The sequence below is a fragment of the Loxodonta africana genome, chromosome 9 (assembly GCF_030014295.1).
Source record: "Loxodonta africana isolate mLoxAfr1 chromosome 9, mLoxAfr1.hap2, whole genome shotgun sequence".
In the NCBI taxonomy this organism is placed as follows: Eukaryota; Metazoa; Chordata; class Mammalia; order Proboscidea; family Elephantidae; genus Loxodonta; species Loxodonta africana.
Window position 1 is genome coordinate 118,568,648 of NC_087350.1, and position 113,930 is coordinate 118,682,577.

At 39.3% G+C, this 113,930-nt stretch overlaps 1 protein-coding gene across 9 annotated transcripts; it reads left to right on the forward strand.

Annotated features, from left to right (window-relative positions):
• Nucleotides 1-8,420: 8,420 nt before the first annotated feature.
• Nucleotides 8,421-107,525, forward strand: JAK2 (Janus kinase 2). Of its 9 annotated transcripts, XM_023539420.2 has the most exons (26): nucleotides 8,421-8,527; nucleotides 8,664-8,746; nucleotides 18,719-18,781; nucleotides 41,090-41,340; nucleotides 60,421-60,544; nucleotides 65,646-65,763; nucleotides 68,742-68,887; nucleotides 74,607-74,928; nucleotides 75,711-75,830; nucleotides 78,580-78,737; nucleotides 80,787-80,898; nucleotides 82,859-83,045; nucleotides 84,699-84,826; nucleotides 87,688-87,822; nucleotides 89,562-89,649; nucleotides 90,386-90,513; nucleotides 91,294-91,432; nucleotides 93,094-93,245; nucleotides 93,400-93,550; nucleotides 94,293-94,429; nucleotides 97,361-97,550; nucleotides 98,818-98,942; nucleotides 99,317-99,489; nucleotides 100,882-100,999; nucleotides 102,513-102,626; nucleotides 102,868-107,522. In XM_023539420.2, exons 4-26 carry the CDS (start codon nucleotides 41,121-41,123, stop codon nucleotides 102,973-102,975), a joined length of 3,393 nt encoding a protein of 1,130 aa, XP_023395188.1. In that variant the 5' UTR covers nucleotides 8,421-8,527; nucleotides 8,664-8,746; nucleotides 18,719-18,781; nucleotides 41,090-41,120; the 3' UTR covers nucleotides 102,976-107,522. The 9 variants fall into 9 exon arrangements, with proteins under 9 accessions (XP_023395188.1, XP_023395187.1, XP_010598294.1 ...); XM_023539419.2 differs by lacking the exon at nucleotides 18,719-18,781 and having other exon boundaries at nucleotides 8,664-8,809; XM_010599992.3 differs by lacking the exon at nucleotides 18,719-18,781.
• The last annotated feature ends 6,405 nt before the right edge of the window (nucleotides 107,526-113,930 follow it).

Here is a 113,930-nt window from a genome sequence, read left to right on the forward strand (position 1 = left end):
CTTGGCGTTGGAGCATGGGTCACCTCACTGCAAGTATACAGAGAGTCTGAGCAGGTGTCTCTGAATCCCAATTCCAAATTATCTAGGAGAGAGATCCTGACTGGCCCAACCTGAGTCAGGTGTCCACTCATGGGGACTGAGGAGGCAGGGTTAAGGACTGTAGCATAGGTGCTAACGGCTGGTCCAAGGAGCCCTGGTGGTACAGTGGTTAAGCGCTTGGCTGTTAACCAAGAGGCCACTGGTTTGAACCCACTAGCTGCTGTCCAGGAGAAATATGTGGCAGTCTACTTCCAGAAAGACTACAGCCTTGGGAATCCTATGCGGTAGTTCCACTCCGTCCTTTAGGGCCACTATGAATTGGAATTGACTCAATGACAATAGGTTTGGTTTTCGTTTCAGAGGCTGGCCCACCCTGGCTGGAGAGGAAACTTCTCAGAGAAAGGGGGCAGAATCCTTAATCTAAATTGTTGTAGTTGTGTGCTGCCCAGTTGATTCCGACTCATAGCGACTCCACGGGACAGCATACAACTGCCCCATGAGGTTTCCAAGGCTGTGACCTTTACAGAAGCTGACTGCCACATCTTGTTCCAGTGGAGCTATTGGTGGGTTTGAACCGCCAACCTTGTGGTTAGCAGCCGAACACTGAACCATTGTGCTACCAAGGCTCCTTTAATCTATATTAGGACTCAGGAATTAATGGTCTGTAAACTAACAATTATGCCAGGAGGATTTCTGTATTGAAGAGTGAACCTTGGTATGAACCCTTTTATAAAGGAAAATATTTTTGATGAATTGGTAACCACACCTCTAACCGTTTTAAGTTAAAAAAAAAAAAAGTTTTTAAAAATGAAACATCATTATAAATGACAGTTTGAACACTTTGCCAAACAATTATCCTTACTTGAAGGAGGTTATTAATTTCTGGCTTACAGAGGGGAAAACTTGTGCACCAAAGTTAAACTTACTTGGTTATCTCGAAGGAAGGAAGGACTGGCAAATCGGGAACACCTGTGAGGAACGAGGTGGAGAGATGCTGAAGGGCACGCAAGGGTTTTGAAATATTCACTTGTTATAACAAATCGAACTTTTAAGTGAATGGCCCTCAAATATCTGGATGAGTTAAAATGTTTTAAATATTTTTCATCTATCATCAAAACAGCCCTGAACGGGAAGTACTATTGTCTTTGTTCTACTGATAAGAAGTGGGTGGTCCGGAAGACTAAGACTAGGAAGAAAGGCCTAGTGATCTACTTCTAAAAATTAGCCAGTGAAAACTCACAGCAGAATATTGTCCAATATAGTGCTAGAAGATGAGCCCCCTAGGTTGGGGGGCACTCAAAATACACAGTGGCCCCCACAATGGACTTAAGCATACCAGCGATTGTGAAGATGGTGCAGGACCGGGCAATGTTCTGTTCTGATGTACATGAGGTTGCCATGAATCAGAACAGACTCAAGGCAACTAACCATAACAACAACTGATGAGAAAATGGAGGCTTCGAAAATTTAAATGACTAATTTGGTGAAGCTGTGATTTAAACCTGGGTTGGCTGGACTCAGAAGCTTAAAGCTCTTCTACCCTTGGCCATGAATTTTCCACCTTGGCTTTGCATCAAACCATCTAAGAACTTTCAAAAAACAGTAGATGCCAAGGCCCCATCTCACTCTTAGGGGGTCACAGGGTTATTGTGGGGGTGGGTTCAGGGAGTGGCCATCAAGCACCACTGTTGCCATGCTTCACTACCGTGGAAGGGCAGAATTGTAAGGCGTGCCACTACATACCTCCCCACGGTTGACAACTAGCTGCCAATTGTTACCTTAGGATATGGCCATACAGCCAGTTTTGAACCTTAATGTGTGATCATCCAGCCCACACTTCTCATTTCTCCATCTTGTCTGAAATAATGTCATAAAAGACTTGGCCAAAGGTCTTGGGACTCTGTTTTATCATTATTAAAGAATAGGGAAAACTTTCTGAAATTTTTGTCCTTGGGAGCAAGTTTCTAGCTATGCTAACACCAGGGATCACATAAAGATCTCAAAAGTTCTCTAATACTCAGACTGAGAACAGTTCAACAGTCCAGGTTAGCAGTGGCTTAAAACCATAACCTATTAGCGAGGAGAGTCGCTTTCACTATCTGAGTAACGCTAAGCAAGTCACTTCGTCTTTGGGTGCTAGAGGATTTCTCGGTTTTCTAAGCCTATGAATGTTGTATTTTCCTTGTCTACCTTGTCTTCCATACCCGAGTCACTAACACAGAAGGAATCCCTTCTCCCAGAGAAAGCTCTCAATATTTACTAGTTCCAAATGGCTTCTCCCTACAAATAGGTAGTGAAGAATAACAGATACCCTGCCTGGCTGAATAAATGTTACAAAATATAGAAACATCACTTGCCACAATGAATGTACCCACATTGTTTCAGAAAGAGCTTTTTATTTTTTCCCTTCACTGAAGTGAATGTTTCCATTTCCACAGTTCAGGTGCTTTTTCACCATGGCATTAAGGCCACCTTCAGCACTTCATCTTCTTTGTGTGGGTCTGTGTTCTGGCTTCTACCCCAATAACAGTTTTGTTTGGAGGAAGAGGGAACTCTGATGGCGGTTGCTATTTGTAATTTCAGCCTTAATATTCTCAGCAGATGTTAGATTTGCATTCCAGTCACAACCCCTATTTCTAATTTCTTTTGAAAAATCAAATAAAAGGACTCTCCAGCATATTTTGCCTAAAAGACAGTAGCCATAGAAATGTGATCTTCCTGTAAATTCCTCCCTCTTAAGAGAAAACAAGGGCTCTCCCTCATTATTTACTTTAAAGGAGTCAGTGTGAATTCAAGTCATTTCCTATTCTGCTATCACTTACTGAAAGACCTTTTGCAATGGATCTTATGTAAGAAAAAATTCAGGAATTGCTTTGGAGAGGTTAACTTAAAGAATAAACCACCACTCATCTGTCAGTTTGTCGTACTGTGGTGGCTTGCAGGTTGCTATGATGCTGAAAGCTATGCCACTGGTATACCAACAGGGTCAGCATGGTGGACACGTTTCAGCGGAGCTTTCAGACTAAGACAGACTAGGAAGAAAGACCCGGAAATCTACTTATAAAAAAGTCAGCTAGTGAAAACCTTACAAATAGCAGTGTTTGATATAGTGCCAGAAGATGAGCCCCTTAGGTTGGAAGGCACTCAAAAGACGACTGGGGCGGAGCTGCCTCCTCAAAATAGAGTCAACCTTAATGATGTGGATGGATTTAAGCTTTCAGGACCTTCATTTGCTGATGTGGCACGACTTAGAATGAGAAGAAGCATCCATTAATAATCAGAACCTGGCGTGTATGCAGTACGAATCCAGGAAAATTGGAAGTCATCAAAAACGAAATGGAATGCATCAAGATCAATATGCTAGGCATTAGTGAGCCAAAATGGACTGGTATTGGCCCTTTTGAATTGGACAATCATACGGTCTACTATCCCGGGAATGACAACTTGAAGAGGAATGGCGTTGCATTCATCGTCAAAAAGAACATTTCAAGATCTATCCTGAAATACAACACTGTCAGTCATAGGATAATATCCATACACCTACAAAGAAGACCAATTAATAGAAGTATTCAAATTTATGTACCAAAGATGAAGAAATTGAAGATTTTTACCAACTCCTGCAGTCTGAAATTGATCAAATATGCAATCAAGAAGCATTGGTAATTACTGGTGACTGGAACGCAAAAGTTGGAAACGAGAAGGATTGGTAGTTGGAAAATATGGCCTTGCTGAAGGAAACCACGCTGGAGATCCAATGATAGAATTTTGCAAGATCAAGGACTTCTTCATTGCAAATACCTTTTTTCAACAACATAAACAGCAACTATATATGTGAACCTCACCAGATGGAATACACAGGAATCAAACTGATTACATCTGTGGAAAGAGACGATGGAGAAGCTCAGCATCATCAGTCAGAATAAGGCAAGGGGCCAGCTGTGAACAGACCATCAATTGCTCATATGCAAGTTTAAGCTGAAGCTGTAGAAAGTTAAAACAAGTCCCCAAAAGCCAAAGTGGAACCTTGAGTATAATCCACTTGAACTTAGAGACCATCTCAAGAACACATTTGATGCATTGAATACTAATGACCCAAGACTAGACGAATTGTGAGACGACATCAAGGACATCATATATGAAGAAAGCAAAAGGTCATTTAAAAAACAGGAAAGAAAGAAAAGACCAAAACGATTGTCAGAAGAGACTCTGAAACTTGCTCTTGAAAGTAGAATAGCTAAAATGAATGGAAGAAATGATGAAGTAAAAGAGCTGAGCAGAAGATTTCAAAGGGTGGCTCAAGAAGACAAAGTAAAGGATTATAATGAAATGTGCAAAGACTTGGAGTTAGAAAACCAAAAGGGAAGAACACGCTTGGCATTTCTCAAGCTGAAAGAATTGAAGAAAAAAATTCAAGCTTCAAGTTGCAATACTGAAGGATTCTATGTGCAAAATATTGAGCGACGCAGGAAGCATCAAAAGAAGATGGAAGGAATACACAGAGTCATTGTACCAAAAAGAATTGGTTGATGTTCAACCATTTCAGAAGGCAGCATATGATCAGGAACTGATGGTACTAAAGGAAGAAGTCGAAGCTGCACTGAAGCCATTGGCGAAAAACAAGGCTCCAGGAATTGATGGAATATCAACTGAGATGTTTCAACAGACAGATGCATTGCTGGAGGTGCTCACTCATCTATGTCAAGAAATTTAGAAGACAGCTACCTGGCCAACCAACTGAAAGAGATCCATTATTTGTGCCCATTCCAAGGAAAGGTGATCCAGCAGAATTTGGAATTTATCAAACAATACCATTAATATCACACATAAGTAAAATTTTGCTGAAGATAATTCAAAATGGTTGCAGCAGTATATTGACAGGAATGGCCAGAAACTCAAGCTAGATTCAGAAGAAGACCTGGAATGAGGGATACCATTGTTGATGTCAGATGGATCTTGGCTGAAAGTAGAGTGTACCGGAAGGATGTTTCCCTGTATTTTATTGACTATGCAAAGGCATTCAACTGTGTGGATCTGACAAATTATGGATAACGTTGTGAAGAATGGGGATTCCAGAACACTGAATTGTGCTCATTCAAAACCTGTACATAGACCAAGAAGCAGTTGTTTGAACAGAACAAGTGGACACTGTGTGCTTAAAAATCAGTTAAGGTGTGCATCAGGATTGTATCCTTTCACCATACTTATTCAGTCAGTACACTGAGCAAGTTACCCTAGAAGTTGGACTATATGAAAAAGAACGTAGCATCAGGATTGGAGAAGGACTCGTTAACAACCTGCGATTTGCAGATGACACAACCTTGCTTGATGAAAGCTAAAAGGATTTAAAGCACTTACTGGTGAAGATAAAAACCACAGCCTTCAGTATAGATCACACCTCAAAATAAACAAAAATCTTTACAACTCCAAGAAGCCACATCATGATAAACGGAGAAAAGCCTGGAGTCGTCAGAGATTTCATTTTATGTGGATTCACAATCAAGGACCACGGAACCAGCAGTCAAGAAATAAAATGATGTATTGCATCGGGCAAGTCTGATGCAAAAGACCTCTTTAAAGTATTCAAAAGCAAAGATGTCACTTTGAGGACCAAGGTACGTCTGACCCAACTGATGATGTTTTCAATCTCCTCACGTGCATGTGAAAGCCGAACAATGAATAAGGAAGACAGAAGAAGAATTGATGCCTTTGAATTATGGTGTTGGCGTAGAATATTGAATATACCACGGACCGCCATAATAATGAACAAATCTGTCTTGGAAGCAGTACGGCCAGATTGCTCTTTAGCAGCCAGGATGGCAAGACTTCATCTCACATACTTTGGAGACGTTATCAGGAGGGACCAGTCCCTGGAGAAGGACATCACGCTTGGTAAAGTAGAGGGTCTGCGAAAAAGATGAAGACCTTCAGTGAGATGGACTGGCACAGTGGCTACAACAGTGGGTTCAAACTTAGCAACAATTGCGAGGATGGCAAAGGACTAGGCAAAGTTTCATTCTGTTGTTCATGGGGTCACCACTAGGAGTCAGAACCTACATGATGGCACCTAAGAACACCAAAATTTTAAGAAACCATTAAATACAAGATGGACCTGGACGATAGTATCATTTGTGTGTGGGTAAATGGGCTATAAACGTGTCACTTCTTTCAGATGTATAGAATGGGGGCTAATGATGAGTGAACTAGGCTCTACAGGGTCTGGTTCAAGGTGTCTTCCTTTGACCTGGCCTCTTACCACTGCCCCCTCCTCCAGGCAACAGTGACCTCTTTCCAGGTCCTTGAACTTGCCAAGCACATTTCCTTCTCAGGGTCTTTGCCCTTGCTGGTTTCTCTGCCCGCAACTCTTTTTCCCAGGTAGTCACTGGGCTGGCTCATTCTTATCCTTGAGCTCTCTGCTCAGATGTCATCTACTCCAGCAGGTTTTCCTGGCCAACCTAAGTGAAATAGCACACCTCCTCCTCTCTTTCTACTTTACTGTATCATTTTTCTTAGAGGTAATTTTACACCCAGCACATGATGCATTTAGAACATTTTTGTCACCCTAAGTTTTTTTTTTTATAAGATATGATATGATATGATATATGATATGATATGACATAAAGGAGTCCTGGTGGCACAGTGAATAAGCGCTGGGCTAACCAAAAGGTTGGTGGTTGGAACCCACCAGCTGCTCTGCTGGAGAAAGATGTTTCAGTCCAATTCCGTAGAGATTACAGCCTTGGTTGCCCTATGTGGGAATTCTGTCTTATAGGGTTGCTATGAGTCGGAATCCACTCTACAGCAATGATTTTTTTTTTTTTTTTTAACTAAAATATAAAGAAGATCTGGTGGATGCTGCTAAGGGAAATGCTGGTGGTTGGAACCCACCGAGCAGCTCAGTGGGAGAAAGACTCAGGTAGCTGGCAGGCAAGAAAATCCTACAGGGCTGTTCTCCTGTCACATGGGATCACTATTAGTCAAAATCAACTTGATGGGACTAAACGAGAATATAAGGTCCAGAAGGGCAAGGAGTATGTGGGTGTTGGTCACCTAGTATTCACCTGGTATTCTGGAGGCCTGCGGCCTGGCACCTAGTCAAAACCAAAAACCAAACGCATTGTGGTCAAGTTGATTCTGACTCATAAGTAGCCCTACAGGACAGAGTAGAACTGCCCCATAGGGTTTCCAAGGAGAGGCTGGTGGATTCCAACTGCCAATCTTTTGGGTGGCAGCCAAGCTCTGAACTACTGCGCCACCAGGGCTCCTGGCACCTAGAAGGCACTCTGTATCTGCGGGATTAATGAATGAGTGAGGTTTACGGGAACGGCTGAAGTTGTTTCCCCCACTGGCGGCGCCTCACCCCACCCTCACCCTTTCCGGCAGAGGCTGCACCAGCTGGAAAGGGCGCCTGTGAGAGCATCGCCCTGGCCCTCGGCGCTACTTCCCCTTGGCCTGGCTGCCTGGGCTGGGGAGGGACAGGGCCGGGAGCCCCCAGAGCGAGCAGGCGAAAGCAGAGAGCAGACACGAGTGCGCGGGGGTGGAAGGGTCTCCGCACCGAGGCAGCCGGCACCTCCCCGGCCGGCCGGCGGACTCCTCCCCACGCACGCCCCCGGAGTCGGGCTTGCCTGCCCAGCGCCGCCTAGCGGCGGGCCCCAGTGCCCCGGCCCGGCTGGCCGCTCCGCTTCCCCGCCCGCCGCCGCCGCCGCCGGGAGTCCCCGCGCGCGCCCGCCGCCCCTCCCGCCCCTGCCGCGGGCACGCGCACTGGAAGGCGCGCCTGGCCCGCCCCGCCCCGCCCCGCCCCGGCGCTCGGAGGCCTCGGCGAATGGGCGGCGCGCCTGAGGGCCGCGGGGAGGCTGAGCGCGCCGCACGTAGGCCGTCGGCGCCAGTGTCGTCCGCGGCGCTGAGGGGACGGGCGGCCGGGAGCGGAGGGCGGGGACGGCGGCCGCGAGCGGGTGGGTGGGGACGGCGGCCGGGAGGCGGTGGGCGCGGCGGCCGCGACGGGCTTCCCCGCGGCCCAGCGGGAGTGGTGTCGGCCGCGGGAAGGAGCGAGCAAGGCGGCCGCCGCTAACGGCTTCCGTCGGCGCTGCCAGGCCGGGCCCGCTCGCTCCGGAGGCCCCGCGTCGCCCCTCGGACCCCGGGCCGGCCTGGGCGCGCGCCGGGCGGAGGGCAGCGAGGGCCGCCGTCGCCCGGGATGTGAGTGGGCGCCGCGCCCGGCGGGACCCCCGGAGGCCGGCCTGGCGGACACTCGGACCCGCGCCCACGGCGGGGGCTTCGCGGACCTCGGCCGCCGGCGGGCGGGGCGGCAGCGGGCCCTGCGGGCTTGGGGGTTCGCCGGGCAGCAGGTGGGTGTCATCGCTGCCCTGCCCCGGTGGGGGCGGCTGTCGTCCCCGTCCGCGTCCCCGTCCCCGTCCCCGTCCCCGCTTGTGCCAGTGAACTTCCGCGCCCGAAAATCCTCCTTTTCAGGACGAGCCCTGGGAAGGAGTGTTTTGAGGTTTGCATCCATGTGTGCCTGGCACCCCCGCCCCCCGTTTACCTCTCTCAGAGTCATCTGAACGGTCTAGAAAGGGCCATCAGTTTCCCCTGGACTCTGAGGTAGTAACTGTTGCTGCTTTTTTCCTTTTTTTTAGGTTTCAGCAGCAGGCAGTGGGCACGAGATGTGAACTGTTTCTCTCCTGCAGAAAACGAGGCCTTTCGTCCCCTCCCCGCGACGGTGGGTGTGGATCCTGGCTCCTGTCTGTGGCTGCGCTGGAGGCCAGGGTGTCGCGGGCTGTGGGTGCGTGCGTAGGAGGGTGGGAGCTTGTGTACACAGGCTCCCTGCTGCTAACTCCAAAAACGGCAGTGCTGAACTTTTCATGTGGGTCTGGGAGGGTAATTTCGGGGTTTTTTTTTTTTTTTTTTATTCTTGTTCTTAAGGAGCCCTAGTGGCTCCATGGTTAAGGGCTGACTGCTTATCGGAAGGTTGGGGGTTCAAACCCACCGGTGTCTACCTGGGAGAAAGACCTGCGATCTGCTTCCGTAAAGATTACAGCCTAGGAAACTCTCTGGGGCAGTTCTACTCTGTCACATCCGGGGCTATGGGTGGAAATCACTAAAGGCACCCAACAACAGCATTGTTGTTCTTGGATCCCCGAGAAACATTGGTGGTTTCTTTCTCGGCTGGTTTTACGAGTAACATGGCTTTGGAGAGAAGAGTAAAGGCTGTTCATTGCCCTTTCTTCTCAAGCAGCCACAGATTCTTCGTCTTTCAAAGAGGAATATTTTCAGGTAATAAATACCTACTGAGAGAACACGTAGGGTTGTTATGAGTCAGAATTGACTAGATAGCAGTGGGTTTTGGGTTTGAGAGAACACGTTGGCTGTTCTTTCTGGGTTCCTGCTGCCACACTGAATGCTTCCTGGATGGTTTCATCTGCTTAAGCTTGCTGAGTCGGTTGGATTTCCCCTTTGCCTTCCGGTGGTTACTAATCTGTCAGTAGAAACTCCTTCGTCCAAATGAAAGGATAGGAGTACCAGAGTATGTCATACTCAGGGAAAGAGAAGTATGGAGAAGGAAACTAAAAGTGGGAATAAGAGAGATGACGATTACTTTTGGTTTCATAATGGGTTTGTAAAAGTGAGTCGTTGGGCTCCTGTAAATATTGTGATAGAACAGCCGGCAGATTAACCGATGAATAATCAACCTTTGGGCTTCCTCCCCCACCTCCTGTAAACCCACTGCCGTGGAGTCATTCTGACTCACAGTGCCCCTATAGGACAGAGTAGTACCTGCCCCATAGCGTGTCCAAGGCTGCAGTCTTTACAGAAGCAGACTGCCGCATTTTCCTCCCACCCAGAGGCTGGTGGTCTTGAACCACCGACCTTTTGTTTAGCTGCCGAGCATTAACCACTGCGCCACCAGGGCTCCTTCCTCCCATGTCACTTGCTTGAGAATCATTTGCTTGTAGATGCACTTACCTGTGGGTGGGTGACGTGTCTGCAGACTGATGTGTCCAGCACGTGCCTTGACGGTACACGCACTTACCTGTTCAGGAAGGCTGTAGGACTTGCTGGCTAGTTAGGCACACCGCGCTTGTTTTGCTCCATCTGAATGTCCTGTGTTTGGAGTTGGTAGCTTGTTTTAGGGTTAAGGAATAGTTTGTTTCTCGTTATGTTTTTGATTTGAGATGGTTGTCTGAGGTATGAGAAGGGAACAGGATAGCTTTTCTTTCCTTCACCTGGGTATTGCTGAGAGGTGCGATGCTTTTGAGGCAGAGTGGGAAAGGGTGTTCACCGGCTTTGGGGTCAGATCTGGGTTTTAATCCCGACGTTCCTGCCACTTACCAGTGGCGCTACTGGAAATCTCTTTGTACCTCACTTTTCTTAGAAGACTTGTGAGGATTGAATAAGAATATGTATGCAAAGTAGCATATTGCTTGGCTCCTACAAAAGGCTTGGCTGCTGTCGTGGCTGGGCAGGCAAAAGGGATTCAGAGAAGGGCAGAATGACTCTGCATTTGTTGCTCTGACTGTGACTAATGTTTCTTCCTCTGTAGTGTAAGGAGAAAAAGGACTTTTAGGCCTTGAGGTGGGCAAGGGGTCTCCTCTGTCTGGAGATTCCACCCTTGTCATCTCCCCCTTGATCCTCCTGTCCTCCCACCAGCTGTTGTGCTGCCCTCTTGTGGTTTGCTGTGCTAGGAACTTTCTCTTCCTCCTCCCCCATTACTTTTTTGTTGTTGTTGTCTCTTTTTTAGGCGTCTAAAAAAAAAAAAAAAATTTGAGAGCACAGTGAACTCCTGCTCGAACTACTAACTTGGGGTAGTTCACAGTTTCAGCGTGAGGTTACTACATTACTTTTTTGTTGTTGTTGTCTCTTTTTTAGGCGTCTAAAAAAAAAAAAATTGAGAGCACAGTGAACTCCTGCTCGAACTACTAACTTGGGGTAGTTCACAGTTTCAACGTGAGGTTACTACATTCTTTGAGACGATGTCGTATCTTTGCAGAGCTGTGTTTTCAGAGGTTGTTCTGGTAAAAGCGAGCACTGTGTGAAAATCAGTGTGAAACAGGAAATGAAGATGTGGTGTTGTCCAGTCTGATATCCTTTGAGAAGTTGTACGGTGCCCAACAGGACATCGATCCTTCCTGAGTTGTTTGGACCTACCTACTTGGGTATTTCTTTTGGCCTGGAGGTGCCATACAGTTAGTCAGAATGGACATGAAGGCAACGGATTTGATTTTCTGGGTTTTAGAGTACCCTGAAAGGAGAACGTTGGGGAATCTCTGCTTTAGTTCTTGTTGATTGTGTATGCTTTGAGGAACTTAGACCTTAGATTGGCTTTTCTGATAAAATTATTGATACAAAATTCATATCAGCTGATCATGGCTTAATAGATTTCCTCTCATTTAATATCTTTATAACTCCTGTCCATTTCTTTCACCCTAAAACTAGTAGCTGCATTGCTTGCTTCTCATTTCAGTTACTTCTTCGTTTTTTAAGTACTGGTATTCAACTAGTATTTCTGATCATCTCTTTAAACTCAACATGCCCCAAGTGGAAATCAGCTCATACCTCTTTGTAATTTCCTTCTCTCTGGATCGTGTAGGCTTTAAGTTAGGCATCATCTTTAAACTACCTCTTTCATTTGCTTCTTATGTTAACCATTTAACACGTCTGTCCGTATTTCTTTTGTCTCTCATATCCTTTCCTCCTTTCACCACCTGTCTGTATTTCTTTTGTCTCTCATATCCTTTCCTCCTTTCACCATCTGAATTCCAAGACTAGTTTCCTCAGCCTAGAATACTGAAAGTCATGTCAGCCTGTAAGAATCCAGCGTCTCTTTCTGTTTATCCTCAATGGAGAGGGCACTCCTTTTTGCTGCACTCTTGCCCCCAAATCTCCAGTGGCCTCCCATATTCTACCTATTAAATTTAATTTCCTTTTCCTGGCTTTCAAGATACCCTGTTATCAATCCCTGCCCTGTGTACTCAGTCTTTTATCTGAGGACCTTCAACAACCATTTTCTTCTGTAGTCTTGCAAGCTGGTTTCTACACCTTCTAATAACAAGCTGTGCATATTACATCTTTTAACTTTCACGCGTGTTCTTCATCCTTCCCCACCAAGCTCAGTTCTACCCCATATTTCACTACTGGCCAGGTGTGGAACAACTGAGGAGTGCCTCAGTTTCCTCATCTGAAAAATGAGGAGAATTACAGTACTTTCTCAGAGGGTTGTAGTGAGAAGTAAATGAGTTAAAACATAAAAAGGCCTTAAGATCAGTGCTGGCACACTAAGCGCTCCTTTTTAAAAAAACAAACAAACAAACAAACCCATTGCCGTCCAGTGGATTCTGACTCGTAGCGACCCTATAGGACAGAGTAGAACTGCCCCACAGAGTTTCCAAGAAGTGCCCGGTGGATTCGAACTGCGGACCTTTTGGTTAGCAGCTGTAGCACTTAACCGTCACACTACCAGGGTTTCCAAGTGCTCCTGAGATGTTAGCTATTATTATTATAATTGTTTATTGTCATTGCTGCTGTTGCTGCTATTTCAATCACTACACTGCCAGTTAAAATTGTACCTTTTTTTATGAAACTGTTTGTCACTAAATACTGCTCCCCCCACGCCCCCCACTGATTTTGTGTAGCTTTTGGTCTTGGAACATCTTTAAATAGTTTAATTATATACCATGGTTTGGTTGGTTGATAGTGATTTCCCTGGCGTCAGCCATAGATTTTCAAGTTGATTGCGTATGCTTCGAGGAACCACCTTAGGTTTTAAACACACACACAGTGCTGACCACATGGGCAGCATTCAGTAAATGCACCTTGTTTGGTTACATACTAAAAAGGAACTTCCTAGCCAGTCACCAAACACTTATTAGCACCTGCAGTGTACAAGGTACTCTGCTGTGTTTAAAAGAGATACAGAGAAATATAACCTAGGTTTCTTTCTCTAAGGACTTACAGCATAATTGTGGAGACAAGATAAATGATAAAAATTATAGAGACCACTTAGAGTTAAGGTGAGCAGAGAAGGCTCCAGAGAGGAGGCGGAATAAAGGTAGGCAGGGTTTGTTTTTGGAAACAACAACAACAACAAAAAAACCCAAAAAACAAACTTGTTGCCATCGAATCCATTCCGACTGATAGCGACCCGATTTTGGATAAGAGGAACTAATTGGTATAGTAGGCAAGCAAAGTGAAACATGTGCGATGTGTTCAGGGATCAGTGCACACAATAACTCGACAGAGATGATGGTCTGTGTGGGAGAGGAGCAATGTTGAAAATGTAGATTGGAATTAGATTGCGGATGGCTGGAAGTGCTGGATTGAGAACGCTCTTTGTCCTTCAGGTTGTAGAGAAGCTTTAAAAGTTTGGCATTGGGAAATGGCTTGCTCTCAGGAGTACTTAAGGAAAACCCTACTGCCGCAGTGCTAGGTGTAGTGTGAATTGGAGAGAGGCGTGATAGGAGAGCCGTGAACATAATCTAGGCCTCAGGTGACGAGCACTTGGTTTCAGTGGAAGTAAGTCAGACCAGAGAGATGCCACGCAGGATTTCATTAAGGTTTGGATAAGAAGGGAGAGGAAACGTTGAGGGTGGGGGGTGGGCAGAGAGTGATCAGGGGTGACTTAGAAGTTTTGATCCTCAGTGACAGGAAATCAGAGTGCTGGAACTCCAGGACACCTGAGAGCATCTCTGCCAATCCATACTTTTTGTGTGTTAGGAAGCCAAGACCCAGAGAGATTAGAAAACATGCCCAGAGTTACTCAGCTAGTTAGTGTCAGAGGAAGAACTAGAATTTGATTAATGGCAGTACTGACAAATAGAAATGGTAGTGTTAGGAGCTGGTTTGAGCTGAGCTTACTTTTGGATCTTTTGAGTTTGAGATGACATTGGGATAGGCAGGTGGACATAGATAGCCAGACAGTGGGACCTATGACTGGATCATGGGAGAGATGCTAAGGCTGGAGCTGTGGACAGAAAGAAGAGCAGTGGCCCTGAGCTTGAGCTTTGGGAATTGCCCATAATTAGAAAGTGAGTGAAGGAAGATGAATGGGGAATGAGACAAAGAAGGAGCCGTTAGCTTGAGACAAGCAAGTAGGTTAAACAGGTGGAAGTGATCAACATTGACAAGAAATGAGAGTTAGAACTGAAAAAAGCCTGAAAAAAATGTGCTGGTGTTTTTTCTGATATTGAAACCCAGAAAAGCCGAAGGAGGAAGGTTGCTTATAGTTTTTCCATGCAGAAGTAACCACTGTTAATATTTTATTCTCTAGCTTAACCAAAGACCTTTGGATTTAACAGCTGGATGATCAGTGGAGGCTTAGATCCAGAGCTCTCTGTCAGCGGCATTACTGGTGAAAATGTTAGGCCTGATAAAGACTGGGTGGTATTTTTTGACAGTGTCTGTCATTCAGCAATGCCTTCTCATACCCACCACACAGGCCCTGCTGTTCCTCACGGGCATTAGCCTTGTGTTTGTAGTATTTGAATGATAGCAAGTTAGACAAGTGAGCTCTGGGTGCTGCTGTGTGGTAAATCTGGATAAAAGGACATTACTTTCTAAAAGGAAAGAGAAGTTCTCAGTGGATAACTTACAAAACTGAGGGTAGAATGGTTAAGAGTGTTCAGATTAGGAGGATTGAAAGGGCAAAAGGAAAAGTATAGCTTGTGGTTGTGTGCTCTCAAGTCGATTCCACCTCATAGTTATCCTATAGGGCAGAGTACAACTGCCACGTTGGGTTTCCTAGGCTGGAGTCTTTACGGAAGCCGATTGCCAGGTAGAGCAGCTGGTGGGTTGAACCATGACCTTTCTGTCAGCTGGCAAGTTTGTTGTGCCCCTGGACTCCTTGATACCATGGGTACCAAGGGTGAACTAGGGTGGACTCGGCTATTTGTTTTGCTTGTTTGCATCTTCATTTTGATCTTCCCAAGGACATCTCTGCGTGCCTATTTGATTATCAGTTACTGGGAATAGGGTATTCGTTATTGCTTATTGAATAGCTAGTTTAATAAATTATGATTGCAAACGATAATGTCACTAGGTACTCTTTTTGTACTAGAAAAGGCAGTATGCTGTGAGAAAGGGCACTGTTTGGAGGTCAGAGATCAGAGGCCTGCTCTGCTGCCAGCCTGCGGTGCTGTTACAGGCGGGTCCTGTAAGCCTGTGACTTCTGGGCAAGTCATCTAATTGTTGAGCCTTTGTTTTTCCTCATCTGGAACATGAGGGAGTGGACAAAGTCTTTTCTTTTTCAAATTGTTTACTTTTAGAAAGTAAAACATGGTAAAGCATGTTTACAGTTTAAAAAGTAAACGGCTGAACAATATTTGACAAAAAAAACAGCAACCCCTTGCCCCTCCCCTCCTTATCTCTGATTCTTGTTCGACAGCAAACCACGGTGTCTTTTTGTGCTTACCCCCTCATATTTCTAAATAACATAATCTACCACCTATAGGCTCCTCCTACCGTATCTGTATCTATTCTCGGCCTTTCTCCCCTTCACGGTGAACGAGCTGTCCAGTGTCCTGTCTGAGCCCTCTTCATCCGCTGGTGTAGAGTATCCCATTCCCTCTGCCTCCTCAAGAAACTTGGCTGTTATATTTCTCCCCTTTTATTCTTGCCTTCTGCAGGAGAAAGATATGGTGGTCTGCTTCTGTACAGACTGTCAGCCTTGGAAACCCTGTGGGAGTCAGTAGGAGGCGGAATTGACTGTGGCAGTGGTTTTTTTTTTTTGAATTCTTGCGTTCTCAGTTTTTACCTCTACTCAGTCATTTCCATCAGTATGTATTCTGGTTGCAATTGCTGTGTAACAAAATCACCCTAAAACATAGTGATGTTAAACGTCTGCTTTATTAGGCTCACAGGTATCGTGGGCCAAGAATTCAGATGGGCATACCACGGATGGCTTGTTTCTGCCCCACAATGTCTGGGGCCTCAGTTGGGTGCTGGTAACTTGAAGGCTAGGGACTAAATCACCTGGACATGTCTTCACTCACGTGACTGGGAGTAGGCGTTGCTTATTGCCTGGGATCTCAGCTGAGGCTGTTAGCTAGAGCATGTATGTGTGACCTGGGCTTCCTTGCAACATGGCGCCCTCAAGGTATTATGCTTTCTTACTACTGGGTGAATCATGATCACCACACGTCTCATTTTAGTGAGAAAGGTTGAAACTGTGTTATCTTTTATGATCTAGCCTTGGAAGTCACACACTTAACCTCTGGCACGTCCTGCTGGTTACAGTATGTCAGAAGCGTGTCACATTCAAGGGGTGGGATATTAGACACTACTTATTGATGGAGGGAAACCCTGATGGTGTAGTGGTTAAGTGCTACAGCTGCTAACCAAGAGGTCAGCAGTTCGAATCCACCAGGCGCTCTTTGGAAACTCTATGGGGCAGTTCTACTCTGTCCTATAAGGTCGCTATAAGTCGGAATTGACTCGATGGCAACAGGTTTGGTTTTGCTTTGGTCTCAATGGAGGATTGGCAAGGTCACACTAAAGAAGAACAACATGTAAATGAAAGATGTTGTAATGGCCATCTCTGGACAAGGTAATCTGCCATAGTTTGCCCTTTTGCCATACTTCATATCCTTCCCACGTCCAAAATATATGCAAAATACACTTACTGCCTTCTCCAAGATCCCTAATTCATCTCCCATCAAGACATCAGCTCAAAGTCCAGTATCTCATTGTCTGAATCAGGTCCAGGTGCAGATGATGCTCCTTGTATGTGGTTTCTTGAGTATGGTTCCTCCTGAACCAAAGAGTTGTAAAGAGACAAGTTGTATGCTCCCACACCCACATGCTTAGCGTACAAGATTGGGAAGGCAGAGATTAACTGTAGTAGACACTGCTGTTAAAAAAAAGGCACAACGGGGGGCACACAGCAGTCACAGCAAGCCTGAAACCCAGCTAGGTGCACGTTGCCAGTTTCTTGATTAGGGCTCAGTCCTGCTCCTTGGGACTTGTTCTCGGCAGGCCTTGGTTCTCAGCGGGCCTTGGTTCTCTGTGGGCCTTAGTTCCTTTTTTGGGTTCTTGGTTCCTTTTTGGGTCCTTGGTTCCTTTTTTTTGGGTCCTCGGCTTCACTGTTGGGTTAAACAGCATTTAACCATTCATTCATTTATTGATTCAATAAATAATTAATCACTAATAAATCATTCAATAAGTCACTCCTTCAACAAATACTTAGTGTCCATTTTATGCTGTGCACAGGATATAATGCTAAATATTTAATATAAACCGATAGACATCATTTTTAATGTCTTCGTAGTATTCTGTTGGCTAAAAATACCACAGTTTATCAGACTGCCTTTAATAGTATTAAACATTTTTTCTTTATTCTAAAGTCTTTCATAAAATTCTTAAATATGCATCCTACCACTCTTGTTCTTTTTGAAAGGACACATTTTTAGATATTCTTCTCCTTCTCATATCCTTGCCAAGATTCAGTATTACCAGTTATCTTAATCTTTGCCAGTCAGGGAAGAAAAAAATCTCATTTTTATTTATTTTTCTTTATTATCGACGTTGACCAGGTCTTCATTTTAGGATAGTTTGCATTTCTTCTCTAAATGACTATTTATGTTCTTTGTCCATTTTCTTGTGATTTGTAAGAGTTGTTTGTATAGGTTTATTAAGTCTTTGTTGCATGTATTTTTCTCTGTTGCATTTTTTAAACTTTGTATTATGATGTTTATAATTTTATGTAGTTAAATTTATCTGTCTCTATTTCCATTATTGTTTTTGGTTTAGGTATTAGGTTTAGAAAGATGTACATATATAAGAGAGTTTTAGGGACTGACAAAACTAAGGTGAACGGATTGAAGACTTACCAAAAAAATGACTAGAAATGCCCAACTTCAGGTGCATCTAGGGGTGAGTAAAAAAAAGCATGAGCGACACTAACAGCAGTGACTTTTAAAGATGATATTTACGAACATTTAAAGTGCCGTAAGTCATTTTGAAAGAATAAGATGCAGATATAAAGAGAAGCATAGCATGAAAATGAAATAAAAACATATACTCATCACAGAGATTGTTTCCTAGTGACAGTCACACCAACTCTGAGGTAATTTTAGACTTCGTTATGCCTACTTTTAGTAGTTTTTTCCTTTTTTAGTTTTTTGAGCATACGTTTCGTCAGGGTCAGTTTTTGTGTGTTTCATGTGTGCTCAAAAGAACACAGATTCTTTGGTGAAGGTCTTATTGTATTTGCTATTTTTCTAGTGGGTTGTTTGTCTTTTTCTTATCAGTTTGTGGAGCTCTACGTATACTGGGGATAGCGACTCCTTTTTGGTATATGTATCAGAAATATGTTATACATGGGGTTGCCCTGAGCCAGAACCGACAGGATGACAATAAATAACAATAGCATTGCAAATATTTCCTCTTAGTCTGTTTGTCTTTTGGTTTTGATTATGGTACCTTTTCCCTACGGAAACTTAAATTTAAATGTAACAGATCTAGCTTTTTCTTTATGGGTCCCTAGGTGGTACAAACAGTTAACCGCTCAACTACTGAACAAAAGGTTAGTGGTTCAAACCTACCCAAAGGCACCTGGGGAGACAGGGCTGGTGATCTGCTTTTGAAAGCCTACAGCCTTGAAAACCCTATGAGCAGTTCTACTATGTGCACATGGGGTTGCCGTGAGTTGGAATTGACTTGATGGCAGCTACCAACAACAGCATCTTCTTCCTTGTTGCAGAGGTAGAAAACTCGAATGACTTCAGTGACCCCTCAACATCTCTCATGTGTATAAAGAGGCTGCGTAAGTAAGACAGCTGGGAGAAGTGGAGACCATGGGGAACTGGGGAGTGCGTGCCTTACCCAAGGAACTGAAATTCAGATGGGAATAAAAAGGCTTTATTAGCCAAAAAAAATAAGCACCCAGACAGCCAATTTGTGTGGCCTCTGTGTTAAATGAAGTTTGGGCTTCTCATTTTGCATAAGAAAAATTTTCCATCCCAAGTAAAAATTATCTTCAGTGTTTCTCTGGTAGATATTTAATTTGTGCCTTCTGTAGTCAAAGATCCTTCTTCTGAAATGTCATCATCATATTAAGTTTCTGTATGTACTTGGATATATTTCTAGATGGTGTTTTGTTCCACTGATCTATTCGTCTATGTGTATTCTGTTACTATTTTGGTTACAGTTGTTCTATTTTGGAATCCATGGTGGTATAGCAGTTAAGAGCTATAGCTGCTAACCGGAAGGTCCGCAGTTCGAATCCACCAGGTACTCCTTCAAAACTCTATGAGGCAGTTCTACTCTGTTCTGTAGGGTCGCTATGAGTCGGAATCAACTCCATAGCAATGAGGTTTTTTTTTTTTATTTTTTTTTTTATAGTTATGTTTTAATATCTGGTAGAATAAATTTCTTCCTCTTATTTTTCTGACAAATACTATATATTAAGAGCTCTGAGAAACTAATTATAAAAAGACAAATACCTTAAAGGATAAAGGGAAAAAAACCACAAATAAACTATTCATAAAGAAATATATGTGGACAACAAATATACCCAGGCTCACCAATAATAAAGAGAATCCAATTCAGATAAGAAGCTCTCTTCTTTCTTTCTTTATTGCTAGTTGTTGTTATTCTTGAAAGCTGGTTGGCAAGGATGTGACGGAATGGGCATTTTAACACAGTAGTGGAGGGGCTCTGCAGTATGGTATTTCTGTTGACTAGTTTGAATTAGAAGTTATGCAAAAAAAAAAAAATCCCTTTCACATGAGAAGAACTTAAAAATACCTGTTGTATGTATTTTAAGAATTTAACAGGATCTACATACTTTTATAAAAAATTATCTTTTGCATTTTGTTTTGTTTATGGGAGAGACCCATGGCCTTACGTAGTAAACGAAATTCTTGGATGATCTCAAATACTCTTTTTCTTTATTAATCTCAAGAAGAAATTCTTTTATAAATGTACCGTTAACTGCTTTTGTAAGTGTATCTTAAAGAGAGAAAGAGTCTGTGTATGCACAAGTAGAGAAAGACCAACAAATAACAAACTTTTTTCTGTACCATCCTTTGGTCTGATGTGTCAGCCTCACAGATGCCTTTTTTTTCTTTAGCAAACACATCTGGGTTTTGCATAATGAATGCGTGCCCCACCACCCCTCCCCCAAGTGATAACAGTATGAAGGGAATTCATGACAGTTTAATTATTTTGGTTTGAAAGTGTTCAGAAGCCCTCTGTTTATAAAATTCAGCCCATGGCTTTATACTAATTGTGCTCAACACAATAATCCCTATCATTTCTGATTTTATAAACTTTTCATCCAATGTTTATATTCAGTTGAAATATGCAGCATAATGGATTAGATGGTATGAATATAAAATAAAAACATTTAAAAAGCTATCTCTTCTTAAAAACTTTTTTTTCCCAAATTTATTTTCTTAATAGATACGAAATCTTTTGTTACACCATGTTAGGGGGACATTACATTTTTGACTGAGAGGAATGCTCACCCTCTCTTTAAATAGAAAATACTTATTAGGATGAAAAGAAAACTTACATGTTTACTAGTTTAACATAATTAAAATTAGTGTAATTCAAGCTTTCATATAGAAACACTAAGAATTTATGAAAGGTACTCTTTTCTTTTTGTTAAATATAGATTTTTAATATTTCATTTAGTTCAGTGTAAGAGTTAGTCTCAATTTTTATCTCCTGTGTAATCTTTACACACTGTGAATTCTTAATCTTTACCACATTTCGTTGACTTTCTGCACCTTTGAAATAATGATGCAGTTACTGGTACACCATATGGAAATAATTCAAAGCAATGGTTTTTGGCTCCGGCTACAAGTTAGCATAACCCAGGGAACTTTTTATAAATACCAGTGCTTAGACTCACTCAAGATCAAAGAAATAATAAAATGTTCCAGTAGAAACATCAAAATAAATATGTTTGTGATACTTCAAGATACGAGGGAAAAATGAGCATGCACAAAAAGAACAAAAAATTGTAAAAGGAAATAATTTCGGCTAAAATAGTTTTAGCCTAGCAACAGATGAAGAGAGGACTAGTAATTTGGAAGGTGATACTAAGGAATTCACCCAGAAAGGAGCAATGAGAGACAAAGACATAAAAAATTTGAAAGAGTAGTCAAGAGATGTGGACAAATAATTATGAAACCTCAGAATGCATTCAGTCGGCATTCCATAAGTACTGAAAATGATAATGAATGAAAAATTTCTCAAACCAAGTGAAGACATCATCAGAGGTTAAAAGGGCACTCTGAACGTCAAGCAAGATAAGTGAAAATAAATCCACACTTAGATATACCTCATAGGCAAACCGTAGAACATCAGAACGTGGTGCGTAAAGAGAAAAGTCGAATAGATACCTGAGAGCAGAGTGAGGTCATCCTCGGATGAGGTCAGCTGCCGTTGAGTCGACTCCGTTTCCCTGAGGGAGAACTGCTCTGTAGGGTTTTCAGCGGCTGGATTTTTGGAGATAGGTTGCCAGGACTTTCTTCCAAGGCACCTCTGGATAGACTTGAACCTCTAGCCTTTAGGTTGGCAGCCAAACGCGTTAACCATTTGCACCACCCAGTGCCACACTTGGAATTATACCTTATTTTGTCACGGATTAATGAAGCAGCATTTTATATATTAATGTATCTCCAGGAAATTTCTACTTGTTACAAGTTACTGTGGCATACTTTCCAAAATAGGCTTTATTTTGTTAATATTGGTTTTAAGTTTTAGAAAATATAATACTTATTACTGCTGTTACTTTAAAAATGATTTTTCTACTTCTGATTTTTTACAATTAACAGAAAATAATGGAAACTTAAAGGGTATATAGCTAAATTCCAACAGATAATTAGAATGTGTTAGCAATTATTTGCTAATAATTGTTAGCAATTAATACAAAAATTATTTTAGGAAGTACGTAGAAAAAATTGTTTAGAGTTAGCCCAGAGACAAATTAAGGGAGTCATTTTTAATAGTATCATATCAAAGAAAATATTCTGATGATTGAGGTGAGTGAGGAAAAACTAAGGGAACTATTGCTGAGATAAAAAAGGAATTTAGGAAGGAATCCTTGTGTTTTGTTTGAAGTGTAGAGTAAATCCAGTTTCTTAAAACGCCAAAGGATTTAAAAGTAGGCAAGGCTAAAAAATAATTGATACTTCCTCCAGTTCTCTTTCCAGTTGTTATTCCTCAAGAAACTTGACCTTTGAGGAACATAGGGATACAGAAGGATAGGTGCATCAGTTCTGTAGCACCCCGATATTCTAGTTCTCAGTGTTTCTTTGTCATTACGATGGGAGATTATATTTGATATTTGACAGGAGAGACCTGAGAGCTTTTTAAAAAATAGTTGCTGAAAACCAAAAAGCCAAGCTCGTTGCCCTCGACTGGATCCCGACTTGTAGCGACCTTGTAGGACAGGGTAGTACTGCCTCAAAGGGTTTCCAAGGCTGTAATCTTTATGGAAGTGGGTTGCCACATCTTTCTTCAGAGGAGTGGCTGGTGGGTTCGAACCGCCAACCTTTTGGTTAGCAGCTGAGCACTTAACCACTGTGCCATCAGGGCTCCTTAGTTGCTGAAAAGTAGATATAAATTCTTACTGTTGAAGACATGATATTCTCATTATGATTGACAAGAAGCTCAAGTTGGACTGTCTGTGCTCTTGTGCAATTCATTTTATGTAACTTTCCTTGATTCTCCTCATACATGGATGTTTGATTATAGTTGAGGAAGGTATTGCATTAGATATAATTGGCCAAAAGTAAACTTAAAAGTAGGTATTCACTGATGATTTCTTTTGAAGACATGATGTTCTCATTACCATTGACAAGAAGCTCAAATTGGACTGTTCCTGCCCTTGTGCAATTCTTGTTATGTAACTTTTCTTGGCTGTCCTTATCCTTGGATGTTTGATGATAGCTTAGGAAGGTATTGCATTATTGCATTTTTACACAGATAACGCGCACTTTCTATGTTTGTTTGCCAACCGCTTCCTTCTCTTGCTATGCCAATTTTTTTACATGTTGCTGTAAAAAAAAATTAGCAAAGCGTGCTTACAAAAATACTTTGTAGGGGAAAGGGACCAGTTGACAAACAGATGAAGAAGACACATGTTATTTGCGTAAAAATGTGGTAGATATAATTGGCCAAGGGTGAATTTAAAAGTACATTTGGGTAGCCAAACATCTGGTAGAAAGCAACAAACCTAACAGAAATAAGAAGAGGCAAGGATCACAAAAGTTTATTTGTTTTGATGCTAATGCATGTCTTGGGGGATTGTTTAACATTTGTGGTGCAGTGGTAGAATTCTTACCCTCCGTGTAGGAGACGTAGGTTCAATTTCTGGCCAATGCATTTCATGTGCGGTCACCACCCATCTGACAGTGGAGGCCATGATACTGAGCAGGTTTCAGGGGAGCTTCCAGACTAAAACAGGTCAGGAAAAAAGCCCAAGTGATCTACTTCCAAAAAATTAGCTAATAAAAACCCTATGGATCACCACAGTCCAATTCCGTTGTGCATGGGGTCGCCATGAGTTGGGGACTGACTTGACAGAAGCAACAACAACAAGTATGATCTTAGCCATACTGTTGTTTTTTGTAAATAGCTTTATTGAGACATAATTGACATACACGATTTACCCTATGGTCTAGTAGCGTCAGACCTTGTCTAACTTCATGAGGAAGGAGAATTAAGCTCATCACAAAGCTGATTCCTGTGAGGTAGAGATAAGACATACCGTCTCTCTCCAACTTTTTTCTTTTTTTAAACTATTCTGACACCAGCTGTCCTCCCCATGGTACTCTCTACTTCTCTGCTGAGTTCGATAATTCGTTACAGTGGTCACACTGAACTCATGGACCACACTCACAGTTATGGGGCTTATTAAGGTTTATTAAGGAAGGAACAGGTTATACCTCAGGGTCAGATCAACTTAGAAATAACAGGAACAACTCAGGTGACAGGATACAGTTTGTCAGTCAGGATAGCTTCCAACCTAGACAGTTCTCAGCTTCTTGGCCTGGTCCCTGCCACCAGGGTAAGACTTCAGGCATGTTCCATCCTGGGGCAAAATTCCTCTTCCTCTGTGAACCTGTGAAATCTAGGCTAAAAGTTGTTTCCAGAGTACAATGGTGGAACAGGTGCAAGTTGAACATTTCCATTTCAAATGGGAGAAATCAGAGGGAAAGAAAGGATAACAGGACCAAGCAAGTCCAAAACCCAGCAGAACAAATTACATTAGCTCTCAAGGCTTGAAAATATCCTCTCTTCTCTGAGACCATCTGGGGAATGGCCCCACTCTCCAGACTCTGGGTGTTGGCCACACCCCCTGGATTCTGTGTGAGACCCCTTGGCCCTGGACTTTAGCTCTACCTTCTAGGGCTGCTGGGACAGCGACTCTGCTCCCTTGGTTTTGGGCAGCCACATTTTCCTAGTCCATCTAAGTGATGACCCCCCACCCTTGGCCCCAGCAGGCCCCATCCTTCTGCCCCTTGGGTATGGCAGCCCTACCCCCTAAGCTTTGGGTGGTGGCTTCATCCCCCGGCACACCTTAACAGCAGCCCCACACTCTGGAACCACATTGGCAAAGATTGAACTCTTTGAAACCTGGGAGGCTGGGGCCCCACCCTTTGAGATCCAGGAGACAGTGACCCCACCCTTTGGGGCCCAGGCAACTCTGTTTCCTGTGCTCCTTCCAACAGTTATGCTGGTCTCTGAGCTGCTCCAGAGATGGCTCTTTTCTTTTTTTGGAAGATAACGGATGTAGCTCCTTTGACCTATTTTCTGCTTGTAGAATTCCAAGAGGCAGAGTTCTCTCCTTTTGTTCTTTTTCCGCCCCTTAGGTCTAAGCTAATGGATTTTCTGCTGTGGTAGTTGTTTAGATCCACCAGTCACAGGCTTAACCTCTTTAACAAAAGTTTGTGTAGCCACGTCCTTGGTGAACATTCTAGGACACGTGTCTTTAGTTTGTACAACAGAATTTTCCAAATCTTTAAGTCCTGTTTTCGTTTTGCACAGTTCATTTTTAAGCCCATCTCTTTCACATTTTACTATAAGCAGCAAGGAGAAACCATATAGCCCATTTAAGATCTTGCTTAGAAATCTCTTCAGTCAGGTATCCAAGTTCATCACTTACAAGTTATACTTACCACCGAACATTTGAATATAATTCAAACATGTTTTTTGCCACTGTATAAAAATCATCGCTCCTCCTGCATTGTGCAGTCACATGATTTAATCTTCCATTACTCTTTCAGCCTCTACCCGTTACCCAATTCCAAAACTGCTTCCACATTTAGGTATCTGTTAGAGCAGCACCCCACTCTTCTGGAACCAGATTCTGTCTTAGTTATCTAGTGCTTCTATAACAAATACCACAAGTGGGTGGCTTTAACAAACACATTTATTTTCTCACAGTTTAGGAGGTTAGAAGTTTGAATTCAGGGTGTTGGCGCTAGGGGAAGGCTTTCTCTCTCTGTTGATTCTGGAGGAAGGACCTAGTCTCTTTGAGCTTCTGCTCCTGGGCGATTTTCATGTGGCTTGGCATCCCTCTTTCCCCCATCTCTGCTTCTCTTGCTTGCTTGTTGAATCTCTTTTATATCGTAAAAGAGATTGACTCAAGATAAACCCAAAAACCAAACCCACTGCCGTCGAGTCCATTCCGATTCATAGCGACCCTATAGGACAGAGTAGAACTGCCCTGTAGAGTTTCCAAGGAGTGCCTGGCGGATTCGAACTGCCGACCTTTTGGTTAACAGCCGTAGTTAGCACTTAACCACTATGCCACCAGGGTTTCACCCTACATTAATCTTGTCTTATAACAAAGACAACCCATTCCCAAATGGAATTATAACCACAGGCATAGAGGCTAGGATTTACAACACGTTTGTGGAAACCCTGGTGGTGTAGTGGTTAAGTGCTAGGGCTGCTAACCATGAAGGTTGGCAGTTCAAATCCGCCAGGCGCTCCTCGGAAACTCTGCGGGGCAGTTCTGCTCTGTCCTGTCGCCATGAGTCAGAATTGACTCAACGGCAGTGGTTTTTGGGTTTGGTTTTGGGAGACACAGTTCAATCCATAACATTGTCCAGTCACTGAAAGGTTTTATACACTTTATTTGTATAATAAACTGTCCAATCCCTGGAAAGATTTTACGTACCTTATTTGCATAGTAAATTATCCAGTCCCTGCAAGGTGTGTAAGGACCCTGGCAGTGCAGTGGCCAAAGCACTCAGCTGCTAACCAAAAGATTAGCAGTTCGAGCCCACCAGCTGCTCCGTGGGAGAAAGATGTAGCAGTGTGCTTCCATAAAGGTTATAGCCATGAAAACCCTACAGAGCACTTCTCCTCTGCCCCATAGGGTTGCTGTGAGTTGGAATCGACTCCACGGCAACAGGTTTGGCTTCAGTTTTGGCAGGGTGTGTAAAATAGACCAATCACAGGGCAGGCCATGGCCTAACCAGTTATCGTTGGCAGCATTGTAGTCCCAAGGCCAGAAAGGCCGTGTATATGAGAAACCCATTGCACTCCCCTAGCCATAGGTTTTTGTCTTAAATTGAAGAAGCAAAAACCTGAATCTGGATGAAACGAATAATGGGAAATTGTGCTTAGATATTCAGCTTTAACAGTAGGTTTTGTACTTTTCTCTAGACAGTCTCAGAGAACTTTTTAGGTTTAGAAGATGAGTGTGAAGGATTACGAAAGTGAAGACCGCCTTAGAAGTATGATGTCATTATGGAAGACACAGAAGGATAGCGTTTTCCATATTACAGATTTTCTAATTGTGATTTTTTTTCCTCGCAAGTTTCTGTGAATTTGAGCTAATTATCACATGAGGCCCAGCAGGCTTTCATAGTGAGAGCCTGTTTCTATGCAGTACTTAAGCAATTTTTGCCTCTCATCATAAAACTGCTAAAATTATTAGCCAACCCTCAGGATTAAAATCGGTGAGAGAATGCCTTTTTGAGCACATTTCTTTTTAAACAATAAGCATGTTTCTGTGGGGAATCCTTTTGATTTAAACCTGTAAGGTCTTGAAGATGACATATCTCTTTGACTGGGTTTGCATATAAGCAACAGTTAGCATAAATGCAGGATAGTGGATTCCTGGAGCCCTGGTGGTACAGTGATTAAGGGCTACGGTTGCTAACCAAATGGTCAGCAGTTCAAATCCATCAGCCACTCTTTGGAAACCCTGTGGGAGCAGTTCTGTTCTGTCCTGCAGGGTCGCTATGAGTTGGAATCAACTTGATAGCCATGGGTTTGGGTTTTTGGTTTAGGGGAGTCCTGGGTAGGCAGCAGTTCAAAGAAAATATTTATTAAAATGTTTTAGGTTGCAGGAAGAGTTGAAATCTGGAGAAGTACAGCAGTTTGGATTTCATTTGACTGCATATAACAGAAAATCCAAATAGCAGTGGATTTATGTTTCTCTCAAGTAAAAGAAGTCTGAAACTAGGTTTAATGGACTCGATGGCTCCATAGTTGTCACGAAGCTGGTAACCTACCATCTTTCTCTTCTTTCATCCTTTGCATTCAGCTCCATTTGCATGGTCGCAAGAAGACCACTGTAGCTCCAGCCATCGTGTCGTCATTATAGGTGGCCTGAAGGTGAAAAGGACAAGAGAAAACTGTGCACTTCATAGCTAAAACAGCAAGGAGTAAAACTGCTGAGTTATAGGGTAGACATATGTATAACTTCCTAAGAAACTACTAAACAGTTTTGCAAAGTGGTTTTATAATTTTACATTCCCCCAGCAATGAGAATTCCAATTGCTGTACAACCTCTCTAACATTTGGTTGTTCTCAGTCTTTTCAGGCTTTTGCCATTTTAATGGGTATGTGATGGTATCTTGTGGTTTTAAGCTGTATTTTCTGGTGATTAGTGATAATCAGCATTTTTTTCATGTGCTTTTTGGTAATTTGTATACCTTCTTTTGTTAAATCTGTTCAAGTGTTTTGTCCATTTTTTTAATTATCAAATTATAATTTTTTTCTGTATTCTAAATACAAATTCTTTGACTGATATTTTCTTCCAGTCTTGCCTATTCTTAAGAGTCTTTTGATGAGCAGAAGTTTTTAATTTTGATAATGTCCAGTTTGTCAGTTTTGTCTTTTACTTTGTGCTGTGTCTAAGACATCATTACTACTTCAAGATTATGAAAATCTTTTCTGTTTTCTTCTAAAGTTTTGACGTCTTAGCTTTTATGTTTAGACCTATGACCCATTCCAAGTAATTTTTGTGGATGGCGTGAGGTAGGGGTCAAAGTCTCTATAGTTTTGCCTTTTTTTACAGCTTTGTGTTACTGGTTTTTTAATGTTTTATTTTTGTTAATTCCTGAGAGATGAGTATAATTTCAAACTGTAATAGTGGACTTGTCTGTTTCTCCACTTACAGGTTTTGCTTCCCATTATTTGAAGCTATTATTACATGCATACCCATTTAAGAAGTCTAATTTATAAATCTTTTTTTTTAATGGTTAGTACTTTTATGTTCTGTTTAAGAGATGTCATGAGAACGTTCTCCATTTTTTTCTGGAAGGTTCATTAAATTACCTTATACTTACTGGTTGATTATCCATCTCAAATTAATATTTATGTGTGGTTTGAAGTAAAGGTCGTGGTTCTTTTTTTCCACATATGAATAGCCAGCTGGACCAGCAACATTTATTAAAAAGACTAACATTTCACCTCTGAGATGCTTTGGCACTGTGTGTTGTAAATCAGGTGATACTCTCTGAGGATGTCTTTTCTGGACCCTTCTGTTTCAAGGGCTTATTTGTCCATTCTTGTGCTAATACCAACCTGACCTAATTATTCTAACTTTGTAGTAAGTCTTGTTGTCTGGTAGTGTATGTCTTCCAACTTTGTTTTTTTAGGGTTGTTTTGGCTCTTGTAAGTCCTTTGCTTTCCATATAGATTTTACATTTTTCTGGCAGTCCATGGAATATTCAGTATTCTTTGTGAACACCATAATTCAAATGAATAGTTACCCTTTATTAGAATAAAGAAGTTTTCTTTTATTCCTAGTTGGCTGAGAGTTTTTATCATAGACCATTGCTGAATTTTATTAGAGGCAAATATCTGCATCTATTGAAATGATCGTATGTTGCTTTTATTTTCACTTATTCTAATCATGTGGTGAATTACATTCCTGGTTTTTAAATATTAATCTAACATCACTCCTGGGGTAAACTTACTTGGTCAGGAGTTACTCTTTTAAAATATACTGGATTTGATTTGCTAGTATTAAAATAAACTGGATTAGTTTTTTTTTTTCCATGTTTATTTGTGAGAGATACTCACCTATAATTTTCTTTGCTTGTCATGTCTTTATTGCATTTGAAATCACGTTTATACTCTTCTCAATATGGAGAAGTGTTTTTTTCCTGTTTACCAAAAAAGTTTGGGTAGCTTTCGTGTTATTTTTTTCCTCATATGTTTGGAAAAATTTACCAGTAAAGTGACTGACATTGAACTTTCTTTGTAAAAGCTTTAAACTGTGTGTTCAATCTATTTATTAAATATAGAATTATTCAAATCTTACATCTTTTCTTGTGCAAGTTTTGGTAAGTTGTGTTTTTTAAGAAACTTGTTCATTTCTTCAGCATTTTCAGATTTATTCTACAATGTTCCTGATATTCTTGTATCTTTTTAATATTGTAAACTCTGGTAGTGATGGGCATTTTTTCATTTTTGATATTGGTAATTTGTGTTTTCTCTATCAGTCTTTCTAGTGGTTTTTAAATTTTATTAATGCTTTAAGAGAACCCAACTTTTGATTTTGTTTTTCTGTTTGTTTTCACTGATTTCTGCTCTTCAGTATGTGTCCCACTATGCTCCTGAGCTTAATTTGTTGTTCTTTTCCTAGTTCTTGAACTGAAAGTTTATGAAATAATTTTGTTCAGCCTTTCTTCCTTTCTCACATACAACCTTAAGACTATAAATTTCCCAGTAAATTCTTTTACTGCATTTCACTCGTATTTTCATTATCATTGAATTCAAAGTATCTTCTAACTTTTTCTTTGTCCCAAGGGTTATTTAAAAGTATATTGCTTAATTTCCAAAAATGTGGAGATTTTCTAAATATTTTTCTGTTACATATTGAGTTTTAGTTTAATCCCACTGGGATCAGAGAACATAAAAGGTAGTAAGTACGTGTTCTGGTACCTTTTTCAGTGATCATATTTTCCATAAGGGATTTTTAATTTAGGTGCCATTGGCAAGTTTCTATCTGTTCCAATACTGAACTTCCTACTTTTCAATGCATGCATGGGTTTTTTTGGTTGAAGGATTAAGAAAAGCATAAATTTACAGAATTTTGAGTATGATCAAATATATATGTCGTATTTTGCAATTTAATGCACTTTTAGAAGAATTCTCATCGAACTGTTAAGGGTTGATTCAGAGTAAAAGAGTGGGTAGTGATAATACTGACTTTCACATCTTAATATCCTCAATGTTGTTATTTCTTCATTTTCTGAAGAATTATGTAAGTTAATAATGCTCTATGCAATAACCAATCAACAATATGGGTCTTAAATAGATGACATGATTGCTTGCCCCATTGTTTATACTCTGAATACAAATTATTTTCTGTACAATTTCATTCCTCTAGTATTTGTTGAGAATTGCATGTAGTCTGCTTTCAAAAATATTCCATCTGCGTTTGAAAAGGGTGTGTGATCTTCAGTCGTTGGGTGTTGTCTTCTGATTGCTTGTATTTTTCAGTGAAGTATAGGAAGCTATAGGAAGCAGAGAGTAAGGATGGGAGTGGCAGCTTTGGTGATCAGGGAGAAAGGAGAAGGTATGAGATGGTTGTCTGGGAGAAAATGGACTAAGGAAATACAAAACGACTGGTGAGCTGTACTAAGGGACCATTTGAGATTAGTGTTTATGAATTTAAAGGGGGAATAATCTGTGTGCTTGTATGTTTTCATCAGCCATAGTATGTGTATAGATAGAAGCTCTAAGTAGACAGAATTAAATTGAACTCTTTTGGAATTTTCTCTTTATCGTTGGTGTTGTGTCCCTTTACTTGGGTGTGTGTAGGTATAGGTCTTAAACTTTCTCTCCACTCAGAAGATCCTTTTAACATGAACCGAGACATCTTTAACGCTGATAAAATTTCTTCTGTTTTTTTATTCTCTCTTTTCTCTTTCTTCATCCATCCAGAACTTCTTTTAGAGTTGTGCATACACACACACACATATGTATAAATTCTCTTTTTCTGGTCTAAGATACTGGGGGGTTGTCCTGACTTTATCTTCGAAATTACTGAATTGGTCTCTTCAGTTGTATTATTTCAGTCTTTTCATTGAATTATCATGTTTTAGTTTGTGAACTTTTCTCATTTTCTGTTCCTTTTTCATGATCATCTAGTGATGTTTTATATTTTTCAAAGTAGCGTTAAATCTCTTGGAGGATACTAAGTAGAATTCTCTTCCCTGCATTTTCTCTCTTTCTTCTGTGGTCAGGTGTTCTGTTGTTTGTTTTTATCGTCCTTTTTTTTTTCTTATAGTCTCTCTTCTCACCCCCTCCCTAATATGATCGTTGATTGTTTTACATATTTATGATTTTTGTGTGTGTATGCAGAAAACTGCTTTTCACTCGTTGAGTTCTTCTGTGCATGTTTTAAAGGAGAGTCTGCTTGTTTGCTCCGCTCTAGTTTCTTTGTCATTCCGATTCCATCTACTTTTGATTTTCTAGGAATTCCTTCAAATTTCTGATCTGCTGACGGCATTTTTGTTTATTTTTCAGGGCCATCATGGACTTATTCGTATGTAATTTTTATTTATTCCTTCCCATCTTTTTGGCTATTGTTGTCACCTGTTCTACTTCTCCATCTCTTAGGAACCCCAGCATACATTATTACTATTAATGCTTTAAACGGTCAGCTGTCTCTTAAGTAATTTAAGAGAATAACGAATAGTCTGTTATAATTAACCACGTATTTACTATTTGTAGAACTCTTCATTCCTTTCTTACTGTAAATCCGAATTTTCATCCGTTGTCATTTTCCTGTAATCCAAAGAACTAACTTGAGAATTTCTTGTAGTATGAGTTTGCTGGTGATGCATTCTCTCGGTGTCCATTTACCTGAAAATATCTTTATTTTGCCTTATTTTTTGAAGGTTCTTTTGTGGGCTCTGGAATTTTTGATTGAGAACGCTCCCCCCCGCCCCCGCCCCGTAGCACTTTGTCTTTTGGTGCCATCGTTTTTGAAGAAATACCAGTTAGTTGTATTTACTTTGGTGCTCCTGTATGTGCGTGGACACTTTTAAGATTTTCTCTTTATCTTTTATTTTTCAGTAGTTTGACTGTGATGTGACTAGGTATGGATTTGTACTGTTTGGGGTTAGATGAGCTTCTTGGATTGGTACTTTGATGTTTTTAATCAAATTTGGAAAATCTTAGTAGGTACTTTTTCCAGTATTTCTTATGCCCCATTCATATGTGTTAGACTGCTTAATACTGTAGTGTTTTCACAGGTCTCCTATATCATCATGCGTTTTATTCATCTTTTACTGTAGATTCTTTTACTTATGTCTCATAGTAAATAAATTCTTTAACAAATTTCAACAATTGGGGCCGCTATGGGCCATTTTTATTGTCTGGGCCATTTTCTTCTCTTAACTCTAGATCATATTTTTCTTTTCATGTTTAATAAGTTTTTATTGATTGGATATTGTGGGTGACACGATGGAAAGATTCTGGATGCTGTGAATTTTTATCTTTTTCTGAAGTGTTGAGTTTTGTTCCAGCAGGCAGTTAAATTCCTGGCAGATCACCTTGCCCCTGTGGTTGCCTGGTTTTAGCTTTTTGGTAGGACAAATCTGTTTCAGTAATACCCTTAGTCTTGTTATGCGGGTCTTAATCCTCACTCTGGCTTTTCCAGGGTTTCAATGGAAAGCCTGAAGTATTTAGAAGTTCCCTTTGACTTGATGATTTTCAAACTCTGACTGTGTAGCACTAGGCAGTTGCTGAAATCTCTTTCCAACTCTTTCAGACTCCCAGCTATTGCCTCCTCCTAGGCTTCTTGGAGTTTTATCCCTTGCACAGGAGTTGAAAAGTCAGCCAGCAATTTGAGGGGAGTTTTTATGCAGATTTTGGCCCATTCTCCATTGTTGTTGTCTTATTAGTTGCCATCAAGTTGGCTCTAAATCCCGTCAACCTTATATATGTTGTTGCTGTTAGGTGCCATTGAGTCGATTCAGACTCATAGTGATGCTGTGTACAATAGAAAGAAACACTGTCAGGTCCTGTGCCATCCTCACAATCGTGGTTATGCTTTAGTCCATTGTTTTAGCCACTGTGTCAGTCCATCTCCTTGAGGGTCGTCTTCTTTTTTGCTGACCCTCTACTTTACCAAGCATGATGTCCTTCTTCAGTAGGACTGATCCCCCCGCTAACATGCCCAAAGTATGTCAGACATAGCCTCGTCTTCCTTGTTTCTAAGGAGCACTCTGGCTGTACTTCTTCCAAGGTGTGTTCGTTCTTTTGGCAGTCCATGGTATCTTTAATATTCTTCTCCAACACCACAATTCAAAAATCTTCTGTCTTCCTTATTTATTGTCCAACTTTCACATGCATAGGATGCAATTGAAAACACCATGGCTTGGGTCAGGTGCACCTTAGTCTTCAAGGTGACGTCTTTGATTTTCAACACTTTAAAGAGGTCCTTTGCAGCAAATTTGCCCAATGCATTGCGTCTTTTGATTTGTTACCTGCTGCTTCCATGGGTGTTGATTGTGGATCCAAGTAAAATGAAATCCTGGACAACTTCAGTCTTTTCTCCATTTATCATGATGTTGCTCATTGGTCCAGTTGTGAGGATTTTTGTTTTACTTATGTTGAGGTGCCATCCATACTGAAGGCTGTGGTCTTTGATCTTCATCAGTAAGCGCTTCAAGTCCTCTTCACTTTCAGCAAGCGAGGCTGGGTCATGTGCACTTCGCAGGTTGTCATGAGTCTTTCCTTTAGTCCTGATGCCCCGTTCTTTATGGCCCAGTCCTGCGCCACCTTCATAATCACTGGTGTGTTTGAGTCCGTTGTTGTGGCTACTGTGTCAACCCATCCTTCCTGGCTCCCCTAGTTTTCCCTCGAGATTTCTGCTCTCAGTTTCTAGCTCTTCTAGCAGCCCCACCGTTCAGCCTCTGATTCTTCTACCTAGTGAGGCCGCAGCCTTTTGTAAGAGCCCTGTTCTCACCTTTGGCCTCACCTATGTGCTGTGCAGACTGTGTAGTTCCCCCAGGGGAAAAGCCAGATGAATGTGGACCTCACTCAGTGTGTTTCCCCTCTCCCAAGAGTTGGGTCCCCTCCGGTTTCTGTCTGCTTTTGTTCTCTAGCCAATGCCTGTATATAAACTTATATGTGACAGACTGACTTGATGTGTAAACGTTCACTTGAAGCTCAATAAAAGTTAAAAAAAAAAGTTAATGATGAAAAACCATTTGGTTTTAAGAAGTCAAGTCAGTCAGTGGATTGAATTTCCATAAATCATATGGCCCTGCTAAGAAAATTATTAAAGTACTGTATACTACATGTTTTATAAATAATAACGTAGCCCACACTGACACTATATTAGATAACCACCTTAATCTGAACATTGAAGTAATATTACAGCATCATCCTGTAAATGAAAATAATATTAATGACTTTCCTAGTTCTCCCATTTTAAAAAATTTATAATGTGTCTAATGCTAACATAACTATCGGCAGGTTAAACTATGCTAGGCATACTCTTTTTCCTGAATATTATTTGAATAGAACAACCGCAGTTACTGTATTCACCTTAACCAAAATCTTAATGGAAACGAGCTGCTTTCTTCTAGATCTATACACATCCTCAATAAATCTCAATTTTAAAAATTTAGAATTTTTTTGCAGAAGCTGAGCTAAAATAAAATCAATAAACATTTCAAAACATTAACCTGATTCTCAGTCAATTATAATAATAAAATTTACCTAGTAGGAAAAAGTGAAGCTTAAAAATATAAAATATATACATATATATTTTGGAAAACTAACCACCAACTGTATATGGACAGGAAAGAGGCCCTGGATAAGCAAAGCATTACTGAAGAAAAAAAACAAAGTAGGAGGGCCTCTCACTACCTGATCATGCTTGGCACAGTACAGGGTCAGTGGAAAAAAGGAAGACCCTCAACGAGGTGGATTGACACGGTGGCTGCAACAATGAGCTCAAGCATAACAATTGTAAGGATGGCGCAGGACTGGGCAGTGTTTCGTTCTGTTGTGCGTAGGGTCGCTATGAGTCAGAACTGACTCAACGGCACCTAACAACAACAGCATTCAATCTTTATGATGAGCAAATAATCTGAGAATCTGGACTATCTGAAGAAGAACGGGGCATCAGGGTTGGAGGAAGACTCAACAACCTGCATTATGCAGATGACACAACTTGCTTGCTGAAAGTGAAGAGGACTCGAAGCACTTACTGATGATGATCAAAGACCACAGCCTTCAAGTATGGATTACACCTCAACATAAAGAAACAAAAATCCTCACAACTGGACCCAGAAGCACCATCGTGATAAATGGTGATGAAAAGATTGAAGTTGTCAGGGATTTCATTTTATGTGGATCCACAATCAACACCCATGGAAGCAGCAGTCAAGAAGTCAAAAGATGCCTTGCATTGGGCAGATCTGCTGCAAAAGACCCTTTGAAAAGCAAAGCTGTCACCTGGAAGAGTAAGATGCGCCTGACCCAAGCCATGGTGTATTCAGTCGCCTCACATATATGTGAACGCTGGATGTTGAATAAGAAAGACCGAAGAATTGATGCCTTTGAATTGTGGTGTTAGCGAAGAATATTGAATATACCATGGACTGCCAAAAGAACGAACAAATCTGTCTCGGAAGAAGTACAACCAGAGTGCTCCTCGGAAGCACTCCTCAGAAGATGGAGAGACTACGCCTCACATACTTTGGACATGTTATCAGGAGGGACCACTTCCTGGAGAAGTGACATCATAGTTGGTAAAGTAGAGGGTCAGCAAAAAAAAGAGGAAGACCCTCAACAAGGTGGATTGACACAGTGGCTGCAACAGTGGGCTCAAGCATAACAACGATGGCGAGGATGGCACAGGACCGGTGGTGTTTCATTTTGTTGTGCATAGGGTCGCTGTGAGTCGGAACTGACTCAACGGCACCTAACAACAACGACATGTATATTTGTACACACGCACATGCACACTTTCTCTCTCTCTGGATATATTGCAAATATCTACAGCCAGTTTGTGGCTTGTCTTTTTATTTTCTTTGTATCTTTCAATGAGTAGAAATTTTTAATTTTAATGCACTTGAATATATCAGGTTTTTTCTTCTATGCTTAGTGTTTCTTGTGTCCTGTTTAAGAAATGCTTTTCTATTCCAAGGTCAGAAAGATATTATCATATATTTCTTCCAGATAAATTTTTAAAGTTATACCTTTCATAATGCAATCTTTAATCTCTCCGAAATAGATTTTTATGTGTATGGTGTGAAGTAAGGATCCAGTTTATGCTTTTTTTTTTTTTTTTTTGCATGGATAGCTATTGTCCCAGCAGCATTTATTTAAGAGTCACTTCTTTCTCTGGTGGTCTGTCATGTTCTCTGTCATATACACATCAGCCTGTTTTTGCATTCTCTCCTGTTCCATTGGTGAACTTGTTTATTCCTGTGCATGTGTTGTTCTCTAGCATAGCTTTATAATGATTTTCATATGTGGTAGGACAAAGTCCTCCTCCTACTCTCCTTGTTCCTCTTTCCCCTTCTTCTCCTCTCCCTTTCTCTTCCCTCGCTTCCCCCCCTTTCTGCCTTTTCTCTGACCTTCTCTTCCTCCTTCCTCCCTTCTTCTGTGACTGCTTTCTGAACTTTGGCCTTAGACAAACATTCTAGAATCATCTTGTCAGGTTCTCTGGAAAAACCTGTTGGGATTTTGATTAGAATTACATTGACTGTACAGATTTATATAGGAAGAATTTATACCTTTATAATAGTTACTTTTTTTTTTTTCCTTTCTTGAACATGGGATATCTTTCCACTTATTTAGGTCTAATTTAATGTTTTACAAAAAAGTTTTATAATTTTCTGCATATAAGCCTCTGCACATCTTTTGTTCAGTTTATCTCTAGGTGCCTTACAGTTTTTGTTGCTATTGTGTGTATTGTCTTTTTCAACTCACCGTCATTATTTTTAAATTTTCTGTTTTTTGCTGTAGTGAAAGAATTGTAGCTGATGCCGTTACAGTGATCTTGTAGATGGTTGCCGTGGTGATGAGCTCTTTTGTTTATAATTGTAGATGTTTTTTATTTTTACGTAGATAATCACCAATGCATTTTGTAAACCACTGGATTAGTTTTAGTGCAGCAGACATTTATTGAGTGTTTATGCAGTTTTGAAGTGAGCTTATGTGAGTTTAAGGTGAAAGTGATCCCCACTTAACATCCTTTCTGTTCTAAATGCCTAATTGTGTCATACTAAAATATAAAAAAGGAAAACAAAAAAATTATAGGCTAGATAAAAATAGAACAACCTGAACATATCCATGGACTATAAATGCGAAATGAGTGGGGCTAATAATGCCTCTGGCTTGCTGGCTTCCCTGTGTAGAAGTGGTCACTGGAGACCAGGAGCTTAGCACTTGTGGTCTAGCGTGGATCAGAGCCAGCTCCAGGGCGTTATTTTTCCTGCCAGCCCTCACTTCCCTCTAAGTAGGCTGTCAAGAGAGGAACCTCCTGCTAAATGCTGCCTGGTGCTATAGTTTTGGACAAGCTGCGGGCTTGGGAAGACAAGAAGACATAGATTTGGGAACACCAATATGGAGCCAAGTGTCTGCTCTGTGACTGGGCCTACAGCATATATGATATCTCCTCAGGGCAGACATTTTAACCTGCTCTTGTGAGATCTGCTTCTGTGTGGTTAGCCAGGTAGGCTAGGTTGAGGCCACCACAAATTGATAGATAATGAGGGGTGGCCACAGAAGGTGTGTGTGTGGTGGAGGGGGGGTGGGAGTTGGGCAGGGAACGGTGAAGCGAGCCTGCAAACCAAATTCCAAGACATGTGAAGACATCTAATGCTAAGAAAGATAGCAAAATTAAAAACTGGAACATGAGTTTACTCCAGATAAAATTAAAACTTTTAACTAAGCCTTTAATCGAAGTGTAACATGTATTCATGAAACCGTATTAATCATAAGTATACAGATGGATGAGTTTTCACAAAGATAGCATGCTTGTGTGCACTTAACGTTGTGTACTTCTCTGTATGAATATTGTGCTTTGATAAAAAAGTAGAACAAGAAATTATGAAACAAAATGGGCAAGAATGGAACAAGAATAGGGTATACAAATGAGCCCATTTAAAAACTTAGAAAGCTTCAAAACTTAGTTATTGGGGTTTTAAAAAAAAAAGACCTGAATGGTATAAACTCCAGCTTGGTTATAGTTAGAAGCTTAGCGAATTCACCCATAAAGCAGCAGTGAGAGACAGAGAGAAATAAAACGAGAAAGAGCAGGTAAGAGTTGTGGAAGTGAGCTTGAGAGGCTTCCATGCTCAACTCAGGAGTTCCGCTGGAAATCAGAGGGAATGGCAAAGAAGCAGCATCCGAATGCGTAGCATCTGAGAATTGCTTAGAAGTGAAAAAAAGACACGAACCTTCAGATTTAAAAGCTTATAGTAAATCCTGGCCAAGATAAAAGTAAATCTACACCAAGACCATTACAATAAAATTATTGGACATTGGTCATAAAGTACAGAATAACCTTAAACTACTAGGAGGAAAAAAAGGACACCCGGACTGGCAGCAGACTTCATATCAGTAGCTGCCAGAAACAACGCAGTAACATCTTCAAAGTGCGATGGAAAGAACTACGAACAGAATTTTATACCCATCATTTGAGAGTTTGGGGAAAGTATGTTTTCAGACAAAGAGTAAGACTTAAAAACCCAGAGAGCCTCACTGAGAGATCTACCAAGGGTGTATTTCAACAGAAAAAGTGAGTGCAGAAGGGAGGCCTAGGATCCAACAACAGTGTTGAGCACAAATTGATAAAATTCCGGCAGATTTGCTCTTTAATGCTAAGAATTTTCATTGACTTTCTGTAATTGAGTAACAGAGGCAGTACAATAGATTATAAGAAATATTTTTTAATAAACAATTATGTACTTTTGAACAAACTAAAATTCTTTTAAAATTTGCATATCCAATTGCAAATGAACGTGTAAAATCTTGTAGTTTTATATTTGTTAAAACAATTGCTAGGTTTTTTTTTTTTTTTTTCTCCAAGTCCCATAGATGTTATTTAAATAACTAAGAATTGACATAACAACAATTGTGAGGATGACGCAGGACTGGGCAGTGTTCCCTTCTGTTGTACATGGGGTTGCTGTGAGTTGGAACCAGCTTGATGGCACCTAACAACAACAAGGAGGATTAACTTTAGTATTTTCTAATAAGGGGTCCTTATGGTTGAATATAGAATGAAGTTCCGTGTTATAAGTCACTTACTCTGTAGTCATTTTACCTCCCCTTAATAGCTCTGCTTAGGACAGTGCTCGGCGCATCGTAAATGCTGTCTGCATCTGTGTGTTATGATGTTCTTTGTCTTCCTTCCATAGTTCTGCTCACCGTTTAAATGATTACACCCATGAGGAACATTGTTAAATGTTCATCTCTACTTAAGAAGTCTTTCAAATATCAATCTCATGCTTTGGCTGCCAGCTAAATTCTGTTGAAAGTGTCCTATTACTATTTCTAAATGATCATCTTAAAAGCAGTAGCCCTGATTCTCTTCACCTTCCGGTGTCAGGGGGCATCTTAGCATTTCCTTATTGCTGTTCATGGTATTACAGGTCCCCCTAGGTTTGAAATCCCATACCATCTTTCACTGTCCTGACTTGCTCATACTCAGTCGCCATGTTGCATCCAGTCTTGCTCTTACGTTAGCTCTTGTCCAGTTGTGCCACTTCTGTGAGGCTCTTACTGCTGCTTAGACTCCTGCAGGAGCTTTGTAAACGTTCACCACCCCACCGTTTTGATTCATCATTCCCTATGGGATAAAGATAAACCTCTGATATGACATTCAAGCCTTCTTTAATTTTGTCCTATATTGGTTGAGATGGTATTCATTTGTAAGGAGCAGAATATCTGGTGGTAGATTATTATTGACATTGACTCCGCTGCTTAAGGAGAGAGACTGTGTTTCTCTCAGCCTTTCCTTCATGGTTACCTCGTGATTTTAAGGTGATTTCCTGACCCCAAATTCATGCTCACGTTCAGGTAGGAAGAAGGTGAGAGGGAAAAAGGATGCATGCCAGCTGAATCAGTCTCTTCTTAAGGTGCAGTCCTGAAAGAAGCACCCATCCACTTGCACTGGAATACTGGTTCTCAAGGCTGTCCATCTACAGGAAAGTACGGTTTCTTTTTCTGGGGCACGTTGCTTTCCTCAACAAAATTAGAGTTCTGAATCAAGGAGGAAAGGGGAACACCCATACTGGGTAGGCAGCTAACAGCTTGGCCCGAGTATCCTTCTTTAACCTTTTCTTCAAATGGTATGTTTCGAATACTTGACTTCAGCCCAGCGTATTACTGAGCATATCTTCAGCACAGTTCCACTCTCCTGGAATGTCCCTCCTTCTCCATCCATCTAAACTCAGTCCGTATTTAAGATTAGTTTTAAACCTGGCCTCCTCAAATAAAGCTCATCGTATCCTCCCAGCTTGAAATGTTATTTTCTAGTAAGCAGTTGCTAGAGTAATTCATCTGTTGAGTAATCATGTTGTCCTGTGACATCTCCTCTTTTGTCTGTAACTAATTTTGTTTGTTGGTTTTGGTAGTGTTTTATGTATCTATAGTAGAGTTCCTCAGTTAGGTTGTAAACTTGGGTTTTATGGTCCTTGTCCACAGAAAACTTGAATCTGTCTATGATGTTGTGCACTGTGTTTTGTGTGGTAAGTATAAATATACAATATTATATTTGTCCAGTTAGTGGATTCAACCCAGTTGCTGCCATCAAGAAAACTTCTTTGTATGAAAGACACCTTATCAGTATCACTTTCATTTGTAACTTTATTGTTTTTTCTTACAGGGCAATGTTCTGAAAAACCCTCTGAGTGGGAATGGCTTGCCTTACGGTGACAGACATGGAAGGAACGTCCACATCTCCTGTACACCAGAACGGTGATATTCCTGGCCCTGCGAACACTGTGAAGCAGGTAGAGCCAGTCCTGCAGGTGTATCTTTACCATTCCCTTGGGAAGGCTGAAGAAGATTACCTGAGGTTTCCAGCGGGGGAGTATGTTGCTGAAGACATTTGTGTTGCTGCTTCTAAAGCTTGTGGTAAGTATTAAAAAAAAACAAAAAAACAAAAAAACAGCATTTTTCTTCTTATTAATAGGTCATTGGTTTAATTATTCCACTCTAACAAAACGTACATGTATAATGGATTTTTTTTTTTTTTTTAATGCTCCTGTGGCTGGCTGGCAAGTGTGTTTTCACAAACGTAAAGAATGAACTCATCACTAGGGTAGAATTTAAGATGAATTTGCTTTGGGCTAGGTATCAAAACACATTTAAGCCCATAAATGTTTTCTGAACGATAAGGTGACTAAAGAACCTTCTCAGTGGATATCTCATGGCATAAGGTTATCTTAAAGCTAGATCCTGAGAACAACTTTAAAGCAAAGTACCAATATCTTGAAATATGTACACATTTGATTTAAATTCTTGAATAAATATCGTATAGCCGTTCCTGACAAATCGTCATTTTCTTTGTTAGCTTTTGAAGATCCTATCTGCATTTCCTCATATGTACTTTTTTCTTATTTGGTACATCTTGAAATCAATTTTATCCTTGAAATGGGATTACATTACCTCACTGTAATCTATCCAAAACTGTGGACCATGGAACTCTTTCATGGAGCTGACACATTTTACTGGGCCACTGAGATCACTATAGTACCTGTTATCACCAAACCAGAAAAACCCATCGAGTTGATTCCGACCCACAGACACCCTATAGGACAGAGTTGAATTCCCCCGGAGAGTTTCCAAGGAGTGCCCGGTGAATCCGAACTGCCGGCCTTTTGGTTAGGCGTAGCTTCTAACCACTGCGCTCTCAGGGTTTCCCGTTGCCACGGTACCTGACTTTTTCAAATGTTCTTTTAATAGAAAGATTAGTTGGTGTCTGTTTTGCATTTGTTTTGTTTTAAAGAACAGTAGTATGATTTTAGTTTTAGAGATAACTGTCTTACAAATAGTAGTCATAAGAATAACATCAATTCGTCCTGTTTTATTGAACAAAGTAGATGAGGTTAGCTGGTTAGTATAAGTCAGAATAGCTATTAAATGAAGTTGGTGGAAATGATTTTCACATATCCAATTTTGAAATAGGGCACGAAGTTCAATAAAACACTAATTGCAAGATGACCAGTTTAAATTGGTAAATAGTATACATTTATTTGGAGCCCTGGTGGCGCAGTAGTTAAGAGCTATGGCAAGTTACAGCTGCTAACCAGCTGCTCCCTGGAAACCCGATGGAGCGGTTCTATTCTGTCCTATAGCATTGCTACGAGTTGGAATCGACTTGATGGCAACAGGTTTGGTTTATGCATTTGTTTAAATGAATGTGCTTGTATTATTTTAAGTATAATTCTTAAATTACTAGCACATGGTTTTCAAGAAGGAGTTTTTTAAGTTGAAATGACTCATTTTTAAGTAGCAGTATCTACCTGTATTCAACCTATCGCAATATTCTCTTAAGATTAGTTGTTAAAAACTTTAGGTCAGTTTCTCATACAATCTTTATTATACCATTAGTTAGTTTGTTAATTTATATTGCTAAATCATCCTATATTCTCCACAAGTGTCTCTTCTAGATAATTTTTAAATAACAATGTATAATTTTTAAGTCCAAGGAATCTGGCTACAGGTTTTCCTAGCATATGTGCAATAGTGTTGACTCTGTTAGCTTTGGAAACCCTGGTGGCATAGTGGTTACGAGCTGCAGCTGTGAACCAAAAGGTCAGCAGTTCAAATCCACCAGGTGCTCCCTGGAAACCCTATGGGGCAGTTCTGCGCTGTCCTATAGGGTCCCTGTGAGTCGGAATCGACTGAATGGCAAAGGGTTGATCTTAGATTTGGAGTCCTGGTGGCACAGTGGTTAAGAGCTACGGCTCCTAACCAAAAGGATGGCAGTTCGAATGCACCAGCTGCTTCTTGGAAACCCTATGGGGCAGTTCTGCTCTGTCCTGTAGGGTCGCTATTAGTTGAAATCGACCTGATGGCAACGAGTTTGATTTTTTTGGATCTTAGATTTTCTTCTTTTAAAGTTCCTACAGAAAGTCTTAAGAGCCCTGCTGGCACAGTGATTAAAGCACTTAGCTACTAACCTAAAGGTTGGAGGTTCAAACCCACAGCTACTCCATGGGAAAAAAATGTGGCAGTCTGCTTCTGTAAAGATTACAACCTGGTAAACCTGTGGAGCCATTCTGCTCTGTCCTGTGAGTTGCTGGGAGCTGGAATTGACTTGACAGCAATGGATTTTTTTGTTTTTGTTTTTTTGGCTTATAGAAAGTCTACCTCTGTAAAAGATCTCTGGCAAAGTACTGTACATAACTTCTTCTTATTGCAAATAAACTTCTAATTGCACTTGAAACAGCCTAATAGAATGTAGCTTTTAAGAAGCTACAAATCCTGAAAGACATCTCTAAAACTATTATGGTAAGGATTTCAAAGTACCTGTATTCCTGACTCTTTTGAACATAGTTCAGATTAAAAAGAAATTCTGCAAATACTTTGTTTCACTGTAATGACAGTTTTTAACTCAGCACTTACTAAGACCTGACTAAATGCTCAGCTACTCTGTTGTGACTTTGATACTTTGTTGCATAACAAAGGCAGGAAGTGAGTGACAGGCTCAGAGCACGTGAGGTTTAACCACGGTCCTTCCACATCTTATTTATAGCTTGCTTCGTGTGAGAAGTTGAGTGAAGATAAGCTGTGGAGTACAACTTGCCATCCTCATTCTTTCTTTTCAATAATATTTAAGTTCCAGTTCTATTAAATGAATGGGAAGCTGAGAAAGAAGAAGTAGTGTGAAAAGAGAAAGAAATGAATGATCAGAGGTGTAGAACTGTTCGCAGAGAGTTTTCAGGCACGCTCCCTTCCCTCTTTCTTTGGTAAATCCTCTTTTTATTTTATTTATTACTTGACCCAAGAGCAGAGGCGAGTTCAGAGGGCTACTCTGTAACTTTTCTCCTAGTTTGTTTTAGGAAAAGCAAGGTGCTTCCCTTTCTAACGTTTGAGTCACATCCAGTTACTGAGAGCTACTGGTAATACAGCTGTTTAAAATTATGGGTGCAAAGACTATATAGCAGCACAGAAAAATACTTCTAATGTTAGATTACCAAAACTTAAAAAAATTGCAGGTACTCTTTGGTTATACTGCTTTACACCAAGCAAAATCCTGCTTTTTTTTTTTTAAAGATTAGAAGGAAATCTAGTATACCTAAATATTAATGGTGGTTGTGTTAAATTGGTGAGATTTGAGGGATGTTTTTTCCCATGCCTATTTCTAAGTATCTGAAAATATAATTATTTTACTTCGTAATGGAAAAGTAAAACATTTTTAAAATACCTTATCATTCAGACTGTGAACCAGGAGAGCTATATGTATAGTTGATATTCCTTATGAATTCATATAGTTTACTATGTTTGCGATGTCTTTGACTCCCCACCGCTGTTGTTGTTGTTAGGTGCCGTCGAGTTGGTTCTGACTAATAGTGACCCTACGAACAACAGAATGAAACACTGCCTGGTCCTGAGCCATCCTCACAATCGTTGTTATACTTGAGGTCATTGCTGCAGCCACTGTGTCAGTCCACCTTGATGAGGGTCTTCCTCTTCTCCGCTGACCCTGTACTTTGCCAAGCATGATGTCCTTCTTCAGGGACATCCCTCCTGACAACATGTTCAAAGTATGTAAGACGCAGTCTCGCCATCCTTGCTTCTAAGGAGCATTCTGGTTGTACTTCTCCTAAGACAGATTTGTTCATTCTTTTGGCAGTCCACGGTATATTCAGTATTCCTCAACAACACCACAATTCAAAGGCGTCAGTTCTTCTTCAGTCTTCCTTACTCATTGTCCAGCTTTTGCATGCATGCAATGCGATTGAAAATACCATGGCTTGGGTCAGATGCACCTTAGTCTTCAAGGTGACATCTTTGCTCTTCAACACCTTAAAGAGGTTCTTTGCAGCAGATTTACCCAATGCAATGCATCTTTTGATTTCTTGACTGCTGCTTCCATGGGTGTTGACTGTGGATCCAAGTAAAATGAAATCCTTGACAACTTCAATCTTTTCTCCGTTTATCATGATGTTGCTTATTGGTCCAGTTGTGAAGATTTTTGTTTTCTTTATGTTTTTTTTTTTTATGTTGAGGTGTAATCCATACTGAAGGCTGTGGTCTTCGATCTTCATTTGTAAGTGCTTCAAGTCCTCTTCACTTTCATTAAGCAAACTTGTGTCATCTGTATAACCCAGGTTGTTAATGAGTCTTCCTTCAATCCTGATGCCCCATTCTCCTTCATATAGTCCAGCTTCTCGGGTTATTTGCTTAGCATACAGATTGAATAGGTATGGTGAAGGAATACAACCCTGACGCACACCTTTCCTGACTTTAAACCAATCAGTATCCCCTTGTTCTGTCCAAACAACTGCCTCTTGATCTATATAAAGGTTCCTCATGAGCACAATTAAGTGTTCTGGAATTCCCATTCTTCTCAATGTTATCCATAATTTGTTATGATCCACACAGTCGAATGCCTTTGCATAGTCATTAAAACACAGTAAACATCCTTCTGGTATTCTCTGCTTTCAGCCAGGATCCATCTTACATCAGCAGTGATATCCGTGGTTCCATGTCCTCTTCTGAAACCGGCCGGATTTCTGGCAGTTCCTGTCAATATACTGCTGCAGCCGTTTTTGAATGATCTTCAGCAAAATTTTGCTTGTGTGTGATATTAGCATAGTCTTAATTGTTTGTCAAGACTAGGTTGCGTATCACCTCAGCTCAGTTGCTTTTCCATCCCTATGTGACTTAGTTACAGAACTTGTCCCTTTGGATTTGGGATATTTGTCTTCTTTTTTTTTTTTATTAACTTTTATTGAGCTTCAAGTGAACGTTTACACATCAAGTCAGTCTGTCACATATAAGTTAATATACATCTTACTCCTTACTCCCACTTGCTCTCCCTCTAATGAGTCAGCCCTTCCAGTCTCTCCTTTCGTGACAATTTTGCCAGCTTCCAACTCTCTCTATCCTCCCATCCCCCCTCCAGACAGGAGATGCCAACACAGTCTCAAGTGTCCACCTGATATAATTAGCTCACTCTTCATCAGCATCTCTCTCCTACCCACTGTCCAGTCCCTTTCATGTCTGATGAATTGTCTTCGGGGATGGTTCCTGTCTTGTGCCAACAGAAGGTTTGGGGACCATGACCGCCGGGATTCCTCTAGTCACAGTCAGACCAATAAGTATGGTCTTTTTATGAGAATTTGGCGTCTGCATCCCACTGATCTCCTGCTCCCTCAGGGGTTCTCTATTGTGCTCCCTGTGGGGCAGTCATCGATTGTGGCCGGGCACAAACTAGTTCTTCTGATCTCAGGATAATGTAGGTCTCTGGTTCATGTGGCCCTTTCTGTCTCTTGGGCTCTTAGTTGTCGTGTGACCTTGCTGTTCTTTATTCTCCTTTGCTCCAGGTGGCTTGAGACCAATTGATGCATCTTAGATGGCTGCTTGTTAGCATTTAAGACCCCAGATGCCACATTTCAAAGTGGGATGCAGAATGTTTTCATAATAGAATTATTTTGCCAATTGACTTAGAAGTCCCCTTAAACCATGGTTCCCAAACCCCCGCCCTTGCTCCGCTGACCTTTGAAGTATTCAGTTTATCCCGGAAACTTCTTTACTTTTGGTCCAGTCCAGTCCAGTTGAGCTGACCTTCCATGTATTGAGTGTTGTCTTTCGCTTCACCTAAAGCAGTTCTTATCTGTTAATTAATCAGTAAAAAAACCCTCTCCCTCCCCCCCTCGTAACCACAATAGTATGTGTTCTTCTCAGATTATACTGTTTCTCAAGATCTTATAATAGTGGTCTTATGCAATATTTGTCCTTTTGCCTCTGACTGATTTCGCTCAGCATAATGCCTTCCAGGTTCCTCCATGTTATGAAATGTTTCACAGATTCGTCACTGTTCTTTATCGATGCGTAGTATTCCATTGTGTGAACATACCACAATTTATTTACCCATTCATCCGTTGATGGACACCTTGGTTGCTTCCAGCTTTTTGCTGTTGTAAACAGAGCTGCAGTAAACATGGGTGTGCATATATCTGTTTGTGTGAAGGCTCTTGTATCTCTAGGGTATATTCCGAGGAGTGGGATTTTTGTGTTGTATGGTAGTTCTATTTCTAACTGTTTAAGATAACGCCAGGTAGATTTCCAAAGTGGTTGTACCATTTGACATTCCCACCAGCAGTGTATAAGAGTTCCAATCTCTCCACAGCCTCTCCAACATTTATTATTTTGTGTTTTTTGGATTAATGCCAGCCTTGTTGGAGTGAGATGGAATCTCATCATAGTTTTAATTTCCATTTCTCTAATGGCTAATGATCGAGAGCATTTTCTCATGTGTCTGTTAGCTGCCTGAATATCTTCTTTAGTGAGGTGTGTGTTCATATCCTTTGCCCACTTCTTGATTGGGTTGTTTGTCTTTTTGTGGTTGAGTTTTGACAGAATCATGTAGATTTTAGAGATCAGGCGCTGGTGGGAGATGTCATAGCTGAAAATTTTTTCCCAGTCTGTAGGTGGTCTTTTTAATCTTTTGGTGAGGTCTTTAGATGAGCATAGGTGTTCGATTTTTAGGAGCTCCCAGTTATCGGGTTTCTCTTCATCATTTTTGGTAATGTTTTGTATTCTGTTTATGCCTTGTATTAGGGCTCCTAGGGTTGTCCCTATTTTTTCTTCCATGATCTTTATCGTTTTAGTCTTTATGTTTAGGTCTTTGATCCACTTGGAGTTAGTTTTTGTGCTTGGTGTGAGGTATGGGTCCTGTTTCATTTTTTTGCAAATGGATATCCAATTATGCCAGCACCATTTGTTAAAAAGACTATCTTTTCCCCAATTAACTGACACTGGGCCTTTGTCAAATATGAGCTGCTCATATGTGGATGGATTTATATCTGGGTTCTCAATTCTGTTCCACTGGTCTATGTGCCTGTTGTTGTACCAATACCAGGCTGTTTTGACTACTGTGGCTGTATAATAGGTTCTGAAATCAGGTAGAGTGAGGCCTCCCACTTTCTTCTTCTTTTTCAGTAATGCTTTGCTTATCCGAGGCTTCTTTCCCTTCCATGTGAAGTTAGTGATTTGTTTCTCTATCACCTTAAAAAATGGCATTGGAATTTGGATCGGAAGTGCATTGTATGTATAGATGGCTTTTGGTAGAATAGACATTTTTACTATGTTAAGTGTTCCTATCCATGAGCAAGGTATGTTTTTCCACTTAAGTATGTCCTTTTTAATTTCTTATAGTAGAGCTTTGTAGTTTTCTATGTATAGGTCTTTTACATCCTTGGTAAGATTTATTCCTAAGTATTTTATCTTCTTGGGGGCTACTGTGAGTGGTATTGATTTGGTTATTTCCTCTTCGATGTTTTTTTTGTTGATGTAGAGGAATCCAAGTGATTTTTGTATGTTTATCTTATAACCTGAGACTCTGCCAAACTCTTCTATTAGTTTCAGTAGTTTTCTGGAGGATTCCTTAGGGTTTTCTGTGTATAAGATTATGTCATCTGCAAATAGAGATAGTTTTACTTCCTCCTTGCCAATCCGGATGCCCTTTATTTCTTTGTCTAGCCTAATTGCCCTGGCTAGGACTTCTAGCACGATGTTGAATAAGAGCGGTGATAAAGGGCATCCTTGTCTGGCTCCCGTTCTCAAGGGAAATGCTTTCAGGTTCTCTCCATTTAGAGTGATGTTTGCTGTTGGCTTTGCATAGATGCCCTTTATTATGTTGAGGAATTTTCCTTCAATTCCTATTTTGGTGAGAGTTTTTGTCATAAAAGGGTGTTGGACTTCGTCAAATGCCTTTTCTGCATCAATTGATAAGATCATGTGGTTTTTGTCTTTTGTTTTATTTATGTGGTGGATTACATTAATGGTTTTTCTGATATTAAACCAGCCTTGCATACCTGGTATAAATCCCACTTGATCGTGGTGAATTATTTTTTTGATATGTTGTTGAATTCTATTGGCTAGAATTTTGTTGAGGATTTTTGCATCTATGTTCATGAGGGATATAGGTCTGTAATTTTCTTTTTTTGTAATGTCTTTACCTGGTTTTGGTATCAGGGATATGGTGGCTTCATAGAATGAGTTGGGTAGTATTCCGTCATTTTCTATGCTTTGAAATACCTTTAGTAGTAGTGGTGTTAACTCTTCTCTGAAAGTTTGGTAGAACTCTGCAGTGAAGCCATCCGGGCCAGGGCTTTTTTTTGTTGGGAGTTTTTTGATTACCATTTCAATCTCTTTTTTTGTTATGGGTCTATTTAGTTGTTCTACTTATGATTGTGTTAGTTTAGGTAGGTAGTGTTTTTCCAGGAATTCATCCATTTCTTCTAGGTTTGCAAATTTGTTAGAGTACAATTTTTTGTAATAATCTGATATGATTCTTTTAATTTCAATTGGGTCTGTTGTGATGTGGCCCTTCTCGTTTCTTATTTGGCTTATTTGTTTCCTTTCCTGTATTTCTTTGGTTAGTCTGGCCAATGGTTTATCAATTTTGTTAATTTTTTCAAAGAAGCAGCTTTTGGCTTTGTTAATTCTTTCAATTGTTTTTCTGTTCTCTAATTCATTTAGTTCAGCTCTAATTTTTACTATTTGTTTTCTTCTGGTACCTGATGGATTCTTTTGTTGCTCACTTTCTATTTGTTCAGGTTGTAGGGACAGTTCTCTGATTTTGGCTCTTTCTTCTTTTTGTATGTGTGCATTTATCGATATAAATTGGCCTCTGAGCACTGCTTTTGCTGTGTCCCAGAGGTTTTGATAGGACGTATTTTCATTCTCGTTGCATTCTATGAATTTCTTTATTCCCTCCTTGATGTCTTCTATAATAACCCAGTCTTTTTTCAGGAGGGTATTGTTCAGTTTCCAAGTATTTGATTTCTTTCCCCTAGTTTTTCTGTTACTGATTTCTAGTTTTATTGCCTTGTGGTCTGAGAAGATGCTTTGTAATATTTCGATGTTTTGGATTCTGCAAAGGTTTGTTTTATGACCTAATATGTGATCTATTCTAGAGAATGTTCCATGTGCGCTAGAAAAAAAAGTATACTTTGCAGCAGTTGGGTGGAGAGTTCTGTATAAGTCAATGAGGTCAAGTTGGTTGATTGTTGGAATTAGGTCTTCCGTGTCTCTCTGTTGAGCTTCTTACTGGATGTCCTGTCCTTCTCCGAAAGTGGTGTGTTGAAGTCTCCTACTATAATTGTGGAGGTGTCTATCTCACTTTTCAGTTCTTAAAAATTTGATTTATGTATCTTGCAGCCGTCATTGGGTGCATAAATATTTAATATGGTTATGTCTTCCTGATCAATTGTCTCTTTTACCATTATGTAGTGTCCTTCTTTATCCTTTGTGGTGGATTTAAGTTTAAAGTCTATTTTGTCAGAAATTAATATTGCTACTCCTCTTCTTTTTTGCTTATTGTTTGCTTGATATATTTTTTTCCATCCTTTGAGTTTTAGTTTGTTTGTGTCTCTAAGTCTAAGGTGTGTCTCTTGTAGGCAGCATATAGACGGATCGTGTTTCTTTATCCAGTCCGAGACTCTCTGTCTCTTTATTGGTGCATTTAGTCCATTTACATTCAGCGTAATTATAGATAAATAAGTGTTTAGTGTTGTCATTTTGATGCCTTTTCATGTGTGTTGTTGACAATTTCATTTTTCCACATACTTTTTTGTGCTGAGACGTTTTTCTTAGTAAATTGTGAGATCCTCATTTTTGTAGTGTTTGACTTTATGTTTGTTGAGTCGTTATGTTTTTCTTGGCTTTTATCTTGAGTTATGGAGTTGTTATACCCCTTTGTGGCTACCTTATTATTTACCCCTATTTTTCTAAGTAAAAACCTAACTTGTATTGTTCTGTATCGCCTTGTATCTCTCTCCATATGGCAGTTCTATGCCACCTGTATTTAGTCCCTCTTTTTGATTATTGTGATCTTTTACATATTGACTTCAGTGATTCCCTGTTATGAGCATTTTTTTTTTAATTAATCTTAATTTGTTTTTGTGATTTCCCTATTTGAGTTGATAACAGGATGTTCTGTTTTGTGACCTTGTGTTGTGCTGGTATCTGATATTATTGGTTTTCTGACCAAACAATATCCTTTAGTATTTCTTGTAGCTTTGGTTTGGTGTTTGCAAATTCTCTAAACTTGTGTTTATCTGTAAATATCTTAATTTTGCCTTCATATTTCAGAGATAGTTTTGCTGGATATATGATCCTTGGCTGGCAGTTTTTCTCCTTCAGTGCTCTGTATATGTCGTCCCATTCCCTTCTTGCCTGCATGGTTTCTGCTGAGTAGTCTGAACTTATTGATTCTCCCTTGAAGGAAACCTTTCTTTTCTCCCTGGCTGCTTTTAAAATTTTCTCTTTATCTTTGGTTTTGGCAAGTTTGATGATAATATGTCTTGGTGTTTTTCTTTTTGGATCAATCTTAAATGGGGTTTGATGAGCATCTTGGATAGATATCCTTTCGTCTTTCATGATGTCAGGGAAGTTTTGTGTCAGGAGATCTTCAACTATTTTCTCTATGTTTTCTGTCCTCCCTCCCTGTTCTGGGACTCCAATCACACACAAGTTATCCTTCTTGATAGAGTCCCACATGATTCTTAGGGTTTCTTCATTTTTTTTAATTCTTTTATCTGATTTTTTTTCAGCTATGTTAGTGTTAATTCCCTGGTCCTCCAGATGTCCCAGTCTGCATTCTAATTGCTCGAGTCTGCTCCTCTCACTTCCTATTGTGTTGTCTAATTCTGTAATTTTATTATTAATCTTTTGGATTTCTACATGCTGTCTCTCTATGGATTCTTGCAACTTATTAATTTTTCCACTATGTTCTTGAATAATCTTTTTGAGTTCTTCAACTGTTTTATCAGTGTGTTCCTTGGCTTTTTCTGCAGTTTGCCTTATTTCGTTTCTGATGTCTTGAAGCATTCTGTAAATTAGTTTTTTATATTCTGTATCTGATAATTCCAGGATTGTATCTTCATTTGGGAAAGATTGATTCTTTTGTTTGGGGGGGTTGTAGAAGCTGTCATGGTCTGCTTCTTTATGTGGTTTGATATGGACTGTTGTCTCCGAGCCATCACTGGGAAACTAGTTTTTCCAGAAAATCCGCTAAAAAAAAATGCAGTCAGATCCCTATCAGAACTGCCTTTGGATTATAACTGCCACCTTGTTCCCTGTATGGATGAAAGTCTGAGATTTGGATCATATATGCTTGGCTGTAGCTGGTTCTGTGTTTTTAGTCCAATTAGGGATGGATTTTTGGTGCCTGGGTTTTTTGTGGTTCCTTCTCTCAGGCCGGAAAAGTGGGTTAGGAAAAGACCAAAAGAAAAAAAAAAGCGGGGGGAAAGTAAAGCCGCCGCGGAGCCGGAGCCATTCTCCCTCTGGCTCAGGAAATTCCATTGTTAATGAAGCCGCCTGGGGAGGGTGGGGGACGGATCAGAGAGATAGGAGAGTAGCACCTCGGAATATAGCCAGAGTTGCTTGTCTTGCTTGGAATGACTATTTTGTCTGCGATTCCTGAGGGTCGTGTCGCCTATGTGTGCTGGCTGTGTGGAGATTGCCCCCTGGGATCTGGCCCGCTGAAGCCACGGTCACATCCTCCACTGCCAGTCCAAAGCCCAGCATCAAGGTTCCCCTGTTGGGACGCTGCACTCCCAGCTCCAAAACCAGTCGCTGCCTCCCGGGGACTTCTCCCACTGGCTGCATCGCCACGCCGCCCGCGCGGACCGGCTGGGCCCCCTCCCGGGGTGAGTTCAGGGGGGTAGGGCTGCTCCCCTTGTTTGCGCCGTCAGCTCCCCTGGGCCCTGACCTAAGCTGGGCTCAAGGTTACCTGACTGGGACGCTGGCTCCAGGCTCCGAAAACAGTCGCTGCTTCCCCGTATTTGTTCGTTTTCCTTCTCTAAATCTGTTTGTTGTTCAGGGTTCGTAGATTGTTATGTATGTGATCCATTCACTTGTTTTTCCGAGTCTTTGTTGCAAGAGGGATCCAAGGTAGCGTCTACCTAGTCCGCCATCTTGGCCCCACCTCCTTGTCTGTCTTCTTGACAACGCAATCAGTTCTGCCATAATGTGACATATGTGTTTCTAAAACTCCCCGTGCTCTGCAAAATTGTGCAGTAGAAACCATAAGGCTTACAGGAAAAATGGAGTTGGGGCACGACCCTCAAAAACTTTGTGATATTGAAAAAAAAAAAGACAACAAAACCCATATACGAACAGAACAGTTTTATGAGTCAAATAGCTAAGAATTATATAAAAGCTGCAATAAATATGGTAATTTATCCAGAAAAAAACCTGAAGTTTGCCTGCGGAAGTGGGCGTTGGAAAGATTACAGCTTGTGTTGTTGTGAGGTGGTAGAAGGAGGGTTATCTGAAATCGGATGGAAAGTTGTAACACCACATGTGAAGGGATGAATCTCATAACACGTGGTAAACTGAGGTAGCTGGTAGATGTTTGCTCCGTGCGTATTCTCATTTTGGATCCTGGACTGAGAGAGTACTCCCTATCTGAGACGTGATGTTCACATGGCGGAAGGTAGGAAAACATGAGGGCTGCTAAAAACTTGAAATACGTCCTAATGCCCCTGTTTGGAAGCAGCACACTGTCACTTCTGCTCTGAGTCCATTGGCCAAACCAAGTTATCTGGCCAAGTCAGTGTCAGTACTTGTTTAAGTCTTTGCCCCTGTTTTTGTAGGTTTGTCTGTTTTTCTATTATTGATTTACAAAAACTCTTTATATATGAGTTGGATATATATGTTGTGAATGTCTTTGCTTAGTTTTCAGCATTGCCTGTGTACCCTCTTATATGATGTGTTTTGATGAGCCAAAGTTATTAATTTTAATGAAGTCCAACTTATCAATTTTCCTTTTATGGCTGGTGCTTTTGGTGACTTGTCTGAGAAATATTTTCCTATCCCAGAGTTATGAAGATATGTTCCTGACTTTTATTCCAGAAGCTTGATTACCCTTCACATTCAGATCTATAATCTATCTCATATTAGTTTTAAAATTGGCTGTGAGGTAAGGGCTGTATGTATTTTCTGGTTGCACAGAGGGCGGGTCCCAACTTCGCATCCCCTCAAATTTGCTCAGATGTTGGGGCTGATGATGTCATACATGCACCAAGAGGGTGCAGAAGGATTTATTACTTGTATACTGGAACATTCTGAAGAGACCAGGGTAAGCATCCAGACTGGGCCAAAATGGCTTGAAAAAGGGAAGGAGCAAGTGGTTTTGGTGTTTGTTGTGGTTAGGAGATGGGGCCAGGATGAGGGATCCCGTTCACGCACTGGGGTTTGTGTGCTTCGAGCTGGTGTCAGGATGGAATACGCAAGCTGTCTCATTGGTTTGCTCAGATGTGGGTAAGAAGGGAAGGATGGGACTTAGAAGTTATCAGCAGTTAATTATCAAAAATGAAGTCAGACACTATTAAAATTCACCCTGGTGTTTGATGACTGAAATGTGCCGTGTTTCATGGGATTGAATTTGAACTTCAGTAAGCCATTACAGCTCTCTACGAGGCCTACAGCTTGAGGCTGGAAAGGGAGGTGAAAGCTGTATTGAATGCCTTGTTCAAGAGCCCAGTATTTTGGAATAACATAGAATCTCTAAATCCTGATGTGCTTACATCTCATTTATTGCTTCTTCAGAATTCCTTACCCTACTTGCCCCTATAGCTAAATGATTTACCTCTTTACTGTCAAACCAAACCCATTGCCAGTGGGTTAATTCCATGCATAGGCAGCCTGTAGGACCGAGTAGAACAGCCCCATAGGGTTTCCAAGGATGTAAGTCTTTAGAGAAGCAGACTGCTACATCTTTCTCCCACAGAGCAGCCGGTGGGTTTTGAACCACTGAACTTTTGGTTAGCAGCTGATCACTTTAATCACCACGCCTCCAGGGCCAGTTCTCAGCTGTACTTCTGTGTGTGCGTGTATGTGCTCTTTGCTTCTTATTATCGTTGTACTTACCCTCTTGAATTAAAATTCTCCAATGACTTCTTTGTTTTCTCTACTACACTGTGAGATCTTTAAAGTTAGGCACTATATTTCCAATACCCTACTCGTGCCTATTGTAGGGTGGGGGCTATGTTAACATTAGGGGAATGACGAGTCATCTTGCTCTAGAATGGTAGGGAACTGCACCAGAATTCTGGTAATTGCTTGGAAAAGAAAAAAAAACATGTAGAAATGATTTTAATAAGTAAGAATCTACAGAATTTGGACACGGTATACAGGGAAAGAAAGGGAGTTAAAAATGACTCAGGTTTTTTTGAGTTTCTGTCGTCTTTATATAATGTATATCTCAAATCATTCCACAGCTTGTCTGGTATTTGGTCGTTAATGTTCAGTGCTTCAGATCTGTTCTTGAGATGGCCTCTAAATTCTGATGGGATATACTAAGGTCACACTTTGGCTCTCATGGATTTGCTCTAATTTTCTTTAGCTTCGGCTTGAACTTGCATAAGAGCACTTGATGGTCTCTTCTGCAGTTGGCCTCCAGCATTGTTCTGACTGACGATGTCGAGCTTCTCCATCATCTCTTTCCACAGATATAGTCGATTGGGTTCCTGTGTGTTCCATCTGGTGAGGTCCACATACATAGTCGCCATTTTATTGTTGAAAAAAGGTGTTTGTTGGTCTACCAAAGTTCTATCATGGAAATCTCTGGCGTTGTTTCTGTCACTAAGGGCATATTTTCCAACTGCTGATCCTTTTTGTTTCCAACTTCCACATTTCACTCACTAGTAATTATCAGTGCATCTTGATTGTACGTTTGATTGATTTCAGACTGCAGAAGTTGCTAAAAACCTTCAATCTCCTTCATCTTTGGCCTTAGTGGTTGGTGGCTCAATTTGAATAATAGTTGTATTAACTAGTCTTCCTTGTAGGTGTATGGATATTACCCTATTACTGGCAGCATTGTACTATAAAAAATAGGATAGATCTTGAAATGTCCTTTTTGATGATGAATGCAATGCCAGTCCTCTTCAAGTTGCCATTCCTGGCATAGTAGATCATATGATTGTCTGATCCCAAATGGCCAACACCAGTCCATTTTAGCTCACTAATGCCTAGGATATCAATGTTTATATGTTCCATACTTCCAATTTTTCAAGATTCATGCTTCATAGATTCCACATTCCAATTATTAATGGAGGTCTACAGGTGCTTCTTCTTATTTTTCAGTAGTGCCACATCAGCAAATGAAGGTCCTGAGAGCTTGACTTCATCCGTGTCACTAAGGTTGACCCTACTTTGAAGAGGCAGATCTTACCCAGTCATATTTTGAGTGCCTTCCAACCTGAGGGACTCATCTTTCAGCACTCTATCAATGTTCCACTGCTATTCATAAGATTTTTACTGGCCAGTTTTTTCAGAAGTAGACTGCCAGGTCCTTCTTCCTTGTCTTAGTCTGCACGCTCTGCTGAAACCTGTCCACCATGGGTGACCCTGCTGGTATTTGAAATACTGGTGGCATAGCTTCCAGCATCACAGTACCTAACTACAACAATGTATCTCAAATACAATGTCGCTGACTTCTTCCTTTCCGGGACAATGCAATTAACATGAGCTACTAACAACAAAATGGACTGAGTATAATGTATAATTAAAGTTTTGGAACAAGGAATCGGTATGACTAAACGTGATGTATGTACAGTCCTTCATCATTTGTCTGCAGGGCTAACGTAGCAATTTTCCTGCTGGTGTGTGTTCTCTTTTTTCTGACCCCTTCGTGCCAGTTGACGTGATGCACATCGATTTCCCTGTTTTGACACCCGTAATTAAGGTATGGAGTCTTATGTTAAAAAACCACTATTCATCATTAAAAAGAAACCTGATGATTCAAGAATTCCAGTTTTGTGTAATTGCTCTATTATTTGAAAATCATGACTTTTGAAAAAAAAAATTCTTATCATCATATGCTAAGAATAATGGTTGCATATAAAATTTTATTTGGATGATTACATTTACACAAAATGCTGTCTTTTAGTGGGGCTCTCTTCCCAAGGTCATCTCATAGCACAACTTTTAAAGGCCCTTCCTGAGCAGTTTCATCTCCCGCTTGTGTTTGATCTGCATCGGAAGCACTAGCTGTACCAAACATCTTGTAGGTAGAGGAGAGGATAGTACCTTCTAGGTAGAAGAAGTAGGCACAGAGGGGTGGGATTATGATGGTAACTCCTTGACTGATTAGATGAGTATATTCAAGTTTGTAAGTCTTTTTTCAAGGCACAGTTAGTCTCTATCAAAATAATATTCAGATAAAATAATTATTTGTCAAGTTATTTGAACGGCATTATTTCCTGTCATCTTAAGGTTATTTTAAAATCTTTATGTCATTGTCTGTAGTTTGAAGATGATTTACAAGGTGGACCTTTGTTTTGGTATTGATTAGTACCTCACCCCTTGTTACTTTTTCTTTTTGTCACTTAATGGTCATTAAATAAAAATGAATTTTTATAAAATGAAGTTTCTTCTCTGCTATACTCCTGCCTTCTTTTTCCCCCAGCCTCATCATTTAATCATATATGAGAACACAGTTCACACACACGCACACACGTACAGGAATATATAATTCCTGAAATCTCTTAGCATCAGACCTTGTCTGCATTCAGGAGGAGGGGAGAGAATCCCCATCAGCCCAAAGCTGATTGCTCTGAGGTAGAGGTCAGACATACCTACGCTCTCCAACTTTCCCACCTTTTCTGACACCAGCTGTCCCCGCTACAGCCCTCTGTGCTTCTCTGCTGCGTTTGATAATTCGTTGTAATGGCTACGCAGAACTTACAGACCATACTCACGATTATGTGACTTATTAGGAAAGGAATAAGCTATACAACTCGTGATCAGGATCAACTTGGAAGTAGGAGGACACTGCTCAAGAGACAGGTTAACGTTCTTCAATCAGGACAGCTTCCAGCAAAGACAGCTCTCAGCTGCTTCTCGTCCATGCCCTCAGGCAGGGGCCCATCTCTCAGCTGTGCCTACCACTGGGCCTTCTCTCAGCCTCTGCCCTGCTGGGGCAAGTGTTACAGCTCTTTAGCTGCGCCAACAAGTGCCTGGAGACACCCCACTCTGCCAGCAAGCCTCCTACCCAAAGGCACTCAGCTCACTCTTACTCTGTAGCTGGGCAAGCCCACCGTAGCTGCCTTGTGCAGGTCTCCTGGTTCCTGCCCCTCATGTTGCTGCCCTGTCTCGAGCCGTCTCTCACTGTCTTCACCCTTAACAGCTGTCTCAGAGGAGGGACCGTGGGTCCAAAGGGTGCTCTCTGCTTCACCTCTTCTTGATGGTAGTGGGTCCCTTTCAACCTTTGTAGGTCTAGCCCTTATGTAAATCTATTCCTTGTCAATTTCAAAGCATAATCCTCCCACCAGACCATGAACTAACCAATCCCAAATGTAGGTCACACTCACTTAATTTGCATAATAATTGACCAATTCCTGCAAGGTCACTTATTCCCATTGGGTGGTTTTAAGTACTTCATTTGCATAATAGATGGACCAATCCCTTGCAAGATTGTGGCCCAGTAAATCATCTTGGCATAACTACAAACTCAAGTCTAAAAGGATATACATAAAGAGAAACCCATTGTACTGCAATACCCTTGTGTGCTGCTTCCTTTTTCTCATTAAAAAAAAAAAAACACAGACACATTGTGAAAACTCTATCCATGCCAGTTGCTTTGGGACTAGCTCATTTTTTTTCAGTCGAATTGGCATGATAGTTCGTGGCATGGGTTGTGGTAGCACAGTTTCATCAAACCCTCTGCCTTGAGTTTACATTTCCTTTGTTTGTTTTTCTTTCCCACTACAAACCATGTTGTAATAAACATCCTTATGCATATATCCTTCTACACTGCTGCTTTAGGAGTCCAGAGGGCCGGATTGAAGAGGTATTTTAAATTTTTATAGATATTGCTTTTTCAAAATTGGGTAGTATTGCTTTCTCAGAAGCTGTGGTAGCTGTAGCCCAGAATGTGCCTTGGAAGACGGGCCTGGCAACCTGCTTCTGAAAAGTCACAGCCATGAAAACCCTAGGGAATGCAGTTCTGTTTTGTACACGGGGTCACCATGATTCGGAATCAACTTGACGGCAACTATTTGGGTTTTTTTTTTTTTTTTTAATATATGTAAGTAGACAGTTGTTTTAGTCATTTAATTCAAAATTTAAACTTTTGTTGCCAGTACGTCAATTTGATGTCATTTCTGTCTACACTGGAAATAAAGAAAACCATCACTAAGAATAAAAATACTTTTGTTTTCTGTGATGCATATGTTTTTGAATATATGGGATGTTTAAAACTTTTTAAAAAGTATTTATGATTTAATTCAAGTATAGTTAGAGAACATGCTATGTATGATTATTTTCTGGCATTTGTGAAGACTTGTTCTGACTCATGGTTGTGTGTGTAAGAGAGAGAGAGTGTTTTATATGTGCTTGAAAGGAATGTCCATTTTTTAATTGTGTGGTTAAGAGCACATAAAGCATTTTAGATCAGTGGCCTCCCAAAATATCTTTGAAAAAAATTATGTACCCATTGCACTCTTTAAGTTGACATTTAAGTTTTTTATTCTAAGTTTAAATAGTGCAAAGGATATCTTTACTGGTGTATTGTATAAAACTTGACGTTTTAAAGTAAAACTGCTATGTTGTTCTTTTTTAAAAAGTACCCAGTGACTTCTAAATATTTTAGTGATTTAACACCCTCAATATCTATTAAAAAAAAAAAACAAACACACATAAATGGACTCTTACCTCCAGTTATGGGAAACTTGAAAATTTGGGTCAATCCTGGTGCAGAGGACAAAACTGGATAAAATGTTTTTTTTGTTTGTTTGTTTTCAAGCCTCTTGATAGGTCACAGAAATCCTCTTTTAAGAAGTAAAAAAATAAAATATATTTGATTAAGAATTTAGCTGTAAGTGGTGGTGAGCCAAAAGATTTGGACTGCTGCTTCATTCTGTGCTGATTTGAAGAATTGTAGCTTCGACCCATTACTAGGTATAGATGTTATGTATGCATACTTCTAGCTATCTGTCATCATTTCTCTTTCCGCTCCTTTCCTAGGCATCACACCTGTGTATCATAACATGTTTGCTTTAATGAGTGAAACAGAAAGGATCTGGTATCCGCCCAACCACGTCTTCCACGTAGATGAATCAGCCAGCCACAGTGTACTCTACAGGATAAGGTACTTTCTGCAGTAAGATTGTAAAGTGACTGACTTAATGGTGACAGGGCAAATGGGAGTAATCAGCAAATATATGTTTTAATTGCCAAGTACTTAAAACCAGAGACCAGAACTCATTATTAGCTTGTCATCTTCTTCCTGTAAGACTGTCTCCCTGTTGGAGGAAGTGTCTATGATGAAATGTCTGCTTAGAATGGTCTAAGAGTAAAGCCATTGTGGTGGGATACCGTGTTACCACTTATGGTTATAATTAAAGAAGTAAAAGAGTGATGAGGAAGGCCTTTACTAGCAAAACCCTAAATGTTTTAGAATATTGCTGGTTTCCTATGAAATTTTATGTTTTATACAACAAAATGTGATCTCATATCCCTTCTTTTAAGTGAAATGAGAAAAGATAAGCTATCCAAAAGGAGATTTTATATGATTTTTTAAAAATCCTCCTTCCTATTATTTATGGACTGTTCATTTCCCTTATTGCGTACGTAAGGGTTGTAACAAAAAGAACATAACCATTTGCCACCTAGTTAACTCTGACTCATGGCAGCCCCTTATATGTCAGAGTAGAACTGTATTCCATAGGCTTGTCAATGGCTGATTTTTTAGAGGTAGATTACCTGGTCTGTCTTCTGAGGCGCCTCTGGGTGAACTTGAACCTACAACCTTTCAGTAAGCAGCCAAGTACGTTAACTGATTGCGTTCATTCAAGTACTCCAGCTTGTTTAGTACATGTGAAGCCTAGAGATAATGCCTCACATTTATGATCAATTGAGTTTTAACAAGAGTGCCAAAACAAGTCAGTGGGAAACAAACAGGCTCTTTAACAAATAGTGCTGAGACGTCTGGATATCCACATGCAGAAGAAGGAAGTTGGACCATTGTCTCATACTGTATATACTCAAAAAAAAACTTTAAATGGACTATAGACCTAGAATTCAGAACTTAAACTTTAAAACTCTTGGAAGACAACTGTTGGTCTCTACTCAAATGGAGCAAAAGAGAATGAAGGAAATCAAAGGCTCAAAGAAGAAACTAGCCTATGGGACTGATAGCCCACATGGACCACAGCCGCTTCTAACCTTAGACCGGAAGAACTAGGTGGTACCTGGTTACCATTCCAGACTGGGCCACAGTGGAAGGTCTTGTAGAGAATGGGAGAAAAATGTAGAACAAAACTCAAATTCTTAAAAAAGGCCAGACCTACCGAACAATGGGCTTAAGCATAACAATGATTGTGAGGATGGCTCAGGACCAGGCAGTGTTTCCCTCTGTTGTACATAAGGTCGCTGTGAGTCAGAACTGGCTCAATGGGACCTAACAGCAACAACAACTGACCAATAGAGACTAGAGGAACCCCCAAGACTATCGTTCTGTGATACCCTTTGAACTTGGAATTGAAGCTATTTCAGCAGGTCACCTTTCAGCCAAATAATAAATTGGTTTATAAAATAAACGATATAACCTGAGAGTAATGTGCGCCCTCGAACAATTAACTATATGATAGCAAATCGTTAACATTTACCCAAAAGCAAAGATGAGAAGACAATGAGGGAAAGGGAAACTAGATCAATGGAAACAGAACAAACAGAATGGAAGTGATGAGAGAATGCTGACACATTGTGAAAGCTGTAGCCAATGCTATGGAACAATTTTTATAACACCTGTTAAAGGGGAAACTAATTTTCTGTGTAAACTTTGAACTAAAACACAATAAAATATTTTTTAAAAACTCTTAGAAGAAAACATAGAAGTAAATCTTTATGACCTTGGATTAAGTAGTGGTTTCTTAGATATGACACCAAAAACCCAAGCGACCTATATATACATGTACATAATACATATGTAGGTACTCACTCGTCTATGCCAAGAAATGTGGAAGACAGCTGACTGGAAGAGATCCATATTTATGCCTATTCCCAAGAGAGGTGATACAGCCGAATGTGGAATTTATAGAACAATATTATTAATATCACACGCAAGCAAAATTCTGCTGAAGATCATTCAAAAACGGCTGCAGCAGTGTATTGACAGGGAACTGCCAGAAATTCAGGCCGATTTCAGAAGAGGACATGGAACTAGGGATATCATTGCTGATATCAGATGGATCCTGGCTGAAAGCAGAGAATACCAGAAGGATGTTTACCTGTGTTTTATTGACTATGCAAATCCGAGAAGTTGGACTATATGAAGGAGAACGGGGCATCAGGATTGGAGGAAGACTCATTAACAACCTGCGTTATGCAGACGACACAACCTTGATTGCTGAAAGTGAAAAAGGCTTGAAGCACTTACTAATGAATATCAAGAACCACAGCCTTCCGTATGGATTGCACCTCAACGTAAAGAAAACAAAAATCCTCACAACTGGACCAATGAGCAACATCATGATAAATGGAGAAAAGATTGAAGTTGTCAAGGATTTCATTTTACTTGGATCTGCAATCAACAGCCATGGAAGCAGCAGTCAAGAAATCAAAAGACTCATTGCATTGGGTAAATCAGCTGCAAAGGACCTCTTTAAAGTGTTGAAGAGCAAAGATGTCACCTTGAAGACTAAGGTGTGCCTGACCCAAGCCATGGTGTTTTCAATCGCATCATATGCATATGAAAGCTGGACAATGAATAAGGGAGACCGAAGAAGAATTGACGCCTTCGAATTGTGTTAGCGAAGAATATTGAATATACCGTGGACTGCCAGAAGAATGAACAAATCTGCCTTGGAAGTACAACCAGAATGCTCCTTAGAAGCAAAGATGGTGAGGCTGCATCTTACATACTTTGGACATGTTGTCAGGAGGGATCAGTCCCTGGAGAAGGACATCATGCTTGGCAGAGTACAGGGTCAGCGGAAAAGAGAAAGGCCCTCAACAAGGTGGACTGATACAGTGGCCCCAACAATGGGCTCAAGCATAACGATTATGAGCAGCCATAGCTTTCAACCACTGTGCCATCAGGGTTTCAATCATATATATATATATATATGTGTGTATATATATAAATTGGATTTTATCAAAATTAAAATCTTTGATGCTTCAAAGGACACTATCAAGAAAGTAAAAAGACAGTCCACAGAATTGGCAAAAATATTTACAATATAAAAGTTTTGTATGCAGAATACATTAAGGACTTTTATAGCTCAAGAATAAGAAGACAAAAGCCCGATTAGAAAATAGGGAAAGGATTTGAGTAGTCGTTTCTCCAAAGATGACGTACAGATGGCCAATAAGCATGTGAAGAGATGCTCAACATCGGTAGTCGTTAGGGAAATGAAAATCAAAAGTACAATGAGATACCACTTCACACCCACTCCAGAAACCAAAACCCATGGCCACTGAGTCAATTCCGACTTACAGCGACCCTGTAGAACAGAGTAGCGCTGCCCCGTAGGGTTTCCAAAGCAGTAATCTTTACGGAAGCAGATTGCCAGGTCTTTCTCCCACGGAGCAGTTGGTGGGTTCGAACCACTGACCTTTTGTTTAGCAACCGAGTGCTTAACCACTGTACCACCAGGGCACCTTTCACACCCCCTAGGATGGCTAAAATTAAAAAAGGTAGACAATAACGTGTTGCTGAAGATGTGGAGAAATTGGAACCTTCATTTTTATTGCTGGTGGGAATGTAAGATAGTGCTGCTGCTTTGGAAAACATTTTAGCAGTTCCTCAAAAAGTTACCATATGACCCAGCAGTTCTATTTCTTGGCATATGTGCAAGAGTACATCTAAAAAAAAAAAAAAAATCCTTGTATATGACTGTTGATAGCGGCATTATTCATAGTAACCAAAAATGGCAACAGTCAAATGTCCATCAAGTCATGAATGAATAAGCAACATGCGGTGCGTCCGTAGAACAGCATGTAATTAAATTAGTGATAAAAAGGAGGAAAACACTGATACCTGCAGTGGCATGGGTGAGCCTTAGAAACAGGGTGCCGAACGAGAGAAGTCAGGCAGACTGGCCGTATAGTGTGTGATTCCATTTAGGCGACATGTCCAGAGTAGGCAAATTTACAGAAGCAGAAGATCAACTGTTGCTTAGTGCTGAGGAGTGGATAGTGGGAATTCAGGTGACTCCTCGTGGGTATGGAGTTTCTTTTAGGGGAGATAAAATGTTCTAAAATTAGATTATGGTGGTGTTTGTACAACCCTGTGAATACACTAAAAAAAAAAAAAAAAATCCATTGAATTTTACATTCCTTTGAACTTAATGGTATGTGAATTAAATCTCAATAAAGCTGTTATTAAAAAAAAATCCATGGTATTTTTTGGTTCTTTGAAGAAGGTTTTAACCTCCATTTTTTCAAAAGAGGCAATTATTTGTTTTCGTACCCAATCACCATTTTTAGATTCCTTTACTGATGTTAATGGATCTTGACTCTTAAAAAACTTTTTGTTAGTGTTTAATTTCTACATCTGTTTTACATTATTGATGCTACATGCTATGCATGGCAGACAATATATTGATTTTTCATTTACTTGTATTCCTTGTGGAGTCCCTGAGTGAAGCAAATGGTTAACATGCTCAGCTGCTAAGGCTGGTGGTTCAAGAGGTGCCTTGGAGGAAAGGCCTGGCAATCTACTTCCAAAAATTTATCCACTGAAAACCCTGTGGAGAACAGTTCCACTCTCACATGCATGAGGTTGCTGTGACTTGGAATCAACTCAACAGCATCTGATTTTTTTTTTTTTTAAACTGGTTCTGCATTCCTTGTGTTTTATGCATTTACTATAATCGTGGTCTAATCCAGATTTGGAAACCCTGGTGGCACAGTGGTTAAGACCTACAGCTGCTAGCCAAAAAGTAGGCAGTTCGGATCCACCAGGCACTCCTTGGAAACCATATGGGGTACTCTGTCCTATAGGGTTGCTATGGGTCGGAATCGATTCGATGGCTATGGGTTTGGTGTTTTTTGGGGTTTAATCCAGATTTCTGTTTGTCCCTATATTGTATTCAGCACTGTTAAGTGTGTTTTCTATGCTGGGGTAGTATTTTTCAACATGCTGCAAGTGGACGTATATGTGTAGCATGTTCATAGGACGTATTATATGTAGCATGTTCATATTTGAACTATTGGGAGGTTGACTGAGTGCTTTCATTGTCTTGTAGGTTTTACTTTCCTCACTGGTATTGTAACGGCAGCAACAGAACCTATCGGTATGGAATAGCTCGAGGTGCTGAAGCTCCTCTCCTGGATGACTTTGTCATGTCTTACCTGTTTGCTCAGGTATGATTGTATTACCTTATTTGTTCTCGTGTTAAACCATAAATATCTTGCCACTTAGACTATCTCCTAATCATTAAAGTTTCACATATGAGAAAACTGCTGTTCCACCTTGTACAGCAGGTACAGTGAGGTGGCAAAATTGAGTCTTTTTAGCACTAATTTTTAATCGCGTGGTTTATGGGTAATAGAATCTATTTTATAAATATACCTTGATGTGATCCTTTTGGTTTTTCTCTTTTCTATTTTAGAACTTTAGACCATTTTAAGAATTTCACAAAGTGTGGACTGTTTTACAGTGTGGCTCATGTAGACATAGTAGCTGGACTGTAAGACAGTAAAGCATCTTCACAGAACTTTTTTTTTTTATTCTTGGGCAATTCGAGACTTAAATAGCAGGTTGTGTAATGTAAAGTGAAATGTAAAGAAAGTAGGCAACTGTATAAAAAGTCAGCCGCTGTAGCCTGTGTAGCTCTTCACGGGAGGGTGACTGGATGTCAATAATGAGTCTGAGAGCCCTGTTCCAGTCATTTATTAATGCTGTTATGTGACATTTGTGACGTGTGTTTGAATATTTTATAAAACTTTCTTGTCTATGACCTTGATTTAAGCAGTCGTTGAAATGTTTTGTCACTAAATACCTTTAGCCTTTATGTGCTGTTGAACTAGCATGAGGGGAAACTAAAGAAAGGTGAAGATAGGCTCTTGGTATCCCCAAGTGTCAGATTAAGGAGTTTTAAACCTGCTTTGCTAATACTGTGGGAAATAACCCCACAGATTCTCAGGGCTCACATTTCCAGGCAGCTTAGCAGTGCTAGTTCAGTTTGTGAGCGACATGTTGAAAAATACTTCTCTACTGGGATATGAGACCAACCAATTTTTATACAACTTCCTGTATAAAAGCCTCAGAAGCCATTATAAAAAGAGACAGGCCTCTGAGAACTGCTTCCTGTAGGTTAGGACCTTCTGCTGCTTTTATGACAGCGTTATGTTCTTTTGCTGCCAGACTGGTTCATTTTGGTGTCTTGCTAGCTAAAACAAAACAAATAAAACAACCCAAACCTGTCGCCATCAAGTCCATTTTGACTCAGAGTGACCCTATAGGACAGAGGAGCACTGCCCCACAGGGTTTCTAAGGCTATCATCTTTACGAAAACAGATTGGCATGGTAGCTAAGTCCCGTTGATAAAGCAAGGTTTTCTAAACTATCCAGCCAACTACTTTAGCCTAGTATTAATTAACTAACATTAGTTAATTAATTCTCATGCTTTTGGTATAGAAAAATAATATAATTTCAGAATATCCGATTTTGTCCTTTTGGAGGATCGTCTTGTCTATGATGGCAAAGTAATTTCATAATAGAATCCAAAATTGTATCTAGATAGTACTGGAGGCAATTTTATATTTCTTAATGTTTCTCCTTCTTTAAATCTACTGACTTATTCTCGGATTGTTCTGGTATAAGGTTAGAGTATATGAGTGTTATAGGCTATTTGACAGATTTGACCAGTGGCATTATCGAAGTGTGAGAATATGTTGACATCTGTAAGTAACTGAAAAATAGGTAAGCCATTAAAATGTCTTTAAAGTATTGAAAACAGTATTTTTAGAAAGACTGATTTGGAAAAGTTAAGCAAATTAAAAGTGAGATGCCCTTTTAAAGCTTAGTTTCTTCTGGGGATTAATTGACTTTATATCTTTATATCATCAAATATGGCTACTTAGCAGATAAACTGTTGGCGTGTCAATAATTTTTAATTAATTCGTATCTACTGAATCAAAGGAGCCCTGGTGGCGTAGTGGTTTAGAACTTACCTGCTAACCAAAAGCTTGGCAGTTTGAATCCACCAGCCACTCTTTGGAAACCCTATGGGGAAGTTCTGCTCTGTCCAGTAGGGCCACTATGAGTCGGAATCGACTCAGTGGTAATGGATATTTTTGGTTAGTCAACCAAAAATTGATATTTATTCCATTTTCTTTTTTTGGGTCATTTTTGATTTTGTGTCTATTTCTGTATTTTCTTATTTGGCTGGCCGAATGCAGATGCAAATTTCTTGTTTACAGTGCTGCTTTAAACACCCAGATGAAAGACCACTTTGCTAAAGTTTTAATTAAATGAAGGTTTTTTTTTGAATGGCACTACTGTGATGTTTAAGGAATGCTAGTTTAAAATACTATGTTTGGGCACCTAGGACTGTATTTCATCTGTAACTTTTCTCTAATGGGTATTTGGTTATGTTTTTAGTACTGCTCTCACTGATTTTTTGTATACCCACTGCTTCTAGAATCAGGTCATTCAAGGGCATCTGCAGCATGACCCCAACTTACTTATCCAAGTTGTAATCCACCCTCTTCTCTTACATAAATTGTTTGCCCCAACCAAACTAGGCGACATCTCTGAACATGCCTTATACTTTGTTTTTGTGTCATTCCTCCCATTTTTTCACCCTGTTTTATGTCCACCAAGATTTTCTCTATCTTCAAAAACTACATCAGATCTCTAGTCTTGCCTATAACTGCCCTGATTACCTCAACTGGATATGATCTCAACTTCCTCTAAGTTCCCGAAGCATCCATTGTGTGACCCTTACTATGTAGTACTAGGCATTTTAATTATTTGTTTACAAGTCTTAACCTTCCTTGCTAGATTTTAGTCTCCTTGAGGACCTAGATGACGTCTTCCGTTTCTTTGCATTCAACACGCTGTTCAAACATCGTTGGCATAATTAGCGCCTTAGAAGGGTATAATCTGAAGATATTTGCAGTGGAACAGGCTGATGTCGTAGGTGCTCTATAATTGGGAACCCCATTTAGAATTTTTGCTGAAGTTTTTTGATGAAATGATTGAAAGTCAAGAGAGGAGTTTACTTCTAAATGGGTATGTTCTAGAAACTACATTAGAGGTTAAAATATGACAGTAGATTAAAATGAGACAGTGAAAGTTATGGTGAGATATTTCCCTCTAATCATTTCTCCTTCAGTGGCGGCACGATTTTGTCTGTGGCTGGATAAAATTACCAGTGACTCATGAAACACAGGAAGAATGTCTTGGGCTGGCCGTGTTGGATATGATGAGAATAGCCAAGGAAAAGGGTCAAACCCCACTGGCCATCTATAACTCCATCAGGTAATTTCCTTATGCAAATCCACGCACATAAATGTCGACAGTTAGAGTTTTTGTATACCTTACCTGTACTTTCTGTGTTTGCCCACACATTTGACTTTATATTAATAACTCGTGTAGGGGAAAAGTAACTTTTCTTTTTTGTACAACGCATACTTTGTGAGGTCAGAGGAATTATTGAAAGGGTTGGAGTGCCACAGCAGATACCATAGATGTCCAGCACCTGTTTACTATTGGAGTCGTTTCTTGTGAAAAGGCCAGGTGAGGTCAGAGGATAGGAAGGAGCACGTGAGGGCTTAACTTCTGCCGGTAGACCCTCAGATGGCTGTATTAAGAATGCTGAGTCAGAACCTCTCAAGTGGTGCTCCATGCTTCACTTGCCTTCGAATCACCTGGGCCACTTGTTAAACTAAAAGATGCCCAAGATATTTCACTTCAGTAAATTTGAGGTGAGGCCCACGGATGTGAATTTTTTACACGTGCTCCAGAGGACTTTTGGACAGGTGCTCCACTGGCCGTGTTCTTCAAATGGTTCTTCTGCATATTGATGACTTTTGAAAATCATGTCTCGTGGTTTTTTAAAACACTACTCCTGCAGCCGTGCTTTGTGGCTATAAAACAGCTCTTTTTGAAGGTCTATATAATGCATATAGGAGAGCTGGTGGCGCAGTGGTTAAGAACTCGGCTGCTAACCAAAAGGTTGGCAGTTCGAGTCTACCACTTGCTCCTTGGAAACCCTACGGGGCAGTTCTACTCTGTCCTATAGGGTGGCTATGGTTTGGCATCGACTTGACAGCAATGGGATTTGGACTTCTGACAATTATAAGAATGCTCTGTTTGATTTTTTTTTAAGTTTGAAGACTAAATATATTGTGTATATACAACATAGATAAAAAGTTTGAGGATATCCCAAATCTGGTCAAAACCTTCTTTCTTCCTTGAAGTCCTCGTTTCAGTAACTGGCTGTAGTCACTCCTTGAGTCACTCCTCTAGTCACCCAGTTCGCAGGGTACCAGTTCTTATGTTTCTGTCTTTAGTTTTAAGTGTTTTTAGATGTCTGTTAGGCATTAACCCAAGGGTATAGGCCATAAGGCATGATTTCAGGAACCTACTTATATCTAGAAAACTACAAAGCCCAAAGGAATCACTGAAGTGTAAACGTAAAAAATGTTGAAATGGCAAATGTTTTGTTATCTATATATACTTAACACAATATAAAAAAAAAAAGTCCAAAGGAAAAACACAAACCTTTCTGTTTTCCATTCACTCAGATAAGGATTACTATAAGACGATCTTTTTGGGGAAGAATTTAGGAAGACTCATGAGTTTGATTTGACACATTGTTTGAGATGTTTCTGAAACATCCAAATTAAAGGAGTAGATTGGCTAAACTGTGGGGCATATGGTCCTGGAGTTTAGAAGCCAGGGCTGGAGATCGAAACTTGGGAGTTATTTCCATATAAAGAATGCTTGGAGAGTACAGATAAGAAGAGAAAAGGACCTATAATTGAGTCTTGAGGAACTCCAACATTTAATCACCAGGTAAAGGCAATGAAGACTCAGAAGGAGGAGCCAAAGAGATGGGAATAAAATTGAGAAAACTAAGGGGAGAGAGTTTCATGGAGGGAATGATCAACAGTGTTGAATGCTGCTGAAAAGTGACAAGTAAAATGAATATGAATATTTGGTTTTAGCAAAATGGAGGTCTTTCTTGATTTCAGCAAGAAAAGTCTCTTTGGAATGATGGAGCAGAATCCAGATTAGAGTGAGCTGAGGGAATAAATGGAAGGCAAGAAAATGAAATGGCTGTGTAGATAACACTTTCAAAAAGAGGCTAGATAGGATCTGGCTAGAGGGAGGTCAAAAAGAACATTTCAAAATCTATCCTGAAATACAGTGCTATCATTGGTAGGATAATATCCGTATGCCTACAAGGAAGACCAGTTAATACGATTGCTATTCAAATCTGTGCATCAACCACTAATGCTAAAGATGAAGAAATTGAAGACTTTTACCAACTTCTGCAGTCTGAAATTGATCAAACATGCAATCAAGATGCATTGATGATTACTGGTGATTGGAACGTGGAAGTTGGAAACAAGAGGGGACAGTGCTTGAAAAATATGGCATTGGTGATAGAAACAACACCAGAGATCACATGACACAATTTTGCAAGATCAATGACTTCTTCATTGCAGATACGTTTATTTCACGACGTAAACAGTGACTGTCCATGTGGACCTCGCCAGGTGGAGCACACAGGTATCAGATCAACAACATCTGTGGGAAGAGCCGACGGAAAAGCTCAACATCGTCAGTCGGAAGAAGGCCAGGGGCCGACTGTGGGACAGGCCGTCAGTTGCTCATGTGTAAGTTCATATAACAAATCCATGAAAGCCAAAATATGACCTTGAGTATATCCCACCTGAATTTAGAGACCATTTCAAGAATAGATTTGATGCATTGAATACTAATGACAGACCAGACAAGTTGTGAAATGGCGTTAAGGACATCATACATGAAGAAAACGAGGTCATTAAAAAGACAGGGCAGAAAGAAAAGACCTAAATGGATGTCTTCCACTGAACGTGGAGTAGCTAAATCGAAACGAAGAAATGATGAAGTAAAAATGGTGAACAGAAAATTTTAAAGAGCAGCTGGAGAAGACAAAGTATTATAATGAAATGTGCAAAGACCAGGAGTTAGAAAACTAAAAGGGAAGAATACATTCAGCATTTCTCAAACTGAAAGAATTGAAGAAAAAACTGAACCCTTGAGTTGCAATATGGAAGAATTCTATGGGTAAAATATTGAATGGCGCAGGAAGCATCAAAAGAAGATAGAAGGAATACACAGAGTCACTGTACCAAAAAGAGCTGGTCAACTTTCACCCATTTTAGGAGATAGCATATGATCAAGAACTGATAGTACTGAAGGAAGAAGTTCAAACCACACTGAAGACACTGGCAAAAAACAAGTCTTCAGGAATGGGTGGAATACCAATTGAGATGTTTCAACAAATGGATGCAGCGCTGCAGGTGCGAACTCATCTATGTAAAGAAATTTGGACGAGAGCTTCCTGGCCAACCAACTGGATGAGATCCGTATTTGTGCCCATTCCAAAAAAGGGTGATCCAACAGAATGTGGAAATCATTGAACAATATCAGTAACACCACTCACCAGTAAAATTGTGCTGAAGTCATTCAAAAGCAGTTGCAGCAGTACCTCAACAGGGAACTGCCAGAAATTCAAGCCACATTTAGAAGAGGACATGGAACGAGGGATACCACTGCTGATATCAGATGGATCCTGGCTGAAAGCAGAGAATACCGGAAAGACGTTTATCTGTGTTTTATTGACTATGCAGAGGCATTCGATTGTATGGATTGAGGCAAGTTATGGATAACATTTCGAAGAATGGGAATTCCAAAACACTTAACTGCTCATGAGGAACCTGTACTTAGACCACGAGGCAGTTGTTTGAAGTCACCAAGGGCATACTGCATGGCTTAAAGTTACAAAAGGTGTGCTTCAGGGTTGTGTCCTTTCACCACACTTATTCAATCTGTATGCTGAGGAAATAATCTGAGAAGCTGGACTATATGAAGAAGAACACAGTTTCTGGATTGGAGGAAGACTCATTAACAACCTGCAATGTGCAGATGTCACAATGTTGCCTGCAGAAAATGAAGAGGACTTGAAGCACTTACTAATGAAGATCAACAATTACAGCCTTCAGTATGGATTGGACCTCAACAGTAAGAAAACAAAAATCTTTACAACTGGACCAAGAAGCAACATCATGATAAACGGAGAAAAAATTGAAGTTGTTAAGGATTTCATTTTGCTTAGATCCGCAATCGATGCCATAGAAACTGCAGTAAAGAAATCAAACTCTGAACTGCATTGGACAAATCTGCTGCAAAGACCTCTTTAAAGTGTTGAAAAGCAAAGACGTCACTTTGAGGACTAAGGTGCGCCTGACCGAAGCCGTGGTGTTTTTAATCGCCTCATATGCATACGAAAGCTGGACAATGAATAAGGAAGACCAAAGAAGAATTGGTGCCTTTGAATTATGGTTTTGGTGAAGAATATTGAATACGCCATGGACTTCCAGAAGAACAAACAAACCTGTCTTGGAAGAAGTGCAGCCAGAATGCTTCTTAGAAGCAAGGGTGGTGAGACCTTGTCTCACATACTTTGGACATGTTATCAGGAGGGACCACTCCCTGGAGAAGGACATCATGCTTGGTAAAGTGGAAGGTCAGCGAAAAAGAGGAAGACCCTCAATGAGATGGGTTGACACAATGGCTGCAGCAGTGGGCTCAAGCCTGGCAATGATTGTGAGAATGGTGCGGGCCTGGGCAGTGTTCCGTTCTGTTGTACATACAGTCACTATGAGTCAGAACCGACTCAAGGTCACCTGACAACAACAGAAGAGGGAGATGTGTGATAAAGAGATTTTACATATAAGTTGGGAAGCACATTAGTACTTTTAAACTGTGAATAGAAGAGAAATAACAAAAAGTCCTGAGAGAGTTTATCTATGTTAGAGGAAGGGAGAAAGGCGTAAGTGAGCACATGTGGAAGAAATGGCTTTCGTTAGCAGGATTTCTGCCATTTTGATATGAGAGCCACAAGTAACCTCAGAAGTATAGATAATAGTAAAAGAATTAGAAAGTGATGACTTTTGGTTACTAATTACTTTTATTTGTAATATAATTTTTTAAATTATAAGTTCATATAACTTAATCTTTAATGATGGCTATTTAACAGTCAGCTCACAGAAGTCCCTGAGCTGTAATAATAGGCTCTCCTGGGCTGGAAGGCGCTAGCTCCAGCTTACCACAGGCAGTAAGGAAACAGTTACAGTGTGGCATGGAAAGTAACATTATGGAGTAATGCGCAGGATGCTGTGAGCAGGAAGCGAGAAAGAAGCATCTCATATAGTCATGGAGGTCTGGAAAGGTTCCCTGGATTTGATGATGCTGGTAAAATGGGAAAGACCTAACTAAATAGGAAATGGCTGGTAGGAAGAAAGATTAGCCTATGTGAAGGCGTGGAAGTTTAATATAGTTGTTACCTTGAGAAATACTTTATTTGCCAGGTATTTGGAAAGCAGAGAGATAAATCACCTACCTTCTTTAGGATATTGTACGTAGAAATGGAAGTACAAGTGAAATCCTGCTGGATGGAACAGTTTTAATTGTAGAGGAACTAGAGGAGTTAGTTGGAGCTGGCCTGAGAAAACTGTATCCACAACAGAAGCGTGCTTGCTTAATGAACAATAGTGTCGACAAAATGTTACATTTCCCAGAATTCAGATAAGCTTTGGAGTACAGCATCATAAGAAATACATGCAGCGCAGTGCAGGAAGTGTCAACAAAGAAAATGATATATAAGGTAATCGGAAAAAGCAAATTTTGAGAAAATTCCATTTTTAACCATGGTGAGCAAGTGTTCACTTCATAAGGGGAAAAGTTGAAATCTGTTCTAAGCATTTCTGGTATCTTAGAGAATAACGCTGTGTATGTATTCACATCATCAAATGAAATGTTAAGGTTTTATGCTGTCTGGGTGGTGTTTCTATGAACTTTCTCTACTTGCCTACTGTTGTAGCACCTACCTGTCATGGAGAAAGGTGATAACCTCTCTTTCAGTTTTGTTATGAACTTATCTTCCAATTTGTTTTGTTTCTTGGTGTGTGCTCTTTATCCCTAGCTACAAGACATTCTTACCAAAATGTGTTCGAGCAAAGATCCAAGATTATCATATTCTGACAAGGAAACGAATAAGGTACAGGTTTCGCAGATTTATTCAGCAGTTCAGCCAATGCAAAGCCACTGCCAGAAACTTGAAACTTAAGTACCTTATAAATCTGGAAGCCCTTCAGGCTGCCTTCTACACAGAGCAGTTTGAAGTAAAAGAACCTGGAAGAGGTCCTTCAGGTGAGGAGATTTTTGCAACCATTATAATAACTGGAAACGGTGGAATTCAGTGGTCAAGAGGGAAACATAAAGAAAGTGAGACACTGACAGAACAGGTAATCCTTAATGGTATGTTCTCATTCTTTGTTATTTTAAGTAGAATGGCAGTGGAAGCAAAGTAATTATAGTTGTTTGAAACGTGGTCTTGCGCTTCTCTTCTCCCACTGATAAGAAAGGGAAATTTTTAATGCTGTGAAGCCATCAAGGTCCTTTTCATTGTTCTTAAATTGCTTTTGTTTGATTTTTTTTTATGACAAAATAATTAGTAATGGCTTTCTGATAGTTTTGGAAAAGGATTAAGTTCTAAAAGTGAGGTTATTTTTAAGGTAGTTTAACCTCTTTTTAATTTCACTATTATTGACAATAGGAGGCTCAATCATAAATTTTAATTAAATAGAAAATACTCTAACTGATTTTATGATAACATACTTGTTAAATAATTTAGTTTTTTTTAGGTTTGCGCTGCAAGCTTTAAAATTGTTCCTATCTGTGCTGTTTCTTAGATGGTATTAGAGACTTAGAAGGAACATTTGATTTTTATCACTTGGCAGTTGAATTTCCAATTTTCTGGCAGTGGTTCCTGTTAATGTTAATTGGATCGAAGTGGGTACTGGAGCATGTAGTAGATTCTCGGCATCCTTCAGTGCTTTCTCATCTTTAAATTAAAGCACGAAAACAATGTAGTCTTAGGGTTAGGTTAAGGGGGAGGGAATTCCATTTTATGCTACTGTTATCAGTGCCTTCTTTAATTTAAAGTATTTGGAGTATTTTATAGTCATGTTTTAAAATGACTCCATATATTTTACCTGTTTTTAATTTTAATTGCTCTTAACCACAGGATTTACAGATATATTGTGATTTTCCTGATATTATTGATGTCAGCATTAAGCAAGCAAACCAAGAAGGCTCTAATGAAAGCAGAGTTGTAACTATCCATAAGCAAGATGGTAAAAATCTGGTAAGCTTGCTTTTAAGACTAAATGATGATTATGTCTTGTAGTTATCAGGAATAAATTACGGAATCTTAATACTGAAGGTATTTTCTTATAGGAATTTTGTTTATGGTTTTAAGTATAGCTCTAAATATGGACATCAGTTTAGTAAGCTCTTTTATTACATCTAGCTTTTTGTTATACTACCAGTGCTATGTTCCCACGGTTTCTTGTGCATTAATATCTTTTCCACTCTTTTTTTTGAGCAAGCAAGAAAAGTACCTTTATTTTGTGATGCAAGGAAAAGGAGGCAGTCAGCTGCTGCCGCCAAGACTACCCCCTGAGGGCGAGGAGGAAAGTTACCTTTAAGGGTTTACAAGTAGGGAGTTCATACAAGTTTCGTCAGCAGCATTCTTAAATCATACCACGCAGGTGCAGAGAGGGTTACATACAACTTCCCAACAAAGAGAGCAGGATTTTAATGCAGAGTTGTAGGAGAGGAAGCCCAGCAAAGGAAACAGGATTTTTTTTTTTTTTTTTCCTCTTCTGGCCCACCTGGCTTACTTCCCAATGCCCTTCATTTTGGCCTACGAGACTCAGCGCCACTTCTGGCCGTGGCCTCAGGAGATCAGAACACCCAGGGGAAGGCTTCACAGAGGGGAGCCCCTGATGGGCAGAGTTTCAAGGCACTGGGTGAGCAGGCCAGGTACCTCTTTTCCACTTACTTGAGGACATCAGTAGGCAAGGTATCCCCACTCAGCATCTGTTCTCTCTCTGGGTCTCCGTCTTTTGGAAACAGGATTTTTAATGCAAAGCTGCTTGAGGCTCTGCCTTATTCCCTCCATTTTTTTCTGGACATTGGTCATTTAGGACCAGTGTCCATTTTCAACCATAACCTGGCTTGGAATTGTTTGGCATATTCTCGTGGAGCCTTTCCACTCACTTTTAAGATTAGCAAAGTACTATTTCTTCTTTCCCCACTCTGGGTTGTTCTAGTTCCCTACTGTGATGCTCATTCCTGACTGTAACCTTTTTTATCAACAGGGGTGTGTACAATGCCTAATTAAAAAACAAAAATCAATACAATGCTATTGAGAATTGATATAACAAAATGTAAACCAGTCCCAAGTCAGCCCCACCCAAGCTGTAAGACATGGTTGATTCTAAAAGACGAAACTTTTCTTTAAGTAGTTTCAGAAACACTATTTACTTCAACCGAAAGGGAAGAAATGAATTCCTTTATATTCTGTTCTTAACCTTCTTATTTATCTGGCTCTGTTTTCTTTTCAGTCTGCTGGCTTAAACATCATGTTATTAATTAGGTGCCATCAAATGGACTGATAGGGACACTGTGTACAACAGAACGAAACACTGACTGGTCCAGCGTCATCCTCACAATCATTGTCACGCTTGACCCCATGGTTGCAGCCACTGTGTCAGTCTATCTTGTTGAGGGTCTTCTTCTCTTTCACTGACCCTCTACTTTACCAAGCATGATGTCCTTCTCCGGGGACTGATCCCTTCTGATAACATGTCCAAAGTATGGGAGATGAAGTCTCACCATCCTTGCTTCTAATGAGCATTCTGGCTGTACTTCTTCCAAGACAGATTTGTTCGTCCTTCGGGCAGTCCAAGTGGTATATTTGGAATTCTTCACCAACACTATAATTCAAAGGCATCAACTATTTGGTCTTCCTTATTTATTGTCCAGCTTTCACATGCATTATGAGGCGATTAAAAACACCATGGCTTGGGTCAGGCACACGTTGGTCCTCAGTGTGACACCTTTTCAGATATGTTACTTGTTCATTTATCTTAGATATCTATGTGACCAACCTATCTGACCATTTCAGAGTTATATTACCAGAATTATAACTAACCTGCAGCTTACTTTAGTCAGTACACTTTCCTGTTCTTAGATAAAAACATGATACAGTGTATACCCACTGCCTTCTAGTCTTTGAGGAAAAATGGAATGCTCTTCTGATCTGTTTTTAAAAATGAACTCAGGCAGCACTGTGGACGCATAGTTTAGGGTGGGTAGGAAAAGAAGGCTGGATACAGAGAAGTCACTCATGCTCATAGTTAATAATTAGACTTGGACTAGGGGTAGAAGCAGTGGAATGGCAGTAATATTAGCCTATATGAAAAACATTGCTGTATTAGAATCGACAAGAGTTGGTGATCATCAGATACCGGGAGTATCCACAATTAACTTTGATTTTTTTACGATCCTGTTGTAAGAAAAAAAATTCACCAATTCGAATTTATGTAGAATATGTAAAAGTCCTCATAACTAACATTCATGTCAGTCTTCCCTCCCTCTCTGGAGGTACCTATTGATATCCGTTTTCTGTGTGTATTTTCTTTACACAAATGGGGTCATAGTTTATGTGTTGTTCTTTAACTAGTGTTTTTTTTTTTTCTTAACACGATATCAACTGTTCCATCTACCCATGGATCTAACTTTTAAAACTACTACTGTGTATATGCTATGATTTATAATTTATTTTACAATTCACTCTTCTACTAATAGACATTTAATCCTTGTCATTTTTTTTTTTTGTCATAACAAAAAATGCAACAAATAGACATCTTTGTGTAAGCTTTTCTATATACGTAAGTCAGTATATCGCTAGGAGAGCTTTAGAAGAAAATTAATTTAGGAGAATTAAAACATGGAATGAGGAGAGCGTTCAGTAGTTAGGAAGAGTTGACTTTCTAAATGGTACTTAACACGAATATTGTTTCTGTTTCCTTTCTCTTGCTGTTTAGGAAATTGAACTTAGCTCCCTAAGAGAAGCCTTGTCTTTTGTGTCAGTGATTGATGGGTACTACAGACTCACTGCCGACGCACACCATTACCTCTGCAAAGAAGTGGCCCCCCCAACAGTGCTGGAAAATATACAGAGCAACTGTCATGGGCCAATTTCGTAAGTCATACAGACTTTAAAAGTTAAGTTTTTCAAGCTAAATGAGATGCTGACAGAGAAGATTTTCTACAACAGAATGGTATAAGTGGGTTTAGGAATTTAGAAAAAAAATCTTTATTTGACCTCGCATGGTTCTTTTCTTGTTGTTAACATAATCTGTATTTTGCAATAAGATTACATAATAATTAGAATGATTTAGGACATAATTTACCATCCGTGTCCTAGTTTGTAACGCTTACAACTTGTATAAGTTTAACACTTAGTTGGTATTCATGTTTAACTCTTGGGTGTTATTTAAAACCATAATCTTATTATTTTTGCTAGTTTAAAAAGACCTCCAATTTAGTTCCATTTATTTTTATTCATTCTTTTTTTTTTTTTTGCTAATTTAAAAAGACCTCTGATTTAGTTTCATTTATTTTGAAATCCCGTGAGGAGCCGCAGTGCAAAACTTGAAAATCTTCATTATTTTTGGATAATCCAACTCCTTCTACTGGAAACTTCGAACGCAAGATGACGTCCGTATTTCGAGACTAGTGCTATCCAATAGTGTTTTCTACAGTGATGAAACTGATCTCGGTCTGCACTGTCTAATACAGTAGCCACCTGGTAGCACAGCTGAGGAAATGAATTTTTATTTCATTTAATAACTTCATGTAACTAATAGCACCATATTGACCACAGAGTTGTATATCCTCATTTTAATACTGAATAAACCCAACTGTCATGCATAAAATCTATTCAGCCCAAGTCTTAGTTTATCTCTCAGCCGGGGTGTGCTTTCTGATTGACCACAGGCTTGAAGAACCCAAGCAGAAAAAGAAATGATCTTGGATTATGAACATGTTTCTTGAACTTAACCTACCCCTAAATATTTGAGAAAATGATTATTATTTAAGACTTGATTCAGTCTATACCTAATGTTTTGATTCAGTCTACATATACCGGGAGCCCTAGTGGTGCAGTGGTTAAGAACTTGGCTGCTAACCAAAAGGTCATCAGTTTGAATCCACCAGCCGATCCTTGGAAACCTTCTGGGGGAGTTCTACTCTGTCCTGTAGGGTTGCTGTAAGTTGGAATTGACATGACAGCAACAGGTTTGGGGTTTTTTTTTTTTTTTTCCTTTTTTTTGGTACTGTGTACCTAATATGTAAGGTTATTAATAGAAGTTGTGCTACTTGAACATTCTATCTAAACTTTACATGTTCAGCAAAAAAAAAAAAAAAAACTTTGTACAATTCATTCATTCATCCGTTGAAATTTTCTTTCATTTTTTTAAATAGAATATTGACTGAGCACCTACTATGTGCCAGGCACTAGTTTATGTATGAGAAAGATGGTGATAAGTAAATATAGTTTGTAGTTTTCCTCTGGTGGCTTTGCCTGGCTTTCATATCAGTGCAATGCTGACTTCATACAAGGACTTAGGATGTGTTCCCACCTGTATTTCTTCAGAAGAGCTTGAGAAGGGTTGGTGTTAATTCTTCTGTAAATGTTTGGTAAAATTCAGCAGGGGAGCCATCTAGTCTTAGACTTTACTTTTTTGGGAGGTTTTGATTAGTGATTCAATCTCTTCCCTTGTTACAGGTCTGTTGAGATTTTCTGTTTCTGCTTGAGTTAATTTAGGTAGTTCGTGTGTTTCTTGAAATTTGCCATTTCATCTAGGTTATCTAATTTGTTGGCATACAATTGTTCATAGTATTCTCTTATAATCCTTTTTATTTCTGAAAGGTCCGTAGTAATGTCCCTACTCTCATTTCTGATTTTAATTATTTGCATTGTCTCTCCTTTTTTCCTTGTCAGTCTAGTTAAAGATTTGTCAATTTTATTATTCTTTTCAAAGAACCGAACATTACTGATGGACATATAAAGTACAGGAGACTTCTAAGAATTATGGGTGTTAGATTTGTCTTTAGATCATTTAGATGACATTTTGGTCATAATGGCACGGTGCTTGGTATGTTATGTTAAAAAGGCTGTTGGAAATTTGATAGGGGTTTTGTTGAACCTATAGATCAATTTGGCAAATAATTTCTTCTTTACCTTTAGAATGGATTTTGCCATCAGTAAACTGAAGAAAGCTGGTAATCAGACTGGGCTGTATGTACTTCGATGCAGTCCTAAGGACTTTAATAAATATTTTCTCACGTTTGCTGTTGAGGTTAGTATGTCATGTTAATTAATGGTAACAACTTTGTCTATCTCATTTCCCCTGCGTATTTAACCACCATATTTCCTTTTTAATACTCAGAATTATAGCTTTTGGTTTGATAGCTAGCATAATAACGCTTAATTTTCCTCAAGGAAATATAAAATGCTTCATGATGTGTTTTTATCCTTTTATTTGATGTTTATTTTTTGATGTTTGGCTTGTGATCAACTTGCGAAATGATATTTCATCAAGTCTCTTGAAGTTTCTTTTGCAAACATGGATATCTTTGCCAAATCATCTAGAATAAAGTAGATCAAAAGGAAACTTTCTTTTTACTAAGAATGATTACATGATTAGAAGGAAGGAGTGTAGTCACACAGGCAGGCACAAAAGCAGAAGCATTTTAGCACTTTAACTGTAGCACTTCAACCGATGGTGAGAATAGTGATCTGTAGTGAATGTTTTAAACGTAAAACTACAACGAGACCTCATTGTTAAGACAGATCACCTGGGACCTCTTAGAAGATTATTTATTACCCAAAATCTTGAGAAACTTTCTAGCAACTTCTAGATTTATCTTTTTTAAAAATGGAGAAAGTAAGGGTTTTATTATTCAATTATTTTAATTTTTGTGAAATTCAACCATCTCATATTTTGCATATGTAAATAGTGGATTAATTTCCATACGTACAGAAGGTAGTTTACTCTGTGACTTAGCCTTGTAAAATACTGATCATAAGTCCTAATTTGACATTATCATTTCACTATAACAATCCATTATGTTGAATTATCAATAATTCGCAATTTCAGTTTTGGTATTTTTGGGAGCATGTGACGTTGGCTCATTTCTAAGAGAGCATGTGATATAGCCCTGCCTTTAAAAACCTATTCTTTGGAAGAACAGCATAAGAGAGTATATACCAGAATTGAGAATAACAGAAGGGGTTACAATTATTAAGAGAATCTTTTGGAATAGGAAGGACTTGAGAGGGACCTTGAGGTTTCAGTAGATTTTACATGAATGGTTCTAAATAAGATGAATATACTTACAAAGCCAAGAAAGCCAGTGCCGTCAAGTCGATTCCAACTCATAGCGACCCTACAGGACAGAATAGAAGCTGCCCCATAGAGTTTCCAAGGAGCGCCTGGCGGATTCAAACTGTCATCCTTTTAGTTAGCAGCCGTAGCACTTAACCACTACGCCACAAGGGTTTCCATATTATAGTTATTATATTATAAGGAGCGCCTCAGATAATAGTTGAGTGAAGAAGCTCATAACACAGCACGTAAGATAAGCATGTAGAACAAACTGCAAAATATTAAAAATGCAGTATCAGAGATAAATATACAAGTATGATAGTGGCACAACAGAATGAGTGATGACCTTTGCGGAGTGGAGTGAGAGTTGTCAGAGAAGACCTCACAGGAAAAGTGGTGCTTGAAGTGAATTTTAAGGAATGAATAAAAAGTTTATTGCTCTGAAGGAAAGGAAGTAGATTCTAGAAAGAGCATGTATAGCTATCAAGGCATTAAACAGCATGGCACTTGCGTGTGATTACTTAAGAACTTGATAAGGCTCAAACAGAAGTTGTGTGTTGTGAGCGGCAGGAATTGAGACAGAGATGGAGAAAGAAGCCAGTTCACTGAAGGCCTTATATGCTGTGCTAGTTTAGACTTTATTCTGTAAATGATGGGAAGCCATTAAGGATGGTATTACTAGTGTTAATTATCATTGCATTCTTACTTGCTTTTTAATGAAATCAACTGTTGCCACTCCTGTAAGCTATGCAATTGTAATTAGATACCTTTTTGAGGAAACAAACATTTCCATCACCCTGTATCAGCAGTACAGTAGGGTTCACAGTTGTAAATGTTCTGTTGGTTGTTTTTGTGATACCCCTTTCTCAGAATAAGTACTATCACATTCATTGTGATTTTCCCTCCTCTCTTTATAATTAAACTTATATAGCGAGAAAATGTCATTGAATATAAGCACTGTTTGATTACAAAAAATGAGAATGGAGAATACAACCTCACTGGGACTAAGAAGAACTTTAATAATCTTAAAGATCTTCTGAACTGCTATCAGATGGAAACTGTTCGTTCAGACAGTATCATTTTCCAGTTTATTAAATGCTGCCCCCCAAAGCCAAAAGGTAAAATAATTTTTTAGTTATTTTTAAAATACTGGTAATGCCACTGTTATAAGAATACCAGACAAAGTTTAAACACAGAAGAAAATATTCTTTGATGGTTACGAGGGTGGGGAAGGAGGGAGAGGGATATTCACTAACTAGATAATAGACAAAAATTTTGGGGGGTGAAGGGAAGGGCAACACGTACCACAGAAATAGTCAGTACAACTGAACTAAACCAAAAGCAAAGAAATTTCCTCAAGACAACCAAAAGCTTCACAGGCCAGTGTAGCAGGGATGGGGGTCTGGGGACCATGGTTTCAGGGGACATCTAGGTCAATTGGCATTACGAAATGTATTAAGAAAATGGTCTGCATTCCACTTTGGTCAGAGGCATCTGGGGTCTTAAATGCTAGCAAGCAGCCATCTAAGTTGCATCAATTGGTCTCAACCCACCTGGAGCAAAGGAGAATGAAGAACACCAAAGACTCAAGGTGATTATGAGCCCAAGAGACAGAAAGGGCCACAAACACGAGAGACTCCATCAGCCGGAGACCAGAAGAACTAGATGGTGCCCCAGCTACTGCTGATCACTGCCCTGACATCGAACACAACAGAGAATCCCTGATGGAGCAGGAGAAAACTGGGATGCAGATCTTAAATCGGTCTGACCGAGACCAGTGGGACTCTGATGGTCATGCTCCCTGGACCCTTTGATAGCCCAAGATTGGAACCATTCCCGAAACCAACTCTACAGACAGGGATTGGCTTGGACTATGAGATAGACAATGATGCTGGTGAGGAGTGAACTTTGTGGCTCAAGTAGACACATTTGAGACTATGCGGGTGACTCCTGTCTGGTGGTGAGATGAGAAGGAAGAGGGGGACAGGAGCTGGTTGAATGGACACAGGGAGTACAGGGTGGAGAGGAGGAATGTGCTGTCTCATTAAGGGGAGAGCAGCTGAGAGTGCACGGCGGGGTGTGTAGGGCTTTTTGTTTGACAGATCGACCTGATTTGTAAACTTTCACCTAAAGCACAATAAATACATTAAAAAAAAATACTGATCATGGATTATGCATCTGATAGAAGGTATTTTCATTACATCATTTCAAAAGAAGTATGAAAGAAGGAGCTTCAAAACCGAATTAATTTTGCCTCACTCTGTTGTAGAAACATCATCAGATAGGATTGTTTAGTTTGCTTTGAGTCATTGAGAAGTGACTTGAGGTTCCATAATCATAGAATGGCATTTTAAAAATAGTAATTGCTCGGTATAAATCAGTCATTTATTTGTGGAACTAGAAGGCCTCACTACCAAATGTCCATATATGTTATAAATTGAAACTTTCATACTCTTTTGGGATTTTTAATTTCTGAATTTTAAAAATCAGGTTAGTAAGGTTGTAAATTCCTTGAAATAATAATTGTCTTATTAAAAAGTCCTGAAAAGTTATATAAGTTAAGGAAGTAGTTATAATTTTAATGTATGAAATAGAGTACATCAAAATTCAATGAATAAACTCCTTAGATAATTTTCTGTGAAAAGAAAATGAACAACAAGCATTTATTAAGCATTATTTTGTATGTAGAACATACTTTATTTTACTCCTCTCTGGAGTAACTTACAGCCTCTGTGTGTTTCGATTGTGTGTGTGTGTGTATTTTTTTTCAGATAAATCCAACCTCTTAGTCTTCAGAACGAACGGCGTTTCTGATGTCCCAACCTCACCAGCATTACAGAGGCATAATAACGTGAACCAGATGGTGTTTCACAAAATCAGAAATGAAGATTTGATATTCGTAAGTCATTACATGCTGATGATTGTCTTCTTTGGCTTTTTAAAATAACAGCTGTTTAAATAAACACTTGTTTTCTTCATTTATTATTTCTTCACAGGACATTTGAAACTATTTTGCCATAACCTATACTATAAAAGTTTAGTTGTGATTTAAATATTTATTATTAAACATATTCCAAATTTGAGTTAGAAATAAGCAAAATTAATTATTTTAGGAATAGAATTGTATTTTCTTTTCAGAAATTCAAATATCTCCCTTTACATATCTTGAATTAAAAATTTGAAATTTTCTTCTGTAAAATTAAAAATGAGAACCCTTCCTCTATAAAAGGCCTTTGTCTTAACTCTCAATTTCTCAAGAAAGTAAGGGAAATCCAAGGGGTCAAAAATGAAGAAAGAATTGAACACCGAAGTAGTAAGAAAAAGCTGATGTTTCGGCTATAGGATGGTGTTGGGGGCAGGAGCTGATCTCACTAAACAAGGGATTTAAGATTTAGCAGCAATGCAAAAACAGGGGTGAGGTCATAGGCCTGCACAGGGCCAGGGGTTAAATCCAGGACCCTGGAGTTAATATACCTTTAGTAAAATGATACATTATGGAAAACTCACTCACTAGCAAAAGGAAAGGAAAGGAATATTGTCTGTCTTGGGCTCTCGGTGAGGAAAAAGAGCCAGCCTCTCCTGAGCATTTGTAATCAAAGGCTTTTGAGTTTGGGCTTCTTTATACCACCTGCATGTTCTGAGAAAACCTAAGCCAATAAATTAAACAAAATTAAATAATATTCTCTGTTGCATCATAGAAGCAAATGCAAACCCTTTTTTGGAATAATTTACCTTAACCCAGGCCACCCAGGATTCCCGTAGATAAAGCCACTTCAAACACAGGCTTATAATAGAAATTAAAAAACATCCAGGGAAATAATACAGGATTAAACAAGAGTCAGCAGACCAGCCAACATCAAATTGGACTTCCATTAACTTCATATAATAGAATTTTCAGATGTTGCTCGTTAAGTGCTGTCAAGTCAGTTCCTGCTCACAGTGACATTATGTACAACAGAATGGAAAACTGCCCTACCTGCACCATCCTCACAATCCTTGTTGTGCTTCAGCCTACCGTTTCAGCCACTGTGCTAGTCCATGTTGTTGAGGGTCTTCCTTTTTTTCGCTGACCCTCTCCTTTAACAAGCATGATGTCCTTCTGCAGGGACTGATCCCTCCTGATAACATGTCCAGAGTATGTGAGATGTAGTCTTGCCATCCTTCCGTCTAAGGAGCATCCTGGTTGTACTTCTTCCAAGACAGATTTGTTCATTCTTTTGGCAGCCCATGGTGTATTCGGCGTTCTTTACCAACAGCATATTCAAAGGCGTCAATTCTTTTTCAGTCTCCCTTATTTATTGTCCAGCTTTCGCATGTATATGAGGTGATTGAAAACACCATGGCTTGGGTCAGGCACATCTTAGTTTTCAGGGTGACATTTTTGCTTTTTAACACTTTAAAGAGATCTTTTGCAGCAGATTTGCCCAACACAGTGTGTCATTTGATTTCTTGACTGCTGCTTCTGTGGATGTTGATTGTGGCTCCAAGTAAAATGAAATTCTTGACAACATCAATCTTTTCTCTGTTTATTATGATGTTGCTTGTTGGTCCAGTTGTAAAGATTTTTGTTTTCTTTATGTTGAGGTGTAATCCATACTGAAGGGTGTAGTCATTGATCTTCCTCAGTAAATACTTCAAGAATTTTCAGATAGAGACTATAAAATATATACATATGTATGTTTGAAGTTATAAAAGAAGTTAAAACCATGAGGAAATGACAAATCAAAAAAGACTAAAAAGATTTGGAAAAAAATAGAATATGAAAATGGAAAATATACTCATCAACGTGAAAACAAAATGGACAGGTTAGAAAGCAGATTACTCATAGCTGAAGGGAGAGTTAGTGACTTAGGAAGTAGATCTGAAGAAGTTGTTCAAAATGCAGCAAATGGGGAGAAAGAAATGGAAGCTATGAAAGAGAGATTAAGGGCTCTGGAAGGTAGATGAGAAACACCAGCTCATGTCTGGGCTCCACAGGGAGACAATAGATAGAATTATTCAGTGTTGTAAAGACATGAACCCTCATGTGTGGAATGGGAAGGACAATGTGGCCAGGTCACTTGACTAACATTACAAAACTAGTAAGTAGTAGAGCTTGGACTTGAACCCAGAGAGTCCTGTTTCACGTGCAGGCTCTCAACAATTATTCTGTAAGGATATGTAAGAAATACTAGTAACAGTAATAATAGGTAACAGGTGTTGAGATTCACTGTGTCGTGGACTGTTACTGAGTGCTTTCATAGGTTAGTTAACTTATTGTTAATGATAATCCTGTGGGAAAACTGCAGCTATTACCCCATTTCTCAGATGAAGAAACCAAGACAAAGAGGGCTTGAGTAGCCTGCACAAGGTCATACAGCTAGGAAGTGGTAACGAGGACCAAGCCAGACATTCGGCTGCCGCAGACGGCACTGTATTGCCTTTCTGCCACAGGTAGGTAAGGTAAACAAAGAAAAGACGCACACAAATAAATATAGGTAAGCTGACTATTTAAAAATGTAAAAATTATGGCTTACCAAAGGGGTTTAAAAACTGGCTGGAACCAAAATAGACTTTATTCATTAGTCCTTATCTTCTGTCTTTCATTTAAGAGTAGAAGAATTAATTTGGAGTCTCAAATCTGGGTTTAGTTAATAAGGGCAACACTTGCTTATGGATTGTTTTTTTCTTTCTTTTTTTTTGTCATTGTACATATTTTCTAATTTTGACTTTTTAATCTTTCTTTACTTATTCTTTCTTCTTTCCTTTTGTCTTTTAAAGAATGAAAGTCTTGGCCAAGGCACTTTTACAAAAATTTTCAAAGGTATAAGAAGAGAAGTAGGAGACTACGGTCAGCTGCACGAAACCGAGGTTCTCCTCAAAGTCCTGGATAAAGCACACAGAAGCTACTCCGAGGTCCGTGGGTTCTTCCTGCGTGTGGTTCACGTAGCTCGTTATGTTCAGAGAGGAGCGCGCGTGTGCTCGCAGCACACTCACGCGTGTAGCTTTTCAAGACTGTAATTTAAAAATATAGTCGATCCTCATTATTCACAGATCCTGTATCTGTGAATTCGCCTACTTGCCAAAGTTCATTTGTAGCCCCCAAGTCAGTACTCGTGGCACTTTTGTGGCCATTCACAGACATGCACACGAGCACAGCAGCAAACCATGGAGTCACCCAACACGCATGGACCCCGCTGAGGCCCAGCCAGGCCGCGCTCTGCCTCCTTGTCTCAGCCACATACTGCATACAAGTGTCCTTTCCACAGTATATCTAGTGCCATGTTTTTAGCGTTTCTGTGCACTTTGTTGGTGGTTTTGCTTTTGAAATGGTCCCCAAATGTAGTGCTGAAGTGCTGGCTCAAGTTCCTAGGCACAAGAAGACTGCGATGTGCCTGACAGAGAAAATACACGCACTAGATAAGCTTTGTTTAGGTGGGAGTTACAGTGTTGTTGGCTGTGAGTTCAATGTTAATGAGACAGCAATATAACGTAAAGTGTTTTTAAACAAGAACACGTAATAAAACAAGGTTATGTGTTCATTGGGTGACAGAAACGTGACCTATGGCTCACAGATCTTAACCCTGTGTTTGCCTTAGGAGCGATGGTTTAATATTTGTTAATTCAGTGTTTACATCAACTTCATAGAATGTAACTACCACAAATAATAAGAATTAACTGTATATGTATCAAGGACCTTTCTGAGGATGCACTCCATTAGGTCCATAGAAAACCATAGAATTTTTTAGTAATAGTGTTTATTTCAAAACCAATTACTTTTAGTATAATGTTTATTACATCTCCTCCTGTGCCAAGGCGATGGTTTTCAAACCTGATTTCCCAGAGCTTTATGAGCTCCACAGAGATATTTCCACAGTGTCATCCACTTCTAAAACATAAGTTGGAAAGGTGCTGTACTAAGGAACACCCCAGGCAAAATAGGGTGCCTCTGGCCATCATGAGAGATGCTACCAAGGCAGAAACCCGGCTGTCAGCTCTGGAACCCCGAGCATCGCGACACATCACTGAACATGCCGTGAAAAATGTTCATGATCCTGAGAATGCCTTAAAGGGTGGTAGTAGATGATGTGAACCATACAAGCCCAAGCGTTGTTCTGACCCACAGTGTTGGTGGTCACGACGCTCTGAACAACTGTACCCAGTAGTTCTCACGGGGGTTAGTTGAGTTAGAGTGACATTAATGCCGTCCCAGAATTCTGGTGGGTGTCGTGATATTTTATCTGCACAGAGACCATCCTTAATTCTTTAGGAAGGAGCGTTTGGAGCTCCCACCCATGGACTTCAGCCCCGTGTCACCATCTCTGGTGCCCACTTCTAGCCATACCTCTGCTCTCTGTTCTGGGTGCTGTGGGTTTATTTAAGCCTGTTTGACTTGCATCGCTCATGGAACCCGTACCACTACTGCTCCCTCGAGTGTTCTCTCCCTCTTCTAGGTTTACTTAGGGCCTTCCTCCCAATGCACCATGACACCAGGGATGATGGCAGCTGCAAGGCCCTAGAAAGGAACCAGAGCACGCTCTGTAGCCCTGTTGAGTAGTGCGTTTCTCTTAGAGCGGGAGTATCTCTCTACACTGTGGCTACTAACAGGCAACCGTTCAACAATCATGATTTTGTACTTTCTGTGTTTTTCTTAGTCTTTCTTTGAAGCGGCAAGCATGATGAGCCAGCTTTCTCACAAGCACCTGGTTTTAAACTATGGAGTATGTGTCTGTGGAGAGGAGAGTAAGTCAGACCACTGGCTTCCTTATGCTGCTTTCTGTCTCTCTCAGAGTATCCATTATTGTTCGTATAGAAAGGTCTATCTCAGGATCATAGGTGGATGTCAGTGCAAACCACAGTGTGCCCGGAGTTCAGTGTTGTTGGAACTAAAACATTGTGAAATGGTTCAGTTAGATCTTGTAAAAAAGGAAAGCAATATATGAAGTTAAAATGCAGAAGGTGGTTAAAAAGCAAAATATGCATTTTTGCTTTTTGTGTAGCATAAATTGAAAGGATGAAGGGAGCTAGAGCCCCAGTCCTCATTTACGCCTGTAACAGAAGGGACGTCGCTGTCAATCTTTACGTGTGGAAGAAGGACTGGAGGAAGGTTTCAGTGTCAGAACAGTCGTGTGGTGAGGAAATGGGAGGAGATGTCATTCACTTCAAAACAGCAGCTGTAATTCAGGACGGACACACAGATGAGCGGAAGCAGCAGAACGTTATTTCTTTTATATTGATGTATATTTGTATATGTTGCTTAGGCTCCTACCTCTTACTGTTGTGAATAAACTGAAAACCAAAAATACAGTAGTGCATAACCATTAAGTTTTCTTTAAATTAGTGAATTTTGCTGAGTTTTATTGCCTATTACCTATAATACTCACCTATAACCATAAATATATTTATAAAAGTTAAAATTGTATATATTTTATTGTATGTATATTTTAGCCTTATTGTTATGACTTACATTTTAATGCAGATATCCTGGTTCAAGAGTTTGTAAAATTTGGATCTCTAGATACATATCTGAAAAAAAATAAAAATTCTATAAATATATTATGGAAACTTGAAGTGGCTAAACAGTTGGCATGGGCCATGCATTTTCTCGTAAGTAGTTTTTTTTTTTTTTTTTTAAATCAAAACTGATTGTGTTATCTTCTGAAGCAGTGTAGAAATTATCTTAGCCTGGGAACAAATGATAAGTCTGTAAACGAATTCCGAGTCATTTAAAATAACTCTGTTGTTATTTTTGTGATAATTTTAGACATATGCTTCTGTGTTTATGTAAAATCACTTTGTTTATGAAGTAGTTTATCCTGTCAGTCTCTCAGGACTGCTGATGGGCGGTCTGTAGTTTGTCACTTGGGTTTAGAGAATTTAACCAAAAATCATACAGAAGCATGTTGTGCTGACTAAGGATAGCAGAGAAGCCCTGCTTGTTACAGTTTCCGTAGGCAATAGGAGACTGTGAGCGTGGGAAAGTAGTACTTTCTGGGAGCCGAACACCAGAGGGCCAGCAGCCGGGGGGCCAGACAGTGACCAGCGGAGGGTACAGCACTGATACCCTGTTGCAGGACAGAGAGAGTATTTCTTAATGTTGGCTATCATCTAGAGATGCAAACCACATAAACCTAAGGGAAGTGGCAGTGGGTAGTTTTAATTTACATTTCGTCATGGCTGTAGGCTGTTGTGTTTTTAAAAATGTAAAACAGGAAGTGCCAGTGCTGCCATAAAACTTGTTTCCTCAAAACACGCCTCCAAATTAACGTTTGTTTTGTTATCTTACCTATTTTCTTCCTTAAATCCATTTTGGGGATTTGGACAGATTATGTGCTCAAATATTTGTGAATTGATATGTGTGTGTGTGTGTGCATTTAACTTTAATAGGAAGAAAAAGCCCTTATTCATGGGAACGTGTGTGCCAAAAATATCCTGCTCATCAGAGAAGAAGACAGGAAGACAGGGAATCCGCCTTTCATCAAACTCAGTGACCCTGGCATTAGTATTACGGTTTTGCCAAAAGACAGTAAGTTCTCTAGGGATCGCTTTTACCTTTATGGAACTTTATCCGGGGGGTAGCTTAAAAAGCACGTTGTTAATCTTTCTCTATTTTATTGATATATTCTTGATTAATAAAGAATATAGCTATCATTTTTAGCAATCTAAATTAAGTAGTAATTACATGTTAGTCTCTGTCCATTTCTTCTCTCTTGTAAACATGTCACTATAATATGTGAGATGATATTTTTTAGTAGATTTAATCTCTAATTATGTATGGCAGCTAGGATTTTCTCTTTTTTAAAATGTGAAATTTCCTAATACCATTCTTTGAGCCAGAAGTACATTTTCTACATTTTCATTTCATACCATCACTAAATAAAAACTTAAGAAGACATGTTAACTAGTTTGGAATCTTATCTAGTTTAAATACTGAGCTAATCCTAATATTTTAGAACTACTTTGTAGTTTTCTCTTGTGCTTGTTAATCTATTTAACACAGTTAGTTAAAAGTAAAAATTTCAGTCAAATAATTGAATGGGATTTTTTTGGTCCAAATAATACTGTAATTGTATTTCATTATTTTAGTTAATTTATGTAATTGAATGTTCTAAATATAGTACTTAAATTGGTCAGCTTTTATGCATTTGATGCATAGCGCCCTATTTGAGTAGGTACTTGACTGTTTGAGACAGTGGTACTTGATGGCTTGTCTGGCAGCGAATAGGGCAGTAGAAAGAGGCAGAAAATCCTATAGGACCTTGGATCTGGTACTCAGGGAAATTTTACCCTTTGGAATAGGAGGTGAAGACTGAGAATATGTGTTTGTCTGGTGAAGGAGAAGGGAACCAGTGTGCTCCGTGCTCTCCTGATTTCATTATACCACAAAAACGTTCACGTTGCTTTGCCAAAATGTACCATGAGACGGAATAGGCTGTTCCTCATTCATATTTACTTATTTCTGCCAGGATACCAGACAGTTGTGTTCTGTCGCTCCCTACCTACTTGAAAACCATCTTTCTGCTGGAGTCAGAGAACACAGATGCAGTGTTTACTTGGGGAATTCTGTGATCTGAGCAGAACCCACCAATGTCAGTTTTGTACCCAGAATATCTTAGTGTAATGTAGCCATCCCTCGGCCGTAATGATGAATGCCTGTTAGTCCTTATCTTTTTATGCGCAAGTCAGGATTGCCGCTGCCACAGAGTCATTAAGGGCAGCACTGAGTGATGTAACATTATCTATTGCTTACACATTGTGAAGAAATGGGAGAAGAAAAAAATACCGAGAGGCCATTTTAGGACACATTTTATAGAAAATGTTTTTTTGAATGCAGAACTAGCGGGAAGGGGTGGAGAGAGTGGGATGCCAGTTGAGACATTGTGGTTTAATGGAAAAAAGTTGAGTGGATCCAGGATTTCATCATACAGGATATTAAATCTAGCCATGCTACTAATCAGTTGTATAACTTTGGCCAAATGACTCAGGCTTTGTAGGTCTCCATGTCATCTCTGTTAAAGCTAAGGGATTGAATTAGGTGAACTCACAGATCCCTTCCAGGCCTTAAGCACACACAGCAAACAAAGAAAAAACCCTGATTATTGAAATGATTTTGAAAATTATTTGCATGTGGAGGAATGGTTTATGAATAGGGCCCTTTTAACTAATACTGTTCCTGTCATTTAAAAGTTCTCCAGGAGAGAATACCATGGGCACCCCCAGAATGTATTGAAAATCCTAAAAACCTAAGCTTGGCAACAGATAAATGGAGTTTTGGGACTACTCTGTGGGAAATCTGCAGTGGAGGAGACAAGCCTCTCAGTGCTCTAGATTCCCAAAGGGTAAGTCTCTTTAGCCTGTAAGCTTGGAATTACTCTGTCAGTGAGCCTTCAGAAGTTTTTCACGTGATGTAATTTTTTAGCAAATCTAACATTAAAAGGAAGGTGAGCATGGCCTTACTACAGCTCATTCTCAACGTATGGCTCTTTATCGTAGAAGCTACAGTTTTATGAAGACAGGCACCAGCTTCCTGCACCAAAGTGGACAGAGTTAGCAAATCTTATAAACAATTGTATGGATTACGGACCGGATTTTAGGCCTTCTTTCAGAGCCATCATACGAGATCTTAACAGCTTGTTTACTCCAGGTGTGTATTGATAGAGCAGTCTTACCGACTCTCCAGCTATCTTCCTGTCTTTGTCTTATTTAATCAATCTTCACTACTGATTTTCTAATCTCTCCAAAGAAGTTCTTTGGTGTCTTTCAGATCCTCTTAATTTCTGGTGTGCATGACATTCCATATCTATTGTATATTCAAGTCTCTTCTGTTTTTAAAAAAGGCCTTTCTCCTTCAGAAACCTAATTTCAGTTTGCCAGTTAATGAGTTGTATACTATAGAGATTTATTTGGCTTAATCGACTTAATTGACTAAAAGAAGCAATTCTTTCTGTTTTCTTTCATTAGTTCCTATATATTTTATATTTGATTGATTTTCTAAACATGAGGTAGATTTATTTTTGTCTTCTCCCTCTTTAGAGTATTGAGCTAAATATACATATATTTAGCCCATACTGATACTACTTACCATTCTTACCACAAAAGTCAGAATATAGCCTTATTTTATGGATTTTGAAACCACCTATTTTAGAAAATAATCATTTATCCTTTGCAAAAATATTTCTTGAAAACCTGTCAGGTTATGAGAATAATTAAAGGCTATTACCATTAACATAATTAATATTAATATAACCATTAATGTCATCTAAGCTATTTTTGAATTTCCCTTGTATTATTTAATATTTTCAGCTCAAACTGATTTTTTTTTTTGTCAACTTGAATGCATATTTAACCCAAAGGATGTATCTGAAAATAAATATTTATTTCTCTAGATTATGAACTATTGACAGAAAGTGACATGTTACCAAATATGAGGATAGGTGCCCTAGGATTTTCTGGTGCTTTTGAAGACAGGGACCCTACACAGTTTGAAGAAAGACACTTGAAATTCTTACAACAACTTGGCAAGGTAAGATGACCAAAGTTTTTTAAATAGAGTATAATCATAGACCATTTTCTTAAGGAAAAAAAAAGCCTTTAGAGATTCTCTAAAGTTTACGTTCCAGAAAATTTTAAGGGCTGTTCATAGGAAAAAGGTTTAGTGGTCAGATGTTGGAGAAATGCTGAGTTAAACAAACACCTTTCTTTACCAAAGAATGTCTCAGAGCCTTTGACATGCAGTATGGACTGAACATCTCCCAGAGGATAATTAGATGGTATTTCCCTAACTGATTTGACCATGGGACTCATTCTTGGTAGAGGGAGCTTTCATGTATGAAACAAAGGCGCATGTAAGCCTTTCTCCCCGCCTTTCTGCCCACCTGCTTCCTGAGTCACCTCAGGGAGAACTAGCCTGATTGTTCAGATCCAGGACGTGGACTGGGCCATGTCCATTAGCAGACACAGCCTCTATGTGTTAGGTCACACAGTCATGCATAGCCTGTGTATTGTAAGCAAGACCTGCAGGGCCCATTGCTCAGCCGTAGCGGTAAGCTCTCTCCTCGCTCTCTCTTCTCTTAAGCTTACCAGTGTAAACTCTACACCATGGGGCCTCATAGATTGGATTTGGGCCAGGATGCAAGAGGAAGGCTGAATCTTCCAATCTAGCTTTACCAGACCGAACACCGAGGTTATGTTAAGCATTGCCTAGCTATATTAATACTTTGCTATTGTTCCTTGTTTGTGAAATATTCTCAGGAAACTTTCAAGGGCTATATCAATGACATGAAAAAGGTCCAGACATTTGGGTGTATTAGCTATCTATTAAAAAAAAAAAAAAAAAAAATAGTGTGCAACAAATTACCTCAAAATTTAGCGCCTAAAAAAAACATCCTGGTCAGTACTTCACATTCCTTGAGTACTTTTGGTACTCATTGTTTTCTTCATCACTTCACCTCCTGCCGTTATTTGGGTACCTTTCCAGTACGCTCTAAATTCCTTGATTCTCTACCCCAAATCTATGTCCGCGTTAAATGATTTTACTTTGAACTCTGTAATTCCCTCTATCAAGTGTACTTACAAATTTCAGAACCTGAAGTCTCCTCTCTGACTATAATACCTTTGTGTCTTTCAGCTCTTCCTGACGTCTCACTCCTTCTTTTTGGTACCTTTGTTGAGCCAGTGCCTCTGACCCCTTTCTTTTTCCAAAAGCCTGTTAGCTGACTTCTAGATTCAGCTATCTTCTTTCCTGGAGTGGGTAGATTTCCTGGTAGACCACTTAAACTCCGCTTTCACCGATATCCATTGTTACATCACCCTGCCGTTGATCACCTGCTCCACTTTCCCTGTCATATCCCAGTACAAAACAATGCAGTTCTGCAGTTTTTCTATCTCTGCTTTCATCTCTCAAGCACTGTAAGAGAAATACTCTTATAAATATGTTTATTTTCTCCAACGCAAATGAATTTCCAACATTGGCTAGGCACTTAGGACTCTGTTATTGCTAGTTCTTTTACTCTCTCTTGTTTGATTCCTTCTCTGATACCCATTCCACACATTTACTATCCCTCTGGCTTCATATCCTAAATCTATCCCTTCAATCTCAGCATTTTCCTTCACCTTCTTCTTCCAAAGGAAAATAGAAGCGTTCCAAATGAAGACAGTGAGATTGATTTTTGCCCATCAAATTGACAAAGATTTAGAAGAATGATAAATGGCCGTGTTGGTGGGGATATGATAAAAGGACATGTTTCCACTGTACCAAACCAAAACCAAATCCATTGCCGTGGAGTCAATTCTGACTCAAAGCGACCCTATAGTACAGAGTAGAACTGCCCCCATACAGTTTCCAAAGAGCGCCTGGTGAATTTGAACTGCCAACCTTTTGGTTAGCAGCGGTAGCTCTTAACCACTACTCCACCAAGGCTTCCTTCCACTGTACAATAGAATGTAAATTGGCAACCTCTTCTAGAGAGTTTCGGATGTAGCATGTATCAAGGGCTCTTGAAATGTTCATACAGCTAATTCCACTTGTAAGAAAGTATCCTTAATAGAGATATACACAGATATTTATGAGTAAGAATGTTATTGCAATGACATGAATGTATTAATTTTTAAAACTTTTTCTTATCATTGAACATTTATATTTCCAGTTAAAAAGATCAGTATATTCCTGTGAAAATTTAATATATAACAATTAAAAATCATGTTTTCAGATCATTTAACAAACAAAACAAACCCAGTGAGTCGAGTCAATTCCAACTCACAGCGACCCTATAAGACAGAGTAGAACTGCCCCATAGAGTTTCCAAGGAGCGCCTGGCAGATTCGAACTGCAGACCCTTTGGTTAGCAGCTGTAGCACTTAACCACTACGCCACCAGGGTTTCCAGAGCATTTAATGGCACTGGAAAATAAATTTTTATGTTTCCATTATTAAGTAGTTGAAAAGAATATAAAACTCTTAATTTCCTGCTTTTGTGTTTTAAAATATGTTTTGGAATAATTTCTCACAGCAGCAATATAAGATAGATAATTTATTTTCTCTCACTTTAAGGAAGAGAAAATTGAGGTTCAGAGAGGGAAGCGACTCGCCCAAGGTAACAAAGAGGGTAAACAATGGGCCAAGATTCCAACTCCAACCTGTCTGAGTCCAGAACTCCAGATCTAACCGACGGTGCTATGTAGCCTCCCAAACGGGGCAATAGAGGTTTAACTTTAAGCCCACGGATGGTCCGGTTTTTGAGGTTGTTAACTGACTTCAAGTGTATAACTGAAAATTTAGTCACTTAGAGCTCAAGAATGACATTGTTTTTCTTTAAGAATGCAGTAATATTCAAAACGCGCTAATTTGATTAAAAAACTTATGCTTTATTTTAAACATAATCCTGTGTAACTAATAAGTTTTAAGTAAAAAGAATATGTTTCTTTAAAGAGTGACCTTGTTTTAAACTATTGGCTAGGGTAATTTTGGGAGTGTGGAGATGTGCCGGTATGACCCTCTGCAGGACAACACTGGGGAGGTGGTGGCCGTGAAGAAGCTCCAGCACAGTACTGAGGAGCACCTCCGGGACTTTGAAAGGGAAATTGAGATCCTTAAATCCCTGCAGCACGACAACATCGTGAAGTACAAGGGAGTGTGCTACAGTGCTGGTATGTTGTCTGTGGAAACCTAAGTCTGAACTCAGGATACGTCTTTGGTATCCTGGGAGATAGAAACAAAGCTCCTAATGGTCTGCGCTAATAGTACTCAGTGCCCAGAGAGCGAAGCATCCCATATGAATGGAGCTTGTGCTGGGTGACAATGGGCTGTAAATACAGGAAAGTGTTTGCTGACTGGCTAGTCACTGTCTGCACTGAGAATGGTGTTTGTGTACCACTTGTGTAAACTTGCCAAGAGAATATCATTTTTTAAAAAAACAAGTTGTTTTTCCTCACATTTTCTATAAAAATATTTTAAATTAGACACTTTTTGTGCACTGTAAATGAGGAGAAAGGATGTATTCTCTTTAGCTTATTTGGGCTGTCTGAAGAGTCTACAGAAGACTAAATGTAACTATTTTCAAACCTTAATTTCAAAACTTTGTTTCAAAAAGCCTATTTTTTTTGTTTTATTATTGTACTGTAGATGAAGGTTTATAGAACTAACTAGCTTCTCATTAAAAAAGTAATACACACATTGTTTTGTGACATTGGTTACCAACCCCACAGCACGTCAAGTCTCCCCTTCTCAATCTTGGGTTCCCCGTTACCAGCTTTCCTGTGCCCTCCTGTCTTCTAGTCCTTGCCCCAGGGCTGGTGTGCCTCTTTGGTTTTGTTTTGTTTTATGGGCCTGTCTAAACTTTAGCTGAAGGGTAAAGCTCAGGAGTCACTTCATACTGAGCTAGACGGGTGTCTGGGGGCCATACTCTCAGGGTTTCTCCAATCTCTGTCAGACCAGGAAGTCTGGTCTTTTTTTTCTTTTTTGTGAGTTAGAATTTTGTTCTACATGTTTCTCCAGCTCTGTCCAGTACCTTCTGTTGTGATCCCTGTCAGAGCAGTCAGTGGTGGTACCCGGGCACCATCTAGTTGTACTAGACACAGCCTGGTGGAGGCTGTGGTAGTTGTGGTCCATTAGTCCTTTGGACTAATCTTTCTCTATGTCTTTGTCTTTTCTTCATTCTCCCTTGCTCCCGACGGGGCGAGACGAGTGGAGTATCTTAGATGGCCACTCAGAAGCTTTTAAGACCCCAGGTACTACTTACCAAAATAGAAGCCTGAGTTCTTAACTACTGCCTCACCTTTAATTTAGAATAAAGTTTTGTCATCTGAGACTCAAATTTTACATATCTTTAAATTATTTATATATGGTTGTCTTCTAACATTGCATCAGTAAAACATGGCAAAGTAAAACATTATGTTCCCATTTGTATGTTAAAAGGCCGGCGTAATCTGAGATTAATTATGGAGTATTTACCATATGGAAGTTTACGAGACTATCTCCAAAAACATAAAGAACGGATAGATCATAAAAAACTTCTGCAGTACACATCTCAGATATGCAAGGTACCTGATATTTTGGCTGTTTGTTGTAGATGAAGTAAGCATGTTGAAGTAATTAAGAAATCCTCTCCAGTTTTTCTTAGATAACAAAGGGGGTAAGAAGGAGCCCTGGTGATTAAGCACTCAGCTGCTAACCAGAAGGTCAGTGGATTGAGCCCACCAGCTGCTCCTCGGGAGAAACATGTGGCAGTCTACTTCCAGACAGATTACAGCCTTGGAAACCTTGGGGGGCAGTTCTACTCTGCCCTGTAGGGTCACTATGCATTGGAATTGACTTGATGGCAATGGGCTAGGTTTTTGGTTTTATAGGGGTAAGATCCCTTTTATTGTTTATGTTTATAAAACTAGCTGAAAGAAAAATGTTATTTTATCCATAGGGTATGGAATATCTTGGTACAAAAAGGTACATTCACAGGGATCTGGCAACAAGAAATATATTGGTGGAGAATGAGAACAGAGTTAAAATTGGGGATTTTGGATTGACTAAAGTTTTGCCACAAGACAAAGAATACTACAAAGTGAAAGAACCGGGTGAAAGTCCCATATTCTGGTGAGTATTGTTTTAGTTCAATAAAGTGAAATTTTAGAGTGCTTCAAGCTTTATTTTTACTATTACTATTTAATAGCTTATCTCATATATAGTTATGGTAGCTAGCACTTATCACATGCTTACATTGTGCTGAGTACATTTCATGGATTGTCCCAGTAAATTCTCACAACGACCCCCGGAGAATGTGTGCTGTTATCTCCGTTTTAAATACGAGGGGGCTGAGGCAGACAGAGGTTAAATAGCCTGCCCAGGGGCACGTGACCAGTAAATGATAGCATGGAATTCAAGCCCAGAGCCTGATCTCGGAGTTTCTGTGCTTAAGCTTTCTTAACCATGATGGTGCTTTAGTCTGTCGTAAACAGAGTATTTCCCGTGGTTACAGCACTTTGAAGCTAAAGTGAGTTTTGGTCTTCAGTTAAAACTTTGAATTAATCGTGAGGAGCACACAACCCTAGTTTTTTATGTGGTGTACGTTTTTGTTTCTGTTGATCTGTGCTTTGAGGCAAGGTTTCCTTTTTTGTTCTTGACTTCATTTGTGGTACATTTGACTTTCCAGGGATGATTTGGTGAAATTTAAATGTTTTTATCTTGAATACATTCCAAATAGACTTTAATTCTGGTGTATTAATCTACTGAAGTAGTACTCTTAAGATTATGTCGTTTGACTCAGATGTTAGTGTTAAGGAATGGTTTTTATTTAAGTATGTTTTAATTACATTCTGGGTATCTGACTTGAAAATTAGCATTATTAATATAAAAAAAAACTTTATAAAAATGTTTCTGGTATCTCTATATTAGAAATATATCACCTAATTTGCTGCTGTCAAGCTTATGGATCATAGTTTTCTTTGAGTTAGATTATACTCGTAAATTTTACAGCTAATCTCAGCTATTGCAAATTGTTAGTCTGGGAAGAAATCAGGTAAGAAAGCACCAGTGATTTAGAACAAATGAGTTATCTGCACAGAAGAATGAATTATAATGAAATGGTGAATGTATTTTAAAGAGGAGTCCTCATCTTTCAGACATGCATACTGAAATAATTACGGCTGAAGTATTACCGTGTCTGGGATTCACCTGGAATAAATCCAGTGAGCTAGGGGGTGGGAAATAATATATGAAACAAAAGGAGCAATGTGTTTAGCTGGGTGATGGGTGCATGGTTGTTCGTTGCCCTCTCATTCTCTAATTCAGGAAACCCTCCTGAAATCTAAGGTTCCAGACACCAGCCGCGGGTCAGCATTGCAAGCAGCCCTTCCTAAGGTTAGGAGCCTCAGGCTTGCCATGTTAACTCTTTCTGCAGCCTTGTCTTCTTTATCCAGTGAGTTGCAGGTAAAATCAGGAGTTGGTACATCAAGCAACTGTCTTTTAAATGCCCGGCATATGTTACAGGTATGCCCCAGAATCACTGACAGAGAGCAAGTTTTCTGTGGCCTCGGATGTTTGGAGCTTTGGAGTGGTTCTCTATGAGCTTTTCACATACATTGAGAAGAGTAAAAGTCCACCGGCGGTCAGTGTGCTGTTTACTTACTTTTCGGGTTTTTTTTTTTAATGCTTGGGAGGCTTTTTAATCAAAGGAGAACAATAAGCCCAGGGCCCGTTTTAGAGCCTCTGATGGAGCATATGCAAGGGCAGCATCCAGAATAACCCCTCGACTTGTATCATTAAATTGACTTGACTTTTTGAAGAGGGGCTGGAACGTTATTTAGTGTAGTCTCTTAATATCATTTTTAGTAAAATCAGTGAGCTTGTTCATTCTAGGAGCTGTTGAACAAGGAAAATTTTTTATAGTAATTTTTTCTTATTGTAGAAAGTATGAAAAAAGAAATAAAAATCATCTTTAATTCAGAGACAACTACCTTAGTATTGTGACATGTTTTCTTCCAGACTTTATTTTATGTAAAAGTGAAATTTTATAAATATATATGTATTTATACATATATATATTCTCTAAAATTTAAGGTCATACTGTACAGTTTACTGTCTTTTCCCTAAGTATTAGAGCAGAGCTGTTTTTCTGTATTAGTAAATGTTTACTGCCAATGTGATTTCTAACTGCTGAGTGTTGTTCCTTCACAGGGATACATGTTTCTGGACAATCGTTTTCTATTTTTCACTCTTTTAAATAATCGTTTAGTGAACGTAGTGAGCATCTTTGTGATTAAATATTTATGTTTATCTTTGCTTATCACCTTGGTATAAAGGTGTAATTATAGGTGAAAGGTTATGAACTTGTTTAAAGGTTCTTGGTTATTTCAAATACTTTCCAGAAAAGCTGGACCAGATTACAGTCTCAGTGTTAACGCGTAGGGGTGTGCATTTCTTCGTTTACCAGGACTGGCTATTGTGTTTTATTTACTTTTATCAAACGGATAGAAGTGGTATCTCATTTGATCTTATTAGTGTAAAGAAGTGTTTATTGGATGTTGGGTGTGTGTGTGTGTGTGTGTGTATTGTCTCTGAATTTTTATACTGGCAATTTTTCTTACGAATTTATAAGAGGTCTGTACGCACTGGGATGGGTGGGTTAGACTTAAAATATGTAAGTGATAAGTTTGTTGTAAATATTGCCCTAACTTTTATGTTTATGATTTTAGTTCTTGTGACATATTAAAGTTTTTCTTTCCATTGCACTTATACTTATTCATTCTGCATATTTTTCTTTTTATGTTCTTTTGCATTCAACTTTTTATTTGAATTGAAATGTAATATGATGGGTTGAGACACCAAAGTAAATATGCTTTTAGTTAATTTGTTTTGGGCTCTTCTCAGGGAATTGGTAGTGTTTTAGCTATGGAAATGGCATTATACAGATTGTACATTTAATAGTCTTTTCTGAAATATGACTGAAATGGAAGTTTTTGATTCTTAAAATAGTTCATTCTGGAAATGTTTTCAAACATAGGAGAAAACATACATACGCAGAATATTTCTCAGTTCCTGGGAGAAGTTGGGGAAAAATTACGCTTCAAGTTAAATGTGTAAAAAAAAAAAATCTCACTGAAAGTGGGTTTGTGTTTCAGGAATTTATGCGTATGATTGGCAATGACAAGCAAGGACAGATGATTGTGTTCCATTTGATAGAACTCTTGAAGAATAATGGAAGATTACCAAGACCAGAGGGATGCCCAGATGAGGTAACAAAAACTATTTTTATACACAGTAACCATGCATTTCATTTTTCTTTTTACCCAAGAATTCCAGGTCACTTTATAAAATTTAATTTGCTTTTAGATAAATACCATAATCAGATCAAGCATAGCCAGGCACATGCCCTATGTAGGAAAATTAAGTGAGAGTCCCGAGTGACGGTCTCCCGCCAGTTAGAAGATGGCACTTTGTGTTCACGGTGATTTTGGCTTCTTTTTTCCTTTGCAGATTTATGTGATCATGACAGAATGCTGGAACAATCATGTAAACCAGCGCCCTTCCTTCAGGGACCTAGCTCTTCGAGTGGATCGAATAAGGGACAACATGGCTGGATGAAAGAAATGAACTTTACTCTGAGACCAAAGTAGACCCACGGAAGAAAGTTTCGTGTTTCACCTTGCTGCGGACTATTACTACATAGGTCATAATGCTGGTCAGCAAAGTGTGAAACTATCTCATCAAAGCTTTCAGAGTTTAATGCGTTTTCTCCATGAGGACACCAGTAAAAGACACTGATGAAAAGACCTTACCAGGGAATTTTGTGAAGTGTTTTGTGAACCTAATAAGTCCATTAACATCACCTTTCTTTGGCAAAAGGAAAGATACTTTCCAACTCAGATTTTTGAGAGATGAAAAGATTGTAATGCCAACTTTGCCATGTTAGAGAGGCATAGGATAAGAACGGACAGCCTTCCTCAACGGTGAATGTATCATACCTTGGCATCTTGTGTAGTGTTATACACAAGGGCTGGTGTTCATTAATAATATTTTCTAATTTTTTATAGTTTATCTACAACAGCTTCACTGTACAAACAAATTAAGATGCTCAGATAATTAAATAAGCACTTTTGTGTCCTTCTGTATCTGCATTGCTGGCCAGCAGTATAAGCAGGTGTATGCTTTCAGCTTGCTGTTCCATGTACTGTAAATATTTCTCAAAGCAGCAGGAACAAATGTCTAGTTTTATTTGTATAGGAAATTTCCTTGATCCTAAAGAATACATTTTGAAATGGAACAAGCTTACAAAGATATAGTACAATCTATTTTCTTATTTGTTTCCATTGTATTTGTTTGTGGTGAGTGTGTTTTTTAAATAGAACTGTCTCCTAGTTTTTCTGAGACTACATGAAATTTTCTTTAAAAAGTTTCAGATTAAGAATGCTAAGAGCATTGCCATCCTTTGATCCCTTGGCCACCAATAAGATTCTTCAATTCCTGGGACTTACTGTCATTCGTTCGATTTAAGCATAAGTCATAAAATAGATTGCTTTTTTAAGTGTATAATCTTATGAAGATGCATAGTTGAAGAGGAATTTCAGTTCTTATTCAGCATTTTTTCTAAAGACTGTATATTTGAGGGGTTTCAAAAATCTCTGTTGCAGCCTTGGAAGAGATTTCTTTTTCTGAGAGGTTCTTTTAGAGAGTAAATTGGTGAAAAGTATAGTTGCTAATTTTATTCCTTTACAAGAGTGCCAGTAAAAAATCCATAATGTATACCTTTAAGGAAAAGGACAACATTGATTTTCAATTAAGTATAAGGGATTGTTGTTTTTTGTTGTGTGTTTTAGTGCTATTCCATTTTAGACACCATACCTAAAATATTTTGTGTTATTTATACGAAGTTTAAAATACTTGCTTTGGTTAAAAAGAAAATCGTTTCATACATTATTTTTGGTAGTATATGCCTTTTTTTTAAGTTTGTACTTAAGATTTCTAATTATTTTGCTGACTATTTTTTGGAGTTTGTTTTAAAATGCATGTTATATAAGAAAAAATGCCTTGCTCAAAATGTTTGAGATTTTTGGTTGATGGGAGGAAAAGAGAAGAAATGCTTTGAAATTCATTATCTTGAAAGTATTTTGGTAGCTATTGAATACAGAAATCATCCAAAATAATAGCATATTAGATTTTTAAAAAACCTCCAGTAGATTTGTGTGTGTTTGTGTGTGTGTGTGTATGTGTGCTTTAGGCAAAAGCTTACAGCTCAAGTTAATTTCTCATTCAAAAATGTATACACGTGTTGTTTTGTGACATTGGTCGCAATCCCCACAATGTGACAGCACACTCCCCCTTTGCACCCCGGGTTCCCTGTGTCCATCTGTCTAAAGGATAGCTTGATGAAAGTTTAATATAATTCTTATTTAATTTGTAAAGGTTTCTCAAGGATGTGTATATGTAGTGCAATTAAGACATCTTCTGTTTCGCTGTTTTTCAAGTTGCTACTTTTCCGTTTCTGCTGCTTGTGTTTACTCAAGTGAAAAGTAGCATATAGTATGCTTGACTTCAGATTTTTTGTACTAAAATTTAAATATTTAAAAGTAGATCCTTAAAGGCCTATAATATTTGTTTTTAAAAATGAGGATGTTAGATTTCTTAAGTTTTTTTAATGTTTCATTTTTTTTTTAGTTTTAGATCAAGAATTCCACATAAACAGTCTTCATTTGCTTGGAGTAGAATGACTACCTCATGTAAAGTCCAAGTTTGCGAGAGAAGAATTCCTTTTTTTTTTTTTGAGGGTTTGTGATGTTTTAATTTTTTATTCTAACCGTGCGTGGAAAGAAATTAGCCTTGCAGCTGATTAGTTGGCTCTGCCCAAGAGAAGTATTATTGTACCAGGCAGTGGGTAATGCCCATATGTCTCCTCAAGTTAATATTCTTCAGAATTGAGGGTAAATGTTTTCTTAGAATTTTGTAATTCTGTAAATATTCCAGTATATTATGTTACACAATCTTTATATAAACAAATTCCAGCTTCTGTGGAGACGTGCTTCGTGAAGTAGTCACTTTTTCACATTATTTATCTATGCTATAAATTGCAGTGGGAGAATGCTTTCTTATAATAATCCAAGACTTCTGCTTTAAAGTAAATGTTTTAATCACAACTATAACTTCAGATATTTAAATTTTATTATGCAGTAAACATTAGAAAATAACTCTAAATCTATACCAGAGGAGTTGTTCTCCATAGGGTGGACCCATATGCCCAGTTTATTGAGACTGTGTTGATTTCTTCATGGCACCTTTAGCATCGTCCCACAAAACCAGGATATCGGTGTAATTAATATTCAGAAGTTTGTTTCCTTTGCGTTGTCACCTAACCAAGGAAGTGGGGACACGTGCTGATTTAGAGATGTGCACATAAAACCCTTTATTATAGCGGACCCATCTTCTCATTTTAAAGAACTGCTTGGTAAGGTCACTATCAGCTGTTGTGCCCTATTTTGAATGTTGCTGTATCGACTCTAGTTCTCATATTTACATTATTTATAATGAAAGTTTTTCTAATTTTTCAGTATAACTTACTAAAGTTCTTTTAGTTTGCTATATTAGAATAAATAATAACTGTAAGTATAAGTCAGCAGCAATATCCAAACAAAAGATTAGGTTATATAAATTTGATTGTATATAAGAAAAAAATCCAAGTATGACTATCAGAAAATACCTTGTGTTTTTTCCCAGATGTGGGTTGGGTGGACTTAATTTCAAGGTAACCAGCTGCTACGTGTTTCATGATGCTGACAGTGACCTTAAAGAGGTTTCAAAATGGCAGTGAAGAGAATTTAAAAACTAAATTTTACATTAATCAAATTCATATAATATGCACATTAGTCTTTGACTTTTCACGTAAATCAAGTTCTTAGCAAAATGCACATAATATACTCAAATATTAAAACATTTACTTATAGAATCTTAGTTTCTTTGCTGCCCAACATCCACACACACACACACACACACACACCCTTCTTCAGAGATACAAAATTTCAAAAGTGTCGTAGCTAGCAAAATAAAATTTTATTAGAAAAATTTGATTTATGATGTGCAGTTTTAGCTATTTTCAGTTGTTATGTCTAACCACAATAGTCATTATGTGAGTTATATATAAGGCTTATTGTATTTCTTACTAACAAATCAATGAGAAAACCATGATCAAGCCTGAACAAAACAGATACAGTCCTTGTGCTCCAGAGAGTTCAAAATCTATTAATGGGTACAGTTGAACAAGTAACGTTAACACAGTGGGACGCAATGCAAGTCACTATCCTAGAAAGCTGATGCTTACTGAAATATGAAGTGCTTCACTGTACCAGCTACTGAGAAGTTTTTAAAAATAATTGGTCTGAACTTGAGAACTTTCAGAGCCAGACATCCCTTTACTACAAGTGGATTGGGAGCTGCTCATTTCCAGTCTAAATCACTCATCTCTGCAAGAGGTGTCCTCAGCAATCACTCAGCACCTTCAGCTTATCGCTGGGTTCTGGTATTCAAACTCTACTGTTGTTATGTGCATCGAGTCGGTTCCGACACACAGTGATCCTATTACAACAAAACAAAACACTACCTGGTCCTGCACCGTCTTCACAATCATGGCTATTTTTGAGCCCACGGTTGCAGCCATGTGTCGATCTATTTTGTTGAGGGTCTTTTTTGCTGACCTTCACTTTACTAAGCATGATAGTCCGCTTCAGGGACTGGTCCTTCTTGATAACTTGTCCAAAGTGTGTGACTTAAAGCCTCACTATCCTTTTTTTTTTTTTATCCTTGCTTCTAAGGAGCATTTTTGCTGTACTTCTTCCAAGACAGATTGTTCATTCTTCTGGCAGTCCATAGTATATTCCTCACCAACACCACAGTTCAAAGGCATCAGTCCTTTGGTCTTCCTTATTATCCAGTTTTCACATGCCTGTGAGACGATTGAAAATACTGTGGCTTGGTCATGTGCACCTTAGTCTTCAAGGTGACATCTTTGCTTTTTAACACGTCAAAGCAGTCTTTTGCAGCAGATTTGCCCGATGCAATGTGTTGTTTGATTTCTTGACTGCTGCTTCCATGGGTGTTGATTGTGGATCCAAGTAAAATGGAATTCTGGACAACTTCAATCTTTTCTCCGTTTATCATGATGTTGCTTATTGGTCCAGTTGTGAGAATTGTTTCTTTATGTTGAGGTGTAATCCATACTGAAGGCTGTGGTCTTTGATCTTCATCAGTAAATACTTAAAGCCCTCTTCACTTTCAAAAAGCAAGGTCGTGTCATCTGCATAACTCAGGTTGTTAGTGAGTCTTCCTCCAAACCTGATTCAGCTGCAGATCATCACTTGCTCACATGCAAGTTCAAGTTGAAGCTGAAGAAAATTGCAACAAGTCCATGGGAGCCAAAGTACAACCTTGAGTATATCCCACCTGGCAGCCTTTGCCAATGCCATGATTCAGAGGTGTCAGTTCTCCTTCGGCCTTCTTTGTTCATTATCCAGCTTTTGCATGCATGTGATGTGATTGAAATTACCATGGCTTGGGTCCAGGTGCACCTTCGTCCTCAAAGTAACATCTTTGCTTTTCGACACTTCAGAGAGGTCTTTTGCAGCAGATTTGCCCAGTGCAATATGTTATTTGATCTCGAGTGCAGCTTTCATTGGTGTTGATTGTGGGTTCAAGCGAAATGAAATCATTAACTTCAATATTTTCTGTTTATCATGATGTTGCATATTGGTCCAGGTGTGAGAATTTTTGTTTTATGTTGAAGTGTAATCCATACTGAAGGCCATAGTCTTTGATCGTCAGTAAGTACTTCAAGTCCTCTTTGTTTTCAGTGAGCAAGGTTGTGTCATCTGCATAATGCAGGTTGTTAACGAGTCTTCCTCCAGTCCTGATGCTGTGTTCTGGTTCATATAGTTAAACTTCTCAGATTATTTGCTCACCAAACAGATGGAATAAGTATAGTGAAAGGATACAACCCTTATGCACGCCTTTCCTGATTTTAAACCGTGTCATGTTCCCTTGTTCTTTCCAAAGGACTGCTTCTTGATGTATGTACAGGTTCCACATGAGCACAATTAAGTATTCCGATATTCCCATTCTTCGAAATGTTACCCATAATTTGTTATGATCCACACAATCGAATGCCTTTGCATAGTCAATACAACACAGGGAAACATCTTTCTGGTATTCTCTGCTTTCAGCCAAGATCCACCTGACATCAGCAATGATATCCCTGGTCCACAAACATCCTCTTTTGAATCCAGCTTGAATTTCTGGCAGTTCCCTGTCAATGTACTGCTGCAACCATTTTTGAATTATCTTCAGCAAAACTTTACTTGCGTGTGATACTAATATTGGCTGATAATTTCTGCATTCTGTTGGATCACCTGTCTTTGAAATGGGCACAAATATAGTTCTCTTCCAGTTGGTTGGCCAGGTAGCTGTCTTCCAAATTTCTTGGCATAGAGAAGTGAGCACGTCCAGCATTGCATCTATCTGTTGAAACATCTCAATTGGTATTCTGTCAGTTCCTGAAATCTTGTTTTTCGCCAGTGCCTTCAGTGCAGCTTGGACTTCTTCCTTCAGTATCATCGGTTCTTGATCATATGCTGCCTCTTTTTGGTACAGTGACTCTGTGTATTCCCTCCATCTTCTTTTGATAGTTCCTGCATCATTTAATTTTTTTCCCATAGAATCCTTTAATATTGCAACTTGAGGCTTGAATTTTTTCTTCAGTTCTTTCAGCTTGAGAAATGCCAAGCATGTTTTTCCCTTTTGGTTTTCTAACTCCAGGTTTTAGCACATTTCAATATAATACTTTTTCTTCTAGAGCTTCCCTTTGAAATCTGTTCGGCTCTTTTACTTCTTGATTTCTTCCTTTCACTTTAGCTACTCTACATTCAAGAGCAAGTTTCAGGGTCTTTTCTGATATCCTTTTGGTCTTTTTTCTTTATCCTGTTTTTTTAATGACCTTTTGCTTTCTTCGTGTATAATTTCTTTGATGTCATCCCACAACTTGTCTGGTCTTTGGTCATTAGTGTTCAATGTGTCAAATCTATTCCTGAGATGTTCTCTAAATTTAGGTGGATATACTCAAGGTCATATTTTGGCTCGCCTGTTGTACTGGTTTTAATTTTCCTCAGCTTCAACTTGAACTTGCCTATGAGCAATTGATGGTCTGTTCCACAGTCGGCCCCTGGCCTTGTTCTGACTGATGATTTTGAGCTTCTCCATCGTCTCTTTCCATAGATGTAGTTGAACTGAATTCCTTTGTATTCCATCTGATGAGGTCCATGTGTATAGTTGCTGTTTGTGTTGTTGAAAAAAGGTATTTGCAATGAAGTCTTTGATCTTGCAAAATTCTATTATGCAATCTCCAGCATTTTTTTTTATCATCAATGCCATATTTTCCAACTACTGATCATTCTTGTTTCCAACTTTCATATTCCAAATGCCAGTAATTATCAATGCATCTTAATTGCATGTTTGATCAATTTCAGATTGCAAAAGTTGGTAAACATCTTCAATTTGTTCATCTTTGGCGTTAGTGATTGGTGTGTATCTTAGTTATTTAGTGCTGCTATAACAGAAATACCACAAGTGGATGGCTTCAACAAACAGAAGTTTATTCTCTCATAGTCTAGTAGGCTAGAAGTCCAGATTTAGGGCATCAGCTCCAGGGGAAGTCTTTCTCTCTCTTTGTCTACTCTGGAGAAAGGTCCTTGTCATTAATCTTCCCCTGATCAAGGAGTTTCTCAGCACAGGGACCCCAGGTCCAAAGTACACGTGCTCCTGGCTCTTCTTGCTTGGTGGTAATGAGGCCCCCCGTCTCTCTGCTCGTTTCTCTTATAAAAATCTCAAAAGAGATCGGCTCAAGATGCAACCTAATCTTGTAGATTGCGTCCTGCCTCATTAACATAACCGCCTCTAATCCCGCCTCATTAACATCATAGAGGTAGTATTTACAACACAGAAAAATCACATCAGATGACAAAATGGTAGACAGTCACACAATACTGGGAATCGTGGACTAGCCAAGTCAACATATTTTGAGGGGACACAATTCAATCCATGACAGTGTGTAAATCTGAATAATAGTCATATTAACTGGTCTTCCTTGTAGGTGTATGGATATTATCCTATTACTGACAGCTTTGTATTTCAGGATAGATCTTGCAATGTTCTTTTTGATGATGAATGCAATGCCATTCCTCTTCAATTTGTCATTTCCCTGCATAGTAGAGCATATGATTGTCTGATTCAGGGTGGCCAGTAACAGTCCACTTCAGCTCACCAATGCCTGGGATATCAATCTTTACGCATTTCATTTTTTATAACTTCAAGTTTTGCTAGATTCATCCTTCGTACATTCCACGTTCTGATTATTAATGGATGTTTGCAACATCTCTTCTCATTTTCAGTCATGCCACATTGGCAAATGAACGTCCCAAAAGGTTTACTCCATCCACATCATTAAGGTTGACTCTACTTTCAGGAGGCTTCTCTTTCCCAATTGTATTTTGAGTGCCTTCCAACCTGAGGGTCTCATCTTCCAGCGCTGTATCAGACAGTGTTCTGCTTCCATTCATAATGATTTCACCGGCCAGATTTTTTAGAAGTAGACTCAGGTCCTTCTTCGTAACCTGTCTCAGTCTGGAAGCTCTGCTGAAACCTGTCCTCCATGGGTAACCCTGCTGGTATTTGAAATACCAGTGACATAGCTTCCACAATCACAGCAACACACAAGCTGCCACAGTACAACAAGCTGACAGATGAATGGTGGCTCAAAACTCTAGAGTGTCTTATCCAAATACTGTTTGCAAACAATTGTATGGCTTCACCAACATTGGTTATTTAGTCACCGTCATTGATTATTCATCCACCTATAGATGGCTTAGAGAAAACAACTATGTGATCAAAAAAGCGGGGTCACACCTCCTACATCAACCATAACACTCTTTCTCCATCTCAAAATTATTCAAAACATACCATTGCAGGTAGCCACTAATCACTTGTGGTTTCCATTCAAGATTAAACACATTGGCCACACTTGGTCTATACCAATTCAAGACCCATTTTCTAACCACTGTCAGGTGCTTTATCATTCAAACCCACCAAGGATAAAGAAACCACATCAGTCATTTTAACATAATTTAATATAAGGAATTAGACTTGTATTAGAGGACTAAGAAAGAAAAATAGAACACTGAGATAACAGAGATAAAACTTTAGGAAGCAGGTACCATGCCTTAAAAAAGGAATTCATACACTTGCTGATTTCTAGACTTAACCACAAAGCTACAGTAATCAAACAGTGTGGTACTGGTATAAGGATAGACATATACACCAGTGGAATAGAATGGAGAGTCCAGAAATGAATCCATATATCAATGGCTGACTAATTTTTGACAAGAATGCTAATTTTATTTGATGGGGAAAGAAGAATCTCTTCAACAAATGCTAAGACAATTGGATCTCCGCATGCAGAAGAATGAAGTTGGACCCATACCTCAACACCATACTAAAGTTAACTCTGATCAATCAACTTAAATATAAGAGCTAAAACCATAAAATTCTTAGAAGTTTTGGCAAGGGATTCTTAGATATGACACCAAAAACATCAGTAACAAAAGGAAAAAGTAAGATACATTGGACTTCATCAAAATTAAAAACGTGTTATCAAAGAACATTATCTAGAAACTGAAAAGAAAACCTACAGAATGGAATAAAATATTTGGAAACCATATATCTCCTAAGGGTTGGATATCCAAAATATATAAAGAACTATAACTCAACATTAAAAAGCCAAATTTAAAAAATGGGCAAAGGACTTGAATAGACATCTGTCCAAAGAAGATACACAAACGGCCAACAAGCATGTGGAAAGATCCTCAACATCATTAGTCATGAGGGAAATGCAAATCCATACCACAATGATATACCACTTCACACCCACTAGCATGCCTATTCTCAGGAAAACGGAAAATAACATGTTGGTGAGGACGTGGAGACGTTGGAACCCTTGCCTGTTGCTGGTGGGAATGCAAAGTGGTGCAGCCACTGTGGAAAAGTTTAGCACTTCCTGAAAAGGTTAAAAATGTAGAATTACCATGTGACACAGCCATTCCACTCCTAGATATACACCCAAAAGAACTGAAAGCAGACTCACGAATATTCATGGTAGCATTATTCACAATAGTCAAAAGGTAGAAACAACACAAGTGTCCATCAACAGATGAAAGGGTAAGCAAAATGTGGTCTGTACATACAATGGACTACTATTAATCAAAGAGAAGTGAAGTTCTGATACATTGATGAACCTTGAAAACATTAACTCTGACACAGAAGATATTGTATGATCCCACATATTAAATATCTAAAATCGGCAAGTACAAAGAGAGAAAAGTTTCATATCGGTTAAAGGGGTTGGGGTGGGGGTGGAGGGAGGAATGGGGAGTTACTGCTGAACGCTGATTGGGTACTGAGCTCGGGGTGGGAACGGTGGTGATGGGTGCACGACATTGTGAATGTAATTAATGTACACTGAAAAATGGTTAAAAACGGCAAATTTTGTTTTATGTTTTATCACAATAAGTTTTAATAAAAAGCAGACACTAAGCCAAAAACCAAATTAACTACAACCTGGCATACCAAATTATTAAAGTGTAAAGGAACGTATGTAACTGGTTGCCGTGGAGTAGAACTGTGCTCCGTAGGGTTTCCAGTGGCCGATTTTTTGGAAGTAGATCACCAGGCCTTTCTTCCAAGGTGCCTTTGAATAGACTCAAACTCCAACCTTTAAGTCAGGAGCCAAGTACGTAAACTTTGTACTACTCAGGAAAGTATGTAGCTCTACAACTAATAATAGACTTGGTTAATCTCATAATTTTCTAATTTAAAATTCTGATGTGCATATATTAAACCAAAAAAAAAACCAAACCCAGTGCCGTCGAGTTAATTCCAACTCATAGAGACCGTATATATATATATATATAAATAACATATAAGTAAGCCAAAAAATTGTATTTTTATTGTTAAACTATAAATAAATACAGACCTATAATTTTTGAAAGCGGCCCAAGGTCATCACTACATTTTGGCCTAAGCATAGGGTATTTTCCTTGGTGATTTTCACTTAATGCAGACCTACTTCACTACTCAACCAGGAAATAATCTGCCATTTTGTATCTAAACAGGGGACTCCTTAATTTATAAAGATAACTGAAAATATAGACTGTACCCTAGAACTAATAAAATTTCAAAACACATTCATGCACTGGAAGTGTATATAATACAGATAAATGTAGTAAAGGACCTTTGTTCTAAGAAACAACAGAGCCAAGTAGAAATAAAAAATTTAATTGAAAAGAACATTACAGAATATACTTGAGAAAGGTACTAGAGAAAAAGATTTCAAATGATGTTTACCCTCTCACAAATGGGTGTAAAGTAGAAATTACCGATACCCTTTGGCTTTTTTGTTATAATTTATAGCCTTAAAATAATTTCATGTGTGGATAAAGTATCAAAAAAGGCAC

Excerpts from the sequence above, each read along its gene's own strand:
- JAK2 (XM_023539419.2), top strand. The coding sequence starts at position 41,121 with ATGGCTTGCCTTACGGTGACAGACATGGAAGGAACGTCCACATCTCCT. Across the intron at positions 60,545-65,645 it reads AGTGTACTCTACAGGATAAG|GTTTTACTTTCCTCACTGGT; the intron begins GTACTTTCTGCA and ends ATTGTCTTGTAG. Across the intron at positions 65,764-68,741 it reads TGTCTTACCTGTTTGCTCAG|TGGCGGCACGATTTTGTCTG; the intron begins GTATGATTGTAT and ends TTTCTCCTTCAG.